Genomic DNA, 139,613 nt, shown 5'->3' with positions numbered 1-139,613 from the left:
ACACAGCACCCAAAATTCATGCCGGGAATACCTCTTCACCTCAAACAGACACCCACAGTTTAATAGAGTAACTGCTCAGACAATGAAAAGCTACAAATTATACTGGGGGTTATGTTCTTGTACGACAGTTTGTCTCTGCCTGCCACCACATGAGGGATACATTGGCCTCAGATTAATTTTATTACTATTTTTTTGAATTTATGTATTCATTTTTTAAAAAAAAATTGTGTCAATTACTAATATTAATAGTAGTATGTTCACGTTTATTTCCATGTCTTATTACTTACTTACTTATGACATTTGCTCTATTCTTCATCTTCCGCTTATAATTTGTGTTCATTGGTGACTCACATACACACACATTCATTTAAGTTTGTTATTTATAATGAATGCTTGAAGTTACAAAAGTAATGAAATGACTATGTTGAATTTATATTTGTTTCTGAATGTTGTGTTAACCTCACAGAATTGCTGCCTTAAGCCTTTTTATTCACTATATTACAGCAAGACCATTATTAATCAGAAATATCATGAAATACTTTCACATTATGAAAAGAATGTGTTTACAACTGTAATGTGAAATACTTGGCCACAGTGACTTGAAGTGTGATTTTTGTGTCTCAAAACTCAGAATTAGACTCTCCCAAAAATTCCTTTGTTTCAGAAGACGCAGGCTGCAGACACCAGCCACAACTAAAGTCCCAGAGGACAAAGAAATTGAATATTCATCAGTAATTCATAGTCAAACTCTGCCTGTTTTTATCCTAGCCTCAAACAGCCTCAAAGAGATTCCTTTTTGAGCTGGCCTCCAAGAACTCGAGAAAATTCTTAAGATATCTCTTTTATTTGTTTTTCAACCAAGTATATGCGTATTTCCATGTACAGTATATAATTTTTGAAGTAAACACGTACAGTCTTTTATTTTGAAGTAAACACCGCTAAAGATTTGAGTGTAGTCAGATTAAACTTTATTTGGCACTCAACTCAAGTTTATACAAGCTAACCAAAGCCTGAATCCTCAATTTAAACTCCTGAAGAAGAAAACAACGCTTGAAACTGGACCTCTAACTGCTTTCTGAAAGCAACACTGCAAACTAGAAGTTAAACCGGCCTAAAGACTCAACATCTCTGCACCCATGAGGACGTGCCCACAGTCCGAAGCCTGATCTGGGCTCTTTCACTGCCAAACACCGCTGTTGATGCTACACAAGACAACGCTGGACCTGCCGAGATCACACCTCTACAATGATGAAACACCTCAATAATAAGGCATAACATGGCTTTGTGATCAAAAGTTGATGTCAAACAATGTTAAAATTAAAAGGATAATTTCTTTAGAGAAGTTGAATTAGCTTTCCCTTAACATTCCCCGTTGCAATAAGTTAAGCCTGGAGTCCCACTCTTGCTGAATGATTTTTTAAATTATTTTTATTACCATTGCTAGGCCTTATCTTTTAATTTATTTGTTTTACTTTCATTTTGTTTTTTATATATTATCTTATGCTTTATCATGTATCCTCAAGACGTTTAGCTATTAATAAATGTATTCATTTATCCTAAATGTGTTTGGTTGTTTCTTTGAGCTGCAGTAAACAGGCCAACCCTACTATACAATACTATGTCTGAGACATAGACACCCCATTTATTGTTAATTTATTGTATATATTTTTTTATTTAATCTTACTATGTATCTATAGATACAGTAGTATACATAATTATTATTTACATAAAGCTTTGGGGAAAAAAGCTCACCTTTTATTCCAATTCACACACTTTTGCCTGACAGCCTACAACTACACGTTTGTCTGCCACCTTCTGTTAATGCATTCGATCTGCAACTACATTCCTCTTCCCTGCCAAAATCTCCTGAAGTACAACTTCCAGATGCATGAGCTGCCTGACAATATAGCAACACTAAGAATTGAAGGTGAGCTGATAAGAATAATAATTGATAAGAATGTCAGGGTTCATGCAGGGCCAAGATGCAAGGGCAAGTGCATCACAACTTTTAAACTCTTATACAAGGTGAAAGTGGGTCATAATGTGGCAACAAAATAAACAGAGAGAGAATCCTAAAAGTGATGTTAAGTGTGGCTTTGATTTGTGTGTGCATGTGTGTGTGCCTCAGAGGAATGAATGGAAAAAGTTATTTCCAATTAGTATGATGCAATTTGTTTAGATAATGCCAACATTGTGTATACAGAAACCCAGAGCTGATGTAAGAATACTGTAATGAGTCATTAGTGTCCTTTACTATGACTTCCCTCGTGTGCCACCTCCAGTGTGATGAACAACAGGCCAGGCCTTAGGGGATGGGCCTGACTACTGCCAGACTGGAAACAGTTAATTATGACCCAATGGTCACAGTGAGCAGCCTCATGGGATGTTCTGCTTAGCAAATACCATCTACCTTTGTAATCAGAAAGAAATGATCCACCATGTTGTATTATGTCAAACTCTCCTGATGACTGTGACTCTTGGTACCAGAAAAGTTTTACTTTAATTGCCTGTGTAATAAGTAGCTAGATTAGGTGATTAGAAGTAATTATCACAATTATTATGTTAGAAGTGGTCTACAGGTCATTATCTCTGTTGTCCTTTGAGAGCAATTAAACACATTATACAACTCCAGCCTGGCATGAACCCCAACAAACATGACCTTTAGCCAGTGCACTTGAACAATAACAGTAATAATAGTAGTAAAAATAATAATAATATGAATGAATACACAATAATAAAACATGCCTTGAAACAGTTGACTGTGAGCTCCCCAGTGTTTTTCTCATAATGATCATCTTCAGTGTTCTATTACAAAGTTACACACAGCAGCTTGTGTTTATCTTGACCACATGGCTGATTAAAACACTGTAAGAAGTACAGACACCAATCAGCAAAGCTACACCAATAAACTAAATGTCAATGCCTTTATTTTGAAGGGGGAAAAAAACAACCAAAGAATCAGGCTTTTTGTGGTCACTGCTATAGTTAGTAGTCATACAACTCAGAGATATAATATAAACACTGTTGTGTGTGCTAAATCTTTTGCATGATTTGATTGTGATGATCCAGATGAAGAGAGTGAGTATGTGTATACAGACTTTTAACTATCTGGTCTTAAAGTCGTGACATATCACCCCATCAAAATACTGTTTCCAGGTCCAAGACTCATCTTTTCAACATGCTGTGTCCCTTGTTATTTAAACAGATCTGAGTTAAAAATAACGAACCAATTGTCAAACTACCACTTTCCTTGCAATGAGAAAGAGAAGAGGAAATGGATGGACTTGATAAGGTAAGTTAAAATTCTTTAACAAATGAAGAAAAACAAAGTTTTGGTGCCAGTGCTAAGGTTAGCTAGCTAAGGTTAGCACCCACTGACAAAAGCCAAACCAACCCTTTGCAGATATCATTGATAAAGGCTATGAGTTTTGTGCGTAGCTGATGCTACTTCCTACATCCTGTTCATGTTACCTGGTTACATCCTGTTCTTACCTGTCCTTACCAGTTCTCATTATGCATATACTGGTTGTGAAACTGTTAATGTTTATGTTCTCCGTGGTTAAAGAGGTCTCATTCATCTCCTCCATCTCTTAGAGTGCACAACCCTATTACTGCACACATACTACCACAGTATTATATTCTTACCATTGTATTATATTCTATTTAGGGCCTGAGCACAAAAGTGTGAGGAACCTATTATTTTTGTAAAGATTATTATTATTATTATTAGGGCCCGAGCACGAAGGTTCCAGGGGCCCAATGGTCCCTGGCAATGAAAGTGTGAGGAACCTATTGTTTTTGTAATTATTATTATTATTATTATTAGGGCCTGAGCATGAAATTGCCAAGGGCACTGAAAGGGTTCCTGGCACTGAAAGTATGAGTAACCTATTGTTTTTGTAAAGATTATTATGGCCCGAGCACAAAAATGCCAGGGGCCCAATAGTCCCTGGCACTGAAAGTGCGAGGAACCTATTGTTTTTGAAAGGATTATTATTATTATTATTATTATATATACAAGGGCCTGAGCATGAAAGTGCCAGGGGCCCAATGTACGAACCTATTGTTTTTGTAAAGATCATTAGGGCCTGAGCACGAAAGTGCGAGGAACCTATTGTTTTGATTGTTATTCCTCATCCGCACTATGGAGCCTACTGGCTTGGGTATGGCCAGCAGGCTCCATAGTGCCCCCAAACGCAGGGCATTTTGGATTTTGTGTGTCAATTTTCATTTTATGAACACGTTTGAGGCTTTTAGGATGTGCCAAAAATTAATGAAAGTTTGCACCTATGTACAAACTAGTAAGTATTGCGATTAGTATCACAATTGGGCTTGGGCGTGGCTTTTAGTATTTTTGAGGTGCTAGGGGTGCTCTATAATGAAGTTCCACTACTCTCAAAACCTGATTTGATACCATAGCCAAACCAGCGATCCTATTCAGGACACACTCCTTTATTTAAACATATTTTTTTTATAAACATTAACAATTGAACAGAAACTTTGTGTGTTTCATTATTTAAGCATACAGCCTGCATTACAGTAAGAGTCATACATTGAATATTGGCCTGTAGCAAGTAGAAAGCAAAGCAGTCCAAAAACAGACATTTCAAATCAGAGAAACTGTATGACATGTGACAAATGGCAACAAATACAGCTGTGTGATTATGTGCTCTCATTTTGGTTTGCAATCTTGTAGGTATGACTGAAACTTTAAGTGTTTCAGCTCTTTAACAAACACACTACCAATGATACACTGGTATTAGTATCATTTTCTGAATGCTGGTATTGATTTGGTATCTATGTGTCTATGGTATCCATGTATTGGTTCTTGTGACATCCCTAATTATATCCACTTTGTAATGTGGTTATCAAGTTGTTTAGGAGAATGATTCCCAAACTGGGATCCAAAGACCACCAGGAGTCCTTGAGAGGGCTGCAGAGGTTTCCAACAAAAGCACAAATAGATTAATTTCACTTATTTTACACTAATTTCCAGGGAATGTATCTTCTTAGAGGGGATTTTTTTCAGACAAAATCCTCTAAAACATGGGTCTGTGGTATATTGTGCATCCATTTTGGAGGTCTTTAACATGAAAAAGTTTGAGATTGCCTGGTTTCTCAAAATCCCAACAGTGCTGTATTTTTCTAGCTTCCATTTATGTCCGTTGCTCACTTTTTGCTCCTCTGATACAGGCAAAATTTATGTTATGTCATATTATGTCATGTCATGTCTTTCTATTTGGAATGCTCAGAATTTGTAAATCTGAACCCATGATTTTAAAGTATTTGTTTTTTAATAAATTAAATTCTGAATGAGTATTTAACAAATTTCTGCTTTGATTCTTTCATAAATTTAATAAATAAGTAAATAGTTATAATAGTATGCATATTTATAATATTTTTGTCAACAAGGGTCATTTTGGTAGAGACATTAAATATATGACAATAGAAAAGAAATAATTTTGTTTTACTTTTGTACAGCACTTTGCAGGCAGGACGTTTTACTGGTGTCATTAAGGTCTTTGATAATACGTTAGTTGCCTTCAGTCCAACATGGTGGAGGCGGAGCTCTGCTGCTGATGTTGCAATGAAATGACCAATTAGCTTTCACTTCTTATCAATGTAAGTTCTTTGATCTCCTGGAGCCATAAGTCCAACAGGAAATCAGCCATTTTGAATGTACTTCACATTTTTCTTGCAAAGTGAAGCCATTGACAGGCATTCTAATTTAACGAACTCCTCCTAGAGGTTTATCCCAAGCGACTTCAAATTTGATAAGTTATATCTAAAGACCTTTGCAATTATTACAAAGCTTTTCATATTTCATGGAACACCCTTGGCGTGGCGTGCTGGTGAATTTTGCCCAAAACATGTTTGGGGCATTAAACAGGAAGTTGTTGTAACTCCTCTTTACATTGTCTAATCTGCCCCCAAATGTCTTATGTTTGATAAGAGTCTAGGCCTGAACACATCTACATATCAATATTTAGTCATAGACATAGTGTCACCTACTGGCAACAGGAAATCAGCGTTATATGACAAACATCATCCAATTTACATGAAATTTACATGGTGTGGTCTACACATGATATACGTTCTCTTTTGCCACATAGTGGACACTGGAAGTTATAGTTATCTCCCACATGCAATGTCCAATATTCATTAAAATGTATATTCCTGTCATTTTCCTTCTAGTAAATGTATTGCTGCATTAACATTTCACTGATGTAGTATTGTCTACGGGCAATAGGAGGTGAAGCCTAAATGTATACACAATTTCCAATATGTCATCTCCAGTGCCATGTACTGCTCACAGTCAATCAATCAATCAATCAATCTTTATTTATATAGCGCCATATCACAACAGAAGTCATCTCAAGGCACTTTTCACATAGAGCAGGTCAAGACCGTACTCTTTAATTTACAGAGACCCAACAATTCCCCCATGAGCAAGCACTTGGCGACAGCGGTAAGGAAAAACTCCCCTTTAACGGGTAGAAACCTCAAGCAGACCCCGGCTCTTGGTGGGCGGCCATCTGCTTTGACCGGTTGGGTTGAGAGAGAGAAAGAGAGAGGGGAAGGGGGAGGGGGGACAGCAGAAAAACAATGACAACAACAAACAACAACAAGCACAAGCATCAACAGACAGGGAAGGATGCCATCAGGACTGTGAAGAACCGCGAAGGTTCGGCCCGGGAGTCAGGTTTTCCTGTGAGATGAGAAAGCACAAAAAACTCCGGGGAAGAAGCAAAGTTAGTGACATGCATTGCTGTTACATGAATGCATACAGATGGAGAGGAGGAGGAGGAGAGAGGAGCTCAGTGCATCATGGGAAGTCCCCCAGTAGTCTAGGCCTATAGCAGCATAACTAAGGGCTGATCCAAGGCGAGCCTGGTCGGCCCTAACTATAAGCTTTATCAAAAAGGAAAGTTTTAAGCCTACTCTTAAACATAGAGAGGGTGTCTGCACCCCGGACTGAATCCGGTAGATGGTTCCAAAGAAGAGGAGCCTGATAGCTGAAGGCTCTGCCTCCCATTCTACTTTTAAAGACTGTAGGGACCACCAGTAAGCCTGCATACTGGGAGCGCAGTGTTCTAGTGGGGTAATACGGTATTATGAGCTCTTCAAGATATGATGGTGCCTGACCATTAAGGGCTTTGTAAGTTAGGAGAAGGATTTTAAATTCTATTCTAGATTTTACAGGAAGCCAATGTAGTGAAGCTAAAATGGGAGAAATATGATCTCTTTTTCTAGTTTTAGTCAATACACGTGCAGCTGCGTTCTGGACCAGCTGGAGAGTCTTTAGAGACTTGTTAGGGCAGCCTGATAATAAGGAATTGCAATAATCCAGCCTAGAAGTAACAAATGCGTGAACTAGTTTTTCTGCATCTTTTAGGGACAGGATGTGCCTGATTTTTGAGATATTACGTAAGTGAAAAAAGGCAGTCCTTGAAATTTGATTTATGTGGGAGTTAAAGGACATATCCTGATCGAAGATAACTCCCAGATTCCTTACGGTGGTGCTGGAGGCCAGGGTAATGCCATCCAGAGCAGCTTTGTCATTAGATAATGTGTTCCTAAGGTGTTTAGGGCCAAGCACAATAACTTCAGTTTTATCTGAATTTAGTAGTAGAAAATTGCAGGTCATCCAGGTCTTTATGTCGTTAAGGCATGTTTGGAGTTTAGTTAACTGATTGGGTTCATCTGGCTTCATTGATAAATATAATTGGGTATCGTCTGCGTAACAATGAAAATTTATGGAGTGTTTCCTAATAATGTTACCTAAGGGAAGCATATATAAGGTGAATAGAATTGGTCCAAGTACAGAACCTTGTGGAACTCCGTGTCTAACTTTTGCCTTCACGGAGGATTCATCATTAACATGTACAAACTGAAATCGGTCTGATAAATAAGACTTAAACCAGCTTAATGCAGTTCCTTTAATGCCAATTAAATGTTCCAGTCTCTGCAAAAGGATTTGATGGTCAATTGTGTCAAATGCAGCACTAAGATCTAACAGGACAAGTATAGAGACAAATCCTTTGTCTGATGCAGTTAGGAGGTCATTTGTGACTTTCACCAGTGCTGTTTCTGTGCTATGATGCGCTCTAAATCCTGACTGAAAATCCTCAAATAAACTATTGTTATGTAGAAAGTCACATAACTGATTGGAGACTGCTTTCTCAAGGATCTTGGATAGAAATGGAAGGTTAGATATAGGTCTATAATTGGCTAAAACACCTGAATCCAGAGTAGGCTTTTTAAGAAGAGGTTTAATTACAGCTACTTTAAAGGACTGTGGTACATAGCCTGTTACTAAAGACAGATTGATCATATCTAGTAGAGAAGTGCTCACTAAGGGTAAGGCTTCCTTAAGCAGCCTAGTTGGGATGGGATCTAAGAGACAGGTTGATGGTTTAGCTGAACAAATCATTGAAGTTAGTTCAGACAAGTCTACTGGAGAAAAACAGTCCAAATATATGTCTGGATTTACTGCCGTTACCAAGGTTCCTGTGTTTGGGGAGAGAACGGTGCCTGTTGAGGGCAGGAGATGGTTAATTTTGTCTCTAATAGTTATAATTTTATCATTAAAGAAGCTCATAAAGTCGTTACTACTGAGAGCTATAGGAATACATGGATCAGTAGAGTTATGACTCTTTGTCAGCCTGGCCAAAGTGCTGAAAAGGAACCTAGGGCAGTTTTTATTCTCTTCTATTAATGCTGAGTAATAGGCGGCTCTGGCATTACAGAGGGCCTTCCTATATGTTTTAAGACTATCTTGCCAGACTAAGCGAGAATCTTCTACTTTGGTGGAACGCCAAATCCTTTCCAATTTTCGCGATGTTTGCTTTAATTTGCGGGTTTGGGAGTTATACCATGGAGCTAACCTCTTACGTTTTATTATCTTCTTTTTTAAGGGGGCGATGGAGTCGAGTGTTTGTCTTAGTGAGCCTGCAGCACTATCAATAAGATTATCAATTTGGGAGGGACTAAAGTTAACATAAGAGTCCTCTGTAGTATTCAGACATGGCAGTGAATTCAGTATTGACGGAATTGCTTCCTTAAATTTATCTACAACACTATCAGATAGACATCTAGTGAGGACATTTTTATCTAATGGTGTGTAATCCAGTAATAGGAATTCAAAAGTTATTAAAAAATGATCTGATAAAATAGGATTTTGTGGAAAAATTATTAAATGTTCAATTTCAATCCCATAAGTTAGAACAAGGTCTAGGGTGTGGTTAAAACGGTGAGTGGGATTATTTACACACTGAGAGAAGCCAATTGAGTCTAATAATGAGAGAAATGCAGTGCTGAGACTGTCACTATCAACGTCCACATGAATATTAAAATCACCTACTATAATTACTTTATCTGTACTAAGGACTAAATACGACAAAAACTCTGAGAATTCAGATAGGAATTCAGAGTACGGGCCAGGAGGACGGTACACTATAACAAATAGAACTGGCTGTTAAGTTTTCCAGGTTGGCTGAGAGAGACTAAGAACAAGGCTTTCGAATGAGTTATAATTAAATTTAGGTCTAGGGTTGATGATTAGGCTTGAGTTGAAAATGGCTGCAACTCCTCCTCCTCGGCCAGTGTCTCGAGGAATATGAGTATTAATATGACTGGGGGGAGTGGATTCATTAAGGCTGACATATTCTTCATGACACAGCCAGGTTTCAGTGAGACAAAATAAATCAATACGATGATCTGAAATTAAATCGTTTACTAAAACTGCTTTAGATGAAAGAGATCTAATGTTCAAGAGTCCACATTTAATTATCTTATTTTGTTGTACTATTGCAGTAGTGGTTTTAATTTTTACTAGATTTTCATGAATGGCTCTTCTTTTATATACTTTGGATTTAATTGATTTATGTGGTCGGGGGACAGACACAGTCTCTATGTGGTTTTGGGTGGGTAACTGCTCTAATGGAAGCGCAGAGAAGCGTGTAGGACTGCAGCTCTGCCTCCTGGTCTCAACTCTGGGTTGTCATGGTTTTGGTTTACTAATAAACTTGGCCATATTTCTGGATATCAGAGCAGCTCCATCCAAAGTGGGATGTATGCCGTCTCTCCTAATCAGACCAGGTCTTCCCCAGAAAGTCTGCCAATTATCTATGAAGCCCACATCGTTTGCTGGACACCACCTCGACAACCAGCGGTTGAATTGTGACATGCGGCTATACATGTCATCACTGGTCAGATTAGGCAGCGGTCCAGAGAAAATTACGGAATCCGACATTGTTTTAGCAAATGTACACACCGACTCAACATTAATTTTGGTGACTTCTGATTGGCGTAATCGGGAGTCGTTGCCGCCGACATGGATGACGATCGTACCATATTTACGCTTATTCTTAGCCAGCAGTTTTAAATTTGACTCAATGTCGCCCGCTCTGGCCCCAGGAATACATTTAACTATAGCTGCTGGTGTCGCTAACTTCACGTTTCTGACTATGGAGCTGCCAATAATCAGAGTTTGTTTCTCAGCGGGTGTGTCGCTGAGTGGGGAGAACCTGTTAGAAACATGAACTGGTTGGTGGTGAACCGTGGGCTTCTGCTTAGGGCTATGCTTCCTTCGGACAGTCACCCAGCCGCCCTGGCTTCCCGGCTGCTCGGGAGCTACCGGGGGAGTGGGAGCTACGCTAGGTCGGCCCGCACCGGATACTAGGGGCTGGCTAACTATATTAGCAGCTGATTGTTTTTCCATGGTGCGGAGCCGCGCTTCCAATTCACTAAGCCTTGCCTCCAGTGCTGCAAATAGACTACACTTATTACACTTATCACTATCACTAAAGGAGGCAGAGGAGTAACTGAACATTTGGCACACCGAGCAAGAGAGAGCAGGAGAACGAGAGGGAGAGAGAGAAGCCATCGCTAACTGCTTAGTTTGAGTTAGCTGCTAGTGCTAGCTGCAGAGCTAAAGTGACTAACAACTTGTGCGATTAGCGAGAAAAGTCGTTAAGAGAAAAGCGCTGAGAGTGCTTGTGTAAAACTAGCGAAAGTTTAAATATACAGCAGATATTAATCAACAGTAATGTGATATATCTAGGAAAATCAACTGAGATGAGAGCAGCAACAACGCTATCAGTATACACAGTCGGCAACCGGAAATGATACAATACGCTTACCGTAGCACGTCAGCCTTACCGTAGCACGTCCTGAGATATTGGGAAAAAAAGGAATTATTTTACCAATTTATGCAGTGTCCAATAATCCTCAGTATTCAGAGTGGTGTCAACCAACCTCCAGCAGTAATACCACGGCTGTTGTTCCCTCTGATGTATGAGGCGCAAGGGCCTGTTCGTCGCTGCTTGCAGCTTTAATTTATTACTATATTTTAACTTCTACACTATTTTATGTCTTAGATTCTTATTCTTACTTTTAATTGCGTGTTTCTCTTTTCTATACATATTGTTTGAGCGTTATTAGAGGAAGCCTGAGATTTAAGATTTTCATTGCCAATGAAACATCGAATCAACAAACAAAACCAAATCCAGCATTATCCTGAGAAATATGTGCGGACATACACAAAAAAGGGAAATACATAAAAATAAAAAAACACTGCGACCAGCATGTTGGAATGTGAATTGCAGCCAATGATATAACAGTCCAGTAGGGATAGCAGTGCATGAAACAGCAAACATAAGTTAAATATAAACATCAACAAATACTGTACATGAGCCCTGGAAAGATTATATCTTTGACACTATAATCAAGGTAGTTTTAAACAGTACAGTAACAACAATGCAGAACTGACCCAGTATTGAATAAGAATCTGCGTCTAGCGCCTAGCCTATAGCCTCACACAGTCAGGAAACATGCTGGCTAGGCAGATTAGGCTATCCAGCCAGCATAGCTGCTAACTAATGAGGCTAGTAGGCCCAGCTAGTTAGCTGCTAACTAGTGGTTAATAGCGAATATCCACAGGGTATTAGCATGCACCACATCATCTTGCTGTGCTTGATCAAGTTTGTTTGCTATCTACAGAACCAGGAGTAATCAACAACCTAGCCAAGCGGCCATTCTCTTGATGTTTAAAAAAGAACTCCTCCTCTCTTCGTGCATGCTTTTAGAGCCCATATACTACATTCATGGACTGCAACAGTGGTCCATCTTTTGCCTTTTTGGCCATATGGGATCAGATTACCAAGTGGTTCTGGTGTTCCTTAACATGAGAAGGGTTCAGCAGTGGCTCATATGACTGGGCTTAGATTTGAAGCATTGCAAATACCACTGCCTTTTAATCCTTCCACCAGTCAGTCAACAGCTGATCCACTGGAAAACTTGTTTTCTCATTGGGGTTACTGCTTAGTATCTCTCACCTCTTATGTCATGGTTTCATCAATGCATCTCTGATGTGATTCATGGACAGTAGGTTCTGTCCTACTATTTCAGTCATCAACATTTTGTGGTGTTCCTGAGAACCTTTCGTTTCAGACGTGTTTTTTAATCTGACGGTACCAATACAGGTGTCTACACATCCCGTGTATGAGCTTGCACTTCACACGTGCAACCCGAAGCGTATTTTTACGCTTCAAGTCTATTTTCTTTCTTTTTAAGCATATAACTATAGTGATTGTGTTGAGCTCTGAGCACTGCTAAAATGTGGATGACCTATACTCAATTCTGCGCCTGTAGACACAGATAAAGGACTGAAAGTGCTGCTGCTTTGCTAATGTGCTGCTTCCACTTTCGCAGTTCTCGTCGTCTGTACCTGAATGGCATACACTGCTGAACATGGGTTTCTCCTCCCCATACCCAAAGTGCCACCATCTCAGTTTACTTGATTGATTGATAAAATCACCATATCTTTAGTGTAGTTTGAGGAAAGATTGCATTGCACTTTGATGAAGCTTGTGCACATACAGGACTTTTGAATATTGTTCTTTGGTACTGCTTCAAGTGTTCCTTGTTACTATTTCTGGAGTCATACATCTGGCCCAACAAACAAACTTTTCTTCTATCTCAAGTAAAAAAGCACTAGGGGAAAAGAGTGGAGCAGAAAATATCAGCCCATTTCCATGGTGATGAACATTAATGTAATATGGTGTAACTGTATAATGGGGTACATGCCTGAGTAAAATAGGTCAAACAATGCCTGTGAGTTCAGGCCTGAGGTGATGAAGTTCTTTACATATTAGTAGTTCGTTTGATGGAAAGCTTAATGAGATCCTTGGAGGGTGAAGCAATCTAATAAACACCCTCCATAGACTTAAACGGTTCACTTTCTATATTTTGGAGATGAACATAAACAAGGTCGGGAACCTATGAATGAATAATACACTCCAGTACAGGTTTGATGTTAGTATTATTATTCAAATTCTTTTTAAATATGTATTCATACTAGTTATGTAATTACCCGTTTTATAACTGAACATTTAGTTTTTGACAACATTAATGGATTATGAATTAAATGTAACATATATAACTTTTGGTGGGCATGTGGACGTGCACAAATACAGATATCTTTATTTTCTGATCATGTTTACAGTATACATTCTTATAATATGCTGTAATTCCACAATTATATGCCTTATCTGGATTCACAAAAACCTTCATGAGCCTATGTACATTTTCATTGCAGCCTTGCTACTGAACTCTGTTGTTGTAAGCACTGCTATGTACCCAAAGATGTTAATTGACTTTTTATCTGAAAAACAGATTATATCTTATTCAGCCTGTCTCTTTCAATTTTTTCTATTTTACTCTTTAAGTGGTTCAGAATTCTTATTGTTGTCAGCCATGGCTTATGACAGGTATGTGTCTATATGTAAACCTTTGCATTATCCAACTATCATGAGAAAAAACACTGTCAGCATTTTCCTGATTTTAGCTTGGCTTGTGCCTGCTTCTCAGATTGCAGTGCCAGTAATACTGAGTGCTGATATGAAACTCTGTAGCCTAACTGTAAAAGGAATTTTTTGTAACAACGCCATTTACAATCTCCACTGTGTGAGTTCAAGAGCACGATCTATATTTGGTGTTGTTGCTCTGATGAACATTGCACTTTTCCCTGTGCTCTTCATACTTTTTACATACACAAAGATATTTATAATATCCTACAGAAGTTGTGGACAAGTCAGGAAAAAAGCTGCACAGACTTGTTTACCCCATCTTCTGGTTTTAATCAGCTTTGCCTGTTTGTGTGCATATGATGTCAGTATAGTTAGACTAGAATCTGATTTTACAAAAACTGCACGTTTAATAATGACATTACAATTTGTTCTTTATCATCCTCTCTTTAATCCAATTATCTATGGACTAAAAATGAAAGAAATTACTAAACACCTCAAGAGATTGTTCTGTCAATCAAAAGAGATCTAATCCATTAAAAGTGATATTACAGTAATTGTGATGTAAATGATGCTAATGTATAGTCATTTCTTTTGTGATAATGCAGAGATGTGTATATTCTGATACTTAGAGGGTATTTAATATAAGGATTTATTTCTATGCTATAAAGACCCTCTTTACAATATGTCATGAATATCTCCAGCTTTAACAGTGTAATGATCAATACTCTGCAGTTATTCAAACATATGTTTTTGTAAATGTCAACTGCAGCTTTGTTAGTCAGTCATGGGCACACTAGCTGTATGTAGAGAGAGGATGTCTCTTGAATTTCCTCTCCCATGGTTTCTCCCATTTTCCTTATGTGTAAAAGTTTGGTTGTTTTTTTTCCCTTGCCTTGTTAGAAAGGTTGGGCTGGGTTTCAAGACAGTTGCTAATGCGGCCAAATAAAGCCCAGTCATTTCTGTGATACTCAGCTATGCAGATGTGATACTGGGCTACATTGTCTATGTATTTCAGCCACTGGAATCGAGGGGAGAGAAGGGGACATGCAACAAATGTCCCCAGGATCCAAATCAGACCGGGGATTTTACAATTATACGGTATAGGTTCTCCATTAGTCACCACAACCGGACACCCGAGATATGCTTCCATTATAATCAAATCAGCTGTCTACACTGTCTGTGTAACAGCTTTACTCCCATTTTGACCCAAAGCATTTGTATTTGCCCTGAGTAAATAGGTTTTTTTCTGTTTTTTCCATTTTTCTTGTTTGGTAGGTGATTTGGACTGAGAGCAAGCAGTATTGCAATCCAGCAGTAATACTGTAGCCATGTTTCAACAGAAGGTACCACTTCCCATGATCACTGTTTGGGCTGCATAACAACTGCAATGTACCAACAACGTAATAATGACAGTAGTCTGAAATGAAAAATGGAATGAAATGAAGAATGAACAAAAAACATTAAAGGACGGGTTGACAATTTTTCAAGTCTGTCTTAAAGCAATAGTCAGGTGCACAAATGAACATTGAAACAGGTTTTTCTTGCCATACTCATTCCTCCTGTTCATACTGATAATGCATTACAATGCATTTACAATGTAAGTGATGGGGGCCAAAATCCACAAGCCTCCTTCTGTGCAAAAATATATTTAAAGGTTTATCTGGAGCTAATATGAGCTTTAGCTATCCAAATGGGTCAAATCAAGTAGATATCTTTAAATATTACAGTCTTTTGAGTTCCAAAGTCCCTCTTTTTGTTACTATACTTCAACCGCAGCTCAACAGGAAACCCTGTCCAAAGAAACACAGAGGAAATTTGAAGACTGTAAATGTGTCAGATATCCACTTGATATGACTAACTCAGACTGCTGAAATGTCATATAAGCCTCAGATCAACTTTTAATTGCAATGCATTTTTTGCACAAAATGACTGTGTGGACACACTGTGGATTTTGGCCTCCATCACTCACATTGAAAGCACATTTGAAGGGGATCTTTTAATATCCAGTATGAGCAGGAGGAATGATTACAGCGAGGAAAACTTCTTTCAGTGTTCATATGGGCACCTGATGTTGTTGTTTTAAGGCAGACTTGAAAAATTGTGAACCTATCCTTTACATTCATATTCTGGGGGTTAAAAAGCATATATATAGCTAAAGCTCAAAGGTTGAAAGTGCTACATCTTTCAAAAGATGGACATCTTCAGAAGGGGAGGAAGGAAGGGAGAGGGACAGGCTGTCTTACGCCTTATTCAGACCAAATCAGGCATTGCAGTGCACCTCCGCACAACCCTGTGGAGGGACGCACTTGCGGAGATGCCCTCTGCAACGCTAGATTTGGGTAGGGGGTGTGGGCATGTTTATTTGTAACCACTGTGAAACAATCAGAAAATAGCGTTTTATTCCTCTTATTCACTGGCTTTCACACTACCAATTCATTCTCTCTCTCACTGCTGCTCTCTCGCTAATGTCACAAATGTCTGAATCAGTCGGACCGGACTTTACCCTGCCAACTTCCTAGTACAAAGTCTGAGTAATGTCTGATTGAACCCATGTGAGAATAAAGCAGTTAATTCTCCAGTGAATTCAAATCGAGTGATTTGGCATGTTGATGACGTTTCTATCATGCGACTGGCTCTGGATAAACACAGCAGGCCAGCAAAGCTTCATTGTTTTGACTGGGCCTGAATGCTTCATTGTGAAGTTAGTACCAATGGGATAGATGACTTCCTCTGATTTCTTGTAAAATCTGTTTTATTTCTGGTGAAAAGCTTAAATGCTGAATTACAACCACAGTGTACTTTTTGCTGCCTCCTGCACGCACTACTGAGGCACCACCCCTTGCCTAAAGCAAACAGAGTATTTCCAGCAGGTGAGAATGCATCTGACAATCTCCTGTTGTGTGCTATATTTTCATCATACCGAGGCGCATGTTTTGGCAATGTGTGTGCTTGTCAGAAGCTCTGTCATAAATTGACATTTTTATCCAGTTTATAAGTCATGTCTTATGCTACACTTTTAGATCCTGGTTGTTTTTATTTATGTTTTAACAAGGTGAAAGATTTTAGTCATCAAGCATTTGTATTTTAAGTTGTATGTTTCCTGGTCCGGACAGCCTGCCAAAGCTAGCACAACCCCGTCACCTCTGCTAAAACCATATCATGGCTTTGGGCTCCAGGTTAGAGGCCCGGCATCTAAGTGCTTGTGACCTCCTTGACCACATCCACAATCAATTGCTCCACTCATCTCCCCATCCGTCAGCTGTGCCCACCTGGCTGATAAGATAGCAGAGCTGGAAGGAGGAATATGCCAGATCCAGGAGGCTGAGAAGGTCATGGACACCATCACTTTTGGCCCAACATTCATTAACTCTTAACATAAGGGAATTTAACTCTTGTCACTAGAGGGCAGTATTGTTACATGTAGTACAAAGGTAATCAAATCAAAGTCCAATATCTCTTTAGTAGATAGTCACACAACTGTGAAAGGTATACCATTCTTCTTGTATTTACATGACAAATAACATATAACTTGCAAAATGATTAGACATTGAATTTACATGAATTTCAGGTTTGGCTCAGATATGCAGAGAGGCTTCACAAAAGTCCTCAGGAATGTGGGTTAGAATTTATGGCTTTGGTGAGATAAGAAAGTCTATGTTCCATCCAAGGTGAAAGTTGTTTTTCTCTGGTCCAAGTGGCCTTAAGGTCAGTTTATGCTTTTAATTCAGGCCATAATTCAAATTGTTGATAAAGATGGTTCCTTAGGAGGTCTTTCTGAGTCTGTTGAGCATCACTGATCAACCCCCACTTTGAGTAGAGGGTTACAAAGGTTAGCTCTGCAGGCCGAGGGTCCACTCTTATCAACTTTGGAATCCAGGCAAGTCTTTCTCTTCTTCGTAGGAATCAAAGATTAGTTAACACAATTAAAGAACAAGCAGTTGTCCTTCTACAAACATGATGAATTCACTTGGCATGACAAAAATCTTCTTTTTTTGCTCTGTTTTGTTTACCACTCTTTCCATGTGCTTGAGTTCAAGATGGGTTGGGTAATGTGAACTACACTTCCTTACCTAGACACAGGGGGTGGCTCATTTTACCCACTGGCTACTGATATCCTACTGTGTCTGTTTCTTGTTTTGAGACTGCACTGCAGAGACTGTGGTGCATGAATGATTCTGATTCACTAACATAAGCACAGTGGTAAGAACAAAATTGTGCACATATCATGAATCTGATCTCTCTCTGATCTCATCTGATCTATAATTTTCTATGTACATATAGTGAATGAGGCCCAATGTGTACAGGAGTGATCTCAGGAGCAGGAATGAAGCGGACATGCCTGTGCTTTATGAGCCTCTCAACGGCTGAGATGCTCTAAACCCCCCTTCTACAATCTACCCCAGGGTTTGAATTATTTTTAAGGAATTTTCTTACTAATATTGAAGCTTATTCAGCGAAGTTTCAGGAGCAGGACCACACCTCAATTACGTCACTTCCAGCATTCCTATAAATACCACCTAACCCTCTCCTCCTCTTCCGCTCTCGTATTCTGCACTTCACATGCATGCAGTCTCAGTCTAGCTTCTCAGAAACAAGCTCAAGCTACCACCAGATATTAGCTGTTTTGTCTTAGATTTCTTGACAAACTGTACTCCACACCTAATTGCATGATTGCATTATCAAAACCTTGGACAAACACCGGGATTTGATTTTAAAAAGTCAACTCACCATGGAAGTAGTACCTTATTATCCCACTAGAACACTGCGCTCCCAGAATACAGGCTTACTTGTGGTTCCAACAGTCTCCAAAAGTAGAATGGGAGGCAGAGCCTTCTCCCATGATGCACTGAGCTCCTCTCTCCTCCTCCTCCTCTCCATCTGTATGCATTCATTTACTATTAATACTTGTTACTAACCTCACTTTTTCCCTGGAGTTTTTTGTGCTTTCTCATCTTGCAGGACACCCCAAGACCCAGGCTGAGCCTTCGTGGTCCTGTTGATGTCCTTCTCCGGCCATTGCTGCTATTGTTGCCAGTCACTTTTCTTATTTCTTATTATTGTTGTTATTTTGCTTCTCTGTGTCCCCCCCCCCCCTTTCTTTCTCTCTCAACCCAACCAGTCAAAGCAGATGGCCACCCACCAACAGCTGGGTTCTGCTTGAGGTTTCTTCCTGTTAAAGGGGAATTTTCCTTTCCGCTCTCTCCAAGTGCTTGCTCATGGGGGAATTGTTGGGTAAATTAAAGGGTACGGTCTAGACCTGCTCTATGTGAAAAGTGCCCTGTGATGACTTTTGTTGTGATTTGGCGCTATGCAAATAAAATTGAATTGAACTGAATGGATCATGAACTGCAGATCAACACATCCCATTCGGATGAAGATTTGTTTGAAACTGGTTCTTCTCCAGCCACCATATAACAGTTAGACCAAAGTTTAGTGTCACAGTGGAGCCACTGCACTCAGTGGTGCACAGACCGGCCTCATGGGCACCTCCACTCATGCTCCCCTATGCTGGTTGAAGAATGGGATACCATCCCACAGCAGTGTGTGACCAGGATGAGGAGGAGGTGCCAGGCTGTTGTGGCTGTGTATGGTTCTTCCACACGCTACTGAGGCTCCTGTTTGTTAAATGAATAAACTGTTAAATTGCCAGTATGTCTTGTTTCTTCAAACTTCAATCAGCCAATCCAGCAAACACCAAACAAGAGTCAATGGCAGAATAAGCTGTTTGGCATTGGCAGAGAAGAATTGGCATATTTTTCATGGGCGCAACTGACAGACTCAGCTCTGCTGCTCATCCCACAAATGCATGTTCCTTACAAATGTGGCACCATTTAAAAGGGAAATAAACAGGCTTTCCAGCAGTATAAGATTTATTGCCAAGAAGCATTGTTACAACAAAGGAATAATCTACCATACACAAATTTCCTTACTTTTTGTACTATGTTTACTATAACGTCACTTTAGTAACATCCATCCACCTCTAACATCACTTAGTAACATTTAGATACTGACACCAGGTTGCCAGTTACTAATAAAACTAATCTAACATCTCTTTAATAATATCCATAGCTACTGGCACCAGGTAGCCAGTTATTAATTAATGTCACCTCAGTAAGGTCTATTGTTACGTGCATTGGGTTGCTAGTTACTATACAAATTATATAATACAATGCGCTCAACCCACAATCGAAAAAGCCGGGTGCTGAATCCTTAAGATGTTAAAATTGAATAAAGAGTGGAATTAGGCCAGCACACCTAGTCAACTGATTTTAATTTTAATTGCCACGCGGACGTTTCGGGCCAGGTGCCCTTCCTCAGTGTGTATACTGGCAATCAACACAATCCACAACAGGTGGACTAAATTATAGACATCCACACCTGACACAACAAATTCATCCCGGCAGAGGGAGCTACACATTTGAATCATCATAATCAAAAAATAATAAATTGAAAGAAATTGAAAAAATATTAAATTGAAAAAAATGACTTATGTCCAGTTCAAGACAAACAAAAAACAAAAGAACAAATCTCAATCATGTGCCACATTACAGAGAACTATGTACGAATCACATGAAGAAAATATCCTGAGTCCATTAAAGGAATCTCCCATTCAATCCATTAAGAGCAAAGAGCAACTCAGAGAGCACGTTCGACATGTCTCCCTCTACAAAAGAGCCATGTATTAGCAGACACCTCTCCCCAATAATAATAATAATAATAATAATAATAATAATAATAATAAAGCTAATCAAAAAAATATTAATAAATATGATCCAAAAAAAAAAGTAATTCATATTGTGATTATATGTGTGATTCATATGTGTAGTTCCCTCTGCCGGGATGAACTTGTTGTGTCAGTTGTGGATGTTTATAATTAAGTCCACCTGTTGTGGATTGTCTTGATTGCCAGTATACATGCTGAGGAAGGGCACCTGGCCCAAAACATCCACGTGGCAATTAAAATTAAAATCAGTTGACTAGGTGTGCTGTTCTAATTCCACTCTTAATTCAATAGTTATTATACAACTAATCTAAAGTCACTTCAGTAACGTCCGCTATTAGACGTGCAAGGTTGCCAAATACTATTACAACTAATCTAACATCACATCAGTAACGTTTATCATTATGTGCACTGGGTTACAGGTTAATAATACAACTAATCAAATGTCACTTCAGTAACCACACCATCTGCTCCAGATATTGCATTCCTCATGTTGCTTGTAATTTAGAAGTCATGTTCTCACTTGCATTCTTCAATTTTCTCATATGCTCTGAATTCACCATCTCAACTCTTCACTGCAACCCAAGCTGCTTTTCAGGTTTATCTTATTTCTCAGATGACACCATCTGTCTCTCTCTCTCTCTCAACCCAACCACTCAAGGCAGATGGCTGCCCACCTAGAGCCTGGTGCTGTTCGAGGTTTCTTCCCGTTTAAGGGGAGTTTTTCCTTGCTGTTGTCGCCAAATGCTTGCTCATGGGGGAATGTTGGGTCTCTGTCAATTAGGAGTATGGTCTTGACCTGCTCTACATGTAACGCGTCATGAGATAACTTAGTAGTGATTTGGTGCAATTTAAATAAAATTGACTTGACCACCTCAAACAAACTAAAACCAATCAATCCAGTCAGCCATACCCAATTTTACTTCAAAGTTCCATTTCTGCTGAGTTCTTCTGATACCAACACAAAATACTTGCAATTTCCGAATCCCAGAGTTTATCATTGACAGATCCTCTCTTCATCTTGAATCTGGACAAGTGGCTACTCATTTCTGGCTCCACCAGCATTTCCACATTTCGCTGTCACTCCTTCAGGATCAGAGCCGCCACTTCAGCCTCCCATAATGGCATTCCAAAGCACTTCATACAACTCATGGGCTCTTGTATCATTGCTACACTCATTCAGATCTCAAAGATCTCAGATCTGCTCAATTTTATCTTAGGTAACTGGAGGTTTTGGGGGGTCCGTTGTTGCCTGGATGCTACGGTGGATTCTCCATAAGCTCCCCCACAATGCAGTCAGCAAGCAGAAGAACCATGTACATCAATTGTTTTTCTTAATATCTTAAATCTTATCTTCTTAATAAATCTTCTTAATAATCCCGTTAAGACAGCGAGCATGCCAAAACCCAAGCGTAAAAGCATTACAGAGCGTTACTGAGATTAGTAATGTAATTACAGAATTTCAAAATGTAATCTTACACTACATGTTACTGAAAAAAGTAATTACATTACTGTTATGTGTTACAGTGGAGCATTTTTGTCTTTTTTTTGGATAGATGATAGTAGAGAGAACACACAGGAAACAAGGGGGGAGAGAGGGATATGACATGCAACAAAGGTCTCCGGGTGGAATCACATCAGGTACATTGCGGTTATGTGGTATGCGCATCAGGGCTCAGGAAGCCCTGCGAGTTTAATGAGATCCATGGAGAGTGAAGCAATCTGATAAAAAAAAACATTTCACAGACTCAAACGGTTCACTTTCTAAATTCTGGAGATGAGCACACTCTAAGTGTGTTTCAAAGTCAAGTATCTGTGGAGACTCTCCAGTGCAGGTGAAATATTTCACTGACAGTTCTATTCTCAGTTAATACCTTATCTAAAAATCTGTCTCTTTTATTTGTATAGTTTTTGACAACCTTAATGGATGATGAATTAAATGTAACATATATAACTCTTGGTGGGCATGTAGAAGTGGACAAATACAGATATGTTTATTTTTTGATTATTTTTACTGTATATATTCTAATAATCTGTAGTAATTCCACCATTGTGTATCTTATCTGGACACAGCAAAACCTTCATGAGCCTATGTACATTTTTATTGCAGCTTTGTTAGTCAACTCTGTTCTTTTGAGCACTGCTATCTACCCAAAGCTTTTGATTGACTTTTTGTCTGAAAAACAGATAATATCTTATTCAGCCTGTCTCTTCCAATTTCATATGTTTTACTCTTTAGGCGGTTCAGAATTTTTACTGTTGTCAGCTATGGCCTATGACAGGTATGTGTCTATATGCAAACCTCTGCAATATCCAATTATCATGAGAAAATCTACTGTCAGTATTTTCTTGGTTTTAGCTTGGCTTCTGCCTGCCTCTCAGGTTGCAGTGCCAGTTGGATTGAGTGCCAATAAAAAACTGTGTAGCTTTACTTTGAAAGCAATTTTTTGTAATAATACAGTTTACAAACTTCGATGTGTGGTCTCAAGAGCACAAATTATACACGATATGGTAATTTTGCTTAATGTTGCACTTCTCCCTGTGCTCTTCATACTTTTTACATACACAAGGATATTTATTATATCCTATCGAAGTGGTAGAGAAGTCAGGAAAAAAGCTGCACAGACCTGTTTACCCCATCTGATTGTTTTAATTAACTTCTCCTGTTTATGTGCATATGATGTCATTACAATTCAGCTGGAATCAGATTTTCCAAAAACTGTACGTTTAATAATGACATTACAAATAGTAATGTATCATCCTCTCTTTAATCCAATAATGTATGGACTAAAAATGAAAGAAATTTCTAAAGAACTCAAGAAGTTGTTCTGTCAAGCCAAAGATCTGATATATGAACACTGAAAACAAATGTACAAACAAATGACATTTCTTCTGTAATAATAATAATAATGTAGGATAGTTCAAATTTGATTATTTTTTCTAAGACAAATGCGCTCAATAGACTATAATGAACTTCAACAGTTTAATGACTGATCAATGTTCTGACATCATTAAAAAATCCAACACATTTTTGTTCTACCATGTGATCAAGTTTCCTTTTAATTTTGTGTTTAAAGGCACAACCCATAATCCTTATGTAGACAACTAAATCTAAATTATGAGTATTTTCTGACATTGTTGCTTATGGAATTGGAATTAATTGGAATTGGAAGGTGTGTCCAAACTTTTAACGGCTATATACATGCAAATATACCTAAAATAGATATGATCCAAAACACAGCTCTTAAATTAATAACAGAAAAAAGACCCTTGTAAAGATATGGTTTTATGTTATTCTTATTAACATCATATATGGATGTCATATGTGAATGTCTGGTTTATTGATTACATTTATAATAGCCATAAACTGAAGGTGAACATTTTAAATGTTGAAAATAGACTACATCTCTGGGCTAATCTTTTAGATTTTAACAGCCTTGAACAAAAGAGCACATGCCTGTGTTGCACAGATTATTCTTTATTCCATTATTGTGTTTTAGGCGCTCATTTAGAAATAGTGTACATGGGATTCAAACTAGTAATGTTTTTTTACTTACAATAAACTGGTGCCCTAAGTTTGTGCCATCTGAATCAAAATTTAGTTTTAATTAATAGCAAAAAATAAAAATAATAAAATAAACCACAGCCACTGCTGTTAAATAATTATTTCATTATCATGTATGTAACTGTCAGCAGTTTATGTGCAGTGTGCAGCTGCAGTACACACACAGAGGGAACCACAGACCCTTAGCATGTAGCTCACTGGCCTGAAAGCATGCAAACAGAGGCCAAGTAAAGCATTAGCCAATAATTCATGGATTTGAGTGAATTTCCAAACTGATTTTACACTTTTAACAAATCTTTATGAGCCTAATGTGGATGCACAGTATTTATATGTTTTGGTAGGTATTGGCTATAGAGCCAGTTATTTGATGCTGAATGACAGCTGTCAAAAACTTGTGCCCACCTGTGCTCTGTTGAAAAAGTGACTGCATGGCCTCTTAAAGGAGTATAAAGTATGGAGCTACAAAATAAATAAGCTGCAACAGATTCAGTTAATGATATGATTGAGTCAGTTGCATCTTTTTGGTAATATTTTGCAGGTGAACCACACTTCTAAAGTGCAGCTACCGATTGAGAGAATTGAGGTTTTTCTCTAAATCCCTTCCAAATGTTCATGCAAAAGCAGATTTGAAATAGAATCTTCTGTAGGTATTATACAAAATACTATAGTGTACTCTACAAAATATTACAGGAAATCAAAGGAAAGATGTAAATTATATTTTCAACACAGAGCTATTCAGCTAATAACTAAATTGTGTTTATATATTTTTAAATACAGGCCTGTTGTGGGCCAAGTGTGCACTGCAAGTTGTATAATATACAGTAAATATATGACATTAAAAAACATCCATAAATGAAAGTCAGATAGGCTACTGAGAGTCCCTCCACCTCAGTACAGAGATGACAGGGATTGTCTGGGATGTTGAGGAGTCAAAGACTCTCCTGCCCAGACCATCAGAATCCTGATAATGTTAGAATCATACAGGGACATAAATATTCCATATTATATCCAGAATATCATAACCAATCGAATTAAACTAAAATAGCATTCAAACTTTTAACTATGAAAAGATCACCACAATGAGCAGGGATGGCCCTGGAGTGCCCTCATGTCCTTGACCATGTTGTGGTCAATTTATTTAAAATGAAAGGACAAATCTGCAAATGTAGATAGTAGAGAGAGGTCATTTCTTCCATCTTTTCATATCTTTTATATTTGGGGTTTTGGGGTGACGTGGGTATGGTTGAGAGAGAGTATTATTCATGCTTAAGATCTGTCACCAACCTTTCAGTTAAATTGATTTATAGGCAGAATATCAAACTGAAATTGATTTTCAGCAGCAGATTTTCTTACTGGAATATGGATTTCCTTTCCAGGATACTCTGACTTGTTTTGAGGTTCTGATGTTGCCATGCGGCACATTTGGCTTTGGGTAATTTCTTCCCTGCATAGCGGGAGTGAGGAGCCTCTGCTATGGTGGGCCATGGGATTTTCTTCTCTCGTGTTTGCACACATGTTGAATCAGCTCACTGCAGCCACTGGACGTGTGTGTGCACTCGTAGGTGCCTCATGCTGCACATACATTCCTGCTAATGATGACGAGGGAGGAACCATTCAGCAGGCAATTGCTAATTTGACCTCATTGCGTGATGCTGTTGATCATGATTAAATACTACAATCATAATGAAATCAACTAACAGTAGCTATCTCTAAGTTAGTAATTAATTACTAATGATTAATAATGCCTTCATCAATAATTACGACATTTTCGATTATACCAACATAATTGTATTAAATGGTTAAAATACATTACATTTGTAGGTCACAACATTTCCATCAGAATCATCAGTCAATATCACTTCTCACGATTTTCAATATTAACGTCATAAAGAATCCTTCTTTTGTAACATTACATCACAGATCCAGAAGTAGAATTTGCTCTTGGTATCTTGCTCCCCGGTGCATGACTATAGCCACAGTCTTCTTGATCAGTGCCTTGATAATGGGAATGATGCAACAAGCAATTACAAGGATCAGAATCAGAAATGGAGTGATTGGAGCTAACAATTTGAAAAAGACAGCATACCATGGACCGGTTACGAACCAGGACCTGCCAAATTTTGAATCATGATCAACAGCATCACGCAATGAGGTCAGATAAGCAATTGCCTGCTGAATGGTTCCTCCCTTGTCATCATTAGCAGGAATGTATGTGCAGCATGCGGCACCTACGAGTGCACACACACCTCCAGTGGCTGCAGTGAGCTGATCTAACACAATGCGGTTCTGAAGGGCAACTGTCCTAAGGCCTCGCAACTCCTCTCGTTCAGCCCGCCACATAGCCAGCATGGTGTTTACGAACCCAGAGAACCTGTAGTTCATAGTCTCCATCCTCAGCATCACTTTACCTACTCCAAGAGACGGAAAAAGTGACAGCATGACTTTTTCAGCCATGGACCATAATTTATGGTCTTCTGGAACATTAAAGCCCCAGACAGGATCATGCAGCTGACTTACATCTCTCCTCATACGCTGCTCACCCGGAAGTTCACCAGAGTGGGGAATAGCTGAAACAATGAAGGAGTGATCAGTTGGCTCTACAGCCGCACAGCGACCCACTCAGCCAGGAGGAAGTCGAGTGTACATGTTGTATCCACAGAGAAACATTACATCAGTCTGCAGATATGTCCCAAGGACATCTGGCACTGTGAAGTAAGGTGCGCACGCACTGCCCATCACTGCCTGTGAATAATTTATATTAATAATAATAATTAATAATTAATTAATAATAATTTAGATACTGTTTTACCTATATATTTTGATCAAGGTGAAAGTTTTTAGTCATCACACACTTGGATTTTTAGTTTTACGCTTTGTAGTCCAGACAGCCTGCTAAGGCTAACACAACCGGCTTGTTTTTGGCTTTGGGGGCTAACTATCACAAATGGGACCGCAGATACCAGGTCAAGACGAGCTACAGTCTGCAAACTGAAGCCTAATCTCTGCAGCTGCAGAGTCCACTTGTTGGACCTGTGTAGGTAAGTTTTCCTGCTTGCTGCTCTGGGTCAGAGCCCCTGCGTGTAAGTGCCCGTGACCTCCCTGTCAGCGGTTGTTACCATCCACAACTAGTTGCTAAACCTCTATGCACTTTTAGCCCTGTACTGGCCCCCTTTCTTATTTCTGTTCCCCAGCCACCTCATCCCCCCTCCATGGATCCACTCACCTCCCCATCTGGCTGTATCAGCTGCACAAGCCTCGCCGATAAGACTGCAGAGCTGGAAGGAAGAATATCAATGCTGTGCCAGATCCAGGACGCTGAGATGCTTATGGACACCATCATCTTCAGTCGTGCACAACTGTGCCCGAGTGCCTGAGGTTGCTGCTCCCTGCCCTGCCGTTGAGGCCGCTGAAATTGCCTCTCCTCCCGAGTTTGATGTCACCATTCGCTGTACTGTTGCTGATGATCCTTCTCTGGTCACTGTCCCTGATGATTCCTGGGCACAGCTCAGGGCTAAGCCTAAAGCCCTGGTCAGCTCCACTGCATCCCATCACGAGCCCTGGTCCCTGATCAGTGCTTGCAACAGGCGAGGGAGGCGTCCCTCTCGTGCTCCTCCTCATCATAACATCCAGCTGGAGAACAGATATGACATCCTCGACCTGCATAATTTCCCTCCTCTGGCTGCCAAATCCTAGCCTCCTCCTCTTTCTCCCCTGCCTTTCCGTGGGTCCCACTGCTCTCTATCACCTCCGAACCCACCACCAGCCATACCAGAGCGCTCTTATCTCACCAGGGCCCGCTGCTCCATACTCTTTACACCAGTGCTACTCACAGTCTCACTGGTGTTGACTCGTCCATCCACGCTCATTATTGGTGACTCGATCGTTAGAAATGTGAGAATCAACAGAGCTCATACTCTCTTTTTCCCTAGTGCAACCGTGCAGGACATGATAAAGTCCCAGACATGATAAAATTCTACTCTGAAGTCAATAAAATTGTATACATGTGGGTATGAATGACATTAAAAAACAGCAGTCCGAACTGTTAAAACAGGACTTCACCCATCTTTTCAACGTCCTTAAACAGTCCTGTAGCAGTATCTACATATCAGGACCAACCCCCTCTTTCGGCTGCGGAGTGGGGCATTTCAGTAGACTGCTCAGCCTCAACACCTGACTCTCGTCTGCATGCGACTCCAACAGCGTTCACTTCACTGACAATTTCAATCTCTTCTGGGAACATGGACATCTTTTCAGAGCAGATGGTCTCCATCAGAACAATGCTGGCATGCGTACACTTTCTGCCAACCTGGCTAACAACATCAACCATCCTCATGCTCCCATGTCCACCCACCGGTCAAGTGCTGACCATGTCAGTCATTGATATTCCCCTGGTCCTTGTCCCTACCATAATTGTTCTACCGCTTACAGCGGTACACTTTCTACTGGACTCGGACCATCAAATGACACTTTTAAAATCCCTGTCAGGATTGGCAACTGGCAGTCGGAGGAAGACATTATGATTAATTGTTTCTCTTCGCCCCCATTATCTTCTCCTTTACCTCCTTCACCACCAGTCTGTGCCACTGGCTCCCCCTCCTGCCCAACTTATTTTTATAACAGCCCAGAGAGCAGTTTACCTTTTCAAACCCCAACAAGAGTTGCCCTACTGAATGTGAGGTCCCTATCAAATAAAACATTTATATGTCAAGACATTAACTCCTCTAATAAGCTGGATATGTTTTTCGTCACGGAAACGTGGCTAAATACAGATATCATTGCACTAGTAGAAGCCATGTCCCCAGGTTATGAATATCTCCATCACCCAAGACTTTCTGGTTGCGGTGGTGGTGTTGCCGTAATCTTTAGGAATATTTTAACTTGCTCTCCTGCTTCCTTCGGTGCTTTCCCTAGTTTTGAATCTCTGGGTTTTGTACTAATGGTAAATTACCTGTATTGTGTGTTATAGTCTGTAGACCACCAAATCAGAACAGAGCCTTTCTTAGTGAATTTTCTGAGCTCCTTTCTGTTGTCATGTCATCAAGATATGACAGGCTTTTAATTTTAGGTGATTTTAATATTCATGTCTGCTGTCCTACCAATACATTGGCTACAGATTTTTTGTATGTTATTGACTCTTCTAACCTAGTGCAATCTGTGACCTGCCCAACACATGTTAAAAATCATACTCTGGACTTAGTCCTTTTCTTTGGGCTTTCACTTAGCGATTGTGTTCTACATGACACCTGTGTGTCTGACCATAAGGTTATTTTATCTGACACTCAGCAACTCGCTCCCATATAATCCACTCTATCACATCCATTCTGTTTCTAGTGCTGATTCCACAGTTCCAGTTATTGAATCCTCCTCTACCTGTTTAAACATAAATGAACTAATAGATCTTTTCCATAAGTCTTGTCTGTCTATCCTAGACTCTATTGCCCCTTGACCCCTGGCTGAACGAATCCACGCGCTCCACTACATGTCTCCTATGAAATCTATAAAGACCTTCTCATTAAATACCAATCCTCTGTTAAAGATGCCAAAGCAAAAAACCTTTCAGATATCATCACCAAGAGCAGTCATAACTCCAGCATCCTGTTTAGCACCATGAACTCTTTCGTTAACCCCTCTGCTTGCTGCACCCAATTCCTCCCAAATCAGCTGTGAGCAGTTTAAGGACTTCTTTATAAACAAAATTGACAGCATAGGTCAAATATTTCACACCCTATCAAAAATTTCTCACTGGCTATTGAGGACCCTTCTGTTTTTAATAATTTCCACCCTGTCTCTTTACCCCTGCTTGGTCGCATAATTGCAGGCATGAAGCCCACTAGCTGTCAGCTTGATATAATTCCAACAAAGCTCCTAAAACAGTCATTTGGAGCAGTTGGTCCTTGCAGAGTGATGATTTTTAACAGTTCTCTAGCCACAGACACAGTCCCGTCTTGTTTTAAACATGCCATAGTTCAGCCATTCCTTAAGAAGCCTGGTCTTGACCCGGCTATTACAAACCGTTTTAGGCCAATTTCTAAGCTTCCTTTTTTTATCTAAGGTTTTAGAAAAGATTGTTTTTAATCAGATTCTGTCCTTTTTAAACCAAAACAATATTTTTGAGAAATTCCAGTCTGGGTTCCGCAAACACCACAGCACAGAGACAGCTCTACTAAGAGTGACTAATGACATCGTCTGTGCTGTGGATGCCGGTAAATGCTCCATCTTAATTCTTCTAGATCTCAGTGCAGCCTTTGACACTGTTGACCACACAATTCTCCTGGATCACTTGCAACGCTTGGTCAGCCTCTTTGGATCTGCCTTTGATTGGTTCCACTCTTACATTTCAAACAGACAATTCACTGTTTCCATCAGCAGCTCATCCTCCACACCTGCAAATATTTCATGTGGGGTTTCGCAGGGTTCAGTTTTAGGTCTTCTTTTCTGTCTTTACATTCTCCCATTAGGAAGAATCATCCAAACTCATAACATCTCTTTTCACTGTTACGCAGATGATACTCAAATCTACCTCCTCCTCAATTCCCGAAATCAGGCTAATGTAACAAAATTACAAAACTGTCTCCAAGACATTAAAGACTGGTTGGCTCATAACTTCCTTCAATTAAATGAGGACAAGACAGAGATCATACTCTTTGGCCCCCCACATCATACCACTGCTATTACCCAGAACCTCAATCAGCTCACCACCTACATCAGACCACATGCTAAGAACCTGGGTGTTATACTTGATAGTGACCAAAATTTCAGCAAACAGGTAAATTCCATTGTCAGGTCCAGCTTATTCTAACCCAGAACCATTTCCAAAATTAGGCATTTCCTCTCACAATCTGACCTAGAAAGAATTATTCATGCACTAATATCATCCAGGCTGGACTACTGTAATTCCTAGACTGTGTTTCCTAGCCTAGGCATCTCTCAGGCTACCATTTCTCATTTACAACTTATCCAAAATGCTGCTGCCCACTTATTAACAAGGTCCAAGAAATGAGACCACATCACCCCTATCCTTGCATCCTTACAGTGGCTCCCCGTTTATTACAGGATAAACTTCAAAATTCCGCCGGGGACAGGGCTTCTTCTGTAGTGGCTCCTTGGCTCTGGAATAGCCTGCCAGAGACCATTAGACAGGCTGATGCTTTTAAGATGCACCTTAAGACTCACATTATTCCCTAACTTTTAACTGTTTTTAATCTGTTTTATTTCTATAAAACTTTATAGAAAGTTTTATAGATTTTTTTTACAGATTTTTGGGTTTTAATTTGTGCGTAAACGTGTTTCGATTTTACTCTTGCTCTATTTTTCACAACTATCTGTTATGCACATATATGTCTTTATGCTTATATGTGTATACATACGCCCGTCTTTGTGAAGCACTTTGGTGCAAAACCTGTTTGCATTTAAAGTGTTATATAAACAAAATATATATATATATATCAGACCGATTTCAGTTTGTACATGTGAATGATGAATCCTCCGTGAAGGCAAAAGTTAGACACGGAGTTCCACAAGGTTCTGTACTTGGACCAATTCTATTCACCTTATATATGCTTCCTTTAGGTAATATTATTAGGAAACACTCCATAAATTTTCATTGTTACGCAGACGATACCCAATTATATTTATCAATGAAGCCAGATGAACCCAATCAGTTAAACAAACTCCAAACATGCCTTAACGACATAAAGACCTGGATGACCTGCAATTTTCTACTACTAAATTCAGATAAAACTGAAGTTATTGTGCTTGGCCCTAAACACCTTAGAAACACATTATCTAATGATAAAGCTGCTCTGGATGGCATTACCCTGGCCTCCAGCACCACCGTAAGGAATCTGGGAGTTATCTTTGATCAGGATATGTCCTTTAACTCCCACATAAATCAAATTTCAAGGACTGCCTTTTTTCACTTACGTAATATCACAAAAATCAGGCACATCCTGTCCCTAAACGATGCAGAAAAACTAGTTCACGCATTTGTTACTTCTAGGCTGGATTATTGCAATTCCTTATTATCAGGCTGCCCTAACAAGTCTCTAAAGACTCTCCAGCTGGTCCAGAATGCAGCTGCACGTGTATTGACTAAAACTAGAAAAAGAGACCACATTTCTCCCATTTTAGCTTCACTACATTGGCTTCCTGTAAAATCTAGAATAGAATTTAAAATCCTTCTCCTAACTTACAAAGCCCTTAATGGTCAGGCACCATCATATCTTGAAGAGCTCATAATACCGTATTATCCCACTAGAACACTGCGCTCCCAGTATGCAGGTTAACTGGTGGTCCCTACAGTCTTTAAAAGTAGAATGGGAGGCAGGGCCTTCAGCTATCAGGCTCCTCTTCTATGGAACCATCTACCGGATTCAGTCCGGGGTGCAGACACCCTCTCTATGTTTAAGAGTAGGCTTAAAACTTTCCTTTTTGATAAAGCTTATAGTTAGGGCCGACCAGGCTCGCCTTGGATCAGCCCTTAGTTATGCTGCTATAGGCCTAGACTACTGGGGGACTTCCCATGATGCACTGAGCTCCTCTCTCCTCCTCCTCCTCTCCATCTGTATGCATTCATGTAACATCAATGCATGTCACTAACTTTGCTTCTTCCCCGGAGTTTTTTGTGCTTTCTCATCTCACAGAAAAACCTGACTCCCGGGCTGAACCTTCGCGGTCCTTCACAGTCCTGATGGCATCCTTCCCTGGCTGTTGCTGCTTGTGCTTGTTGTTGTTTGTTGTTGTGATTGTTGCTCTCCTGTCCCCCCTCCCCCTTTCCCTCTCTCTTTCTCTCTCTCAACCCAACCGGTCAAAGCAGATGGCCGCCCACCAAGAGCCGGGGTCTGCTTGAGGTTTCTACCCGTTAAAGGGGAGTTTTTCCTTACCGCTGTCGCCAAGTGCTTGCTCATGGGGGAATTGTTGGGTCTCTGTAAATTAAAGAGTACGGTCTTGACCTGCTCTATGTGAAAAGTGCCTTGAGATGACTTCTGTTGTGATATGGCGCTATATAAATAAAGATTGATTGATTGATTGATTGATTGAAATAAACTTGAAACTTAAACTTGAAACTATTTATCACTACTTAAAGGTTTTATGAGTAGGAATCAGAAATTCCCTCCTATTAGTGACACCTGTGGCTGTTAAATAAGCTGTATTGCAGGTGATGTCTGTTTTTTGTTCTGAAATGTGTATTGGTTGATGGAGGCAGCTAGCTGTTTCATTAGCTGGAGAGCTAATATCTGTAGGGTGTTTCTAGCACCGTTTTTGTTGTGTTGTTGTGTTGTTATGCTGGTCGTTTGTTGACGTTAGCGAGTGAGAGGCAAGGCACTCAGAAGTGTGCAAAAACGTGACTTCCATTGAATTTTTGTGGAAAATCCAGCTCGGGCCTTCACATAGAAATCAGTCCACAGGCTGTTACAAGCAACCAAGAAAGTTGGGGGAGGTCTTATTTTTTACGTTACATTACTACAAATTCAGTCATTGGCAATAAAAAACTATTAAAACATGGAATTGCTTCACAATTCTACATATAGAACCTTTGAAATCATTCAATATAAGTAATGTCTTTTCTTCTATTTTAATTAATTATACCATGTTGATTTTGAGATTATTGTATTAAATACATTCTGTTAAATTCAAAATGGCTGACTTCTTCGTGTACTTAGAGTATAGTTCTAAGAGAATTTTTTGTGCATCTGGACAAGACACATGTGCCTACCAAATTTCATTCATCTATGTCAAATTTAAGGGTGGGTATGTTCTTTTAGTTTCAAATTTTGTATGGGCGCCCTTGAGCCATTTTGCCACACTCATGCCCAAGACCCATAAAATATTAAATTTTTCACGACTTCTGACATATGTACAATTATGTTGGGAGAAAAGAGAAGAAGAGGAAGAGGACTTAAAGCTGCAAGCAGCAATGATTGGGCCCTTGCACCTTTGTGCACATCGGGACGCAATGCAGTCAAAGTGCTGTTATTGAGGAGCAACATGATGCAGCATTCACTAGAGGGCAGCAGATATGGATATACATTTTCCTGAATATTAGACAACTTCCTATTGCCAGTAGGTGATGCTGTGAGTATGACTCAATATTGACACATAGATGTGTTCAGGTGAGAACCCTCATCAAGCATGATAAATTTGGTGCAGATTGGATGATATACTTTCGAGTTACAACAACTTCCTGTTTCATGGCAAAACATTGAAATTTGACACATTGCCACGTCAAGGGCATTCACTGAAAACTTAAGATTTTGATAACTTTTCACCACAAAGGCCTTTAGATGACACTATTGGGCCTCATATTCCATGTGCATGAGACAAAGGCAGGCCTGCATGCAGTCTTGAAGTCTGATAACAAGGCATGGCGCCAGTGAAACAAAGGGAGTCCAAAATGGACTAGCAGTGTCTACAGTACATGTCATTGACCTGAGCTTCTTGATATACCTGACATCCTCTAGCCCATGTTGCAGCTGGTGATGCCTGTGAATCTGTACTGGGCCTGACTTTGTTTCCTCTAGTGTCTCACTGAACCATCTCTACACACACACACACACACACACACACACACAAGAACATCCACCTTGAGGCCCTCAACAAGCTTAGCAGACTCTGGATCAGGCCCTTTACACTGTCCTTGTTTTGTTTTTCTTTGTGGAGACTGTCACAACCCCTTTTGTCTCTGTTTCATCATTTGTGTCTATTTCACTTCTCAGAGGCACCTGAGTGTTCTAGGTGGCCTGACTGTTCAAATCTAGGTGGCTTGACTGATGCTTGATGGTTCTCAAGACTAGCAGCAGTGTTGGGCAAGCTACTTGGAAAGTGTTTTGAGCTAAGTGTTGGAGTATTGATACTTCATTATTGAATTACCTTGTTATTGTGGGTACCACCTCCTTTTTGGTTACGATTTGTTAGTGCCAGGATGGAGCACTAACCCTTGTTCAATTTAATCAATGAATCCATCTCATAATTGCAAATTCTTGTCCCAAACAGTGACCTCTGTTTACTGCAGCTCAAAGAAACAACCAAACACTTTTAGGACAAACGAAGACATTTATTAATAGCTAATAGCTAAACGTTTTGAGGATACATGATAAAGCACAAGACAATAAAGAAAATAATGAATAAAAAGAAAGTAAAATAAATAAATAAATAAATAAATAAATAAGGTCTTGAAATGGTAATAAAAATAATAAAGAAATTACTCAGCAAGAATGGCTTGAGGTGTGTGACTCGAGGCTTAATGTATTGCAATGGGGAATGTTGAGGGAAAGCTAATTCAACTTCTCTAAATAAATTATCTTTTACATTATCTTTGACATTATTTGACATCAACCCTTGATCACAAAGCCATGTTATGCTCTACTGTTGGCAGGTAGGTGTTTATTGTGGTAGAGGCATCATCTTGACAAGTCCATCATTGTTTGGTGTAGCGTCACCAACGATGTTGCAGGGACAGAGCCTGGACTGTGGGCACGTCTTCGTAGGTGTGTTGTTGAAGGAGTCAAGCCATTTCAGGCAGCTCTGAGAGAGTCTTTAGGCGGACTTATCTTTAACTTTGCAGTATTGCTCTCAGAAAGCAGGTAGAGGTCCAGTTTCAAGAGTTCTTCTTCTTCCAGAGTTTAAGTTGAGGATTCAAGCTTTGGTTGGTGCACATGTGCGTGTCACCAGGGGAGAAATCCACCTAACCAGTCTCAGACTTTATTACAGCCACCCCCACAGTTGTGTAGCAAATGTGCTTCCTGCAGAGCCGGCAGAGATATATGGTTAGGCTGGGGTGCTGTCATCAGGGAGTTCAGGGAGTATAATAAGTTGTGTGACAGGGCGTGTGTAAATTTTATCCCCAACCTTCACCTCTGCTGCTCTGATCTACTCTGGGCTGGGAATCACCTTGACGACACGGCCGATAGACCAGAGAGCCCACGGCAGTTGAGGATCGGCTAGCATGACGACAGTGTTCACAGTGACGTTATCTGTTGCCGCCTGCCATTTCTGCCATGGTTGTAGACTTGGTAGGTAATACTTGATGAACGTAGACCAGAAGTGGTTGGTCAGGGTCTGTCTCTGCCTCCAGCGCCTTCTGCTCAAGTATTCTGACTGTGGGTAGACCACGGGAGTAGTAGAAAGCTACCAGGCTGCCCAATGAGAAAGTGATTTAGTGTAATAGGATCCAGGTCAGCAATGAGGAGACGTAGCCGAAAGGCTTCAAATTCAAGATGCCTACAACCTCTATTAGGAGTGTCTGACGGACCTTCTCCATGACTATCTGAGATCCAATGATGGCCCAGAGGGTGGACTTTACAGAGTGAATCTCTCGTTCCCATGCTCCCCCGAAGTGTGGTGCAGCCAGTGGATTAAAGTGGAACTCAATCCGGTGGTGCTTAGCGAGGAGCATCTCTGGGGTGCATTTCTGCGAAGGCTGTGGCCAACTCCCTTTCAGCCCCATGAAAGTTGGTGCCCTGATCTGAATAAAGTTTGGCAGGGGTACCACAGCGAGCAGTGAACCTCCGGAGAGCCATGAGGAAGGCATCAGAGTAAAGAGCAGTCAGAAGGTCCAGATACACAGCTCGGCTCATAAGACATTTGAAAAGGAGGCCCCACCGCTTCTCTGTCCGGCATCCTATTTTCATCTGAAAGGGACCGAAACAGTCCATGCCAGTGGAGTGGAATGGTGGTTTGAATAGGCAGAGACGTGTGGATGGCAAATCAGCCATGAATGGTGCTGAAGGCTTAGCTCTCCATTTTCGGCACGAAGTCAAAGTCTCTGATCAGCTGCATTGTAACTTGGTGGTGAGGGTCCAATATAACCGGATGAACTGCTGAGGGGTCGAGCTCCTCTGCCCGGTGCAGCCTGCCACCCACTCTGATGAGTCCTGAAGCTGTATCAAACTCAGGGGATAAGGTGATAAGATGACTGGAAGCAGGCACTGGCTTACCTGCTCGCAGGAGGGCGTAATTGTCTGGGAAGCTGTCGATCTGGGCTCTTTGTAGGATGAGATACGTGGCCTTCTGGTACATGGCTGCTGATGGTGGTCCATCCTGGCTGGCTGCCCTGTGAAGCCGCTACCCAGTAGCCTTAACCAAGTCCTGCCAGGTGCCCAAGATTGAATTTCCTCGGACATAGATACTTTGTAATCTACTCGATCACAAAACGGACATGCCCTCGGCACATCAAACAAACAAAACACTCGTAGAGGAGGAAAATGGCATTTTCCCAGTATACTACTGATCCTGATCTTATTATCCGGCGATGTACAATTAAACCCTGGCCCATCAACAAACCACTCACTGGAGCATGTACCAGCGGGTGGACTGACCGGAGGGCAGCTAGACACGGGCCTCACTGGAGCAGCATCCTTTGCGGGGCGGCGGGCTTGGTTGGAGCGGCGCAACCTGGGGCTGTGCGTGGATTGCCTGGGGGGGACGGACTCACTGCTGGGCCTGCCCGAGGTGCTTGTGCCAGACGTGCTTCATGTTGCGACTGGCCAGCAAGACCTCAGTGCACCTGTCGACACGGGTTTCCAATCAGAGGGACATGAACTGTCTGGTGAGCGTGAACAACCATACTTATACAGGCGATCCAAGGCACCAGAGCGCGTGATGCGTGCAAAAAACAGGATTCATAAACTACACTATGAAAGAGGTATTTGATCAGCATGAAAACAAAATGAATTTAGATTTTTCCAGACTGTAAATCATGCAAAGGTGATATGGGACTCTATGTCAAAACCTAAAGGTATTCTGGGTGGACACCTGAACATTCGGAGTATCATATCAAAAGGAGATCAAATTCATCATCTTCTGACAGACTCTAATCTAGACTTCCTAGCTCTGAGTGAAACCTGGCTTAACGGTAATATTGCAACCAGCATGATTGATGTTCCCAGCTATGGTTGTTACAGAAAGGATAGATCATCTGGCAGGGGAGGGGGAGTATTGTTCTATGTCAGAGACACTTTTAAATACAATGAAATCAAACTGGACACACCTTTAGGATTTTTAGCCTTAAATGTAGTATTGTCGTCCAATATGAATTTTAACATTGTAATCCTGTACAATTCACCATCACATGACATCTCTTTTTATCATGATTTAGATTAATTGCTTAAACTGCCAAATTGTCGCTCTCAATCTCTCTTTTTGGAGATTTTAATATAAATTGGTTAGATAAATTGTTGCAAACAAAAGTTGAAAATGTTTTCCCAAAATCACAAAATTCATATGAGTCCAACGCTGCTCGCAGCTTTAATTTAGTTAGTAGTCCTCTGCCTTTTGGGCTCGGTCCCTAATGATAATAATAATTCAGTGTTGGATCTTGAAACTTGAATATAAGTTCACCACCAGTGGCAGATTTTTCTGAGTGACTTGTAATGTGGGTGACAGGTCAGAAACATGTCTTTTAAATCACTGTTGGAACAATGACATGGAAAAATGCTAACACTATCATACCGTATTGGCCTTTTGGGAACCAATGTGAACAGAAAAACATAAAACCATTAGGAGAGAAAGACCCAATAAAAGCTCATGAAATGGGCTGTTGTAACATCAATTACAGGTCTGGACTGGTATTGTCTTTGCTCCCAGTTTTCAGCCAATATTAGTTTACATTTTGGCTAATTTACACTATTAAATGTATGCTGAGTTCTCTATTAGCAGTTCCTGTTTGCATTGCATCCGTGTTGTGTGTATGTTTACATGTAGCTGCTTCCTATGAGGAAGGGTGGAGAGGTGAAGGGGTTCTGCTTGTTGTTCGGCCTCCGCTGGACAACAAGCAGTTTCCTCCACCTTTCTGTCGCTCTTCTTGCGTCTCCAGCTCCAAAAACCTGTTGTCTTCTCTTTGTTTTCTTTCTGTGCCATCTTCTCCTCTTTTTCTTTTTTCTTCTTTTCCATCTTCTCCTCTTGTTCTTTTTTCTTCTTTTCCATTTTCTCCTCTTTTTCTTTCTTCTTCTCTTCTCTTGCTCTTTGTTTCTTTTCCTCCTTCTCCCGTTTTTGTCTTGCTTTCTTATGTTTCTTGTCCTCATTTTCTTGTGGGTTCTCTTCTTTCATCCACGCGTTTCCATGTTCTTTTTGTTCCATCTTCTGGCTGTGCAGAAGTGCCTCCTCTCTCAGCTGGGCAGAAGCTAACAGTATGGCTTTTTCTGCATGACATCTGGCTGTGACCTTGATACACTCCTCCTTCCAGAAGCGTTCGATGGTGTCGGCCTGCATGTTCTTGCTTTGGACACTTTCTCTGAGGGAGGAGATGAGTGAATCTCTCTCAGAGATGTCCTCTCTACTCTTCTGGAGTGCTGAATTGTGTGCTTATTCGGGAATCACCCAAATGTGTGTTCTTAAATTAGTGTTAGATGAAGTTGAGAGCAGTTTCTTATTTGGATTGGACAGTAAGCACCTAAACACATCATTTTTCTTTGCTGTTTCGGTTAAACTCTCGTATTTGTCAAGGTACGGCCATGGGGACTTCTTCGGGATCAATTCCTCTCTTTTCTCATTGTTGCAGGTTCTCTCTGCCATGTTGCCATCAGGTAAATTCCAGCTGGTGTGTATGTATTCTTGCAGCAGAGACATCGTAGGCAACAGCCCAAGGATTGGTACATGATGTCAACGTCATACGGAAGGGCTTCCTTTGGCTACACATACACAGTTCGTCTGCGTTTGGCGGTGGCGTCACATATTGATCCTCAGCAGTTTTATTTCAGACTGCAGCAGAAAGCTCCACTGCGCTTGAGCTTCAGAAATGCTTGATTGGAAAATGTAGCTCATGTGGACATTACCACACCTCTTGATCAATAAAAGAGCTTTGCTAATGATAACACAATTTTACTCAGAAAACAGCGACACTACCACCACGCTACTGAGAAATGTAGTTAAACTAGTAGTTAAACTGCCACTAACACTAACACTGACTGGTAGCCTCACTCATCTTTTCTATCAGAACTTCATCGCTCACTCTGGGATTTCAACTGAGTGTCACAGTCTCAGTCTTCAAGCGCAGGAATTACCATGTAAGCATATAAGTCTGGGCTGAATTGTTCCCCTTTGTCCTCATCTCTAGACTTCCAGAGCAGTTTCTCTCTGAGCTCTATTGCCATGAACAAAAAGCAGACTCTTTGGAGTCTTGGAATATGTTCATGTGTCTGTGGAGCAGGTCAGATGATGAGTCCATTTTATATAATATGTTTTTTGTGATCTTGGTATTGTTGAGGATGAATTTCATTTTGTATTTCATTGCCCTTTGTACAATGACTTGAGGAATAGTCTGTTTGAAAAGATAGAATTAAAAAACCCTGATTTGTTTTGGTTGTCCAATGCTGATGTGTTGAGTTGGCTTTTTAATATGGAAATGTTTATTTTGGCGAGATTTATAGGAGATGCTCGGTAGCTAAGACAGAGAACATTGTATCCATCATCATGGGACATTTCTTCCATGTAAACGGTGTTGTGAAATGCTTTATTTTTGAATTTGTTGAACTGTACATTATGATATGTCATGTGGCTATCTTGGTTATTTTTGTCTAGTGACTTGTAAGCCCATGTGGGCTGGGCACCAGAAAGGTGCAGGACACTTGAATAAATAATTCAATTCAATTCAATTCAACTCAGTTCAATTCAATTCAATTATATGTTTATGTTTATATGTTAATTTTTAACTTTTTGCAAATAAGTTGACCATATCATATCAACTTAAAAGGTGATGATGTATCAGTGCAGAGTTTTCAAAGCTTGCTCCCATATGGCCAAAAATCTTAAAATGTGCCATATCACAGTTTGGTTTGATTTTCAGGATTTTGATTTTAGACTGGTGATTTGACCACCTTTCTTATTCTGTATAATGCAATATTTGTCTTCTCTTTGTGGCTATGTTTTGCTGTCTTTGAATTGAATTGCTTCTAGTGACAGCTTTCCTGTTCAAACAGCTGATCCTTTTGCTCTTTTTTTCATGTTTTTAACCTGGCTGTCCAAATTATGCAGGCATCTGCTCTCATTTAGCTAGAACCCTTGTTCAAATAATACAGTTAATTTATTTAATCTTGCCTTTACAAAAGCAGTGTGGGACAGAAGCCAACCTTTAATCATCACATCAGATTAGGTATTCAAGTGCAGTCCCACAGAATCCCTAGCTCAATGCTTGGCTCCACTGATTTCAACAATAGGCCTGAAATAGGCTTTTTGTCCTCTTAATTAAAAGCGATTGAAGACACTTTAAAGCAGCGGCTCTTTCTAAACAAGTTGATACTTTAGATCCTCATTTGCCTTGAGGCCTTATGTTTCTTTTAAGCATTTCGAATGTTTAATACATGAGGTCATGTTTGCACAACACAAATTTGTAAGACTCCACAGTTGCCAGGAAGAAAATGCTTTCAGCTCTGTGATTGGTGGTCCAGCTATCATTTTATAGAGGGCTGAGTAATTTGAAATGACATTAAAATTGACCAATCAATACTTTCCTGCTGAATGGGTGGGCTTTGTTGTCGCTACTTTATGACTAGTTCAGCCCCCTGTGCACTGTGAATGGGTCCACACCATTACCACGCTGGTGTACACCTGTGGCTCACTGAGTAGGCAGTCTGTACACCATTGGACAGTTATCGTAGCCAGCAGATTATGCAACTTTTTTCCCATCTTTATCCAAGGGTGTTGTAAATCAGTTTGAGAGCATGGCCCTCACGGACTTAATTGACATCACCTGGTAAGTGCTTGAGTGTGAGAGGCTACAAGCGCTCGAAATGGTTTAAATAGGAGTGGGACAGCAGTTTGTGACATATCACGCTACCTTGATGACACCAAAACATGTTGCATATGATTGTGGGTTTGGGACTTTTTATTCAATATTTTATTGCCATATCAACATGACTGATTGGAATTTGTCTAATGAGATCACTTAAACAAAAACAGAAAAAGACAAAAATAGTAAAACCACTCACTCAAAAAGCAGATTAAACAAAGCGTAAAACAGATAGTAATATCCAACCCATAAAATAATGATATGCCTGACAGTCAAGTAAGGGACCGACTGCCTGATTTGAACGTCTTCAAGGCTCTTGCCTTACAGAGTGGACAAGAGGTAATTGTCAAATAATCAATTTACTAATTTTTGTCAAAACAGTGTCATTAACCCTTTCATGAATAGTGGTCACTACAGTGGACAGCTATTCAAAAGCCATTTTCTTAGATATGCATGGGTTTTGATGGTCCACCTGAGTGGACATGTGAAAAACTCCTAAAAAAATGCAGGTTTAAAAAAAATTAAGTTCTTTTTTTTTTCATGCCTAAAGGGGAATAAAAACACCAAGGAAAAAAATCCTGACTGAGGTTATCATAACTTATGCATGAAAGGGTTAAGCAAAAATTAAATTGAAATGGTTGATGAACAAACTAGATGTGTAATAAAACCTATGCTTACATTCCTCAGATTTCATGTGTTTTTATGTATCTTAAATCCTTGTTAATGTAGTGTTTCTTGTAAATGTAGGCATATCAGTGCACCCACTATGCCAGGCTGAATACCCATATGCCAGTTTGCTTACTGTATAATATGTAACTATTCTGCAATAAAATGTCCAAAAACAACCAGACCAATGTTATGTATTTTGTTGAGTTGTGTACTTACATTATCCCAAATGTTTCCAACAATTCTCAATTTTCATCAATTTTTTAATCAAGGTCCATTGCATTTGGTCTTCTGTCAATGGTGTCAAACCCCTCTATCAAAGAGTATCCATGCACAAGATACATGCTTCAGCGTTGTGGTTGTCTGCCATAGTGGCATCTACCAAAGAGTATACACCTACAACATAATACATCGGCGTTGTGGTTGTCCTCCAGAAACTGACTTTTATTCAGTTTTAAACCGCATTTTTACAATAAACTTGGTGGTTTTTAACTATATCTTTTAACCAGATGAAGGATTTTGGTCATCGGATGTCTGGATCTTAAGTTATCAGAGAAATAAGCTGAGCAGAAACTCTGATTTTTTACGTGAAACTGCTTTATTCAGGGTTTTTACTGGTTTTAATCCCTGTGTACGTTTGTTTTGGAGAGGAGACCTCTGTGGATAATTCTGCTCCTGGTAAAACCCTGCTGAATGTCTGTATCTTAACTTGTCAAAGAAACAAGCTGAGGAAACATTAGCAGCAGCTCAGCTCACAGCCCCATCATACGTCCTGTGCCTGCCGTACAGCGTCATAGACACACATTTTTTATGTTAAACTGCTTTATTCAGTGTTTTTACCTGTTTTAATCACCAGATCTGTTTGTTCTGGAGAGGAGAGGACCTCTGTGGATAATTTGTCTCCCAGTAAAAACATCCTGAACGATAAACACTGAAGTAATCCTAACCTGGAGAAGCTGGTTGTTTAACAATAAATGTCATGGGGATGTCTTTAGGACCCTTGGGAAGGCTATATAGGGGACACAGGAAGTGAGCGCTCTCTCTCTTACTTGTGTGCGGAATGAGGAATTGCAGTAACGTAGACACTGTACGAGGGACGCCAAACATTTGCTTGCTGTATGCTATATATGTAAAATACTATCCATATCATATAATATGAGAGAGCATGTAAAATGTTGCTAAAGTAAGAAATGAATATATTCCTGTAGAACTCTGAAAATAGCCCATGAGGGGAGAGTGGATAAAGAGTGGATAAAGCCGTAGATGCACGCTGAAATTAACAATAGGCCAGCTCTCCTGCGATGTTACACAAATTGAATCTCCTCAGTGGGTTGTAAAATATGCAGATAATTGATATGAGTTTTATTTTATTATAGCTTCCAATCATCTGCTAATAGACACCAGGAGTAAACCTGAAGTGGGATTATGATCCTAAATTGTGTACATGTATATTTATCAGACTGCGAATATGTGTATCAACCTATGTGACATTTAGTATTTTATTTTCCTTTTTTAGTATTAGTCATCACGACAATAAGCATCTTACGTAAAAGTTCACTTGTTATCCTGTTCATACTGGCCACTGACTGGCATAATTATTTGGTATATACAAATCTAAAATGTTCTTTTTATTCAACATTCATTTGCTGTGACCTCGTTATGTGTTATTATGTGTTATCATTACCTTACGTGCGTTTTGAGTTAAACATTTCAGTAAAACGTGCTTGTCCATGCCTTTATTTACACCTAAGTGATTTCTCGTTGTGTTTTTTGTTAGATTATTACAACAGTGAAGAGAATGCACTGTTTTTGTGATTTGGTTTAACTTTCACGATGCACAACTACGTTGACACTTGCCAGTAATTTGGTGCCCCTCCGCTATAAGCCTCCAGCCCCCCCTGGATATTTGTTCTAGCGCCCACACTGATTACATGCAAGTCATACTGATGCTCTACTGTATCAGAACTGTAATAATATACCTTTATAACTTTTAGAATAACTTTTTCACATATGTGCTAAGGTCAGTGGTGATCAAGGTGCGGAGAACGTCGACATTACTCGTTTCATGTTTACTGTGTGAGGAACAAGTTTTATTTCTGGAAAAAGAGTCCACAATCAGAGGTAAATATAATCAAATGTTTAGCAAGGTAACATTAACCTTGAGTCAGCATTGACAGTCATTAATTTTTCTGTGTATGTGTGCAGTTGTATGTCAATCAAGACCTCATTTATGATTAATTGAAATTAATTAAAAACTGCCTGTCCATTTGTGTTAAAAGTAAAAGGGGTGCTTCTCACTGACACACAATCAAGAATCTCTGCTACATACACTGTGTATAGCTGTCTTCATTCTGCTACACTATCCCCTGTGGCCTAAGGACCTCAGTCTTCCCATGACTAACCTGCAGTCAGTATGGTAAATCTGAGCTTCGATTTAAGGCACAAAAGTGTCAAGCTTCTGGTCTGAAATTGTACTGTAATCATTCAAATTAAGCCCTGTGAGTCTTTTTAATTTTTAGTCCTATGAATCAACATTTTGGCATATTTTGTCCTCTAATAGTGGATGTGCAACCTGGTGTTTTCTTAGGCCTGTGACTATTATGGTACGTTTAAGTGCCCCTTTACCCTTTACACTGTCTGTAACTCAAAAAGTGACATACTGCTTGTTTTCCATTTTTCCATGACAGAATTGAATGGATTTGGCATGATGTGTGGACTGCAGCAACTAGCTTAAGATGTCCTATCTTGAAGAAGAGGGACTATTGGACATCTCAAACACACTGCACATCTTCCTGGTGTGTTCCTCCTCCGTCTCCACAGCGACCTTCACACCTTTAGTGAGGGATGGAACCATTACCCACTCCGCTCAGTAGGAAACATGACCCCTCAACAGTTGTGGCAGTTGGGCCTGCTGCAAAACAGCACAGATGAGGCTTAGGCCTAAATGCACTGGAAGTGTCTGACGCGCGTGTTTTGAAGTACGCATATTGTTTTTAATGGCCGAACACGCACTAACAGCGTTATGAGGCCCGTCAAACTGTCTTGACGCCCCAACTCTGACCTTGTTTTGATTTTGGAGCGTCAAATGAGGACCCAGTTTTCTCGAGCGCAAGCCAGCTGAGCACCAGCGAGCAAGTGAGAGAGAGAAAGACACAGCGCGGCAGTGGTTGAGTAAGGGGACTGAGGGGTAGTGAGAACCAAACCTCTGAATGAGAGAAGTAAAAGGTTATATTCTGATTTTTTTCACGGAAGTTACGTTTTAAAGCACAAATAAATAACCATCAAACAGTCAACAGATTATTTACTGTGGACACAGATGCTCTTAGTTTCAGTTTCATTTTCCTCCTCTGCATTTCCCCGTTTCATTCATTCATTACATCCAACATGTACAGCGGTTAATACAAAGAGCAAAATGAAAAACCTGTGTTGGTTCTGTGGTATTGGAATTTCAAATCTGATGCAAATCTATCACTTCCAGTGTGTTTAGGCATTTAGAATGTTGAGGTGCATCCTTTTCTGCAATTATCTCTGTTGAACGTACATTAATTCAGGCAGTACATTCTTTGAATATTACACTGTAAATTTATGCTTGATTTAAACTGCTATTTGAATCCTGGGATCTGCAAGAACTTGACCTAGACGGGGAGAGTGCCCTTTACTGTGATGAGTTCCTACCAGGATCTGGGGTTGTTGTTCCAGAATTTCCCATGCCCGAGTGAGCAAGATATGACAGACCTTGAAGCTACTGTGGACCCTACAGACCTATCCAACTCCCAAGGTTGTGGCATTAACTGTCGTTCTCTTCAAATCTTTCAGTGAGCAACTGTCATGTTGGTAAGTCTGAACACCAATTGCTGTGCCACATACATGTAGACATATGAAAAAGCCAAGTCAAAGTTTGTAGAATTTAAAAACCATCCTTTTGCTTAGAACAGCTGTGTTCTTTCCTGACAGACTGTTTTAAAATGTGTGTTTTTCATCTGTGGCAGCGTTCTTAAAATTTTAACAACTATTGGAGATACACTGAATGACAATATTGAACATTACAGTTCATTAAACTTGAACCACTGAAATTAAAATAGATTCACCAATAAACAAGTTTGTACACAAAATTTCATTAAAACCATCCATTTTAACATCCAACAAATTAATTTACTTTCACTACCAAACCTGCCACAACCGTTGCATAAACACCTTATTCATCTACACCCTTAACAATTCTTGTCCCAGATGGAATGCCTCCACCAGAACTACTTTGAAATTTTCATATGATCTCATGTGTTGAACAGGGTATGTGATGGTGCTACTGCAAGCTGCAACAGGTGGATAGCATATCCTATGTTCTCCAGATTGTGACTTGAGGTGATGATTGAACTTTACATTTACTTTAAAACGTCTCTTCTCTTTCTGCAAGACAGGAACACAGTCGTCTATGGTCTGGGAGACCGGGTGTTGGGACCTCCTTTGCAAGGTAGTTTATTCATGAACACTTATTGTAACATTTTAATTTTCTAAAATTAAAAGTGTAATAAAAACAAAAACAAAAACAAAAACAGGACTTTTAAGCCTTTTTCCACTTTTATTCAAATACAAATAAAAATTATTTTGCTGCTTCAACAAATACAGATACAAATACAGATACTGGGCCCTCTGCACATCCCTTGTGTCTGCACAGTTAAGCACATTTAGCAGAGCAACAGCAACAATGAGTGCTCCATCTGTGCGCCTGTGTGTCTACACACTTAGCAGAGCAGCAGCAACAGTGAGAGCTCCATCTGTGTGTCTGTGTGTTAGTTGGCTAGGCAGGCTAGGGGGGTTATATTTAGCATTATAAAAAATATGCAGACACCTATATCAGGTCACATGGGAAAACATTTTTAGAAGGGCTTGGGAAAATAGCATGTTGACAATAAAACATCCATACTTCAACCAAAATTTGAGTCAGGATGCAAAAAGTGGGTGAAGGCTTGAAAGCTACGGTGAACAAGACGCCAGGACACAGGACAGTCTGGCGGAGGGCAAGTAGCAATGGACCAGTATAAGTGCAGGGGAGCTGATAAGGGAATGGGGAACAGGTGAGCTGATGGATGTGGCAGAATCAGACGATTGGAAAGGTGGGAAGGGCTGGGATTACTGCTGGGCAGGAGGGAGTGGCAGGGTCTGAAATGACCAAACAGTGAATGAAAATGGCAGATGCAGGCACAGAAAGAATGTCTTATTCTATTCTTTTAGCTTCTTTTTTATTTCCAAATGTAAAACTTTTTAATTGTATGTAAATGTCTCTTTACATTGCCTTGTGTTGTGTTGCTTTTATATTCTCTCTTGATACCTTTTATGCTCTATGTAAAGGACTTTGAATTGCCTTGTTGTTGAAATGTGCTATACAAATAAACTTGCTTTGCCTTGCCCCCCCTCCCACCCCCCACTTCCTCAAGGGATGGCTCTCAATGTCCTTCCAGGCTGGTCAGGATGGTTTCTCCACCAAGACAGGATCCAGGACAGCCTGAGCTGGCACCCAGGAGTGCCCCTCTGGCCCATACCCCTCCTAATCAACCAGGTACTAGAGACCCCTCCTTTTCTTTCTGAGGTGATCTGAGGAGAGGTCTGACAGTATAAGCACGCTCCCCATCAATGAGCCGGGTGGGCAGATGGGGCCTGGAGGCAGGCACCAGAGGACTTTCCTTAACTGGCGTGACATGGGAGACCGGGAAGGTGGGGTTGTTCGGTTGAACCGAGGGAGTTTGAGGCGGACCGCTACAGGGTTGATGACCTTGGAGATGGGGAATGGGCCAACAAAATTAAGAGTCAGCTGCCAGGGATCCACCCTCAGTGGAAGGTCCAGGGTAGACAACCACAACTTCTGTCCAGGAATGTAGTGCAGAGCTGGGTTGCAGCTGCAGTTGGCATTTCTTAGGTAGCAAACACAAGCAAAGAAGAGCAGATAGGGCCTTGATCCAGGTTCAGTGACAGCAGCAAACAAAGGCTTGAACATAAGAAAAATGGAAGATCTCTCTCCTGAGTGGGGAAGAGAGGAGGCTGGTACTCATAGGCGCACTTAAAGGACAGGCTGATGGAGGTGCATGGGGAGAGGCTGACAGAGGCTCACAGGAGGCTTCCAAAAATGAGATGTGAATTGGGGACCCTGATCAGACAATGTTTCTCAGGAGGCCATGCAGGCAGTGTGGACATGGTAAGACATTAATTCAGTAGCCTCTTTAGTAGTAGGTAGTTTGGGCAGTAGAACAAAGTGGGCTAATTTGGAAAAACAATCAATAACAGAGAGGATGACTGTGTTACCGTGCGATGAGGGAAAACCTGTGACGAAGTCCAGGGAGATCTGACACCAGGGGCAGTGAGGAATGGGCAGCAGGCTGCAGGAGTCCAGCTGGCGCTTGATGGGAAACCAGCAACTCCCTATCATCAGCCATGGTGGAACACCATAACCTCTGACAGATGAGGGACAGGGTACATGCAGTTCTGGGATGGCAAGCCAGATGGGAGGAATAGCCCCACTGGAGAACCTGGGAATGGAGATGAGCTGGTATAAAGAGGTGGTTTGGAGCATGGTAATTAGTGTGAGAAGCCTTTACCTGCTGCTCAACTACTCAGACAGCTGCTCCCACAATGCAGGGAGGAGGAACAATCACCTCTGGTTCTCCATTGGCCTCCTCAGGTTGGAACTGTTGGGACAGGCATCAAGCAAGAGAGGGTAAAAGAACCAGCTGAAGAACAGGGCCCATCTGGCTTGGCGGGAGTTGAGGTGCTTGGCAGTTTGGATGTACTCCAAGTTTTTGTGGTCGGTCCAGACCACAAACAGGTGCTCCGCCTCCTACAGCCAGTGCCCTCACTTCTCTATGGCCAACTTGACTGCCAGCAGCTCCCTGTTCCCTATGTTGTAATTTCTCTGAAGAGAGCTTACAGGAGAAGAATGCACAGGGATGAGCCCTCTGGTCGTGGGCTGACCATTGAGAGTCCCCATCCTCACATTAGAAGCTTCTACCTCGACTACAAACTCATAGCAGGTAACAGGGATGGTGTGAATGGGGGCAGACGTAAACCAGTGCTTAAGGTCCGGAAAGCCTTGTCAGCCTGTTTGGACCATTCAAAACAGACCTTGGAGGAGGTTAGGGAATTCAGGGGGGCAGTGATGGTGCTATAACCCCGGATGAATAGTCTGTAGAAGTTGGTGAAGCCAAGGAAATGTTGGACCTGCTTAGGGGACTCAAGAGTGGGCCAGTCGATGATAGGCTTGACTTCTAAGGGATCAATTTGGATGTTGCCAGGGGAGACCATGAACCCCAGAAAGGACACTGACGCTCCAATGTACTTATCCCTGGCTTTAGTTTCAGGTGCAGACAGAGTGTACAGATGGCCCTTGGGAGGAAAGGTACCAGGGAGGTCAACTGCGCAATTGTAGGGACAATGTGGTGGTAAGAAAGTGGCCCGGGCTTTGTTTAAAACTTCCTTAAGGTCAAGGTAGTCAGATGAAACTTTAGACAGGTTACTCAGTTTCAGGAACACTGGGAGAGGGTGGCAGAAGAGTTTAGGCAGAAAGCATGGCAATGTTGACTCCACCCTAGAATGGCCCCGTTGGCCCAGTCCACATGGGGGTTAGGTTCACAGAGCCACTGGTAACCCAGGATAAGTGGGAGTAGAGGTGACCTTGCGGCTCAGCTGTCCTGCTGAAAGAGCTGCGTGGTCACTCCTGCGTGCAGCTCTGGCCGCTCAGTCTGTAATCCTTTTTAGATTGGTCGTTTTCTTATTGTTTGCATGTATTTTATTTTTCTGATATAATTACTCCCCTTACTTAGTTAGTTATTGTCTTCTTTGATTTGTGTTAAGAATGAAAACAATCTGGGTTATTTGGGTGTTTCTGGGTGGCACCATGCGCACCTACATAGGCAGGTGACTGATCACACCTCTTCCTCTCTATCCTCCCTTGGATGATCCTGGTGTGTGGTGGCTGCAGCCTGGCGTGGCAGAGCAGTGTGGGCATTTTGGTGTGATTGCTTGCCGCCAAAGTGCTTCACTGTCATTCAAAGGTAATGCGCTCTGCCAGTGTATCCTCTCCCATTCAAGTGCGCAGTCGGTGCTGTGTGCACACTGGTAATGCTGGTGTTTCTGTGTGTGTGTGCAGCTGGCTGTTGGTGAGGAGGGACTGCTTGACCCACTCAGAGCCTGACATGGTCGCTTCTTGTTTCCCTTGCAAAGCAACGCTGCAGACCAACTTCTCCCTCCTATCGTCAGGAAGGCTGGGCTGGTGCCCGCTGAGGCTGTAGACGTGTGTGGCTGGGCACTGGCCACCACCCCCTAAATATGGCTGCTGCTTCAATATTGTCTCAGTTGTGGCCATTTCAGCTATTGGTTCACCACTTCTGCTTCATAGCTGATGCCTTGCGGCTCAGCTGTCCCTCTGACTGAGCTGCGTGGTAAGTCCTGCATGCAGCTCTGGCCGCTCAGTCTGTAATCCTTTTTAGATTGGTCGTTTTCTTATTGTTTGCGTGTATTTTATTTTTCTGACATAGTTACTCCCCTTACTTAGTTAGTTATTGTCTTCTTTGATTTGTGTTAAGAATGAAAACAATCTGGGTTATTTGGGTGTTTCATTATTCTGTAAATATTAATTTGGGGCCTATGTAATTGTGTCAGATTGTACTGTCACCACCAGGGCTTTTGTATTGTTGTTGTTTGCTGTATATTAATTTTCTTTTCTTTTACTTGACAGGTGCTGGGGACCCAGGCAGCAGTCCACTCCATCGGTAGTGGGTTTCCTTCGCACCCCCGATTTTGTTTGCTGGTTTGCTGTGTCAGGGGTGGTTTTTCTTTTGTTATGAATTCCCCTGCCTTGGTTTGATCCCTGCTGCCTTGGTAAGCTCCAGCCCTGTTTCCAACCCCTTTTTTGGTTCACCTTCCTGTGCCATTAATTCTTGGGTTACGCCCTGATGGCTGACATTTTTAGCGAATTACCTTTTGTTTGTTTCTTTTGCTCATATTTTGTTTGATAAATTATTTTTAATTGAACACGTCCCCTGCCCAAGTGGAATTTATTATTGAACCTGTGTCTTGCTTATTTGCTTGTAGCTAACTCTCAATTTAATAATTTCCGGGGGTGAAATTCCCTCGGTGGCGTTGTTGAGGCAACTTATGGCACCACTCTGCCACACTAAGACAATAATTCTTTTCATTGAGTCATTATGTTCTTATTTGCTAAATTTTGGCCCTGTAATCAGTGTGCTAGTAGTCATTTTGGAAATTATTGCACTTTTAATAGGATTTGAAGATGTATAGTAGGTGTGATGTCTGCTGTGTTGGCATTGATTGACAGCTGTGATTGACAGTTGGCTCACCTGCTGCTCCCCCTGGCTCCGAGACTCACACTGAGTCGGTCTATTGTTGGAATATTTTGGTAAAATTAATGTTATTTGATAAGGATACCTACTGTGTTTGCATAATTTAGCTAGACTATCTAATGATAGCCCAAGCGTGTGTTGCTCTGTGTTTCCAACATAGCAGGGTGTGTTTCCAGACCATGAAAGGCAACACCCCACACTACTTATTTGGGAGGTCCTGGCTCCAAACAGAAAAGATTGCGCCGACCATAAGCTGGAACTCTGGCCTTCAAACCAGCTCCAATGCAAAACAATAGATGACGCCACACCCTGCTATGTCCGTCTTTATATGAAGTCTGTGGTTAGGATAGAAAGGATTGGGTAGGATTGGACAGATCATATGAACGACAGAATAAGAAATTTCATGCAACAGACATTCATGTAGACATTAGAAATACGACACTTCTCACTCAGGAATACACTTATGTCTGAAGTGTCTGATTATTGTGTTTTACAATGAATAATTAGATGGATTTGTGTAAGAGTGTCCTCACCTTAGTATATATTTGGCTGTGGATGGCCAACGGTAACCTTTATTGGAGTATTGGGATTTCACAATAATTTGTCAGCCTCAAACTCAACAAAGTCTGATGGGGAAAGAAACATTTTACTTTTTTTTTTTAAACATTTTTTGTCATTTGGTAAATGCATTTATGAAAAGCGACTTACAAGTCGGCCAAGAATTATGAGCAGCCAGGTGAACAGGCACAGTCTGTGTATATGTATTACAGTGCTGCTTGAAAGTTTGTGAACCCTTTAGAATTTGCTCTATTTCTGGATAAATATGACCTAAAATGTGATCAGATTTCCATTCAAGTCCTTAAACTAGATAAAGAGACATCAGTTAAACAAATGAGACATAAATCTTATTTATTGAGGAAAATGATCCAAGTTACGTATTTGTGCGTGGCAAAAGTATGTGAACCTCTAGGATTATCAAGTCATTTGAAGGGGAAATTAGAGTCAGGTGTTGACAATTAAGTGAGAGTCTGGGAGGCCCTGCCTTATTTAAGAAGAGAAATCTGGGTCCTCACTATCAAAGTCTGAGCTTCACAACACAGGTTTGTGGAAGTGTATCATGGCTCAAACAAAGGATATTTCCGAGGACCTTAGAAGAAAAGTTGTTGATGCCCACCAAGCTGGAAAAGGTTACAAAACCATTTCTAAAGAGTTTGGACTCCACCAGTCGATTGTCAGGCAGATTGTGTATAAATGGAAGACATCCAACACCATTGTTACCCTCCACAGGAGTGGTCGGACATCAAAAATCACACCAAGAGGAGACATGTAATACTCCAGGAGGCCACAAGGGACCCCTGGGTAACATCTAGGAAACTAAAGGCCTCTCTTACAGTGGCTACAGTCAATTTTCATGAGTCCACCATCAGGAGAACATTGAACATCAATGATGTGCATGGCAGAGTTGCAAAGAGAAACCCACTACTCTCCAAAAAGAGGGTGAATGGAAAAATGTTCTGTGGATAGATGAGAGCACAATTGATGAGCAAACACTGCATTCCAGCAAAAGAACCCTATCCCATCTCTGAAACACGGTGGTGGTAGTATCATGGTTTGGGCTGCTTTGCTGCCTCTGAACCAGGACAGCTTGCAATCATTTAAGGAGCTATGAGTTCTGAGTTGTACCAGCAGATTCTACAGGAAAATGTCAAGGTATCCGTCTGTGAACTGAAGCTCAACAGAAAGTGGGTCATGCTGCAAGACAACGCAAGTCGTTCGTAGAACACACAAGTCGTTCTACCAAAGAATGATTAGAGCAGGAGAAAGATAATGTTTTGGAATAGCTGAGTCAAAGTCCTGACCTTAATCCTATAGAAATGCTGTGGAAGGACCTGAAGCAGGCAGTTCATGCAAAGAAGCCCACCAACATCCCTGAGTTGAGACTGTTCTGTAAGGAGGAATGGGCTAAAGCTCCAAGCTGATGTGCAGGGCTGATAAACAGTTACCGGAAAGTTATTGCTGCAAAAGGGGGTCACACCTGTTACTGAAAGCGCTGATACTTTTGCCTCACACAAATAAGTATGATTGGATAATTTTCCTCAATAAATAAATGAAAAAGATTTTTTTTCTCATTTGTTTAATTGGATTTACTTTATCTAGTTTTAGGACTTGTGTAAATATCTGATCACGTTTTAGGTCATATTTATGCAGAAATACAGAAAATTCTAAAGGGTTCACAGACTTTCAAGCAGCACTGTATATGTGATTGTTTATACGTTTAGGTGTGAAAGTGTGTGTCTACATGTATAATGGATCTTCTCTCTCATACTCTGCATTTGTCACAATACAGGCATCATCTGAGTTCAGCACAGCTCCTTGAGAAGCCATAACACCCACATGTGATCCAGTGGGAGTGTACCAGCAGCCTTCTTGTAGAATGGAACATGAAGAAAGTGCTGTCAAAACAACAGGTGCTCACATCCACATCACTAACTCCTCAACTCTGTTTCCAACCAGCATGCAGTCTACTCTAGATAATACAGGCCAGTAACATATCAGGTTATATGAGGGCTGTGAAGATCATTGCACATGTAGATATAGTGAGCAGGGTAGCAAGACACTGAACCCCAACTGCTCCTGATGGTTAGGCCAGCTCCTTGCATCAATGTGTGAGTAAATGAGAGGCACATTGTAAAGCACTCTATAGTGCAGTCCATCAATAACTGCGTGAGCTTTTAGCTTTTGGAAGGTTATATTTTCTCTGCCTATAAGTAGTAGTTTAGATCAATGATTATACATCATATGACAGTCACTGGGTAACTTGAAAACATTTGTAGTCACTTTAAGAATATTTATTTGAGTGCATGTCTGTGGTACAGAGCCCTGGTTCCTGTGTCTACATGTGTTACCATCCGGCTGTGTTGACACACCAACAGCCAATCGGAGATTAACATTCCACTCCAAGGTCAGAGTTCACAGTGCTAATTGCCCGCAGTGTTTCAGACAGACTTTGCTTTTTTTTAAAGAGGGATTTGATCCCTTTGAGCCTTAGCTTCAAAGAGGAGGAAACACCCAGTGAAGCCTTTAACAAATACAGGACAAAAACAGAAGAGGACTGGTTGATTTCAGCTTTGCAGTGTGTCAGTCAGCCAGAGCCACGGGTCAATCTCAAGTCCCGAGTCAAGTTAAACAAGTCAGGTTCGAGTCATCAACAAGAATTAAGCTCTCTCTCCATATCTAATGCTATTAATTTAATTTGATGGAGTAATATCCATAATAGTATATTTATAATAATTACAAGAATCAGATTTGGCTTGATGATGGTCAAAGGCCAACAAAACAAACAAAACAGATCTAACAAGGATCAGCACTGTTGCCATCTTGCCTCCTTATACACCTCAGCCAGTGACCTGCAGGTATCATTGCGGTCTGGTACACACCTATTTGCATACACTCTCACTCAGGCACACATCTATCACACATCATGTCTTTACATTTTCACTGTTGGAGAGAACACATGAACAACAAAATACAACCACGGTTGTAACAGGGACACCTCTCTGACAGCTCCAACCATATGGTCATGTGGTGCATTATAGAGCCCTTTATAAGCTGTGCAACTGATTCAAAGTGTTAGGCTGTATTCAGACCAAATCAGGCAGTGCAGTGAAAACGCCACTCCTCCCATTCATTTGAATGGGGGCAGTGCGTTTTGGCTGCAGGCGTTTTGGCCACAGCAGCCCTGCACTGGACTACTGGACACTGAAGCTATTTTTCACTACATTATACTGCATATTGCTGGATAGTTCAATGTATAAAATTTCTTTATATTCTATATGTTGATGATATATTTTGTATGTGATACCTAAATCTGCATTGTAACTGTAAAAACTTCAATGTAGTTACCACGTCATGTCTTGTGCTTCAAGACTCTGCTGACTGTGTATTAAACCAAAACAATGGGACCCATGGAAAAACATTTTCATGTTCTTATCCTTAAACTTTTTTCTGTGACGTTCCTGTGAGTGTTCCAAGTCAGATTCAACAAATTCTCGTAACAGGCGGAACTTGACATAAATCGCTGATTTCAGCCTGATGAATGTCATCCTATCATGAGGAGGTGCGCGTTTGTCTGATCATTAGCATAATCAATGCCCAACACAAAAATGTTACCAAAGAATAAAACAAGAATTTCACTCTGCAAATCTTCTGTCAGAAATCAGCAGACAAAACATAATAAGTTCAGGAGTGTGAGTAATAGAGGACCTGAGACAAATGACAGAAATAAAGAGGCTTTGACATGAAGTTAGATGCAAAAAAAAGTCTTTCTAAAGCAAAGCAAAGTGCTCCATGACTCATAGGAGAGGCAATCATGTGACAGTCACAGAAATGTTAGAGAAGAAGATATTATAGCCTACACTGTGTGATGTTACACTGTTAGCTGCAACACAACATGATACTGGACTGAGAGCTGCAGAGAAACAACAAGGCAGCTGTTTACAATAGGGGGCATTGACAAAGAGACAAAGGCATTTTGTAAATTATTAGAGAAAGTGTATATAGTTAGAACAGTAAAATTATGTTAAATGTTTTATACCAAAACATCATAATGAATAAATCCATGAATAGAGCTATTAGGGGCCCTTCTTGATTGGGGGCACCAGGCACTTGGCTACTTTGCCTAATGTTAAAGTCAGCCCCTGTAATCAGAGTCAGAGTGCACCAGACACTGTAGGTGGTGGTTTCCAATGTAGCCTACTGAAGTTACATTACACCTGTAATCTCCCTTCCATGGTAAAGCAGAATGTTCTCACCTATAACTGCATTTCTGTGAGAAACTGAGTGGTCAGCAAAATTAAGAGAGACGCATTTTCCTGCATTCTCGGGAGGCCCTGGGTAGCTCTGAAAATGCTGCACCCTTAACAGTATTTGGATCCAATGGGTCAACCTGCTGGCTGTGTCGATCTATTGCGCATTCGGGATCCTCAGACCTCTTTGCACATGTACATTTAAGTGTCCAAAACATATTCAACCTCCACTGCTTCATCAGCCTTCATCAGAGCAATAACAGATGTAAAAAATAGTGCAGTGAAGTTGGATTGTAATGTTCTGTGACGGTGCTGACAACTAATTAAAGACTAACAGGTTTCACCTGATCTGAACTGTTGCTGCTGACAGAGACTCTGTGAGCTGATTGTTCTCAGCTGGCCTTGATTGCGGAGGTGGCAAACTGGTAAAGGAGAGCCGAGAGAGTAGGAGGGTGTTCTGGGGAGCAGAGCTTGATAGATGTTGCGAGTAGTTTGCCCAGCCAAGCCACTGGTATTGCACTCACGTTAGGGGGTGGGTGCCATTCGTAGTTGTCTAGGGCTGCCGGCAGCGAAGACAGCTAGAACAGGGGGAGATGTTCCTGTGGTAGGGCTGAGGATAGTTAGGGACCGAGGAACACTAGGAGTGCCCTGCTGCTTCCCAGCTCTGCATGGGAGCGTTTAACACACTGGGCCATGTTGGACCAGTGCCACAAGCCTAGACCCCGGGGGAGGGTCTCGTTTCACCAGACAGTTATGTGGTCAATAAGTGTTTTTGTGTTTAGTCTTGTCTATTATTATCTTTGTCTATTCCTGTGGTTATTTGTGTGACTTTTTATAGATCTTAAAGGCAGCAGCAGTAATATATTGGTGGGAATCAGTGCAAACTGGGGGAAAGACAGCTGATAGGTATGGGGGCATACATGACTGTCTCGGATAGTTTAATGCGCACATCCCATAGTAGTGTGAAATCAAGTGTGCCTATTTAGGGTGGAATCGTGTGGTTTTTACAGCGCTAAGCTTAGTGTGTTTTCTTAAATGCTTTTTACAACCGGACCGCTGTGTGTAGTCTGTCTATCTTTTGTGTGGATTACATTAATAAATTACTCTTCTTGGCTTTTATTGCACTCACAGTAACATAACGAGTTTAGTCGTCATCAACTCTCCACCACTGTCTGTCTCTTCTGCTGCACTGCACACGTGGAGGGTCAGCCCCACCAGCGCTGAGAAAGAGCAGAGAAGCAGCGAGACGGCGACCACAAATGACAGCAGAGCGCAGTAGAGACTGTCTTTATTTATGTTATTTACCAAATGTATTTGCACTTGTTTAATTTCAGCTCAGTGTGAGAGTCGTTGCTGCTTTTTGCTGTCATTTATGGTCAAGTTACTCTCCTCTGCTCTCTATGGTTCACCACCGGCGGGGCTGAGCCCTCGGTGTGCGTGCAGCACACACAGGAGAGACAGTGAAGCAGGTGAAGTACTTGAGTTGACGACAACTACACTTATTATGTTACTGTAAGTGCAATTAAAGCTTCGGGAGTAAAAAGCCAAGAAGAGTAATTTAATTTAATCCGCACAAAGGATGGACAGACCATGGGGGGAGGAAGGGGTTCACAGACCAACTATTTACTTATTGAATTAAAATGTGCTGTATCCGGATAGGTATCATGATCAGGATATGAAATTACCTATATTGGGATATGAGATTTTGGTCATATCGCCCAGACCTACATTTGGTAGTACTAAAACACCCTTGATGGAGTCGGATATTCAGTTTTTACAGGTAAGTACATTTTGTTTTAATGCTTTTTTTTTAAGCATATTTTTTGTTGAAGCATAAGCATTATCACAGTTAACCATAGACTGTAAATGCACCGTGCTAACCAAGCTAGCAGCTAGCGTTAGGGTCAACGCCGCCCTCCCATGCAAATATGGCCACTTCCAACTCCAAAAAAACCAAGATGGCAACAGTCAAAATGCAAACTCGAGGCTTCAAAACCAGAGTCCACAAGCCAATGCTTAATGTCATGGTGACAACGTCCATTATTTTTTACAGTCTATGGTCTGAAATTACTCATTAACTAAATTGAGATTTTGGACATTCACTCAACTTTCCTGAAGGGGTTAGGTGAGCTCATACTTTGGCTACTAAAAGTCATTGTAAGCAGTCATTTGCAATACTTACAATCTCATACACTAAAATGAGATTTGCAACACTAACATGAAGTAGTCTGGTTTATTGTATAAGTATTACATAATGTTATCCAATTTATGATACTTGTAATATACAATGTCTCAGATTTTTGTGCTATGCCACTGTTTGTATGCATTATAATGTATTAGATATGTATAATACATTACATGAGAAGCATAATCCAAGTTGCCAACAGGCAAAACTCGTTATTGTCACATCAGTTTAGAGGTAATGATTACAGATATTGTTAACTACCATAACCACAACAATGTAGAGCAATAAAACAACCCGTGTCAGTGAAAGATGTGGCTACATCAGCTGCTGCAACAAACTCTGTGTTCATATTAAATGACATGTACAGCATGTGAGATGAGCCTCAATCTGTCCTTCAATGCACATAAAGAATTTCAATGAAAATAAGTTCCATCCTGTCTGTTTTGTTGACTTTATCTGTCCAGAGGTATGTCCACCAGAAATATGTAGCAAATGTGAATCTCTCAATGTTTTGGATACAGAAGGCTTCACTTAGCCTAAACCTGCTGTGCCTGTTGAAGAGTTGACAGGGGCTGGTGGTGCTGAGGTGTCAGCCTCCTCCTCCTGGAGCCCTCTGACGGCTGCAACACTCACAAGCTGCAGGGCACAAACACACTCACACACACACACAGAGCATCCCTACATGGATTCAACTGTGATTGTGGACCTTTCCCACTAAAACTACCCAAATTCTACATATCTGACAGTTATTTTATGGCAGTGTTACTGTGTTTGTTTAAGTAAAAAATTAAAAAAAACTTCATATACATTTTGTAAGTTACATTTTTTAAGTCTACACCTCATTAATGACCCATCCAAAACACATTTTTTTTCTGTATTAATATATCAATATCTCTTCTCCTGCAAAACAAATGCTTAGTTTATATTATCTTTTATTCATTTTTACTTCATTGTGAACCCGTAGACATACATAAAAATTCCAGCCAACATTTCTATCTCTGAATTTTGAGCAACCTCTTCATGTCACACCCATCATACAAATCTTTTACACCCCTGGACAAAAATCAAACCCCTGGTTTGGCGTAATACATTGTGTCCAGGTGGCTGAGTATATGGCTCGCTACAATTACTGAACTTAAATTCTGGTCTGGATCATATTTGTAACATTATCAGCCTCTAACTTGGACTATTGACAGCTGACAGACATCTCAACTTCAATCAGCACTTTAAAAGTCTGTTCGGCCTTGCAGTTTACACAGAAGAAATATTTGCAGAGTCAAACCAATGCTCCCCAACATGGTTGAGCAAATCATCCATGCCTTCATTTTCTGTCAGCATTACTACTGCAATTTATTATTTACTTGCCTCAGTGGTGCAACGATTATCCTCCTCCAGTCCTGGCTGAATTACATCACTTCCTCTTTTACTTGTACAGTTTTTGAGTGTAATATTTATGTGCTTTTTCTTCTCCATTTTTGTGTCCTGACAGGAGTTGGATTGGGCAATTAGCTTAAACAAACTCTTAACAAACTACCATGCCCAAAACTCTTTGTGGTGAAGTAACAGTGCAACAGTATTGCTTGCTGACATGTTTTTAATAGTTTTGGGGCAACTACGGAGGTCTACAGCACAAACTATATTATTAACTATATTACTTCACCTGGAAATCCAGAGTCACCCCCTCAGATAGTCCGAAGGCTTATGTGGAAGCTCATGTGTCCTGATAATGGTTGTAATGTCTAAACTGAAGACATCCTGAAAATGCACTCAGGTCAGCCTTTAAGTGAAGCTCTGGCTTGAATCTGACTGTATGACTGCAGTGTTGATGTCCACCGCCAAGTGAATGGGCCTCTGTAGAAGTCCAGTCATCCTAACTATGCCCATTGTCTCCTTTGATTGACAGGAAGGCTGCTGATAAAGGACTGAGGGCCAGAGTAACCTACGCTGCTGCCCTCCCACTGCAGCTATATTACTTTACCACAGATTTAGTTTGTTCAACAAGCCACCTGCATGGGAGACATTATAAAGACTTACCACACATCCTCACAAATAAAATGTACACATACCTTTCAATTTCATTGATCTGTGATTTTTATGTGTTACCCACTTTCTTTGAATCTGCTCTGTATTCTATACTTAAGTGGTTTCTCACATTACCCAGAATGAAGGTACTGGTTCAATCCCAGGCTCCTTCTGTCCGCATGTCAAAGTGTTCTTGAGCATGATACTAAACTCAAGATTGCTCCTGATGACGAGGCCAGGGTCTTGCACGTCAGCATCATCACCATCAGGGTGTGTGAATGGGTATGAGAGTCAAATTGGAAAGCATTGTGTAAGTAAAATCCATTTACCATCAACCCATAAGTGTGCAGCAGTGTCCTACTTCCCATCGTCATCTCCCCAGAAAAGCAACGGCTTTATCACATTCATTCCCCAGATGAGATGATTCACTCCCATACTGACTACTTCAATTGTTGTTACGCAGTGTGTGGGTGTGAAATCACATACTAACATACTGCCTACTACATACTCAATGAGTGGATACTGCATACTGCGTACTAAATGAACAATTAAATATGCCATTACTAGCAGACTGTTCACACTAAAGTATACAGCCAGATATCCCAGAATGCATTTAGCACTAATCGGCAACAATAGCAGAGATTTAAAGCAGGCTGAAAGCTGTTGTAATTTTCGCTGTAGCAATGTTAATATCACTTTATTAAGTTTTAATATTTTTCAGGCAAGAAAGTAAGCATGTAGATTAACAATGTATGGTCAGTTTATCCAAATAACGTTGTTTGTAGTAAAGCAGTGATAAATTCGCCTGACAAATCCTGAGCTCCGAACTGTCTAAAAATATTATTTCAGAAGCTAAAAGTTTAATTCTCTTTCCCCTGGCGAGTTTCCTCTGTCTTGTCAAGTTGATATCTACTATTCTTTGTTTTGCTGCTTAAACAATTTAAAAAGCAGTATAGCCTACAGGGACCGGTAGAGATGGAGTGTAATCCACAGTAAGTGACTGCGTTGTGTTCCAGTCAGGCTCCACTATCTTTAAGCGCAGGGTCTATTTTTGCCGGATCGGTACAGACATGACAGAAAAAAATGAATTAATGCAGCAACGCAAATGGGTCTATAGGTTGCCAGCCACCTGGAGGTGGGGGTGCTGCACCTTGCTGTGGGGGTGCTGCAGCACCTCCAGCCCCCTGACTTCCCACAGCTATGGTCATGTTGGTGTGCTGAGGACTTGGCAAGTTCAACTCAGGAGTACAAACTTCCAAATACCGGAGGATGCTTAATAAAATGAAACAAAATTTAATATAGACTGATGTGTTCATTTTATTATATTTATATTTATTGAAATGTTGTGATATCTGTGAATACAGAGCACTGTTGTTCTGTCCAGTAGAAACATGAAGTTTCACTTTACATTCAGACAAACTAATGTAGCAGCTACAATTGTAGGATTTCATCTGTGAGACCAACATTTATCTTCCAAAAGGAATTAGAGCCCAGAGCCTGTTGTCTCTGTTGCCTTTAGTCCTGTGGTTTATGTCTGTATGTTGCAGGTCCTTGGATGGGTGGAGCAGACTGTCACTTGAGTACTAACTGGGAACACCTGGCCAGTGCCCCAGAATGTATTTAAGCTCGCCTGCCCTGATTCCAGTCCCTCTCTGATCCTTCCTCCACTTACCAGGCTGTGGTTGTTTTTCACTGACAACACGCACCTCATATTAGACAACACATTCATACACTTTCAAACACCACTGATACTGACTTCCACATCCCATTGCAATTATTGTTATTTACTTTAATAAATTTCAGTGTGTTATCGCTGAGTTTGGGTGTGCATCTCCCTCCTTTGTTGTGGCCTGTGAGCCGGTCATAACATGTATTATATTATATTATATTATATTATATTATATTATATTATATTATATTATATTATATTATATTATATTATATTATATTATATTATATTATTTATCAAAATGCTGGTGAGACATTAGAGCCAGCAGTAAATCACCAAAGAGCTGCACAGATCAGTTCATTGGATCATGTTCTACCTGGGATGTCGACGGACGTTGACCATCCGATCATCTCAGGAGTCAGGCTGCTAGCAGCTGAGATGACCGGCTGGTCCCAGCCAGTGGCTCCTCACATCTCCAAAAACGCTGCAGCAGATTTACAACCAGGCATTATTTGGATAAATTGACCACATATTGGGAATCTAATACTTTCTCGCCTGAAAAAATATTAAAACTTAATAAAGTGAGTGTAACAGTCCTACAGCAAAAATTACAACATTTTTAATGAGATTTTCTTACTTATGGAACAGAACCTATAAAGTTTTGACATCACTGGTTTATGTGAATATAGCTAGCTAGTCATCTACTAGTCGCTCCAGAATTTTTTTATTATTATCATTGTGGCCAAAAATGCTTGATTTTGCAGTGGCTTTTCTCAAAATTTACAATACAATTTGTAATGTTTTATGTGCTCTTTTTGTGGCAAAGTTGCAGAAATTAGAAAAAATCTCAAGCAAAGGAAAATATTATTTTATGCCATTATTTTATTTTTTACTACTGATGGAGAGTCATATTTAATCACTTTCTTGGATAAAAATGTACTGCATATCACATAAACAACTATATTTCAGTGCTAATTTTTAATGTATTTTCTAAACATGAGAACTATGGGCTCAAAGTTATATAAAAAAGAAAATACTGTACTTGAGTTACATTTAAAAGCCTTTATTAAATAAACTTTCAGCTCAACATTAGCACCAAATAAAATCAGTCAATAATGCCATTAAAATAAATGCATTAACATAAAAATATAGTTTCATTTCATTTTTGAAGTAGATTATGTCCATCTTTGCTGTCTGAGCAACACATCAACTTGTATGGGAGGGCAGGGACAAAAGTATTGGGGACATGCTGTGAAGTCTACATGAGATACACCACACCATTTAGTCCGCAGCCAAAAATCAGCCCAATCCAATCAGTTGTGCCAGAGTTACAGTGGAAAAACTGATTTTTCATTTTGCTTTGCTTCGACTTTCCTTGCTGTTAATGAAAAAGAGAGGAACAGGCATGATTTGGAAATGGAGTAATGATTTGTGACAGTTTAAACATCTCAAATTCCAACCCAATGTTATTCATAAGAGAAAATGGTGATTATGCAGTTATGAGTTTGTTGCATTGGACCGGTTTCATACAATTGCAACATTTAACATGATAAACTGACTTAAGAGTAACATGGTCATTTGCTTGGAGGACTAACTGAAGCATTAGTAAGCATTATATAGTCAGGGATGATTGTGCATTGACTAACCTGGTTTTAGGGGTAATGGTAGAGTACTATGTAGTTGTTATAGCAGGGCATCTTGACTTAGTCGATGACCCAGTAGCTTATTTGTGCGTGTGTGTGTGTGTGTGTGTGTGTGTGCGTGTGTATGCATAATTTACACAAAGAATCCCACTAATCAAGCACATATTTCTGTTGTTTTAAGTTTTTTTTTAAATTTCAGATTTATGTTTTTTAGGATTTCTGATTTATACTGAGTAAAATAAAAACATTTTTTAAAGGTCAACTAATTTAAATGTTAGGCCACCTAAAGAAGGTTTAGCTTAAAAGGCCTAAAGCCTGAAACTATCAAATAAATAAAAAATATTTGAATTTCATCAATCATTCTCACATTCAAATGTGATAAATTATGGTTTATTCTTTATTCACCTTTATTTGTATCTAAATCCAAAATGTAGTTAGCAGTTAGCAAACACACAGTAAGCCCTGTGCTTTGTCCCAGCTTTACATATCTGTGTGCAAAGTCCGTTGTTTACTGTCTTTTCTGTAAAACTGCTCCATATGGACGAGTAAAATGTTCAGTTTGAACAACTCCTGTTCTACTCATTATTTGAAGCTTTCTCTGCACAACAAATTATCATCCAAAACAACAAATAGTCTGAATATTTTGCTCCATACTGGTTGTGCCGTTATGTTATCAGTTTGTGTACATCTAAATAACTGTAACTATTGAATGTTATCTAGTTAGGCTATCTATTACACCAACACTGGCTTTAGCTCATTAAGTCAGTTTCACATACATAAAGCAAACTTTTCCATTTATGCTATATTAATATTAAGCTCTTTTGGTAAACTTCTCATATATCAATAGATATGTATAGGCGAGAGTCTTTAAAGGTTGTAAATATAATCAAAAACAGTGTGATCAACTAGTCTATCGATTGTCAGCTTTTCAAGTTCAATTCACCTGATGACAGTTAAATTGTCTGTCTGTCTTCAAAAAGAAATGATGACTCACACGTTGTGAATAAAAGGAGAATAGTGCATGTGTTTGTGTCTGTGAGAGGGGAAGAGAGGCTGTTTGTTGAATCAATGAGCTATAGGCTATATTTGTTTATGAATCATTCAATAAGTATTGCTATATTGACAGTTATCACCATGTGATACATTGACAGAGTAAATCAATACATTCAAGATTTAAATAATACTGCTACATTGATAGCCTTTAATTATTGAATCAGTATGTATCATTATATTGGCAGAGTCAATCACTTTACATGATATGTTGACAGATATATATCGCTACATTTAAAGAATTCATAGGATACCATAACATTACTGCATTGGCAGAATTATTTAATATATAGCCTGTCATTGACAAAAATCACATTAAACTGCAACATGTATGTGCAGTGACAGCCAATTGTTCTGTGGTCTTTTCTCCTGACAGTGGAGGTATGGTCTTGTGCATTTTGTTTTATTTTTGCAGCATTTCCTGTCCTGACAGTGAATTCACTGTCAGCCTGCACTGGAAGCGTCCCTACAGAGGAGGCCTGCATGCAGACTGTCTTGGCACTATAAGAACATGAGTTGATTTTATATCTTTTCACAGAAATATGATAGAATCCCTTTTTTTCAGAGCTCACGGTAGTAGCAGAAGATGCCCAAGAGGAATTTTGGCCCAAACCACTAGGGGATGTCTTGCCCCAGATATGAATATTTTTTTAAGGTTTTAAAACCATAAAAATCACAGTTTGATATGTTGTTCCAAACTAACAAATAGTTCTCTACATAACTTTCCTGAACAGATCACCAAAAGCTTTTTTTATGTCTGTCCCTGTCAAAACACACACATTAAGTTATCTCCAAAACTGTTTGTGTGCATAATTCCAAATCAAAGGCCTGTGACATGCACGTACACGTAAGGCAGCCCTCAGGACGATGAACTTTACTGACGTTTGATGGTACAGGCTTACAGAGTTACAAGCATCTTCCCTATACATGTAGCTACAGTACCATGTTCTGTGCTTGCTCTCCTTCCTGTGTGCTCTGGCCTTTGAGTGTATGACACTCGAAATTCAAATCCAGTTCAATGAATGAAATATCTGTGCTTAAGCATTTGAATGGTCTGGCTTTTTTTCCTCTTCTCTTCTGTTTTTTTGTTTGTTTTTTGTTTGTTTGTTTGTTTGTTTGTTTGTTTGTTTGTTTGTTTGTTTGTTTGTTTGTCTTTCTTGGCCTCCTTATTGAATTGTTGGGCTACTTTTAAAGATAATTTTAGTTACTTGTTAATTTAGTGTAATTATTGTTAATGGCTTTCAAGACTATGTGATATAAATAGGTTCCAAATGTGTTTAAGTCTACTAAATGTTGCTGGTAATTGTTTAATAAAGGATAAGCAGATAATACAGGATGTATTTTAAAAATAGAGCAATTTATTTAAAATATCAAATGGCTTTTTATTAGGGAGAGATATACTACAAAATATTAGGCTATAATAAGTTTGTGATAAAGATTATTATTCTTGTTATTATTATTATTATTATTATGTTGTTGTTGTTGTTACCCTTCTAAGTATACAGACTTAAATCAGTGTCTTCTGATATGTAATTAATTGTGTCTGCACATTTCCCTCCTCCTCGTCTTCAGACCAGGAGGTGCGGCCGCCGGAGCCACCGCCCACCGGGCTGTCCCGGCCAATGAGAAGCGGCCTGTGCGGCGACCTCTGATAGGAGCGGAGCTTCACTTCATCACCGTCTTCTGCCGTCAATGGAGAAAGCCTTTCCTCCGTTCCAACAAGAGACGCCGTGTCTGAGTGTGACCAATCTGCCAATGGGACTATAATCTTGACAAGCAACACACGGGGGGAGTGGACGGCTGTTTCTTCACCGCCTCTGGATCCTGACAGAGTTTGACAGCTGGAACCTCTCTGTCCAAGTAAGTACTTTGATTCTAACTGCATCTACAACACGGTCCGGGATCAATACTAGGTTACAGTTTAAGAGGGAACCTGACTGTGGAGAAAACTCAAATACCAACCACTTCTAAAATCATCCGAGTGGAAAACAATTTGTGCGCAAGTACCCAGAGTGATGTTAACAGCTTGTCTAGAGGTGCGTTTGTTTCCTGATATTCCTCGAAAATGCTGCTGTGTGACCCACTTTGACCTTCTCACCAGCTCCATCAAACAGATCGAGCTCATAACAATAAGGAAATTATTCACTGGTGAGGGAAAAAATATGACAGCCAGTCCCTTTCTTCCTTTTTGGGTTCCTCAAGGAATAAAATTAAATAAAATAAAAACATTTAAAGGTTGTAGATTTGCTTGTAGGCTATTAAAAAAAGAACATATAATTTCGTTTTGACAAGGACTCATGGACAAAGAAGGTTCTGCTGTAATAAATAGCCCCACAGCTCATGAATTACTCATTTTTTTTCTCTCAATTTAGTCTTTTCGTTCATTATTTTTTAATCTTAGGAGGAACGATAGTGTTTATGTACATTCAGACTTGTCAGCTGGCCCTCTTAGCTCTTAACTCCATGTTTCAGTATGTCAGGCATGCAGCTTCAATTTTTACAGCCCCACTCTCCACAGTACAAACACCACACAGTGTGTGAGAGTGAGTAGCAGGTGGATGGTTGCCTCACCCGGCACAACATGTCATGCAGCCGCAGACAAATGACTTGGGGATTGGTGCAGCTAGAAAAAAACAGGGGCAACACCCCCACGTCATGGAGGCTTTGTTCTACAGTCTCTCTGCTGCTGCAAGGGTTTGTGTTAGAGTGTGTGTGTCTGACAGAGGTTAGGGCATGGAGACACATGTGTCTTGCTATCCTGCATGGAGATCCATGTGCACCTGCCACTTGCATCGCAGGCCTGCACTGAAGGAGCCTGTGGATTAGTATCAGTGATATCCACAGAATGTGTCTGTTGTACAGAGAGTCAAAAATTGAACTTTGGCATCAGATGTCTGGTCAGATTCATAATGTTGTTGACTTTGATCAGATAGATCCTCTACATTGGAGTATTTTTCTTGTAGAGCTGCTGAGGACAACATTCAAGATTAAAACGTTTGTTTCTTTTATTAAATGAAAAAAGGGGTTTGTACAATTTACATGTTTTTATTTGTTATAAGGGATCAAAAAATGGCAACCTGATTCTGATGGTCTAAGCTCTGGTCACCACGGGCTCTGTTTAGGCTGGAAGTCCTAAAAATAAAATGTATATTATGTATAATCAGGAAACAATTAATTTGTTAGTTGACTGACAGAAAAGTAACAGTTGAGATCAAAATCTAAGTATTCTTTCAAACAGAAGTGCAAAACTGGTCCCACTGGTTGCAGCACATTCAAGAAATCTTGCAAGAGCTTGCAATTTTTCAAAATTACCGCAACTATTCTGCATGAAATGGCCAAATTAACAGACCATTTGTGATTTGGATCAATTGTGGCATTTGGTGTCATGGTAACTTGGTAACCTGCACTGTACCTTTGGTTTGCATTCAGTTGTTCAGAAGAATACAAGTTGATGGCCTTCAGACAGCAAAGATGGACATAATCTGCCTTAGTAAAAGTATGGGGCCTATAACTTCCTGTTGCCAGTAGGTGGTGCTATTACTGTTTTCTGAACAAATTTGAATTGGATGTGTTCAACCTGCTGGGCAGAGGTCATAAAAGTACATCACATGTAACAGCCGGTTGACAGTATGCAAATATTATTTCCTGTGTGGAGTATGTGGTGCCGGAAGTGACGTGTTAGAAATTGTGTATGCATTTGATGAACTAAGTATCATTTAGGCCTCACTTCCTATTTCCTGTGGAAAATACTACATAAGTGAAATAGTAATGCAGCAATATATTAACCAGAAAGCAACTGACATGGATATAAATTTTCATGAATATTGGACATTGCCTGTAAGAGATAACTTATCACTTCTGTCTGTTGCTGTCTATTATGTGAATACCACACCATGTCAATTTCATGTAAATAGGATGATTGATTTCCTGTTGTCAGTAGGTGGTGCCATCACTATGACTCAATATTGACATGTAGAAGTGTTCACGCCTGGACTCTTATCAAACAGTAGAAATTTGGGGCAGCACTTCACATGTGATAAGTCACATGTGCTTTTTTTATAGCACACAAAACATTGCAAATTGTATCACAATTCTAGAGAAAAGCTGCTGCAAACTCAAACATTTGACAATTTGCAGATTAGCTGAGTTTCTTTTTTTATGTAATTGTGAACTGAGTACCTTGGTGAAGTACGAAGGTGAATTGAAGACATTTGAGTCACCTTGGATGCTGGAAATAATGGATAATATTTTTCACTGTTTCATGACAGTAATAGAATAAATTGAATAAAAACATGTTGAGCAATATGATGATATATACCATGAGATGATATTAATGTCAATGAAATACCTTCATTTGTCAGGTTTCACTTGCTAGATTATTAAATTTTCAGGGAAATGTACTCTCAGGGAAATGTACTCTATAGCAATGTGCTGTATATAATGGACTAACAGAAAATAAATATTAAATTATCGCACTGTTGCATTGTTTGTGTGTGTGTGTTTGTGTGTCTGTGTGTATGCCATGCCAGAAGCAGACCTCGCTTCTGAACCCTCTGTCTGATTTGAAGAGGAGAATCACAGCAGCTTTAATTTGCTGTGAAGTCCTTCTGTTGTGTGGCTGCTGCTCATCATCACATGATGTGTTGGCCTTTGTGCTTCTGTCCCATCAGCATGACAATAGCTGCCGAAAATGACTAAATAGAGACTACAAAGAAAGAAAAGAGTTTCTGCAGGAAGTTGTGTAGGTTCTGTGGGTCGCTCTGCTGTTGCTGGATGGGAGAATCAATGGGTTTACTTTGAGGAGTTCTTTATATAAACATGTGTGTTCCCTGTGTAGAGGAATCTATTAGTTCTGACTTGTACTGTTCTGCAGTCCCATTGGACCATGTGTTCTGAGCACTGAAACTCAGTGCTGAAACTGGCAGCGAATGCTTGAGCACTTCCCCTTTTAATTAGGTGTGTCTGATTTTAAATGCTGTATTTTATATAAACAAAAGTTCTTTTTTCTTCTTCTTCTCCTTGATAGACAGTGTTACTAAAACATCACAAGTGAAACATATTTTGCAGGTAATTCCCACTAAAACACCTGGCACATGTGGTTTTTGGACATTTCACTTGTGATAAATTCAAATGATAAAGGCACGTGTAATTCACAGAACATTTATATTAATTTTACTGGACATGATTTTGGTAACTTCCCAGTGCTGAAATAATTGGTAAATTGATTATTAACCTGCAAAAAATTAATTATTGACAATTTCAATAATCAAGAAATCTTTTATGTCATTTATCCCATAAAATGATCAAACATTTACTGGTTCCAGCCTTTTCAATAGGAGGATGTACTGCTTGACTGTCATGGTAAACTGAATTACTGAGTTTGTAGACTGTGGGTGAAACTAAATATGAAGTTTGAGGTCATCACTTTGGGCTCTGAGAACTGATGATGGGGCTTCAAAAATGAGAAAAAAAAAGTTAGGTGCAGTCTGGTTTTCCACTGTCATAGACAACAATACTTTTTCACTGTTTTATGAAGCTGGTGTTTGGTATTTTTGGTAAAAAAAAGCTTTTCTTTTTTTTTTTTGAATTCGATTTATTTATATAGCACCAAATCAAAACAAAAGTTATCTCAGGGCATTGGAGATTTCTTTAAATGTATACTTTTAATGCTGTGAGCAGCACAAATTAAATTCCATTCACCTCCATTGTATTGTGGTGGAGACAGAAAACTCCAAGGCATATAAAAATAAACCAATAAGCTTTGAGGAGACATTGACCTTTATTTTGAATTGTTTGGTTAAATGTATATTTATTTCACTATTATACTACATCCAGTGCCCTCTAGATTGTGCTTCTATATGTTGATTGTATTAGTGTGGCACTGATGGATAGGGCCTGGGTGCCACTGACCCTGCTGTGTGATGGATGATGTCTGGAGCTTTGACAGTGGCAGGGCTGAAAAATGATCCGTGGCCTGTGAAGCTTGTGAAGCTGTATTCGACCTCTGTAGCTGTAAACACTTCCCATTATTGAGCTGTGTGATGGAGAGGGGATACACATCTGTGACTGAAGGCTGTGGGAGTGGACACTCCCAGGTGTGTGCGTTCAGGCCATTCTCCTCACCAAGTGCAAGGTCAATGTAAAGGGGCCCAAGCAGCCAGTAGTAAATAAATACAATCAACAACACACAGCAACTTACACTCAAACAAATTACACAAAAAAGACAAATATTTACATAATATATTTCAAAAAGCCAATGGTAGCAAGGACAAATGAGTTTTTAAGTCTGGTGGTTCTGCATCTAGGCAGAATATATCTGCGACCAGATGGAAGCAACTTGTACTCACTGAACAGGGGGTGACTACGATCAGCCAGGACTGACTGGGCCTTCTTTGTGGCTCTGATTCTGTACAATAGGGAGAGTTCCTCAAGATTTGTGCCAGCGATTTTACTGCACATTCTTACAATGCCTTCCAACCTATTCCTGTTTTTCAGGGTGAGTGACCCAAACCAGCAGATAAAAGAAAAGCTTAAAACAGACTCAATAATACAAGAATAAAACATTTTCATAAAAGAGGTGTCAACATTAAAACTTCTGAGCTTTCGATAAAAGTACATACACTGGTGGGCCTTTCCACAGACCGCATCAATGTTAATTCGTTGTCAGTTGTTGTACCCAGATACTTGTACTGTCGGGCAAATTCAACAGCCTGGCCGTGAAAAGCAGGAGGTATAGGAGAATGACACTGACACTCATAACTATATAAAACAAATTAAAGTGGTGAGAGGACACATCCCTGAGGGAGGCCAGTAGAAGATAAAAGGACATTAGATAAGATGCCATTGACTCTCACGTTCTGAGATCTATCAGTTAAAAAGTTATATTAAGTCAATGGTCAATGTTGTGGATGCTGGTATGTTGCAAAAATGTGAGGCTGGATACAGTTAAAAGCTGAATAGAAGTCGATAAAAAGCTGCCTTACAAAATTCTTTGCAGCACGTGGGTGAAAGGATCCTGGCATGATGCTAGCGTCATTCAGGCTGACTTTCCCTCCTCATTAGCTGCTCTGTCTCAGCGTTGGGGGAGAATTGGATTTTTTCTTTGTAACAATCACTGTAGAGCCTGATGTACCCACCCACTAATGTCCTTCTGTGTTTTTCTGCACAGTTAGCTTAATTTAGGGATTGTATTTAGGTATGTTTACGAAGAGCAGTTATTAACATTGAAGAATAGGTTATTTATGGAAGCTGGAGGGATAAAACTGTTGTTATATTTTATTTGGGCTTTAACAGCAGCAAGTGATGAGCTGAGACATGCCCTCACTGTCAGATCTTTTCCACCTATCACTGCTTTTATTCCAGGCTAAAGGCCCACCTCTATATAATTGCCTTAGAGTCCCCTTAATTTTAAATCAATAATAATACTGTTTGACACACACAGTGGTCTGTTTTAGTCATGGTTGACTGGAAGTACTGTTGTTGTCGTTGCTGCTGCCTTAGGAAAAAAACTATTTTGTGTTCATGAAAAATAAACCTGTTATGGTTGAATAGGCTAAAGTTGTGGAATTAAAACGCAATTGAAATTCACACATTAAAATTTAATTTCTGGAAGGTTTATTAGATATAATTTCAGCACCATGCACTGTGCAACCATGGTTTTAATGTGTCTCCTCCTGTGGTGACAATATAATAGAAGTAATATATGATTGGGATTTACAAGACCTTTGTGTTTATTATGTTACCTGCAGTAGATTTGTGAAGAATTATGTAAAGGTTTTCATGCACATTATTAAAGTCAAAACTTCAGCTTGTGTTGAGGGTTAGGGTTATATTTTCTGGAGGGCCAGATTTGGCCCACGGGCGGCTATTTGCCTGCCACTGGTATATACTGTATAGCACTTTAAATGTGTGCTGTACTGTGGTTCATGTGCACGTTTGTCTTACCCTGTGACAGCTCTGGATGTTTTCACTCCAGAACCAACAATTGACAGGAGCAATAGGAAGGATTGTGTCTACAGTATGTTCTCATCACTCAACGGAGCCAGTAATGGAACAATCTCTCAAAAATATTATGGATGCAGAAATGTTTGTGATGCCACCCTTGAAGTGCCCTCAGAGTTAGACACTGCCACCCTGTGTGGTGCACCAATCTGTTCTGTGTTATATAGTATATAACACAGATATAACACTATAACACTATACACAATATAGTGTTAAATCTCACTCTGTAGATTTAACACTATATTGTTTAACATTTATCTTGTTTGAGTTTTTGTTTTTCAAATGAACCAATTTAGGGGTGTGAATCTTTGGGAATGTCATGATTTGATTGTCATACTTGGTTGTTCAATTTGATTCAGAATCGATTCTTGGTTGAAAACCAATTCTTGATCCAATGTGTAGAAAAGGGGCAGTATTTTCAGTCTCTTGCTCCAGTATACTGTTTGCCAAACTATTTACTGGTGTCCTTAGTCCACTGAAATGCAATATGAAACATAACTGGCACTTAAGATAAATGGTCCGCAGCCTTTTCATTTTAAAAAGTTACCTGTATTAATTAATGAATTAATTAATTTGAAAGCGTCTTACGGTCTCCTCCCTGTACAAGAATAACAAAATTCTTATGAGTGGGAGGGGGAGTGCTCCTCTGTGTTATTAACGTCATTTCTCCAAGCCATTGTTGTCCAAGACATAGAGCAGGTGTAGAGTTTTTGAGGATTTATTTTCTTTGCACCAAAGTTGGTTTAAGCAGTGTGTGTTGGTCAGACGGTCTCATTTGTTACTGCTGGACTTTGCTCCTCCGCTTCATTTAGCAGAGTACATCTGTTGAGCAATAGAGGGGTAATACACGCTTCCCAATAGCTCTGACAAATTAACATTTTAAATATACAAAAACACATCTATACCCAACCCCAAAGTACTTTTGAAACACAATTAACATAAAGAACTAAATATACGCAATTCAGAGAGAAGAATTCAATATGGAGAAGTCTAGAAACAAGAAAAGTGAACAAAGCGAACAACGCCAAGAGATGCCTGACGAGATGAATGAGGAAGAGGATCCGCCCAACAGCAGTGCCATCACAGCACTGCAGAGCGAGATGGCCCAAATCAAGAGTGACATATATGCTGTCATCGACAGCCGTATCAAGTGTGTATATACGGATTTAAGAGAAGAAATAGCTGCGGCTAAAAAAGATATGCAAACGTCCATTTAAACGCTTGAGACAACATCAACATCATATAGCAACACTATCAAGGAGATAGAGGAAGATCTGCCACTTTTCACTTGGATAGTGTCAGCACACTACAATGCCAGATGACTCGTCTCAATTCAGAAATGGAAAGTCTTGAAGGCTGTTCAAGACGGCACAACATAAGGATGAACAACACATCACTGACATCCACACTGACATCCATAAACACTGCCAACAAAGATTCTCTGCCATCTGCAAACTCAAAGCACTTTCTGTTTCCTTCTGCTGCTGCTCTATAAAAGTATAATTCAACCTATATTTATGTATCTATCTATCTATACCTCCCTCCCCATAATACTCAACATTACTTTATAATGATTCAGAAATTAATACTAAATTTTAGCCACCCCATCACAAAAAATCCCACATTCATCCCATCCAACTAAGATAAAACCTTTTGCACTAGGAGTGACTTTTTTGTACTTTAGGGCACAGCTAATGGGGATCCTAACAAATAAACAAACAAATCAGTGCAATTCTTCGTGTTCTGTCATCAATTATTTTGCTAATATTTGTCAAACACTGAAGATGAGTCTCTGCTCTCTGCTTAGTAGGACACATGAAAAAGTGATAATGCAGTTGGCTATGCAGGGTTTGGGAGCATAGACTATATTAACTGGTACTGAATTAATTAACTAGATCGTTTTAACTACAGGGTCATGGATATACAAATATCTTTTATCTAAATAGAATTTTGTGTGCCTGGGTATGTATTACACCTCTTGTACAAGATTAGCCATGCAAAAAAAGAGATGAGCCATGCGATGCCCACACAGGTAGGTGCAGCTTCCGTGGTCAGTGTAGCAGTTTCAGTTTATGATAATGGACGTGCTCTGCTGTGATGTTGCAACAGATGTGTTGCACTGCATCCATGCCTGGTGTATATTGGCCGTTAGGCTAAATCATAATTCATTCTCATAGGTTAGTTAGTTAAACTAATAAAACAGAACAGAAAATCAATTAATGTATAAGATGATGTGTTTGTTCATAAATAGTAAATATTAGCCTAATCTTTTCTTCATACAGTGATGCAGGCCTGCACTGCAATGGTATTTAAAGTTTGAGTTAGCTACACAGGTAAAAACAGTCTCACACAGTTAGACAAGTAATAACAGAACAGAAATGATTTGAGTTAAGTTAATGTATATATTCATGAATATGACCATGTATTTGTTCACAATTAGTGTCTGTGAATATTAACATTTTCTTCATTCACTGATGCAGGTATATACTCTGATAAGCCTGCCTTGAGTCCAAATTTATAACATAATGCAATGTGTTTCATCAGTGACCTATGCAGTGGTACATATCAGACAATTGGCAAGATGTAGGCTAATTTAAAAGTTAATACTGCGTATAAATGAATTGTTTTATGTAAGTAATCTTTTCATTGTAACCTCAGAGTACACCAGATTGACACATACTGTAAAAAAGTCAGCATTTTCTAACAGAGTTCTTGTTCTATGGGAGAGAGTGGCTGCACTGGAGATGGGCTCCTGAATACATCTCAAACTTGGGCCTAAAAAGTTGGACATTTTGCAAAATAACCTTCAAATAATCTTCAGAAAAGATTAAAGAAGAGGTAACAGCATTAATCAGCAAGAGCAGAAGAGGAAATATCATCTTTGGATATATTTTTTTAAATCAAAACAACTAGCTAGCTGTCAACTGCTACTTGCCACTGTTACCAACATTCCAAAGGAGAAACTGAACTGAGAAAGCTAACAAAAGAGTTATTTTGTGAAGACGAGAAGAGAAATTAAGGGGTCCTTGTTGGTGGTATTCTCTCTCTCCATGAACTGGTGTAATGGCTGCGTGACCGCCATGTCTTTGTCCATGTCTACGTCTGTGTCTGTGCCATCGTGTGGAGTGCAAGGGAAATATGTCTAGGATCATCAGTTTGTTTTGGATATTTGTAACAAAGACTTTTGCTACAAGAAATACTGGCTGAGAGTGCGCTTGGTCTGCTACGCCCAGTGGACCCAGAGGAGACCACGGCCTTGCCTGGAGCTGCACCAGAGAGGAAACATCGAAAGCAGTTTGACAGGACATTCATGTTGCCTAATGTTCTCTGGACAGCAAAATGGATTAAATAACTCCTATCAGTGCTGGTCACTTGTTGACATGCAAGAGCGGTCAGCTGTGGCTCAGGAGGTAGAGTGGGTGGTCCATTAATGGGAAGATCGGCGGTTTGATTCCCGGCTCCTCCAGTCCACATGTCAATGTGTCCTTGGGCAAGACACTTAACCCTGAATTGCTCAGTGTGTGAATGTGTATGAATGATTAGATTTCCTCTGATGGGCAGGTTGGGACCTTGCATGTAGCCCCTGTACCCATTCAGCGTATGAATGTGTGTGAATGGGTGAATGTGATTCGTAGTGTAAAAAGCGCTATAAGTGGTTGGAAGACTAGAAAGGCGCTATACAAGTACAGTCCATTTACCATTTACATCAAACTGAGACATGTACTTTTCTCTCTAAATGCACTTTGATGCACTGTGCTGCTAACTGCTCGTTCATTGTTTTGTTTTTTTCTCTTGGGATTTATATGGGGTTTTTTTAAATCATTTTTTTAAAGGGAATTTTTAGATATACAGTAAGTCTTCATCCTTTCTATTGTTGTTGCACTGCTATGGGCTGGGAGGAGCAGCGTTTTGTTATTTTGTGTATGCAAATACACAAAAAAATGACAAACTAAATCTTGAATCTTGTTTTTTGAAAAAAGGAGCCAGGCCTTCTGGGCTAGCAAATAGTATATTGTAAACCAATCTGTCATGTCTACCAAATTCATGTAGTTAAACATAATTCAGCACAATGTTTCAATTCAATTGTCCAATATGTGGAACCTCGCTTACTTTAAGTCAGTATGGTCCTCTGGAAAAAAATGTTGCCGACCCTTGCTGTAGTGCCACTATCAGGAAAATTGTTCCCACAATTCTTGTTCTGCATCATCGGCTAAATTTGGTGCATGTTCTATAACAGGATAATGCATTTTTGTTCACAAATAAAAAAAAATCAGAAGAGAAGATGTAATGAATTTTCCTTAACTAAACTAAAACAATCAACCTTACCGCACCATTAGGAAGTTACTAGTTATTGTGGCTTTTCTGGTTAAGTAGGCAGGAGTGAAATAATATAAGAATGGTCCATGCAGACATGTGTAGTCACATTAGCAGCAGGCTAGCAGTTGATTGGTGTTTTGGTGTTGAGGTGCGTGTAAATATGAATTGACTGCTTCACAATAATATCTTTAGATTATCACATTCATTACATTTGTCTCTCCCCTCCACGCTTTGTTATACAGTTGTGATGATACATCTTTGTGTTAGTAATGCTGCTACTTTAATATATTTATGAGATTAATTGTAGATTTGTATATTTTATCAGGTGTAAACACAACTTCATGATAGTAATTTTGTGTGCATACAGTTTTATACAAAAGCTATCAGAAGCAGACATGGACTGAGCTGACTCCTGTATCTATGGCTTGGTTAGTTTTAACCCCACATGTCACATCATTCACATCTCAGCGGAACCAGGGCAGTGCCTCTTTGGCTTGTTTAATTAAGAGATGATGAAGTCAAGGCTATATTTCTGTCTGTGGTGATGTGACAAAAGGATGAGGGGCCCCCACTGCCTGACAGCCAGCTATTGCTGGCTGTGAATTATTCAGCAAAGTTTGTACAAGCTCACACGGATGAATGACTGCAGCACGAGCTTTATGTTCGGGCAATGCTCCACTCACTCTAGAAACATGTCATACACACTTCAACACTGGGAGGCATAGTTGTGTGTGTGTGTGTGTGTGTGTGTGTGCGCATCTGAACATAACCACAGTGATGTTAATTTGGGGGCTGTAAGGAGAAGATTTTCTGTTGTGACCTCAGTACATTTTGCAATTATATAGTCCTTTTTGTCTGTTTTAAAGGATTGTTTCTGTTTTTTAAAACTTATTTTAGTTGTGACCATTGATTCTATCATAAATAATAACATTGTACTCACCAAGGATCTGAGGACACTGTGACATCACTACAACAAAATCTTTCTTGTGTATATATATACTGTTTATTTATTTAATTTAAAAAAATCTGAAAAACAATGAAGTGATGTCTAATAAAATGATACGTTGTGAAGCTGAATGAGCAAAGAGTAGAAGAGACCAAATTATACCTGAGTTTGAGTCTTATCTAATCCTAGTTCTAATTTATATCTTTTGAAGGATGAAAGAAACTTAAACATTTGAAAATATCTCTTCTCAGCAGATTTGGGTTGTTGTTAACAGTCATTTGTCATAAATAATTCAATATTTTGTTATTCTTTTTGTTTAAGATAAAGCATATATATTCTCTGTCTTTCTATGCACAAGTTGAAAGTTAGGAAAGAATATCTGATGTTGTGAACATGTAATTGTCTAGCTGTTAGCGGAATGTGTATGCAAATTAACTGATAGACCAACATGCATAACCGTCCAAAATAATTCTCGGTGGTTAACCGAGTAACCGTTTACTGTTGACATCCCTATCCCAAATAATATAGTTTCATAACTAACACATGAACAAAGAAGCACTTGTGAAGTTAGGTTCACCTAAAATGTTAACCTAGAGCTGTTGATGATGATGCACACTGTCATTGTTTGTTTCATTCACTGGAAGGTTTGGCTGCAATTTATTTGTTAGTGCAGCTGTGTGGTTCACTTGCTCACAGAGCTGTGTATCAGTAAACAGAGCTGGACGGTGGTTGGAATCAGTATCACAATATTAGTAATAATATACAGTGCTGCTTGAAAGTTCAGAATTTCAGAATTTGCTGCAAAAATATGACCTAAAACATGATCAGATTTCCATTCAAGTCCTAAAACTAGATAAAGAGACATCAGTTAAACAACTACACAACAAAAACCTTACACTTGTTCATTTATTTATTGAGGAAAATGATCCAATGTTTCCAGCGCCGTAGATTTTTTTTTAAGGGGGGGAGGGGGGGTTTGAGGCACAACACAGCACAGCGAGTAAGGTGCTGACCCTGCGTCTGTAAAGATACAGGACCTGTCCATGGTCCTGCGCATTTGACTCCTCCTCATTACACATTGTCGCAGAATGCAGGATTTAATAATCAAATACTACTTACAGAACCGTACTGTGAGGAAACAACAAGCTTTTCCCTTTTATAAGCAATTTATTTTTTCTAACAAAACATTTCAATACAGAGCAATAAAAATTGCGTCAACTGTGTATACATATTATATGTGTATACATAAATGTCGGAGGTGCTACACGTCCATCCACTATCCCGACCTCCACAAACTTACTTCCTTAAATCCAAGGTCTAAGGAAAGAGGATGTTGTATTGCTGTAAAGATTTTAAAGTCACTTGTCCTGCTGAAGCTGCGGGATGCATGGGGCTCTCCCCCCTGACTGGCTGGTGAAGCTGCGGGCCTGCGCTCTCCCTGTCCTGGTGCTGAAGCTGAATTTTTAACATTCCGTTAACATTTTTATTATAGCTTGTGTTTTTATTTATGAAATAGCCTATCCTGTATTTATGACACTTGTGTGGCAGTAGCCAATTCCCTGTAGGTTAGGCTATATGAAAGCCTTATAACATTATATTATTCTGAAAAAAAACTCAGCATAACATACAGGCTAACTAACTTCACACAGTAAGGCTGTTTAATAACTGTTCATCTCTCCAAAATGTTTGATAACTGTATAGTAGCTAAACACTGTCAACTATGCAGGAACCCACCTGTTAACATACTGCATCCTTCTTCACATCTGACAGGATTTACGATTCCAAATATAGTAGTGATTTTGGGCTGCGGGGGTATACTTTACGGCCCAGAATGTTTCATATTTGTGCGTGGCAAAAGTATGTGAACCCCTAGGATTATCAATTCATTTGAAGGGGAAATTACAGTCCGTTGTTTCAATCAATGGGATGACAATCATGTGTGAGTCTGGGAGGCCCTACCTTATTTAAAGAAGAGAAATCGGTTGAACAACAAAAATCACACCAAGTGCAGGCGTGTAATAGTCCAGGAGGCCACAACGGACCCCAGGGTAACGTCTAGGAAACTAAAGGTCTCTCTTGTAGTGGCTACAGTTGATGTTAATAAGTCCACCATCAGGAGAACATTGAACATCAATGGTGTGCATGGAGTTGCAAGGAGAAACCCACTTCTCTCCAAAAAAGAACATTTCTGCCGTTTATGGTTCGCTCAAGACCACATGGATAAGCCAGAAGGTGATTAGAACAACGGTCTGTGAATGGATGAGACCAAAATTGAACTTTTTGTCTTGAATGAGAAGCATTATGTTTGGCAATGAGCAAACACTGCATTCCAGCAAAAGAACCTTAACCCATCTGTGAAAGATGCTGGTGGTAGTATCATGGTTTGGGCTGCTTTGCTGCCTCTAAACCAGGACAGCTTGCAATCATTGATGGAGCTATGAGTTCTGAATCGTACCAGCAAATTCTACAGGAAAATGTTATGGTATCTGTCTGTGAACTGAAGTTCAACAGAAAGTGTGTCATGCAGTAAGACAACAACACTAAACGCACAAGTTGTTCTACCAAAGAATGGTTAAAGCAGAATATGTAGGAATGGCCGAGTCAAAATCCTGACCTTAATCCTAAATAAATGCTGTTGACGGACCTGAAGCATGTAGTTCATGTTGAAACCAACATCCCTGAGTTGAGACTCTTCTGTAAGGAGGAAAGGGCTAAAATTCCTCCAAGCTGATGTGCAGAGCTGATAAACAGTTTCTGGACACGTTTGGTTGAAATTATTGCTGTAAAAGGGAGTCACACCAGTTACTGAAAGCAAAGGTTGACATACTTTTTCCTCCAACAAATGTGTAAGACTGGATAATTTTCCTCAATAAATAAATGAAAAAAATGACTTTTTTGTCTCATTTGTTTAATTGGGTTCCCTTTATCTAGTTTTAGGACTTGTGTAAATATCTGATCATGTTTTAGGTCACATTTATGCAGAAATACAGAAAATTCTAAAGGGTTCACAAACTTTCAAGCAGCACTGTATTTCTGGGATGGATATACATCCTGATAAAGCAAATGTATGCAAAATCATATACAACATAATAAAATACATGTTCAGAGTGATGAACTGTCTTCTGTTATGTAACTTCAAACATCAAACATAACTCTGAAAGAAAATCTTCACATGGGACAGACACAAAATGACCCATTAACCTTAATTATGATATGCTTTGAATCATACATTTGGCCAATAGAACTTGTTAAACAAGAACACAAGGCCATCATATAATCTAAATATGAACTCATCCAACTTCCAGAGAAAAGGCTCTTTGATTGAGATTGAGCATACAGTTTTTCCTGGTCAGTGGATTTCAGTATTTTCTGTTTCTGCATTTTATTTTCAGTAACATACAGATGGTTGACAAACTAAAGGAAAAACTGGTACAGGTCTGAATGCTTGACCCCTACAGTGAGGGGATCTGGTGGTTCTGTTATGCTTTGAGTGGCATTTTGCTGGCATGGTTTGGGTTCACTTGTCCCCTTAGAGGGAAGGATCACTTCAAATCAACACAAAGTTGTTCTGAGTCACCTTTATCCTATGATGAAACATTTCTATCCTGATGGGAGTGGTCTCTTCCAGGATGACAATGCCCCATCGGCAGGGCTCAAGGGGCCCCGAATGGTTTGATGAGTATGAAAATGATCTGAATCATATGCTATGGCCTTCACAGTCACCAGATATCAACCCAGTTGAACACCTAGGGGAGATTTCACCCATCAAAAAACACAAAATGAGGGAATATCTTTAGGGAAAATGGTGTTCCATTTCCCTCCAGAACAGTGGTATAGGCAGAAATTGCATTTTGGGACGGCCGATACTAAAAGTGGGTGGGCCATCTTTTCCCAGAAAAACCGATTAGTGAAAAGTTAGAAGAGGAAAAAAGGGCAAATATAGCCAACTTAAAAATGAGCGACCAGTTTACTTTGCAATGTTCCGCATCACAAAGGCAATAACAGCAAAACACTGCCGAGCCAACATGCTTGACCAACAGAGCATTGGTCTATAAAGGCTGTACACAACAATACAGACAAAAGGCAGTCTTTCATAGCCTGTCCAGTCTAAAATACAGTATATTTGCACCGGCAAGACCATCTGCTCATCGACTCTACAGCACCCAGCACTGTTAATTAACTATTTAATTGCACCAAGTGGCAACTAAACATAAACCCAGACAGCAGAGGTGTTAACTTAGACAGAAATCACACATGTAACATCCCTAGTGCATCGTTCATTATAGCCTACAGCCATAGGTGCTTCAGTGCCAATCAGCTCACGAAAAACCAAATCTACACATTTTACACAAAACTGCGGCCTTACACTCCATTTGAACAAATTAAAAAAAAAAAAACTATCCATACCACTGTGATGATTGATTTTCCATTCTTGACTGTGCAGGGAAATATATACAAATTTGGCTGTGAATGTGGTTCAGAAACGGCACAGAAATCAGTGGGTGAACCTACCGGTGGTGCCATTAAACACCCCTTCCCCAATAATCATTGCAACAACACAAATGGGCCTATAGGTTGCCAGCCACCTGGAGGGTGCAGCACCCCTACTTCACACCGCTATGGGTGAACCCGCATCAGGCTGACCAGGAGAAAGCACTATACCGCCAGGGAGCAAGTGGCTGGACTGATCTTGTTGTGGGCTGATGAGTCTGGTGGACTCAGTCAGAGACAGAAGAGTTTCCTCTTCCTCAACTTTTTTCAAATAATACATTAGAAACTTTGTGTAGCCACTGATGTAGCATTAACGTTACAGTGCGTTGGCTGAATCACAGTGATCACTTGAGATCACAGCCTGTCTGACAGCCTGTGACAGGCTGCTATGATTGTGCTGGGTGTGCTAACTTGAGATTTAGATGGCACAGGCACACCTGGGCATGGCGGGCACATATACACTAGGAGTGTGCCTGAATATAAATACAGTATTTGACAAAGTACAAATAGTGGGTTTTTTAAATTTGTCTGTTGTTGTTTGTCGAATATTTGTTTCATACAAATATTTTTAAAATTATTAGTTTTCGGGAAGAACCATGTCAAATACCAGTACGCAGGTCAGTTACATCAATATCTCAGTCTCTCTCTTCTGCTCCTCTGTTATGTCTATCAGCAGGTCTCAGTGAAGGGAGTCACATCCACCTGCTACATGACGCACATTTCCTAATGGACATCACTCCTGGAGTTGGGGGTGTTCCCCAGAGATAAAGCTGAGCTTACTTTTGATGATCACAGCAGGAGACACCGGAGCTTGGTGTTCAGCACTGAAACTATTCATTATAGTCCAATGATTCAGTCAGTTTTCTTTCAAAGGAGAGCAGGGCCAATGAGTTCAGTCTGTATGTAATCATTGATGCACTGATGCCAGTTTTTATCAGTTTTTATCTGTTTTATCAGTTTCTATTAACAATCTTTTAACAATACAGGTTGTTGCTCCTGAATTAGCAGCCACATACATGGTGTTACTACTTGGCACCTGTTGAGGAGAAACTGGCGCAGGGGTAGATGTCTGGGTTGAGAATAATGGCTGAACTTGAGCTGAATTCTCCTCCTTCAGCTCCTCACAATGTCTGTTTATGACTGCTTTGTTTCACCGTGTTTTTTATCTTAACCTACATTAAAAGCAGCTAGCTAGCGGACAGTAGGCTTCTGTTCCTCTGTGCAATGTGCAGGCTGTACACTGAGTGAAAGAGGAGGGGCTGCACACAATCTGGCATTTGTGAAATGCACTGCCACTCAAAAATTCTGACCTATCAACGTCATCATATTGTTAACAAGAAGTAGGAAAAACTAATTGTTTTATTTTTATTAGTCATATAGTCAGTCAGCATTGCTGGTGCGTTATATGGTCTCATTTATCCCTTTAAGTGCCATACAGTAAAGTAGCTGTTAATTTGGGAAAAGGAGATGAAAAGGTATGGCCCCTCACTTGTCAAAATTCAACTTATGTCCCCCTACTTTTCCAGTTTCATAATGTCCTCACTAAAATCTCTAAACAATCTCCTCTTACTGTACAGCTGCCAAAATCAATATGAAGAAGGAGATAGGAGTTGATCAACACACATTAATACACTTTTCTGAATCCACTTCAGTTATTGACCTGCACTCACAGAAACAAGCTTTTCAAGCAGCAGCTAGTTATGGGACCTTTTTCCCTTTTTTGTTGCCACCTTCTCTGTGTTTGTTAGGTTGAATTTTATTGGTTTTTTTTGGTTGTGTTGTTTTGTTTTGATGAGAAAGAGCAGAGAAGCAGCGAGACGGCGACCATAAATGACAGCAAAACGCAGTAGAGACTGTTTATTTATGTAACTTACCAAATGTATGTGTACTCATTTAATTTCAGCTCAGTGTGAGAGTCTTTGCTGCTTTTTGCTGTCATTTATAGTCACGCTGCTCTCCTCTGCTCTCTATGGTTCACCGTGGGTGGGGCTGAGCCCTTGGTGTGTGTGCAGCACACACAGGAGAGACAGTGAAGCAGGTGAAGTACTCGAGCTGACAGCAACTACACTTGTTATGTTACTGTAAGTGCTATAAAAGCTTCTGGAGTAAAAAGCCAAGAAGAGCAATTTAATTTAATCTGCACAAAGGATGGACAGACAGCGTGGAGAGGGAAGGGTGCACAGAGCAACTATTTATTCATTGAATTAAAATGAGCTATATCAGGTATCATTGTCAGGATATGAGATTTTGGTCATATCACCCAGCCCTACACACACACTCCTGAAACCAAACCTACACGCTTGATCATATACCAATTACTTACTTGCTGAAATGATCTGGTCTCAGTATGTGTATCTAGAAGCTAAGCATATGTAGATGTATGTGATGTGTTCATGCTGCAGGACACATGCTCCTCCATGTGATATAGTCTGGATCCTGCTGTCAGCCATCTTTTGCTTTCCTGTCCTCACATGTCAGGGTTAAACGTGTCATTTACACATCCGTGTCATTTAGTCTGTTCCTTCATTTAGTGACATTCTCTAAATATTGAACTAATGTAAACATTCCCATTTATTGTGACTTGTTCCCATGCTGAATTGTCCTTTCTGTGGAATCTACTGAAAGTAGAATTCTGCTCATCATGCAAATGTTTGAGATTGTGTTGACCTGCAAACACAATCTCAAACATTCTCAAAATCTTTGTGAGACTCTGAGAACACTTTGAAATCATAGAGAGTTTAAATTTTCATGTTTAGATGAGATCTGATAATGTAATTAATGCATTCATAAATGTTCTTTGTATGATGAAAAGTAGCAGAGTAACCAATTTTTTTCTCCCTTTACTATTTTCACAAGCTTTCTGTCTGTTGGTGAATTACTAAGTATCTGCATAAATCCTCACATGTTTTTACATGCCTACAGTGACCTATGTTAGCATTCAGCCAAGGTCTTCAACCTGTCAGAGGGCAGAGAAGCTGATTTCTCTACAGCCTCTGGAGAGTTCTGCTTTGATGATCTCATTTGAAGTTCAGCACTTCTACAACATGAATAATTCATGCATTAGTCATAGTGGTAGTTGTGGGAGTAGAACATACTGAAGCAACATTCATATTTTTCTGTGAATAAAGGTAAAATAATTAAATAACAATCATTTCTTTCCCTTTTTGTGCAATAATAATACAGTTGTGTAGATTTGGATCGGTTTCCGGTTTTGCTGGTCCGGTACAGAACAAAAGCTTTGGGCTTTATGCAGCGTGTCTGATTATGCCTTTTTATATTGGACCTGTGTAGTTGGTAGAAAGGCAAAGAAATGAAGGGAAATGAATTCAGGGGAGGGGGCAGTGCTTGGGTAGAGCATGCAGGAGGCAGGATATGAGGCACAAAGTATACTGTGTAATTCAGCGTTTTTAAGCTTTTCACCAGAAATAAAACAGCTATTATTTTATGAGAAATCTCAGGAAGTCGTCTCTTCCATTAGCACTAGCTTCACAGTGGAACGTTCAGGCCCAGTGAAAACAATGCAGCTTAGCTGATGTGCTGCATTTATCCAGCACCAGCCACATGATAGAAACATCATCAACAGGCCCGCTCACTCGCTGTGAATTTTCTGGAAAATGACCCTCTGTCAGAGTCCACGTAATGTCCGGTCCAACTTGTTCGGACATTTGCATTTACACATAGTTCCTCTAGGTAACATCTGGATAGCTTCATGGTTGTAGTTCATGTGTGAAAGGGGCTGAAGTGAGCCATTATGAAAAGATTTATGTCGTCAGTGGGTTAAGGAAGAAAGTATTGAGAGACAAAAGATGAAATGATGTCAGAGTGATTTTTGAGAATTTAGAAATCTATAACAGAAGCCTGTGTTACTAACTGGGTCGTCAGTTTGAAAGATGTGGTTGATTAGTGAGGAATGTAGGATCCAGTGTTTCTGGATCTTGAAACTTAGGGAGTAAAGGCTCTGCTTAATCTATTTCTTGTGAATCACCAAACTTTATAGAAGTGACATAGTAAATCACTGGAGAGCCCTTTAAGTCTCAAAGGATGCGTTCACAAAATTTCGTATCTGTATTAAAATTAAAATAAAAAAATCAATCCCCACAGACAGTTTAATTGAACAAATTGAAGCCTCACTGTTTTCTGATGCGTTCTTGTATTTGCAAGTTATTGTTAATACAAACTGGACATTTCCTGCTGCTGCGTATTAAAGGCTTTCTTATCTGTGAACCACAGGAAGGATTTTTTTTGGCCATAGTTTGTTTACTGCTGTTTGTGTGAAGCAAAAATATGTCATCAACAACCCTTTTTGCTGTGTGTTCATGTTGCATGGATATAGGTTTTTACTTACAGCTTTGCTTGGTATGGTATCCCAACCATATGGAAACATGGCAGTGCTTACTTACTTACTTTCAAACTTCCTATCTTCCAGTCTAAATTGAGGATTAAAATGATGGAGTACTTCAAAAGGAAGTGCCTGGATTAACCAGCTGAGCATGTAGGTTTCCAGCCAGCCGGCCTCTTGATGCAGATCAGAACTGAATGTGTAGTGTTGTGAAACAGCAGCACAGTTAACCACATTTGAAACAACAGGAGGTGATGGATTGTTGTACAGCCACACATTGTCCCGTATTGTTCCGCCACTTTTGTCTCATTGACCATGCTGGGCTTTTTTGCTGCGTTTGTAGCAAACTACTGATTGGATTTGTTAGAGGACAAAGATCCACGTTCTGTGTGAATATGTGGAGCTTTGCAATACAGCCCGAATGTTGGCCAAATAATCTTAAATGAGCTGAGTATTACAGTGGGTGTGATTATTTAAACTCTCACCCACTGTACACTGTCTGTCTACACTACACTGCATTATTCACAACTGGAAATGCCTCAATATGATTTGTCAGCCCTCCTCTCTCCCTCTTTCCATCACTGTGAATCTGGCCAGACTACTTTATGCCCCACAGATTGGAGGAATTTTTACAGTCCACCACCACCACCCCATGCTGTCCCTGATTGGCACAATTTACCACAAACGTAAAACAGTTTCTTCTCAGATTCATAACTCTGTCATATCTAAACACACATCATCTTGCTGCACCTTGCTGCAACCAGTGACACCACTCTTTGCAGTGGTGTCAGGATCTCTGATGTCCATCAAGGACAGACATCTATAAATCCATGTAGAAATCATATAAATAGGTGTGCTATAAACTTCATCAGATCTCTTTTCTCAAAATCATCAGATTCAGACTTCGTCTTCAGGTCAAAGTATTCAAGGTGATTGTTGACTGTACAGCAAAGCAGAATGACTTTTCATGATGCAGATGTGCCAGAATGTAAATGAATAGCCTAAACAAGGAGGTGTAGAAAGTTTTAAGTTCAATACTCAGACACTTTTCCTTCAGTTTCACCACTAGTTGTGGTAGTTGTGCAGTGCAGGATTAAGCTGACTGAATACATGACATAGTATTCCAGGAGGAAGCAAGTCATTTTCACATGAAAACAAAGTTTTAGAAATAAGACTGTGTAGTGTATATGTAATCTTAGTCACAACATTGGATGTCCGGGTGTTGGAACTGGCCTAGGGCAATGACAACTGAGCTATGTCCAGTGTAGTCAGCCTATTTAGCTGACAGAATGATGTTATTTGTGGAAATAAATATATTTAAAGATAAGCAACAGCACAATTTGTAGTCCTATTTGTGTGTTGATTTTCCTCCTGACACTAAAACCATGATCTTTTCAGGTATGTCCTGGGTACAAGCAGGCAAAACTCCACTCAACCCCAAGTTAACAAATGAAGCAAAGCCAGTTCAGGCAGCCCAGCTCGAGTAACTGCTACACTCACATGGCATACTCCTCTCACTGCAACATGCACCCTTTTAACCTGGCAGCATATTTAAGCCATCAGTGCTGTGTTCACATGCTATGCTGTCGCTCACTGCTACAGCTGCTGTTAATACAGAATTCCAAAAGCAACTGGGATTGCCTCCAGCCCCCCTACAACCCTCTAGAGCAGTGATTCTAGGCCTATTTTGGGTTTGGAGCGTGGTAAACTCACAGATTCAGACCAAAGCAACAGCATCAGAACAGCTCTGAATAGGGAAGAATCCAGCTGGACTTTGTGGACATCAGAAACAGGAGCCTAGAACATACGGCGCCCCCAAGGGGTCACCTGAGGGAAAAAAAAGATCCATGTGTAAATCTGTACTCTCTGTTTAGAGATCTGTGCGCACGGTTTATAAACTGTGCTCTTTGATTCATAATCTGTGCCTACAGATTTTACTATGGTAGTAGTTGTTATCACTCTGACCCCATTTACACCTGGCATTAACATGCGTCTAGGGTGGTCCGATCACAAGTGGACCGCTCTAAGTACAGGTGTGAACACACCCAAGACACATTGAAGACACACTGAGATCCGATCACTCAGACCACATTCGGAGGTGGTCCATTTACACTGCATTTAGCAGTGTAAATGCAATGCATGCTGGACCACACTGAAGGACCGCCTACTCAGCTGACGTTCTCTATTTTCCGGCAGACTAGGAACAGGAAGGGCATTGCTGCCTCCCAGTCTGTGAACCCTCCATCCAAAGCTGTGTTCGATTTCTTTGATAACAGGATAAAGAAATGCATTATTTTGTTTTTCCATTTTTCATGTGAATTAAAAAACGTAATCCCATTTTTTCCTCTTTTCTCTCTCGTTCCCCTAACCCGTTTTCCCCCGCCAGCCAGTCAGATGTAAGATGAGTCGGGTGCTTAGACCTCGCCCTCTCTTTTCCATTTTCCATTTTAATATCCAACTTTCCACAAATAGAAAGTTAGAATAATTATACATTGATCTGACGAACAAAAAATACAATTTTAGAAAATTGAATTCGATTTTCTATTTTTCATTTTTTATGTGGAAAATTCCCCTGACAAGTGTTACACAGACCTGCAGGTTCAGTAAAGCCAGATTTCTTCATTTCTGCCTGTCTCTGACTCAGTGCAGTTAACGTTCATTCAGCTGCTGAAGAAATATGAGGCAGCATGTTGAGCAGATTGACATGGTTGTTAATGTATTAATGTATTTTATATCTGAGATTATATTTTTTTTCTTGGTAAAAGCAGAGTGACAGACAGCAGGATGAAGTAGTTGCAGATGGAGCTGCAGAAACAGCATCCAGGATGAGGATAGTACACTGGGTGAGGACATAGTTTCAGTTCAGCATCATGCTTTTTCCACAGCTGATCTGTACTGATGAGCACTCACTGGGTTGTGCATATTTTCTTTACAGTCACCAGACACCCAGCCCGATCTGAACCGAAAGGTTCTCTGTGATCACAGTGAATGGTGTTTCCTTGGACTGGTCTCATCTTTCCAGTCCTTCAGTGCATCAGTGCAACATGGTGAGGAATGTAACTTTTAGTTCCAATCCCAATACACCCTTTTCCCCTACCACTTGCCCCTTTTCCTCCGTTTTACACATTCATATGTAGGGGAAGGGATGTCCTGGTTCTTGTTGAGATAGAGGGGAAGGGTGAAGTGCCAGGGCTATATGGCCCTGCAAACGGAGGTTTTTCAGAGGCACACTCCAAACTGAGCGTCACGAGAAATCTCATGAATAAATCATAAATGAAGATTTAAAAATTATGATAACCATCGGATCATTTTGGTCTAATGTCATTTCAATGTATTATAGACCTTTTCTTCATTACAAACATAACAAAAAGTCACTAGTCGTGTGTGTGTTGTTAGTATGCTCATGTCTCTAGCTAAATAGCTAACGTTATAACATTGTTTTAAGGTTGACTTGTGCATGACAGTGCCGCATTTTGACATGTCACATTTTCCCCTTTTGATGGAATGTGATGCCTGAAATTTACCTTAAGTCCAGCAGTAAAGTTGCTGCGTGTTACCACTCCTCTAATATCAGTGCACACTGGCAGGGTAGGAGCACGGGTTGCTGATAATGATGACTTTCAAGGTCTTGAAGTGTTGTCCCATTTCATAGGGGAATATTTCAACCACTACCCCTTGTAACTCTGTTCCAAGGGGTGAGGGGCACTCAAAAAAGAGGGGTAAAATGAAAATAAAGAAATGGGATTGGCCCTTATTGCTGTCGGTATATAAACAGACACTTTATGGTCATTATTACACAATCAGCCATACTGATTTCTGTCCCTCCAGCATCTGTCCACTTTGACTTTTCTGGTCATCCTCCTTGACCTCAGACCTCCATACATCCCTTCCCTGGTCAGACTGCAGCCTCAGCCCCCAGCTCTGGCAGGACTACAGTCACTCAGACTTTTCAGGAGAACATTAAACATCAATGGTGTGCATGGAGTTGCAAGGAGAAACCCACTTCTCTCCAAAAAAGAACATTTCTGCCGTTTATGGTTCACTTAAGACCACATGGGTAAGCCAGAAGGTGATTAGAACAACAGTCTGTGAATGGATGAGACCAAAACTGAACTTTTTGTCTTGAATGAGAAGCGTTATGATTACAATGAGCAAACACTGCATTCCAGCAAAAGAACCTTAACCCATCTGTGAAAGATGGTGGTGGTAGTATCATGGTTTGGGCTGCTTTGCTGCCTCTGAACCAGGACAGCTTGCAATCATTGATGGAGCTATGAGTTCTGAATCGTACCAGCGAATTCTACAGGAAAATGTTATGGTATCTGTCTGTGAACTGAAGTTCAACAAAGCAGAAGAAAGATAATGTTTTGGAATGGCCGAGTCAAAGTCCTGACCTTAATCCTAAAGAAATGCTGTGGAAGGACCTGAAGCATGTAGTTCATGTTGAAAAGCCCACCAACATCCCTGAGTTGAGACTCTTCTGTAAGGAGGAAAGGGCTAAAATTCTTCCAAGCCGATGTGCAGAGCTGATAAACAGTTACTGGAAACGTTTGGTTGAAGTTATTGCTGTAAAAGGGGGTCACACCAATTACTGAAAGCAAGGGTTCACATACTTTTGCCTCCCACAAATATGTCAGACTGGATAATTTTCCTCAATAAATAAATGAAAAAAATGAAAAAAACATTTTTTTTTTTGTCTCATTTGTTTAATTGGGTTCCCTTTATCTAGTTTTAGGACTTGTGTAAATATCTGATCACGTTTTAGGTCATATCTATGCAGAAATACAGAAAATTCCAAAGGGTTCACAAACTTTCAAACAGCACTGTATATATATACATGCATCCCTGTTTAGTCACTACTCAACAACAGACTTTAACATGCATGTGGTCGCCAACACAACACAAACACAGCACCATCCAGGAGGCTTGTATGCACAGGGACAGCAATTTCTACCTTGAGCCTGAACCAGATCCAGCAACAGCTTCTTCCCAGCAGCAATCAGAGTAGTTGTTAAGGACATTCATACTGTTGCAAAATTGGCTACCTCATCGATATGTGATAAATTACCCAATGAGAAATAGATTACCTAATGATTAACCTGGGTGATAACAAATTACTATATTTATGTAATATCATTTCACATCTGTTGCTAGGCTAAAAAAATCTTTATCATAACGCTTCCCCACCGACTGATCACTTCTGATTATAAACACATACAGACATCAAAGCCTATGCAAATTGTATGAATCTGTAGCATAGTACATGAAGACTGTAATATCATGAATGAACTGGATTTCACAACAGTATGAATGTCCTTAGCAACTAATCTGATTGTTACTGGGAAGAAGCTGTTGCTGGATCTCGTTTGGGTTCAGGGTAGAAGTTGCTGTCTCTGTCCATACAAGCAACCTGGATGGTACTGTGTTTGTGTTGTGAAACCCACTTTCTGTCAGACACTGTCACAGGAGGTGAACCTCAGGAGGACTTCAGGTGGTGTTCAGAACAGTGGCAACATGCATGTTGAAGGCTTTTTTTGTTGAGCAGTGACTGAACAGGGATGCATGACCAAGTACAAAGACGTGGCTGAAAATACAGGTATCCTTCAATAAGGTTTCCACACTTCTCCACTGGTAGTTTGGCCCACTCTTCTTGAGCAAACTGCTCCAGTTCTTTCAGGTTTGATGGGTGCCATCTCACAACAGCAAGTTTCAGCTCTTTCCACAAATGTTCATTGGGATTCAGATCAGGACTCATAGCAGGCCACTTCAGAACAGTCCAACGTTTTCTTCTCATCCAATCTTGGGTGCTTTTGGATGTATGTTTGGGGTCATTATCCTGCTGGAAGACACATGACTTGTGACTAAGACACAGCTTTCTGACATGTACAGGCTGTATGTTTCGCTCCAAGATGCCTTGATAGTCTTCTGATTTCATTGTGCCCTGTACAGATTCAAGGCACCCAGTGCTTTTTTTCTGTAAGTTACTGAGATGAACCGGCAGATTCAGGAGAACTACCGTTAGCTGGCTAACGTTTCCACTCCGTTTCAGATTACGAGTTTGTGATTGGTGCTAATCATCAATTAGACTTATGTTATTTACATACACACAATATAGCTAGTCCACATTTCTTAGAATAAAACCTGAGTATCACTACAAACAATCAAACCACGGACATAACGTGACAACCTTACATACAAACAGGAAGGCAGTCTTCCGGGGGAGACTGATATGCATTGTTTTAGCAGTGGCTAAAAGGAGAAGCTAAATGGCTCAGCAAATCCAATAGCTAATAGGAAAAGGACAAGCAGCAGGGAAATGGAAATGCAAATGGGAGAGGGAATTGCACATTTAAATTACTGATTAAAAGCTGTATTCTTAATTCAGTTTTTAAATTCAGTTATTTATTTCACTTTTTAAAACTGCTTTTTCAAATTGATTTTGAAATTCCATTATTTATTTAGGAATCCATTAATGTACTTTTAAATTATGTACTTATTGACTATTTTAAATTTGTTTTTGTAAATCCCTTCTTAATTTTAACAATTTATTGATGGATAATTATTTCATTTGTAAATTATTTTAATTTTCCTCTTTTTATTGCTCATTAAAATATTAAATAACGAATTACTTTGTAATTTAATCTATTTCTATATGAATTAATTAATTGATTTTAAAGTAATTTATTAATTCCTATTTTCATTGTACAATTAGTTATTAATTAAAGAAATGCTGTATTACTATTTTTGTGAACCTTGTGGTCCTCATACATGAATGGCTGTTGGCAATGGAAAAAAAAAAAGAAGTAATCCAAATACATGTAACTGTGCTGGACTTGTAATGTAGTATAGATGGACAAGACCCATAGATTTTATGTCAATCACATAATTCATACACTGTAATCAATTAAAGGACCATACCAGTGTTTTTGCAAGTTTTAAGCCTAACTATAAATCATGTATACTTTATACTGTTTTCCAGTGCATGATATTTAATACAATTTTAATACATGTTAATGTATTACATGTTAATACATGTAACATATTATTGTTGCATGGTTATGGATTCATTTTACACGTGTGCACTGGATCACCACACAGCAATAACGTAGTTTTCACAGAAAATGTGAAAGAATTAAATACGTCAAGCAAGTCTCAACAGGCACCTACTTGATATTTATATTGCATGACAATGAATGAAAACCAGTGTATGCTGGCAATGATATGAGATAAAGCACTGCAACATTTTTAAGGGGTTGGCCAGCTGTAGTAAATGGGCTAAAACTAGCCAAAGAACTGGTATGATCCTTTAATAATAAATGACTTAAGTCGCTGTAGAAGACAAATCTATTATGTTAAGTTCTTTTCATACATTTAAAGATGTTTTACAATACATTCAATTTAATACATGTCGTATATTTGCCCATCCCTGGTAAAAAAAATCAGGTTTTTAAGCTCCAAGCAGTATTTGCATAAGAAAACCTACTATAGATAGTATCCATCTGGGTCCGTAGTCCAATGTGAGGACACCTGTACCGCTGAAACCAGACCCATGTCCATGTCAATGAGATGTCGGTGTCTTTTACCTCTCTCCTCATATAGAAACTGTTCTCCTCTGGGTTGAAAGGATGTGGCAGAGGTTAAACAGCTGCCAGAGCTGATTCTCCTCTTGTTCTCTGAAAACTGTCTTCAGCCTTCTCATTGGGATACTTATACTGTAACACTGATCTCGTTGTATTTTACCACAGCTGAACCACGAGTTGCCCCACATGATGCTGCAGAGGAGAATGGCCAGCTCTGCAAGAGGATGTTAATACTAATGCTTTGTCTTGGTGATAAGGTCATAGGTATTCTAAACATCTGGTAGACTACAGAAAACCCACCTTCACAAGAAAAACAGTGTCTCTTTGGATGCAGGGGTGAACAGTCTGGACTAGAATCGACAAACACTTTACAGCCCGTATAAATACAACAGACTACCAATTATTAAATGTAATAATAATAATAACCAATAATTAAATGTACAACCACCTTCCTCATGAGAGCCTTACTAGAATTAAGCAGGGATGAGCACAAAACCGAGACAGTTAAACAAAGATGAATCTGTAACAAAATAGTTTCAATGATCACTTACTAGCTTGCTCTAGAGCTTTCAACTTATTTCTGGCTTTTTGTGTACACAGTTTTAGTCATGAATCTACATAGTTTTATGCCCTAGGTGGGGCATTAAATCAACATGTAATTAAGTTTGATGCAACCTTTGCTGCCTCTACTGACATATAGTTATGTTAACCCTAACTGTAACCCAAAATGTAGTCATCCTTCATTTGTATGCATTGCTGCACATTTTACTTAGTATGATTTAGTATTTATTAAAAAGTTTTTAGACTGGTTAAGAGAGTGAAAATATGGGATTAAAGTTCATTTGAAATATTTCTGGGCATGACAATAGTTCTGTTGGCTAATTATGACATTGTAATTCAGCATAGTTCCCAACAGAGATAAATGTGAATACATTGTCAACCTCAGCTGTGATAAGAATCTCAAGGAGGAAACTTGATGGATTCCAGCATGGCCACAGAGTGCCTGGTCAAAAAGTAGCCCATTACAAGAGGCTGTGACTCTGCAGCCTGTGGGTTTGTTGCTGTTTTTGTGAATGACTGCTTTTCAACACAACTGGATTTTCAACATGACTGGATTTCCAACTTTTTGTGATAGCTCTTCCCCACAGTGTGTCTCATTAAGAAGAGGCAGAAATTGCCTTAATAGAGTAAAAGCAAAAGAAAAGATAATCAAGCACAGGTTAGAAGGTCACAAGGCTCTTCTACTTGTTTAAAAACCTTTCTTTCCTGCATTGTGGTTTAAAATAATTATACACAGAGCTCATCAGGGCTTTCTTGCTTCCCAGGAAAGTCACTGCAAAATATGTCATTAGTTAACAGTTACATTAACTTTCTTAGAGCAACTCTGTGTAACTTTTGAAAGGAGAATGAACACATCGTCACTCTTGAAAATAGTTTAACCTGAATTCACAAGTAATAAATGAAACCTTGCTCAGTTCAATACTCCATTTTAGTTCTAACCCAAATCTTTGCTTGTTTTTAATTTTTCAGCTCATGGTATGTGTACTTTCCATACATGCATTTTTTGCAAGTTAGGCTATTCAGAAATGCTATCATGCATCTGGGAAGTACATTGGAAAACACTTACAGTGATCATGGTGGTGATCAATTGCTTGTATGGATCAAAAAGCTTGCACAATTGTTCCTATACAAATGCTGTTTCATTAATTCGCTTATAGTAATCAAGTAGTCCATACAGTTTTCATTTTTGGTATTTTCATACATGAAAAGATATGGAAAAAAATGTAAAACTACAGTAATTAATCATTTTTTTTAAACTTACTCCCATGATACACGTATGATATGCAATTATCGGCTGCTGCACCATTATCAGGTGTTGGGGTGCACCAGTGCAGGTTTCTGCGGAGGTGTGAGCATGTTTATTTGTAACCACCATGAAACAACCAAAAAATAACGTTTTAATTCTCTCATTCACCAGCTTTCTTGCTAACAGTGCTCGCTCTCCTCATCCACTCTCTAGCTCGCACAACCACTGCTTCTCCCTCTCTCTCTCGCTCGTCTTTTATAAAATGAGTCAGGAAGCCAACAACAAAGCCTAACTTAACTTTTAATGTTATCAAACGAAGAGAAATGTCAATGTCACCCCCTCCTAGTAATGTTTTTGTACTCCCTCATGGCGGGGTTGTACAGCTCTAATCAACCTGATTACCAGCTGTGGTTGGCCACTGCAGGATTAGGGGTTGCGTTTCTCCAAAGGTTGATTCTGGTTCAACTTTCTCGCTGTGGGCCACCGTGGCCCCCAGCCCTCAGTCCCCCAGCCTAAATGCACAACCCATCTGCTTCCAGCAGGTTACCTGAGGCTGGTGCTGTGTGCACATTGAAATGACAGGAAAAAGAAAGTCTCTAAATGAAAAACGTAGTCTCCTTGAAGCTTATGACAAACTGCAAAAAATGAGTGTGATGCAGCAGCGAAACACCCAGTATTTGAAACATCTGGACTGTATTTTGAAACAGTCTATAAAATTAGGTAAATAGCAAAGCTGCCTGTTTCATTACGTTATATTCATGTAATAAATATACAAATGTCAATTAGATGGTAATCTGCATGAGAATTAAAGAAAAAGAAAAAAAAACTGTTATAGTAATCATCTGCTTATAGTGATCAATTTGACCCGGACAGACGTGATCACTATAAGCAGTTTCCACAGTATTATTGACGTTTTAGGATACTTTTTATGGAGAAAAACAAAAAAATGGAAATTGAAATGTAAGTTTTTGTTTTGATGACCAGAGTTTTTCAATACAGCACAAACGTCCATATATGAATGGCTAAAGAAGGCTGTCACAGTTCCTGGGATATAAGAACCATGTTGATGGGACATTCTGAGTCTTGGTGACGTCATAAAATGTATTGACAGTGCCAAACAAAGAAAATACAAAAACACCATTTTATTTAATTATTTTATCACTCTTACCGTTTGACATATATTTTGTATCTGATTGATAACAAGTTTCAAAGTCACGTTCTTACGAGAGAAAATTTTGTTTCTTTTTCATTATAGCAACATATTGTGTTTGCTTCTCAACACTTCCAGTGTACATGCAGACATAGAGGTTGCTGTAACAACATTGACTGGGGTACTTTTACCGTAGAAAAAGTCAGAAATGTGATGGTTCTGATCCAAGATCTCAAGTTACAAAGAGCATCTTTTTTTCCACGATTTCAAAGTGGATTTACTGATGCTGATCCTTAACAGGTCATAGAGAAACATTCATCTTTGTAAAGGGTAGGCTGATTTTTACAGTGTGTGTATGATGTCAGTGTGTTCTGGTTGGACAGAGATGTGATTTTATTAAGGAACAAATTTTCAGCAAATGGCATCCCTCAGCTGTCAGGCTGCAGTCAATGCTATTGCCTCTCTTGGTATGGTATGGCTAATGATTCTTTTACTGCAGTCACACTACATTTTAAAATGAACAAACATCCTGTAATTACCACTTCTGGTCACTGTAGCAGCTATTTTCTGATTCCAAGCCACACATGAATTGCCACATAGTGAACCTTGGGGCCAACTTTGCCCACTTGGTAATTCAGCTTTGCCTAGACACTGAAGTAGTAAGGATGGATTACTGGGAACAGGGGCCCAAGCATCCAGTTGGACTCTAACCAAGAACCTCTGTTTAAAGTGATTGTTATTAACCTTTTTTTTTCGGTTTGGAGACAAAGGGCTCAGTCAACAGTAGGGATGCGGTGTCTCTTCATTCATGCAATGTTGTGTACTTAGCTGTGTTGTTTCTAAACCGTGGTCTCTGCTGTTGTTCTGGTCTAGTCCCCTCTGCTACTTATTAGCTGCAAATCCTCAGTTTATCCAGCTCTAGAGAAGCTTTCCTCCCAACTTGGAATGAAGCCTTTGCTTCTCTTTCAGTTGGGTCTTGTATTGTCAAAGTATTTGTTCTGTCTTATGGGTCATTGAGTATGGGGCAGTAGAGGCCAATAGAGTGGGATCTTATTAGATGCTCCCATCAAGCACAAGTGTGTTTTAGTTGTCAACCATGTGTGAACTTGTTTTTTCAGCGCTGCATTAACTTCCTCTTCTGATTATTTTGGACAAATTAAATGCTTTAGAATCTACATTAAATCAAGGAGGCAAATGTTCATAAATTAGAATATCTACTCTATAATGGCACAGATTTGATGGAAGCCTTCCAGTCACCAAATTTAAACATCATTTTTTATGTGGGATGCGAGCCATCTATAGGTGGGTTGTGACATGATATCTGGATTTTTTTTTCTCTCCTATAGTGTCTCTTTTACAACATATTGCTTATGTTTTGTGTTTGCCTTTTGTTGGCATTTCTGTTTTCTGTTTTCTCTCAACCCAACTGGTCAAGGCAGATGGCCGCCCACCAAGAGCCAGGTTCTGCTTGAGGTTTCTACTCATTAAAGGGAAGTTTATTGCTGTCGCCTAGTGCTTACTCATGGGGGAATTGTTGGGTCTCTGTAAATTGAAGAGTATGGTCTAGACCTGCTCTTTTGTTGTGACTTGGCGCTATGTAAACAAAAATTGATTGATTGATTGATTGATTGATTGATTTTCTCCAGAGGTATTTTAATGCCTGTTTTTAATGGCTAGTATTTTAATGCCTAGTTTTCTCATGACTTGTCATATACTTATATCATATACTATATGCGCATGGCTGTTATGAATCCATCCATGGATTAGTACATGTGTGTCTCTGCAGAATAGTTTAACTTCAGCCCCTAATGATGTATTTACACTGCCAGGTTTGTCAAGCTTTCTGGATGCCTTAGGTTCTATGTCTGTGATTTTAAAATATCTAGCATTATGAAGCATACCCCTGTACACTGTGATATACTTGATTTGCAGGGTTCTTTCTGACTCTCACTCCTCATGTGGAGTCAGCTGGCACTGTTCCAATTCCAATTACCCAGGGAGCTTTAGAGATAAATATTTATGTCTGACTGAGACACGTGGGACTCAGCTTATTTGCACAGTGTATGAACCTGTATGGAGTATTTAGATAGCTCTTTGTGAGTTACTCATTGAGTTAGCTCATTGACAATGAGCCTGTCCAGATTTCAGCAGGCCCTTCAATGCATCTGGCTGTGCAGGAGAAAACCACACAAAGGGCCAAAGTCAAGTGCATGTGACAAATGTTGCAGATGGCTCCATTTTTTCTTCCATGTCAGAGCAGTGTGTTGTCTACGGGACAAGCTCTCCTGTGTATCCTGGCTGTTGAATGAGCCAACGTTCGAAGTGGGCCAGTATGGCCTTACTTTACCTGCAGGGTGATAGATGAAATTGGTCTCAGTCACTGCTCTGTTCCTGTTTTTATTCTGGACTTTGCCTGTGTGAGACCATCCCTCTTTTCTCTGGAGTAAACAAGGATGAAGTAATCTCCCACCATGGGAATGTCTTAATTCTTTAATTAATTGTCAAATTATTATTTCAACAAATCCCAGCCGGCATTTCAATGTTAATTCATGGGTGAATCAATGTCGTGGGTCATGGTTGAATGAGCATTGAATTTTGTTTCAATTTTGAAAGGTGAATCAACGTTGATATCACGACATTGTTTCAACGTCTTACTTTTCAACATGGGTTAATTAAGGTCTTGTGTCAACACTGAGTCACTGTTGGAATTTTGTTTCGATTTTGAAAGGGGAATCATCGTTGAAATTGCAACTTTGTTTTGTCCTATTTTTCAACACAGAATAAACTATAGATTGTAGGGATGCACAATATTGGATTTTTTGCCAGTTGCCAATGCCGCTGCCGATATATGCACATATTTTTTCTCCAGCTGGCTGAGGAGACTATTATGCATGCAAGTACTAAGTATGATCAAGAAACACAATAGAAGAACTGAGGAAGACTGGAGTTCAGAAGCTCAGCATTAAAACTTAAATGAACCTGCCAAGTGGGTCGAGCAGTAACAAGTTTTCTTTGAGTTTATTAGTGTAGGATTTAATCTCAGGTCCACATCCCGGAGCAGAAGGTGGCGGTAATGCACCTAATATGCTAGTTGCCAACCACCATTATAAACCAAAAACAAGATTTTTTTTTTTTCAAACAGAGTGATACATCTTGGGCTCTTCTCATTTCTCTATTTTGTGCCTCCTAGTCTCCCCTCTGTCCTCCATCCTCCTGTTTTTAAGTGCTTCACATAATAAAATATATAAAGGATATATATATTTGTGTGTGCGCGCATTCGTTAAATAAAATATAACAATGTATGACATCCATACATTCTTATCATATCATTCTTGAACACTCTTATGCTCATCTGTCAGAGATCATAAAATACAGCGGTAGGCTATAGCAAAACAATGGACAGATGATGCAGCTGTACCGCATGTTATATTTATGACATGACAACTCCAGACGTCTCATTTTGTTAAATGCTTGTTGCCTCGACTTCTCTTTCCTCGTGTCTCTTCCTTGCTCGCATCTCAGGTGGGAGGGACCAAGATGTGAGGAGAGGAGGCGAGGAAAGGAATGGAGGATGTGCAAACTGAGAAATGAGAAGAGGGGCCTGTCAGCCGAGGTGTTTCCTATCTTTGCAGCCAAACATAGCAGCTCCTTCGCTGACTGTTTCACACTGACGGTTCCGGTGCTTCTTCTGCAGGCTTCACTCAAACTGCCCGTCAGACCAGCTTCTTCTTCCCACTTTAACCTGAATAACAAACCGGGGCTAGGAGCTCTGGTTGGATCCACACGGAGAGCCAGGGGTTAACGTTAGCTGGGAGGCAAGTGGAGGCTAGCTGGCTGTGCTTCCCTCTGGCCATGCTGCGGCTAACGCTCCGCTAGCCTCTCAGCTAACAGTAGCCCTGGCTCTCCATCTGGATCCAGTTTTCTATTCATGTTAAAGAGGGAAGAAGCAGAAGGTCTAACGGGCAGCTGAGTGAAGTGGAGTCTGCGGAGTAAGCACCGGGACCGTCAAGATGAAACAGTCCGTGGAGGGAAGCACAGTAAGGCGGTGGAGGAGAAAGCAACAAATTGGCCTCTCATACTCGGCAGAAATGTTCATTTCTGGCTGATGCCGATATTTCATTTATTGGCCGATACCAATGATGTGCCGATATTATCATGCATTCCTAATAGATTGTGTTTCATTTTCATTCTACTCTGTACACAATTGTGCATTCAATTATATTATAATCAGAGAAATCCGGTTTTAAAAATGTTAAACTCAGTGCTCAATCCACATGTTTGCTGTCCTCATACACAACCTGTCTTGTTGACAAGCAGGCGCATTGGTTGATTTGCACAGATTAGACTCCTGGTCCTCTACTAGTCAAGAGAACTACTCTATCCTGACTCACTCATTAGTAACCCTGATGCTGACCTTCCTTTGATATAAGTTTATGGATATGCATTTAGTGAAGGTAAACTGAAGTAAATGAAATTGTTTTCCATAGTTTGGGGGCAGCAATTAAATCACTCAATGAAGACATGAAGAGTTTTATTAATGCAACTTTCTTTGTGACTTCACCAGAGGTATGTCATCAGAAAGACAACATAATACATTATAACACATTAAAACCTCTGATCTTCAAAAAATGTTTAACTTCACAGGTGCAACAAATTGGGCTTGTGTGGCTGCGATCAATGCAATAACAGTGGTCACAAGTTAATCTACCAGAGGTATTTCAAACCCCAAAGATAATATGTAGTTGTTTTTGCTCCAAATTGGCTATGTGTTTGAGTGTATGAGTTGTTCTCAAAGCTGCATGGCTCAGTGGTGTAGCACAGTGCACTGTATGTTTTCCTTTAGATTTAACATCTGGTGTTGAACCCCAGGTGGAGAGCTTTTAGTTTGAAGAAAATACATCAAAATATGATTAAGAATGTTTCTGATCCCACAGTTTCACTAAAGTCATTTAACTCAAGGAAGGAAGAAATCCATTAATTTCACATTGTGTTTTGATCTTGAACGTATTTTTATGGATGTTTTGGCGAAAAAGTGGGAACTTCTACATAGCCTAAACTGAAGTATAAAAAAAGAAAACTGACAGTAATACTTTTTTACATTTTAGCAGTTTTCACTCACCCGCATTAAAAAGAAGTCTACCATACAGTAAACTACTGAGGATCAGACACATGTCATTGTAATTTGGATGATTCTTTTGTGTCAAATGCTAAAGTGTGATAATTTTAAGTGTAGGGGGTATGGAGAGACATTACTTAAGCAATATTACACGAGAGGGTGTGCTTTACCCTTATTGTTGGCACGACAGTGATGCGGTAAACATCACTGAAGTGCCAACAATAAGGTAACGCCTGGGACACACTGGATGCGTGAGCAGCGCGTGTGCATCACGGAACCTCTTGCTTTTCATTTCGGCGCCCATGCTAACAGGTTAGAGCAGACACACAGCCTGTGTGAGACATGCGTCTCACACAAGGCTGCTGCGTCGATTCATCTAGAGATTCGAGGTCTCGCCTATTTTTTCCGCGTGATGCACGCGGTTCTCAGCAGAAATAGATAGGAAAGTGATAGAAAGGTAGGTCTGCCAGTGGCAGAAGTGCCACAGCAGACACGCTTCCAGTGTGGATGCTTCAAGCGTAAGAGATGCAGCAGTTCAGCGAAGCACACGCACTGCTGAGGTTCACGAGGTTCGTAGCTCCCTCTGCTGGGATGGACCTATTGTGCCAGTTGTGGATGTCTATAATTAATCCCACCTATGGTGATTGTGTAAATTGCCAGAACACATGCTGAAGAAGGGTGTCTTGCCCGAAACCTCCTTCTAGCAATTAAAAATAAGTAAACTAGATTTGCTGTCCTAGCCTTTTTTATTCATTTTCACTACTTTAAGGATTCAGCATCCTGCTTTCTTATTGTGAGTTGAACGTGTTGTATCATATTTTCCATAAACCATCAATAACCTAATTAAATCAGATGGATAGCCTAGTCTATGAAATTATGAGTGATATAAAATCATAATCAGGCATTTGCAAGGTCAGCTATGTTTCCTCTCTGTGGTTGGAACATCTACTGTCGCCATGAGAAACGCCTGATGTTTACACAAAGGTAACCAGTTAACGGGAAAACCAGTTGATTTGTAACACCTGTCTGAGGAGCCTCAACTAACCGAATCAGTCACTAAATGGTAGTGTAGCTAACAGTAGCTTTGCTGACATTAGCTACATTAAATTCCTAACAAAGGTATCGTTTTGGTGAAATCTGCTCAACATTACAAAGGGATGCATAGCATTAACCAGCATTATATCTAGCTAACTTAGTTGCCGTGAAAGGTGGAGGCGTCTTGCTAACAAGTTAGCATTAGCCGCATGTTACTTAATGTAAGCTAATGATAGCTTCTAAGTTAATGCTGGCTATCATTTACTGTCCTCCAAACACATCACATATTCAACTTTGAAAGTGCGATGTGGTTTTGGAAGACTAACATCAACGTTACCTAACAGCGCACATTGTTTGTCTCCTGACCACATTATATAAATTAGCTAATTTAGCTGGCAAAATGTGGCGTTTTATTTATAAATATATATATATATATATATATGAAATAATGCCATGCCTTTCAAATATTGACTTAATTTACCTTTAAAAGTTGTGGCATACAGTGTCATTTTATCTCTCTGCCATGCTCTCTCGCAGTCTTGCTGTATCTGTATCCAGATGTGAAAATGGCATGATGGTGCGCAGAGATGTTACACTACAGTCTCGTGTAACCTTGTGAGATTAACTCACCACTTGGGTCTGTGTGGTCTGGATGGAACAGAAAAATAAAAATAGGCTTGATAATGTTATATATTTTAATGTGAGATATCTATATTATATCTAAAATATAGAACACAACTTTATATATAATAACAGTCATTTATAATATATAATAATTATATATACACAGACACACATTATTTTATATAATAACTTTATATAGCACTTTTTAAAACACACAGTTACAAAGTGCTTCACATATAGGATAAAATACACACATACAAATGCAAGTATACATACATACATATATACATACACATACATATGCCTGATACATAGACAAGAAATAAGCACACAGCTATGATAATCAAAACTAAAGGCAAACAGAGTATTGATAAAAAGGCTAACCTATTGAAATCAGTTTTCAGCATCTGCTTTAAAAAACACAGATTCAGCAGATCTGACGGAATGGGGAAAGCTGTTCCACAGTTTAGGAGCAACAACAGTTAAAGCACGGACACCTCTGGATTTAAAATAGGAACGAGGAACAGATAAAAGGCCTTGATCAGATGATCGTAGAGGCTGACAGCTAGAATAGGGGCTCAACAACTCTGATATATATATTCAGGGGCCAGGCCATGCAAGGCCTTCTACGTAATTAGTAAAATTTTAAAGTCAATTCTATGTTTTACTGGAAACCAGTGAAGGGAGGCAAGAATTGGGGTGATATGGGACTGACGATGATGTTTCTTGTTAAAGGTTCTATATGTAGAATTGTGAAGCAATTTACATGTATTAATCGTTTTTTTCATTGCCAATGAGTGAACAGGTAGTAATAGTCATATGTCATAGATGACTTGCTTTTGTTGTGATGCTCCCAAACTATCCCACAATCAATCCTGCCACCTATGTCATCGGCACATCAAAATCCAAGATGGCAGTATTTGCAAAATGGGCTATTGCCATTAAGTTTGTACCCTCTCTGAGAACTTTATTAGAAACACCTGTGCAATCTAATGCAATCCGATACAACACCTCTGCCATACTTTTACAAACCTTACACAGTAAGTAAGTGCTAAGCATGAGCAACAATAGTCAAAATGTCTGAACAGAGACAGAAAGGAGTCATAGTGCCTGCTATGCTGTTTGACAACAATGACCAGGTACACCAAAGATGGATATCAAGATTGTAAATATGCACAAGGTCTCACTTCAGAAAACTCCAATGAATTACTCTATTCAATATTTCTATACAAAGACTATATAGCATACATTCAGCCTACATTCATGCATGATTCAGCCATAACCTAAAGATTTCTGGTTTTCATGTTTCACATCACAGGTATCTGGTTGACATTCATCGATCAGAAAGCTGCATGTGTGAAACCATAGTAACCAGCAATGGAGCACTGGCCTACAGTGGCCTGGGTCCTGGTGCTGACCGTCATCCTGGATCTTCTGAAAGCCGTCCACACCAGAGACTTTACTGAACAAGATATCATCTACCTCCACCCCTCAAGTAAGTGTCCACTTTCCAACACCACATAACATGTTATTAATATGTTGTGTATATAAATTTGTCTGGAGGAGTTTTCTTGTGTGGCATCTGTTTCTCTTTGCTCTACCTCACTACAGTGTTAGTTGTCAGCAGACACACAGCCTAATGATGTTTCTCCAAAATCTCACATTACATTCAGTGACATGTGAATGACATTACTGATAATATTATTGATAACACATTGAATCACATTAATAGTTGTATTTTGACAACATACATGGAAGGTGATTTGTAAATTGGTCCCCCATGGTATGGGCAAATTTTTTTCCCTTATCTTGGCTTAGCCTAACCCTGCCCCATGTTATGTAAGAAGGGGCATCAAATATGAATGGCTTGTTGAATCACAGGAGTACAGAGCAAGCCAGCCCACTCCAAACCATGGATGTATAAAGAGAACTGGATACAGGAAGAGCACCAAGCTTTGAAGCAAATTTGACATAGCGGCCAAACCGTGTAATTACCACGTCACATGAGGCACACTGGCCCAAAAAGACTTTTTCCCATAGACTTACATTGTGAAAGAGAGGTCTGTTAATCAGCAGATAAATTTTTTTGAGCGTCACAACCCCCGCGAAATGATTTGTCTCATTATCAGAATTAAATCCATTCAGTCCGATCACATTTCAGAAGCCTAGAAGAGCCATATGATTGAATTGTTTTATCCCCATTCAAGTTAGCCGGAGGGCTAAACCGACTCGACCAGCGAAAGTCACTAGTGCACATGCTCTATGGGCCGCACAATGCGGAAGATCCGGGGACTTTCATACCCGGAAGTCGATTTTTTTTTTTTTGCTTCATGCACCACTGAGCAACTTTCATAGGAATGAACGGGGCCCCGCCTCCGACGCTGTATCCAGTTCTCTTTATAGATCCATGCTCCAAACTGACTGGGTGGGAGGGATGCCACGATGAGGAAATCTTCCCACCGACTAATAAACTCATGACAACACCGGTGTTACCGGTTACACTGGACATTTTACAAAGTAAGATATTCGTTAATGACGCTTGTCCGTAGAGAGCTTTGATTTTTAACATGAGATTTTTAGTTTAGCTCAAAGCTAATTTGCATCCGTTGTCCCCTACAATCAAAACATACAACAACACAACAACAAACAGTACAAAGCAAAAAAACAAAAAACAAAAAAACAAAACAACAAAAAACCCCACATAGAGCACACCATACAAAACAAAAAAATACAAAGCTTCACACAACAGCACATCACATACACCCAGTGTCAATCAGAAACTAACAATGCAAACTAGACTCAAATATACACACACACACACACACACACACACACACACACACACACACATATATATATATGTGTATATATATATATATATATATATATATATATATATATACACATAGATACACATACTTTTTAAAAAATTATTACTATAATTTACTGATTATTATTACTATTAGTATTATTATTGATAAGAATGTGGTTGGAAGAGGAATGTATGTTCACTAACTGCCAGAAAACACACAACAACAACAACAACATTTACACTTTCAATTTACACTTTTATTTGTGGTGACACACTTAACAATCCATTTATTCAACTATGTCTCCTGTGTTTTTTGTTTGTTTTATTTATATTAATATCTTTATCTTATTTATTTATTTATTTTATTTACTAACTGGTTTGCACGCTCATATATCCATCTTTTCCTAAGTTTTATTTCCCCATCTTACTGGGCCCAGGTGGCTATGGTGGCTTGGGGGTCCTGGCTGGTTCGGACAGCCTGGTGTCTAGGGCCTGTTCCCCATCAAACCCACCTTCAAAAAGAAAGTTACTCCTCAGACCCAACCCCTCCTATAGGGGTGGGGGCTGTTCTAGAGGGTATCTGACCTGCAACAGACCAGCAACCTCCTACAGGTCTGGGGGCGGCCTAAAGCAGGAGAGAGCAATAAGAGCAAAGAAGAGAGGGAAGGAGAGAACAGGAGACAGACAGACATCCAAACAAATTATAAAATGAGGTTGGTGGACAGGTGTGTAGAGGGCGAGAAGAAAAATTAAAAAAAAAAAATAATAATAATAATAATTATAAAACTCTGTCCTAACTCATCTTGGTTCCACCCTGAAGCCCAACCAGAGACCCCCCACAACAACATTGCAGCTTTTTGTTTTTTCTTCTCCTTCCTTCCTCTCTTTCCTCCCATCTCCTCCCTTCCCTCTATATCTTACACACTAACACACACACAGACACTCACGCGTGCACACACACACACACACACATACATATATCTATTTTTAAGCCTAAATTTTATTTATCTATTTAAATTTATACATATATATATATATATATATATATATATTTTTTTTTTTTTTTTTTTTTTTTTTTTTTTTTTTCCCCTCATGTTATTGTTTTCATGGGTTACTGTCTGGTCCTTTCTGCCTCCCATTTGTGCTGTCACTGTCATATGTGTCTTCATGTTAATCACTTATCCTACACTTAATTTGTACACATAGTGACAACATCTTTGGAAGACTATTTATGTTATCTTGTAAACTGTCTTGTATCCTTTTTGTTTTGTCCAGTATGTATCCCTCTTGGTATTGTCTTTTTTTTTTGGTATCGTTTTGTACATCCTCTCAATTTGTTTCGTCATTGTTAAATTGAAAGCCTTAAATAAAGTACAAAAAGAAAAAAAAAGGATTGTAGAAGTCCGAAGAAAAAAAAAAAAGAGGGAGAGCATTTGCCGGGCAGCACTTCACCAAAAAAGCATGGCGTGAGAGGCTTTTGCTTCAAGGCTGACAGCCAAAATGAAGCTGCCAGCAGACTCTTCAGCAGAGAAACATTAAAGCTATAGTATGTAACTATTCTGCATTAAACTGTCTAAAAACAGCTGTTATATATTTTGTTGAGTTGTGTACTTGCATTATCCAAAATGTTTCCAACAATTTTCAAACCCAGAGAAATCAGTAATTTTAATCAAGGTAACAGTCTGTTTCATTTGGTCACCTGTCAACGGCATCATACTCCCTCTACCAAAGAGTATATGTGCACAAGATGCATGTGTCAGCATTGTGGTTGTCTGCGACAATGGCCTCTACCAAAGAGTATATGCATACAGAATAATACATTGACGTTGCGGTTGCCTGATTGAAACTGTCAACTGGATGAAGGATTTTAGTCATTGGATGACTGGATCTTAAGTTATCAGAGAAACAAGCTGAGCGAATGTTAGCAGCAGCTCGGCTCGCAGCCCCTCCAGACGTCCTGTGTCCACCAAACAGCGTTGGAGAAACACTGATTTTTTTTTTTTTTTTACATGAAACTGCTTTATTCAGTGTTTTTACCTGTTTTAATCACGGGTTCTGTTTGTTTTGGAGAGGAGGGGACCACTGCGGATAATTCAGCTCCCAGTAAAAACATCCTGAACAATGAACACCGAAGTAATCCTAACCTGGAGAAGCTGGTTGTTTAACAATGAAGACAACAACTCCCATGATCCCACGCTACCTCACACCATCATCACACTCTTTTGTGATTGTTTTGATTGAGAGACCCCTAGTGGCAGAAATTACATATTGTACATTTAACACTGAATTCCTTTGGGAAAACAACGATTGATGATGGATTGCTGATTAACTAGTCATTTAATTTACATTTTTACTGAAATAAGCCCACATTTACCTACAAAATGGGTGCCAAATCAAACAGTGGCTCCCAACATTACTTTATTTTTAAAATATCTATGTTGCTTGTCCCACACCTAAAAAAAAAAAAAGGCCTATTTTAAATTGTGTATTTTCATATGGGAGTTCGGAATGAGCATTGTTAAGTTTAGAAGTTCAGAGGCTGTTCAGTTGGAGCGTGCTTTCAGTGCCTTCAGCAGACACACCCCTGCATTTCAGAGCATCCCAATTGGCTATTCAGGAGGAAACGTCAAATGTAGTACTTGTAGGTGTGATTTGTACTTGTAGATTTGATTTGTAGCTGTAAACTTGGATTCACACATACAGTTGAGTTCTGTGTGAACTTTTTTTCACCCACAAACAGATAGATGTGCAACTGCAAACCTTTTTTGTAACTGCAAACCTTTGTGTAAATCTGCTTTATGCACTCACACATTAGAAATTATTTGTGCAATCTTTTTCATTTGTTCACAAATGTCATGCACAGCTACAGATCTCCTTGCAGATTCAAAAATTAAATCTATTTGTTCAGATATTTTTTACACATTAAAATATTTGAATTAATTTGATCAAAAGTTTTCACGTTTTTTTTTGTTGTTTGTTTTATATTCACACATTTGAATGTGTTCATACAAAATGTTTTCACACATTCACATATGGTGATACGCAGATACAATACATATGACCCTAATTTATATTTCATACAATCACTATAGTCCCATTTGCAAAACAAAAGAAAATAGACTTGAAGTGTAAATATATGCTTTGGGTAGAAGTTTCACACATAAAGCACGAGTGAATAGCAAGGCAATATGCAGCTTTGTAGCTGCTGTGTTGATTACAATAGGAGCGTATCTCTTCCGTCAGACAGATGGCTGAAAAACACAGCTGAAAAACTTTTTGTGTAGACAAGCTGTCAAGTTTTCTGTGCTGCTCCTCATCTTGAAACATTTCTATATGCAAATTAATTGCAAATTTAGAATATAGGCAAAAACAAAATAGTTAGCTTAATTTTACCCCCCAAAATATATATTTTGTTCTTTTCAGTGGATCCTGCATGCTAATTGAAGGTTCCTGTATTTTGCACACTGCTTATGCCCCTTGACACTCTCCTCTGTGGAAATAGACTTATTCTGAAATTAACAAAATCACATGGTTAGCTAATACATATAATTATCAATAAAGAGTGAAAACCAAGCAAAACAGCCAAGGGATCAAAGTGGTGAATCATTGTGTGAATCTTTCACTGCTACATGCATGATCTTACTGGTGTATGTGCATGATGTGACAAGTGTTATTGCGTGGTTTCACAAGTGTGAATGCAAGAGGTTTTTCAGTTGTCTGTGAAAAGTTTCACTCATTTTTATGTTTGTTATGTTATTAGTGTGTGTGTGTACATATGAATTTGTTGGCACTGTCTGTATGTGTGTGTGATTTTACCATGTGTTGTGACATAACTTGCCCCTTGTAGCCAGAATCTACAACACAATAGTTTTAGTGGGGACTGGCGTGCTGCCTGTGTTAGCACTGTCTGATCCCTGGGGGGCCATGAACCAACATTTGACCAACTCCTTCACTTTCAACCTCTGATATTAGCTGCCATTAGAGAAGCACTGTTATGATAAGACTCCTGTAATGGGCCCCATGGAGAGCTCACTCTGTCTCTGTCTCCAGTCTCTATGTCATACTCACACACTGTTTGTGATTCATAAGTTTAAGAAATTAGACATAGTCTTTGTTCAGTGGTGACTGGCAGCTAGGAGCTCTCAGGGTGTCTGTGTTAGGACTGCAGGGAATGCAGAAAGCTGCACTAGCTGCAGTTTATTCTGCCTCATACACAAACACACACACACACACAGTCTCAGTCAGAGCCTGGGTCTATTACTTTGAAGTATGGTATGTGGAATCCTTGCATTGCATTACAGTTAATCTGACCCGTGTTTTTCTGTCTGTGGACCTGTGCCCCCTTTAGTCTTGTTCACACATCAGCACAGCCTGATGGCTCTGCAGAGAACACAGAATACAAGAGTTTGACATCTCTGGACATTGGACAGCAAAATGTCATATAGGATGTTAGAGGTCCTGATGTATCCCATTAAGAAGAGATAAGTGTACTCCCTCTTGCTGAAGAACATGTTTTGTTTTTTGTTTTGTTTTTACCACAGATATTTGCTTAACTATTTTATGAAACAGTTTTTCACCCTTGTTATTATTCATAGTCCAGTATTTCATTCATAGTCAGCCAGACCAGACATTTATCTTGAGTTTATTAGTTCATGTTCATGTTTATTTATTGGTTAACTGGAATGCTGGACATACATCTGTGTAAAAAAGCTGATTAATGACTGTCTTTTGGCTGTCTCTGTGATTCAGACAAAATGTTTCTTTATTTTTTTCTTTCACCCTTTTGATGTCTTTAGTCAACTCCATTCCATAGTCACCATCTAAATTACTATGAAGTCATACAGTATTACTGCTGCTAAATCATAACTGCTACTTTTACACAAAGCAAACCCCTGTATTTTTTTCGTACAAAAGAAAAGCTGAATTTATAAGTTTTGTTCATCTCCTCCACTTTAATGATGTTATTAAAGTGACAGCCTTCAGACCTGCAGCTAATTACATAAATGTAATGGAAATTTAACATGTTGGTCATGACAGCAATGTTACCAGGTCTGACCTGTATTTCTGTAATACTTTTAACATGGCAGTCTGAACTTAATGCCCTCACACTAACATAAGGCCCTATCTTCCTGCTGGCACAAAGCCAGCACTTGGGCAAATGCAGTCTTGATGCAATTTTCCGCAGTCACAGGGGGAGAGGCGCAGCTGAGGCTGTGTTTTACCTGAAAATGGCTGTAGGCTCTGTTTGTTAAGCTACTTTTAGCATCATAAACTTAGTTTTCTCTGTTCCTCTTCAGTTGCAGACAAGCACACCTTAAAAAGGAGGCACTGCTGTTTTTAGAGAAAAAAACCCACTAATAACAATTTTTGTTTTCCATGTTTGCCAAAAAGCTTTTGGAGATATGAGACCTTTTTGAAATCCAAACAAAACACCTTATTTACCTTTAAAAAAAATAAATAATTTTCTGGGTATGTAAACATGATTTTTTTCTAGAACATTGTAACCCTTAGATTCCTGGTTTCCGTATGTCAGCTGTCAGAGGATTAATAAACCCCAAGACTCAGTGAGTTGCTACAACCCAGCTTTCTACAGATCGTGAACTAGTTAGAGGAGTCATTAGTCTGGTCTTCAGAAATGAGTTTCCATAAACCCAGAAAGAACGCCACCTCAGATATAAGGTGTACAGGATTGTTGTCCTCTGCATGTGGCCATACCACATCGTGGTGCACACAAAAGCCATCATACTGACCAGTTATTGGATGAAATAGAATATAAATCTGGGATGAGAAAAATGTAAAAGGCCCTTCCCTGCTGTGCCAAAAAAAAAAAAATCCCACTGCTCCACAGTCAACAAAAAGAAAAAATACATACATAACCTTCCTCCATGTCCATCCATGTATGGATACTGCAGATGTGTGTCATGTGTTGTGCATTCTACATACCTGCAAGTGAAATAGTTATGTGTGTTGTGTTGTCACCCTGGTAGCCATACGGGCTGATATCCATGAGTTTACAGCTGTTAGTCTTTAGTACAGGGTGGAAGGGGTCATAGTCTGGTCACAGAGAGATCACACTGATTGACAGGCTTTGCTGAGATAAGTTTTGTCTGACCTGCAGACCTTCAGCTGTCACATGGGAGGAGGTTTTGTCTGGAGGAGGGGGCCCAATCAGATTGATGCTATAGTGCCAAATTGGAAAGCAAACAGTGATGCCTTTTGATCCCAGCACATGGTCTGCATGAACATTCTCCTTCTTCTGCTCAGACTCTGCACTGAAGCAATCAGGATGTAACTGCTGCAGGTTAGCAGGCTACGGCACAATTAGCAGAAGGTTGTAGACTCTATACTGTGCAAGACTTGGATCATGGAGATGACTATCATGACCTCCTGATTGTCGCCTCCAGTGACAATCCACAATGTAATTCATACAAATACAGTGGAAACCGTTGATACTGATCACGGTTACAGTGATCAACTTCTTCTATAGATTAAAAAGCTCGGGACAGAATCATTTCTATACAAATGCTGTTTCAATAATTCTCTTAAAACTACGGTAATTCTATTTTACTCCCATGATACACAATAGAGGCTGCGGCACCATTATCAGACTTTGTGGCATTCCCACAACCACACCCCACACTTCCACACAAACCTGCGGAGGTGCGGGGTGTGGTTGTGGGCATGTTTATTTGTAACTGCCATGAAACAATCAGAAAATAATGTTTTATTCCTCTCATTCACCAACTTTCTTGCTACCACTGCTCCCTCTCCTCATCCACTCTCTAGCTTGCTCGACCACTGCTTTCTCTCTCTCTTTCTCTCAAATGAAGAGAAATGTCTTCCCCTCTTCCTAGTAATATTTTTGTCCTCCCTCATGGCAGGGTTAAAGCTCTATTCAGTCTGATGGCGTGCTGTGATTGGCCACCACAGCATTATGGGTTGCGTTTCTCCAAAAGTTGATTCCAGTTCAACTTTCTCACTGCGGGCCACTGCGGCCCCCATCCCCGCAGCCTAAACACACCTGTCTGCTTCCAGCTGGCTACCTGAGGCTGGTGCTGCGTGCACATTGAAATCATGATGGGAAAAAGAAAGTCTCTCGATGAAAAATGTATTCTCCTTGAAGCTTATAACAAACTGACAAAAACAAGCCAATGAGATGCAGCAGCGAAACAACAAGCGTTTGAAACAGCTGTTCTGTATTTTAAAACAGTTAATAAAATTCAGGTAGTACCAAAGCTGCCCATTTCATTACTTTATATTCATGTAATAAACATAAAAATGTCAATTAGATGATAATCTGTATAAGAAATAAAGAAAAAGAAAAAAAATTAGTTATAATATCCATCTGCTTATCAATTTAACCTGGACAGATGTTATCACTATAAGCGGTTTCCACTGTACCTGGATGTTATGTTAAGATGCCACCCTATCATGGACTCCTCATATGGAATTTATTTGTAAGAAGATACAGCAGGCATTTACTTTCTTTGTAGACTCAGATCTATGGAGCCAGTAGCCAGATTATTTTTGTTTTATAAGTCATAAGTTATTCAGAGTCTCATGCTATACTGCAGTACGGCCCGTGAAACTTAAAACTAAACTATATCATCAAATCCGAATTGCGCAAAGATTATTGGCCAACCTTTCAAATAGCTCACGACAAGAGCATGCTTAGACTTGCTAATCGTATCTCTTCTGACTCCTTGCATGTTTTAATCCGAAAAATACCAACTTTTGCCCTCTAATAGGTGATTTAGAGTCCCTCAATTTAAACACAACAGACTGAAGAATTATTTTATGCATCAGTCTATCCTGTTGTTAAACCAAGATCAGTGTGCTGCCGAGATCTGAATCCAGAAGACATGATGTGATATGTATGATTATCATGACTGTTTGATGTGTTTTGTATGTCTATGAAAAGTGTCATATGTGTAACTGTATGTTTAATCTGTGTGTAAACCTCTTAAAGAGGTTAATTTCACTGCAAACTGACAATATAGTTGTATTGTATTGTGTCATATCATATTGTCTCTTTCTTTCTTCTTACATATATAGATGGTGATATGATATGCTTAAATATGACTATAGAATTCTGATCGGTGGAAATTCACAAATCACCCTACAAATGAAATGAAATGCTGTATGACTGACTTGGAACTCACATAAAAATCAGATCAATTGCAATTGACAGATTGATCTGTTTTGTTATGTCTTAGGGACTGTTTGTTATTTATTAGAAGGAGGGGATGGCTGGGGTATGACTTTGTTTTTTCTTTTTATCTTGACCCTCTCTGGAGCTACAAATATTTTCCCTTGAGGCTCCCTGAGTGTCTGGGGGAAGATGCATGACCCTCCCTCCACCATAAATAACCATATTTTATTATATTCACACCAAAGTTAGGTAGGATTGGAAAAAGTAAAAAGGAAGCTGACCTTTTCCAACCATTACTTAAACCTTGGCCCTCTGACCTCCCTTCCCTTGTCGGGGAAAAAAAACTACCAGTCCAGCTTACTGTTGCCTCTCCTACAGTAACATTTCTGCAAAGTTACCTATGACAATTCCAGCTCTGAAACAAAAATAGTCCAGCCAGTGCAACGAGCAAACAGCAGGGAGTAAGAGTTATCACCAAAACAAACAACTAATTTCTTAAGCAAAATGCAAATCCTCCTTATAAACAATCACATCATCACACAAGCTGTGTGTGCACTTCAGCAGAATATGAGTGTATGACAGCCAGTCGTCCTACCACACATACCAGCAAAATTCAATAAGCCTACGACTCTGCCAGTGGCCAGAATAATATCAGCTGGTACCACAGCCATTATTAGATTTTAAAAACCCCTTACCCTTTTACCTTTGATGATTGCATTAACGAAAGTTACTTGAAATGAAAACCTGGAGTTGAAGAAAGCCTTGGTTTTCTGCGCCAAATTAGCTCTGGTGTAGGAGTTCCTTTGCCAATTAACTCCATTAAAAGTTAATCCTGAAAAAGGCATGGATAATCCTCACTAACCATTACCCCCAGCTTGATTATCATTTTTTTCCCTGCTAGCTTGTGACCTGGTCCACTCCATTTCAGTGTGCCGGTGCAACAAACAATAATGTCGGACTACAGGGCAAAAGCTATATTAGCTTTCTGAGCTGACAAATAATTGCCAGTATGGACTGTAATGTTCACAATATGATTTTATGTAAGCCAGAATAACATTCATCAGTTCTCTGTTTTATCAATCTCCCTTGACTTGTTTGTTTTTGTGTAAGCCATGTAGTCGTGGTGATGTTAATGCTGCTGTCACTGCTGAAATTTGGTGGCGGATCTGGCATATCTACTGGCTACGGGGGCGGCTGTGGCTCTGGAGGTAGAGCGGGTTGTCCACTAATCGGAAGATCGGCAGTCCGATTCCCAGCTCCTCCAGTCCACATGTTGATGTGTCCTTGGGCAAGATACTTAATCCCAAATTGCTTCTGATGGCTGTGCCATCAGTGTGTGAATGTGTGTGAATGATTAGATTTCCTCTGATGGGCAAGGTGGGACCCTGCATGGTAGCCGCTGTACCCATTCAGCCTATGAATGTGTGTGAATAGGTGAATGTGACTGTCCATTTACCACTTACCATTTACGATAACTATCAGATGGTGTGAAGACTCTGCCAACTCGGTGCACCACAGCATGTAATTGTGTGGACCCATTCACAGCACACAGCCGACTGAACTTGTCATAATGTAGCAACAACAAAGCCCGCCCATTTTAAAGACAGATAGAATTATAGCTGGATCACCAATCACAGAGCTGAAAGCAGCAACTGTAGAGGCACAAAATTCTGATAAGCTGACAAAAGGGGTTTCTTCCATTTAACCCCTCACATTCACACAAACCAAAGAGGCAGGTTTGAATGGTTTATATCCTCAGAAACTTTTTGTGAGTTCCGTCACCATACAGTGGTAAAACACATATTCTGAAAAGAAAACATATATTTAAAATAAATACAAAATGCAACCATTTAAAATTATATGTCCCTCCCTTAAGCCAAAATAAAAAACACAAGTCCCCCCTCAGTGCCTAAAATATTATTTGGCCTGCCTCCCCTGTTTTGCACCACCCCTCTCCCTCTCATAAATAATGAACAGTCCCTTAGTCTCTTGTTTTTCTGTAAAATATAAATTCTCACCTGGGGATCAATAAAGTGTGAAGACCATGGATTATACAAAGATGGACGTAGTGAGGTGTGACGTCACTGGTTGGTTTGCATTGGAGCCGATTTGAAGCCCAGAGTTGCGGCTTATGGTAGGCGCCATCTTTTCCGTTTGGAACCAGGATGTTCCATATAAGGAGTGCGGGTTGTTGCCTTTCCCGCTCTGGAAACATGCCCGCTACTTCGGACTTAAGCTAGTGCTAACTTACTGAGAACACTGATCGCTGCACACTTGGGCTAACATTAGCTAACTAACAGGGCAAGTATAGTTATCAAGTAACGTTAAACTTTGTGACATATTGCGACAATAGTCTCAGTGTGAGTCCCGGAGCCAGGGAGAGCAGCAGGTGAGCCAATTGTCAATCACAGCTGCCAATCGACATCCACATGGCAGACATCAAAGCCAAGTTTATCAAAGACAAGCTTATATTCCTGTTGTGATATGAGGCAATAAAAACTTTTGCTGACAAAGCTTAAAACCAATTTTGAGTTTCAAGTATGATAGTGCTGTCTGTTTAGAAGGTTTTGTTTACTTTTTTTTTTCAGCCACTCCATTTCCTGGTGGATTCAAGTGTTTTACCTGTGAAGATTCACAAGATAACTTTGAGTGTAATCGCTGGGCACCGGACGTGTACTGCCCATTTGGTAAGATTCTTCTGTCGACATTTAAGGAGTAAAATATGCACTACACACATTTTTTTAAAATATCTTAAATAAGACTATGTAATTTTTGAGATAAGTGGTATTACATTCTTGAATTATAAAATATTATATTATATGGCCATTATCTTATGGTTGCTAATGTTTGCATAACCCAGGAGCTGGAGAGTGAGGATATTAAAGGAAGGGTCGTGTTCAAACAAAAAGGATTGTCAACAAATTTTTTGAACCTCACTTAAAGGATAGGTTCACAGTTTTTCAAGTGTGTAATAAAACAACAGTCAGGTGTCCATCTGAACAGTGAAAGTGGTTTTCCTTGCTGTAATCATTCCTCCAGTTCATACTGGCTATTAAAAGATCCCCCTCAAATGTGCTTTCAATGTAAGAGATAGGGGCTAAAATCCAGTGTGTCCACACAGTCATTTTGTGCAAAAATGCATTTAAAAGTTTATCTGAAGCTTATATAGAGACAGAGCACAATGAAGTCCCGCTCAGCCTGGAGGGGAAAACAATTCATTGCTCTCCATTGACTTTGTATTGAGTGAAGGTGCCTCCTTGTCACTTCCCTTTGCAACAACAACAACAGAAAAATGTCTAAAAGCTGCTATGTGGTGGAATAAACTACCAACAGGGTAAAGAACCCAGAACTAAGTTTTTTTTAAGCTGCAGAATTGAAAAACTGAGCCTTTAAGAAGACAAAAGTGCATACAGGGCTGTGAGCCATGTGGTGGAAGAGACAGACCCAACCTGAGCTGCACAGACAACCTGCATCTCAAAAACCTTTGCATTGCTAGTTACAGAGAACACACATGAAAGTAAAAACAGAACAGCTGTTTAATTGAAAGGTATGCAGTTTTTGTAATAGACGTTTAAATCACAGAATACATTCCGCTGAAATGCTATCTGTAAAAAGAGCCTGAATGGAAAATGATTGCATGTCTGTGCGTGTAACTTCCTTGACTCTGTTTGAAGTTTTAATTTATTTATTTGATAGGGACAATGCAATTTAACATAATTCCAATATAGAGCATGAAACTGATGTGCTGCACAGAGAGTTTATAGCTATTGCTATTTTTGAACTTTTGTACCTAGCTGGGCTTTACATGTACAGTGTAATTAAAACATACAGCTTTCATTATCATAAAACCACAATACACTACAGATGTGGATGAAATACACATACTAAAAACTATTGTCTGTGATGTACAGTTTGAAAAAAAAAAAAAATTAAATGCACAATATGTAAAGTCTGCCACTAGGACTCTCAGTCAAAATAATAACAAAAGACAGAGTTTGATGATGTTGTGAAGTAGCAAGGGATGATGGGAGTTGTTTCCTTAATTTTTAAACAACCAGCTTCTCCAGGTTAGGATTACTTCGGTGTTCATTGTTCAGGATGTTTTTACTGGGAGCTGAATTATCCGCAGTGGTCCCCTCCTCTCCAAAACAAACAGAACCCGTGATTAAAACAGGTAAAAACACTGAATAAAGCAGTTTCATGTAAAAAAAAAAAAAAAAAAATCAGTGTTTCTCCAACGCTGTTTGGTGGACACAGGACGTCTGGAGGGGCTGCGAGCCGAGCTGCTGCTAACGTTTGCTCAGCTTGTTTCTCTGACAACTTAAGATCCAGATGTTTAGCAGGTTTTTACTGGGAGCCAAATTATCCACAGAGGTCTCCTCCTCTCCATAACAAGCGTGCACAGGGATTAAAACGGGTAAAAACACTGAATAAAGCAGTTTCATGTAAAAAAAATCAGTGTTTCTCCGACGCCGTTTGGCAGACAGAGGACGTCTGAGAGGGGCTGTCAGCCGAGCTGCTGCTAACATTCACTCAGCTTGTTTCTTTGATAACTTAAGATCCAGACGTCCAATGACTAAAATCCTTCATCCAGTTAAAAGATATATTCAAAAATGACCAAGACCTAAAAAGTTTATCGTAAAAATACGGCTTAATAATACGGCTGAATAAAAGTCAATTTAAGTTTCTTGCAGACAACCACAATGCCGATGTATTGTCTTGTCTGCATATACACTTTGTGGCAGACAACCACAGTGTCGACACATGTATCTTTTGTGCATATACTCTTCGGTAGATTGTTGGAAATATTTGGGATAATGTAAGTACACAACTCAACAAAATATATAACATAGGTCCAGTTGTTTTCAGACATTTTAATGCGGAATAGTTATATATTATAGCTTTAACAATACAATACAATTAGCTAAAAATGGGTACAGCTCTGGTTTGCTTTTAGCCAGCACTTAACCTTTGTAGTAAAAGATTATATATCTGGAATTAATTTGATTTCAGTTGGTAATGTGCTCCAAAGTTGACAGCCCTTTATGGAGCAGGCTGATTGTCCAAATTTAGATCTACAATGTTGTATTTTTACAGTTGCCATTCCCCATTCCCCATGCTCCTAGTATGGAGATAGATTTGTTTCATAGTGATTTGTGTAAACAGATCGACAATCTGTGTGTAAATCATAGACTGTATAAAAATATGGACGTAGTTACCATGACGTCACCCGTTGGTTTTTGAAGAGTGGTTTTGAAGCTCAAAGTGAGCCGCTCCGGCCGTCTCCATCTTGGCAGTGCATGACACTGCCTAACTCCCAGCCAATCAAAAATGGGCAAAGAGGCAGGCCGAATGGCTGAAACAAGCCACCTAGTGGCTGGCGGACGTGTCACTCAAAGCAGCCATGTCCTTCATTATGCATTACTTTACGGCTTAATGAAATTTAAACGGGTGAGTTATAAAAAAAATTCACCCCCCGTACAGTCGTCATGAAAGGGGAAATTAGCTATAGAGACCAAAACTGTTTTTTGTACCAGGCTGTAAACATGTTTATTTCTGCTGTAAAATTGGGCATTTTAACATGGGGGTCTATGGGGATTGACTCGCTTTTTGAGCCTCAAGTGGCCATTCAAGGAACTGCAGTTTTTGGCACTTCCGCATTGGCTTCATTTTACAGCCCCAGAGGTTGCCGCTTAGTGTAAATGTGTAATCTGTAAATATAAAACACTTTCCACAAATACAAAAAAAGATTTGTAAACTCACAAAAATATTTTGCAAATATAAAACAGATCTGCAAATACATCAACAAATTTCAGAAATAAAAAATATCTGTGAATACATTAAATTAATTTGCAAATAAATTAAAAGCATTTGTGAATATCTTCCTAATATTTAAAACTTTCCAACAGGCATTTGTGAACTCAGTTTTTATTTGTGAATTGAAAAAACATGTGGATCTCAGTTCTACGCTTGTGGATTTGCTTTCTACACACACAGAGTTTTGAAACAAATTTTCCACAGGTCCAAACGAAAATTCACTCGGCCATTTTTGGATAGTATGTGATCGCCTGCGGATGACATCATTTCCGCATTTCAAAGTAAGAGCATGCAGTTGTGCATGTATGTGTTTATTTGTTGTATATTATATATGTATATTTATATTATGTATACAATTGCCAACTGAAGAAGCAGCTAAGCCACCGCTTTAGAGAACTGAACGTCACCCACAAGCATCCTTGTGCCTTTCATACTCAAACAGAAATGTATACAAAAGTGTGAGCTAGATAATATACATAGAATAAATAAACACACACTAATAATCACTGCATGACATTAACATAAAACAATGAATGCACGTTACTTATCACTGTTTATTGAAAAAACAAAAATAAAAAACAGCTCATAGAAAGACTGCGCGCTCTTACTTTGAAATGTGGAAATGACGCTGTCAGCAGGTAATCACGTGCGATCCGAAAATATTTTTGTGAGTTTACAAATCTTTTTTGTATGTGTGGAAGGTGTTGCGGATCTGTTCAGACAAATCATTATGAAATAAATCTATCCCCATATCCTAGTTACTCTGTTACTGTCTTGTCTTTATATATATCTGGACAGGCTTTTTGTCCATTATTTTCAGTACCTGACTGTATAAGAATAAACTGTACTCGCCCTATCAGCTGTGAAAAGTGCTCTCTGTCTGTCTCTATGAGGCTTCAGCAGTCTGAGTTAGTAATATCAAGCAGATATCTGTCATATTTAAAGCCTTTTTAACATCAAATTCCTTCTTTGTTTCCTCAGACAGTGTTTCCCTGTTGAGCTGCAGTGGAAGTATAGTAACAAAAAGATGGAGTTTGGCACTAAGAAGACTGTAACATTGAAAGATATCTGCTTTATTTGACTCATTTGGACAGCTGACATGTCGTATTAGCTTCAGACAAACCTTTAAATACATTTTTGCACATTTCTGTCCCCCATCACTCACATCGTAAGTGCATTATGAAGGGATCTTCTAATGGTCAGTATGAACAGGAGGAATGATTACAGCAAGAAAAACATGTTTCAATGTCCATATGGGTAACTGGCTGTTGTTTTAAGACACACTTGAAAAATTGTGAACCCATCCCTTAAAATTTATTATATCACATATGAAATCAACACTATATGATTTTAATATATTTTTAAGACAGATTATTTATTGTCAGGAATGATTTATTTGCATGTATTTATGTATTGTTTTCAATTGCTATGTATGCCTATTTATTGGTCTAGATGTAATCTGGGTTACATTTGCAAACTTTAGATACTGTTATAACTGACGTTACTGTCAACTACTGTACAGTCAATTCATCATTTCATTGACTTCATCTTCTCTACTTGTACTACGGTTGCACAATGTTTCAGCATCTACCACTTTACCACACTTGTCTTTTGTGGCCAGAGTGGATACTGTTCAGCAAAATGTACAGTCTGGCTTTGGTACACTGGAGTTTTCTTGTAAAAGAAGTTTCACTGTTGGCATTCTTATGTGTTCCTGCTTTTTGCTGGCTAGTTATTTAAGGTGTTGTGTCAGTGGAATAGTGTAAAACTGTCAACAGGAATGTGTACCACATCACCCTGTGCAAGTGCATGTATATGTTTGCCGTTATACACTAATAGAGCACCACATAGCAGTGGTACCCCATGGTGTTTGTGTCAGTACATTGCACAGTGCACACATTGTACACATTTTTATTTGGATTTGACATTCTTGCTACCCAGAAGATTCTATATCATTACGTTTATGAATGCTGCTGGCTGCTTGATGTTTCTCTGAGCTATGAAGACTTAAGCATACAGCCCCTCAATTTACAGTAGCCTCCAATGATTACAGTTGAGTTTACCTCAGATTAATGCTCTACAGGAACTAATCAAAGCTAGTCTGTGTGTCCTAGTCATTAAGAAAAAGCTATAAATCTGTCCAGCAGTGACCAAGTACCTGCTGGCTTCACTCATAAAAGAACATTCTTTGCTTGAAAAAATATCAATCTTAGTTTGAGATAGAGAGCTCAACCAGTATAATGTTGTATATGCTAACTAACTATTTCCATGTTTTTTGTGGTTTTCCACATCACCACAGTGACACTGAGGACATGGAGCTTTTTAGATTGTATTTGACTAATTCAACACAGTCCAGCTCAAATTCCACAGGGGAGTATTAGAGAAGGGGGGGGTTAAGAGAAGCAATCTCAGAACTACTACTCTTATACTCCTGTAGGTATAACTCCAAGTGTTGTGGTTATCTCTGCAAATGTTTGAAGCTGAATTTCCATTTTTTTCAGAGGCCAAATACTGCTACACACGCCACACAATAGATGTGGAGGGAGACAGTGTATCTGTGACTAAACGCTGTGTGGCCCTGGAGGACTGTCTTTCGGCAGGATGCACTGAAATGGATCATGAAGGAAACAAGGTGGGGTGCCGGGAAAATCTGTACAAGCCAAGAATATTAGATTCTTCCACTTTGGTGGAACGCCATATCCTTTCAAATTTTCACGATATTTGCTTTAGTTTGCAGGTTTGGGAGTTATACCATGGAACTAACCTCTTATGTTTTATTATCATCCTTCTTAAAGGGGCGATGGAGTCGAGTGTTATTCTTAATGAGCCTGCAGCACTATCAACAAGATTATCAGTTTGGGAGGGACTAAAGTTAACATAAGAGTCCTCTGTAGTATTGAGACATGGCATTGAATTCAGTACTGATGGAATTGCTCCTGTAAATTTAGCTACAGCACTATCAGATAGACATCTAATGAAGACATTTTTGTCTGATGGCGTGTAATCCAGTGATAGGAATTCAAAAGTTATTAAGTAATGGTCTGATAAAATAGGATTTTGTGGAAAAATTATTAAAGGTTCAATTTCAATTCCATAAGTCAGAACAAGGTCTAGGGTGTGATTAAGACAGTGAGTGGGATTATTTACACACTGAGAGAAGCCAATTGAGTCTAATAATGAGATCAACGTAGTGCCAAGACAATCATTATCAACATCCACATGAATATTAACATCACCCACTATAATTACTTTATCTGTACTAAGGACTAAGTTTGATAAAAACTCTGAGAATTCAGATAGGAATTCAGAATAGGGACCAGGAGGACGGTACACTATAACACATTGAACTGGCTGTAAAGTTTTCCAGGTTGGCTGAGAGAGACTAAGAACAAGGCTTTTGAATGAGTTATGATTGAATTTAGATGATTAGTTAGTTAGTTGATGATTAGGCTTGAGTTGAAAAGGGTTGCAACTCCACCTCCTCGGCCAGTGTCTCGAGAAATATGAGTATTAATATGACTGGGGGGAGTAGATTCATTTAGGCTGAAATATTCATCTTCATGACACAGCCAGGTTTCAGTAAGACAAAATAAATCAATATGATGATCTGAGATTAAATCGTTCACTAATTGAGATCTCACATTGTTTTTAATGTGTGTCTCTCTGTCAAGGTTTGCATAGCCTGCTGTGAGGGAAATATCTGTAACCTACCAGTGCCATGGAATGAAACAGATGCCATCTTAACCACCACCTCACCACTCAGCAACACTGTTGGACTTTTACAAAGCTACGCACTGACTTTTTCTCTCATCATTGGTTCCTTCATTGTCTCAAGTGGCGTTTGAAAAGTGAAGGCACAGTCAACTTCATCAAGGTATACTGGAAAGTTATAGGCGTGTCAGTGAACCACTTGGATTGTACTCCGACATAAGACAGTTTGGACAGTTTCTTTTCCTGTCAGGTCCAAACACATTTCAAATCTGTTATCAAAAGAATAGGCACTTACCATTGCACAGTGTAGTGACTTTAATAGATGAGATTATCACTGTTGACCATGGGGAATAAAACATCTTAACATGTTGTTTAGTTTGTTACCTATTTACCTTGTAAATGAAATGTTAAAATCATTCACATTCAAAGTATTAAACCATGCTCTTGCTCAGTCAAATACAGGAGTTATATATAGTATATATACTATATAGAAGTTTAACTGCTACAGCTTTACGTGGCCTGGTATGGCCAGCTTTTGATACTTAATATTAATATGTAATTGACATTACTGAGTCAGCTCACTGACAATGACTCTTCTACACTTGTTCTACGGTTGACATACATTTCAGCAGGTATGCAGGTAAACATTTAAATGGTTTTATCACCAAAGTAAAATTTTTTCTGCATACTGTATTAGGACACCTAATAATTATGTCATTAAAGCAATTGACTCAAGAGAATCTTGGGAAATAAAATGAGCCACTGTTTAAAGGTTACATAGTCTTGCTTTAAAATGACCCTACTGACCTTAAGCAGTAAAGCCTGTCTAAACAGAGTGTAAATGTGACATGCAGCTGCATATATAACTCATAACTCAACACTTGTTATATCAGAATTGGATCAAAAGGCTCGTTGTGACGAATCCACAGAGAATTATTAACCAACTTTACAATGCAATAATATGTCAGTGCTGTGTGTCTGTCAGCTTCTTTTGGATTTCTTCTGCCCCATACTGGCAAAAAATCACTAATGCAGCTTTAAAGACTGGTAATGGAAGAACTGAAGAACATTGTCCATGCAAGTATATAGTCTTTTTTAAGTATTTAGGATTTGATGTTGCATGTGTGAGTCTATAATCCATGATGTATGTCACTGAATGCATATATACATATACATAGTATTTATTTTTATATCAACTGTTCATGTGAAAAAAGTGGAAGTATGAAATGTTAGCTGTAGGTTACAGATGTTGATGTGAAACATCAAGGGCCATGATGCAGAGCTGTTGTTGTAGAAAGTTCATATACTCATGAGAACAATACTAACCATTAATTTGACAAATTGTGTAACAAGACTTAACATTTAAACAACAAAATGTGGTGCAAGTCCATGCACTTCAGAATGACACGCATTCTCTGATCTGAAGCCCCTATCAGCAGGTTTTAGGTTGTGCCATCCAAAACTATTACAAATCACTGTTGAAAAGTATATCTGTCTGTGCCTATCATATTTACTATGGCTGCTAGAGGGCGCTGCCACTTGAAAGTAAATGACTGATCCTGTTGTTTTTCTTGGGAGGACAGTCTCACTTATTCAAACATTCGTATTATGATTAAGAAATACAATACATTCTATTCCAATGTGCAGCATATTTAGAATTAAACTAGACCCTCTTTTTCCGTGTCTACATAAAATTTTTTTTTTTGCAATTTCCATTGCCTTGGTCACTCACCTCCCTATGGGGCAAACATGCAACTTCTGCTATCATGTACTAGCATGGAACAACAACATAAAAAAAACCCTGCTAAAACACTATAGAGCTATTGTGTAATCAATGCACAGATGCTGAAAGAATTTAAGCATTAAACACATAACAGAAATCATATTTTTACAAGCTACCATTTAAGTTTTCATGATTGTGATCACGCTGACAATTTCTGCTTTAAAATAGTACCAGGTGTATATACATCTCAAAAACCAGCATCATTTATTGTAACATTACCTCTTTATGTCGAGTAACACAATATACATAGTCAAATTTTAGTGGCCACTTTTCAGTGTACACTTGCTGTTGTGGCAGCGCTAGCATGGGCATGCTCAGATATTACTGCACTGCCACTCAAAGTCAAAGCAATTTCAAATTCAACCTTGTTTGTCAGTGACCTTTCAATGGGCAACCAATGATATGACAGCTGTCCATGACATTACTTGATAGCAACCCATGATGGACAAACCCTTCTTGATTATCAAGTTGTCACCAATCTTTCTTAACTTAAATATGTAATTAAATCATTTTCATTTTCATAATGCTGACAGAATTCCCACAATTCAAATCATAATTTAGTCTGTTGTGTTTACTTTTAAAACTCATCAGGACCTTAATTCCTATGGATATAATTGCATAAATGTATTTGTTCAAAGCCAGAAAGCACACATTCCTGTGACCTTTGTCATAGGACCACCATCAGATCAAAATTTCCCCTTTATCAATTCTTTGGTTCATTGAAAAAGAATGACTGAATTTCCATTAAATTGATAGATATCCACAATCACCGGAGGATTAGTCCTGACCTTTTCTTCCAGCACCACCATCATTTTCATCTCACAACTCATTTGTGCCCTAATTTTAGAATTCCAGGGGCCACTACTGTAGGCTGTTACTGTGGCTCTGCCTGTCTCTATGAAAGTGTAGCTGTGATTGTCATATGCCTCATGATAAACAGAGAACAACTGAAAGAGCTATGTCAGCATCTCTGTAAAAATGTTAACCAACTGTGTTAACTTCATATTACTTTGGCATTGTCTACCTTAAAACTAGACTATGTACATTATGAGAAAAGAAATAACAGTCTTCTTGGAAAGTTGAATTCATAAGCAAGCAACAGCCTTAGTCTGGTATAACCAGTTGCTCATGATGGCTAATGCTAGCAAACTTTAGATAGGCTACTGCTGTGTGACATTGAGCCAGAGAGAGGATTTTATGGATTTTCTTTATTAATACCTGTAAACCTGTAATTACCACTTGTGGCTGTCCAGCAAAAGTTACATAGGCTTGGTTTAGAATAAGCTACATTCTAGCCACTAAATAGCTGTTTTCTTAGGAGACGCTTCCATTCCTAAATGTTGTAAGTACTTTTCCGTTAAAGTATTACATATTATAATTATACTGCACCTGCACTCACATATCTCAAACACCAACCCATGCTATGGACCAGAGGATATGGAATGAGTGTTTTACACCTTTAATTCATAAAATTATAGCCCTTAATGTTTTCCACTGCAGTCCCAGAGTTCTGTGTTTGGAATACATATGACAAATCTCTCATCCATCACTCAGCGGCATGCCAGTGAGAAAATGCTGTATCTGCATTTACAGTGTTATTGTGCTGGAGGCTTTGAAATTTGTTTAGGCTGGTGGCCCGAGACACAGAGGAGGCTGCTCACTTCCCTTCTCACTGTTTCACTGTCACTGTCTCGCACACTCTCTTTTTCTCATCTCACTTTGTTCAAACCAGGATTCCAGAGGAAAACAGTTTATCATTATGATTGATAGACACATTGTTTTTAAAAATTGTCCAGTTTGTTCTGTCAACAGTTGTAAATTATTCTGCCAGAGTAGTTCAAGGGCTAATACCTGATACATCTTATTGTATCAGGCAATATTTAACAGGTTCAGGCTTTTGTATTAACTCTAAGCTAAAAGATGTTTCACAAGTTGCCTTTACTGGCTTCTGGCAAACTTTTGTACAAAGGATGTGAAAGTAGCACTAGTGCATAAATGTATTAGTGTTACTTTGAAAATCAATCTGTGTTGCATGCTATTTTGTGCCAGCTGCTTGTTATTAATATGTGCCACTTGTATGTAAATATATATATATATATATATATATATATATATATATATATATATATATATATACATATATATGCTGTATATGAGTATGTATTATTTATGTATGTGAAACCTTCACTTTTCATGTTCCAAATGAGTTTTTTAAATGTGAGCATCAATTAATATTATTCATGTCATGTTGTATGTTATACTTGTGTTTGCTATAGTCAGTAATTTTCCATTGACTTTCCATGCGATAGACTGAGCATGGAGTCAATAAATCTGCTAGTTTATTCTACCTGCTGATCTCTGAGTGATTCATATGAACAGTGTTTGTCTGCTTAATGGGCAGAGGCAGCTGTATTTTCAGATAAGAGTTTCCTGGAGGAGGATGTTATCGACCTCTATCTTATTCTTATGGGGGAAAAGAAAACAGATAATGGTAGGCTACTTATGACGACAGTTAAGGTCCACACCTTGTTTTGTATCTGGGCTTTATTGTATTTGGGACCAAGCTGCAGAGTTTACACTAGCAAATCTGTCTCATTAACCTCACTATATTACAGTATCACTGGAAAACAGGGACATAATTTCACCGCGTGAGGGATATTAGCCAGAGTGCCAAGAAATGTGACAGGAGGCAGACGCAGAGACTTGTCAGTGACTTAAAAAAAGTGATTTATTCCAGCGTAATGGAAAGTAAGTAAGTAAACTTATAAAGCAGTAAAATTATAAAGCATCTTTCAAAACCAGAGTTACAAGGTGCTGTACAATACAAACAATTGAGAGAAAAATTCAATTCAATTTAATTCAAAGAAAATAAAATAAAAAGTCAAAATAAAAACAATAAAACCATAAAACACAGGGCTGACACAGAAGTCAGATACAACAATAAAAGCAACACAGAGAGCAATCACACTTTACAGGACAAAGTGCTTACGAAACAGCTGAGTTTTTAACAGCTTCTTAAAACTATCAACAGACTCTGCGTTTCTTATAATAAGGGGAAGACGGTTCCGGGGGGTGGGCGCCACAACTGCAAAAACATGGTCACCTTTGGTCTTAAGCCTAGATTTCGGGACAGCCAGAATGCATTGGTCAGTAGACCTCAGTGACCTCACCATTTATGACACTAATGCGGCTACATACTTTATCAACCCAAGTTTCAGAGGATATTGGATTAAATGACCCTTTCCTTGGACAAATGCAGAGAGACTTTATATCATAGTGACACCTCATCAATTTGTTTGATGGGTTTGGACAACACTACCTACATTTTATGTTCTCTTTTCACCTTTTAATCTCATACATACACACACACCCACATTCCAAAGCACACCCTCCCCTGTTGCTTTCACCCTGGTGTGACTCCAGATAAAGATAGGCCAGACCTGTCGTAAATTCAGTTAAGCCTAGTTGAATTTCTGTGTTCCTTAAAGCCAGAAGTTTGATTCAATGTTTCCTACGTATATAACCATCTTGCAATCTATATATTATTGCTCACAAAGTAATTCCTGTCAAACCAGTCCAACTCTGATCTTTCTGCGATAAAGTATAGCTGAGGTAGAAATACCTAGTTTTAATTGTTACATAGTAAATAGTAAAGAATTAACACTAGAAGTTATAAAGTATGTTAGCTAGTAGGAAAAGTAAATTTGTTAACTATACCATTAATTAAGCTGCACTGATGATTGATAACTTTGTGTGAGGCCCTGTTGATGGATATATAGCCAATAAAGACTACATTTTTACGTTGAACCTAATCAAAGGATTCAATTCAGGTATTGTGATGGTGATTACATTATAAGTGTTTGTCTCTGAACATTTTAGTAAATGGTGAAATATTCATGTTGAAATTTAATCAACTCAAGAGAAGATCACATGTTTCGTCTTAGACAAAGGATTTTCCGTTTTGCGCGGGAGTACATTTATCTCCACCCACACACGCACATTTTAGCACCAGCCTAATAAAAACATCATACTTGCTAAGCTCATTCTGCTCTTTTCCTTTAAATCTCCAAGGAGACGCACATCGCATCCTGAAGACTTCCACCATTTTAACTTTCTCCGTACTTTTGTATCACGTGATCTTCTAAGTTAACTTTCCTTTTCCTTTAAGCTACATGCAGTCTTGTTACTTCAGTAAAACAAATTTTATTTTGAAATCCTTTCACGCTTAATATCTTGAATTATAGTTTTGTTTGACCGGCGAGATTATTTTTCGAGTTATTTAGTAAGAAAGTCAGTCAGTCAGAGACTTCAACCACAAAGATCAGCCTTTATCCTTCTTTGTAACTGTGAACCCTATGGTGATTCGTTGAATCACTTGAAGAAGCCATAACAACAACACTTCCTTAAAGGCCTGCAATGCTCAAGAGCGGAAACTCACTGGGAAATTCCGCTGGAAACCCCGCTGCAGAACGGCTGATTTTCCGATCTGATGCTCTGAACAACAGCTGAGCCCTACATAGTCATCTGCCTGCTGCTACCAATATTCCAGAGGAGATACAGCACTAAAGACACTAACAGAAGAGGGTTTTTTTTTTAAAACAAGAAGAAAACTTAAAGGATCCTTGCTGGTAATGTAATCCACGCATGCTGGAGCCTCTCTATGCACCCTGGATTCAAGAAGTGATGGCATATGACTGGGGGTCACTCATTGGGATGGGGAGATGGTCAGCTGCCAACTCTGCTACCAGGCCAGTCCAGGTTTTCAAATGTAAACATCAGATTAAACATCAAGTACATCCATCTCAGCATCAAAGGAAACGGTCCTGGCCACATGGATCTTCTGGGGTTCCTAACCGCCCAGATGGCGGCCTTTTCTCCCTGCTGAGGTCAAGAGGAGGTTCCAGGTGCACCTGGCCAGTGCTGAGGGGCTTGAGAGGAGCTTCTACCCTTTGGCCACTGGGATTCTGTATAGGATTGCTACATAGGACTGTCATCCAAGGCCATTTATCGTACCGCAGAGCATGCCTGTCAAAAACTGCGTCAAGTTCAAAGCAGTGTTTCATCAGCAAAAACACTTAGGCTGTGTTTCATGAAGTGCTTTTTGGACTACTGTTGGTACTCATTGCTGTATTGCCTGTATGTGTCTGTCTGGCCAGAGCAATCAACACTGATGGAAAACAAGTGGGACACCGAGTGATTGAGCTTGGAACAAATGCTGGTTCATGGCCAGTTGACGCTCTTACAGTGAGTTTTCATCATAACTTGTCATCAGCAGCACGGACGAGCCCAGGTACTAGAGTGAATCACTGATCCAGTGGACCGGTCATCTGCCACCCCATTTCGGAGAATATCAGGTCTCCTCTTCATGCTGATCCTGCTCTCTGGAGATGTTCAGCTAAATTCTGGACCAGTGACCCCTCGAGTGCTGCAGAACTTCAATGCTGATTTATGCCCGAGTGTGTCTGGGACTCCTCTGGTGCCAGTGATGAATGAGCAGCAACTTTCTGAGCTGGGTTTCTCCCTTAACAGACTCCAAACTGTCAATCATGCAAAAGTCTTAAGGGACCAAAAGCTGAAATCGAGGGGGCTATACAATGGACATTTTAACATCAGAAGCATTACTGCAAAGAGCAATCAGCTAACTCATCTTGTGTCTGACTCAAATCTGGACTTTCTCTGTCTGACTGAAACATGATTGAAACAAACAACTCCTTCAAATGTGTTCATAGTGCCGGGATACCAATGTTGCAGAAGAGACAGATCTTATGGAAGAGGAGGAGGGGTGCTTTTTTATATTAGAGACAACATCAAATGTGAACGTGTGGTTTATAATGTGGGTAACATGTTAGAATATGTTGGGATAAAAATAATGTTATCCCATCATAATGTTCTCTCAAATGTCTTTTAACATCATAGGTATCTATAGGCCCCCTTCTGCAGATGACACTTTCTATGATCAACTCACAGAAGTCTTGAAAGAGTGCAATCTCAACAAAGAATTATTACTTATGGGTGATTTTAATGTGAACTGGGAGAATAAAACTAAGAGGAAAAAACTAAAAATGATCATAGAGAAATTCCAACTAGAACAATTAGTAAAAGGCCCAACTAGGATTGCAAAATGCTCCAGTGCACAAATTGATCTGATATTTACTAACAAACCAGAAAGAATAACTAAAAGTTCTTATTTAATCACTGGCTTATCAGATCATAACCTAACCCTATGTGCGAGAAAACTGACTAAAAGTAGATTTAAGACCACGGCAACTAAGACAATGATCCTTCAATGCATACCCAGAGCTAAGCAAGAAGAAATTACCAATGAAATTAACAGCTTGAACTGGGATGATGTACTGTCCTCTGATGATCTGGACTATGGCTGTGATACTTTTACTCACAGAATCAACTCTGTGAGGGAAAGATTTAATGTGAGGATACAGATAAAATCTAAAAATAAAAACAATTTACTGTGATTTAATGAAAATTTGTGGAAACTAATGAAATCTAGAGATGCTGCACTAAGGAAGGCAGTTAAAACTAGAAGAGACACTGACATGCTGATTTATAAAGGTTTAAGGAACAAAGTCATCCAAGAACTATGAGAAGCTAAATCTTGTTATTATCTCAATATTTTGAATGAGGCAGAAGGCAACAGTAAATTGATCTGGAAAAACATCAACAATCTCACGAGGAGGGACCCAAAATTTTTGGGAGATTTTACACTCAAAGTACAGGGAAAGTTAATTGAAGATCATTTTACTGTTGCTTTTGTCTTTAATCATTTTATTCTTGAGTCTGCACATGAGTTAGGAAAAAAAAATACGAAATAGGAAACTGGATATTGTTCCTATAGATGCTACAGGTCAGGTTTTCGACCTGGTTGAGACTAATGAGTTACAAGTAAACAAAATCATAAGCTCCTTAAAAAGCTCCAAAAGTAGAGATGCTTTCCAATTTGACACCATGTTTGTCAAATCACACAAAGATATTTTAACTCCCCCCATTGCTCATTTAAGTAACTTGTCTTTTAAACACAACTCCTTCCCTGATGACTGGAAACATGCCATTGTAACGCTTTTTTTAAAATCTGGAGACCACCTTGAAGCCAGTAACTACAGACCAATAAGTATACTGCCAGTACTCCCAAAGGTTGCTGAGAAAGTTGTCATTAAACAACTGACAACATTTCTTAATGCAAGCAATTTTAGTCTACATTGTATGCAATTTGGCTTTAGAGCAAATCATTCCATCGAAACTGCTACCTTGCACTTAATAGAGTAAATTAAATCAAGACTTGACGAAGGAGGAGTAGTTTGTGCTGTATTTTTAGGTCTGCCTAAAGCATTCGATACAGTCAATCATGATGTTTTAATATCGACACTCTCTAAATTTAACTTCTCATCTAGAGCACTGGTATTACTGTAATCATAGTGTGTCATCAATAAGTTGGTGACACACTATCCAGTAACATGAAGTGCACAATGGGTGTTCCACAAGGGTCAGTGTTAGGTCCCCTATTATTTAGCCTATATATTAATGATCTCCCTCAACAGTGTCATGATGTAGAACTACAAATGTATGCAGATGATACCATTGTGTACACACAAACAAAAAACATCTTAGTTAGCTGCTGCTAAGCTGAAGGATCACACACATGATGGCAATCATGTCTGAGTCTAAATGTAAACAAGACAAAGGGTATGTTTTTCTCTTAAACTATGGTACAACCACCTAATGCTGATATTTTCATCAAAGGTGAAAAAATTGACAGTTACTGATTTTAAATATCTTGATGTGACACTGGATCCAAATTTCAACTTTAAGAAACATATTTAAAAAACAGTTGAAACCATAAAGTGCAACTTAGCAAATTTTAGACATATTAGAAACTGTCTCTCTTTGGACGCAGCCAAGATATTTATGCATGCTATGATTCTTTCCCATATGTCTTATCGCATCACATGTTGGGGGCAGGCTGGAGAAACAGCCATAAAACCTCTTGAGTCCTTATACAAACAAACTCTAAAAACTCTGGACAAAAAGCCAATGCATTTCCATCACTGTAGGGTACTGGAGAAATACAATAATAATCATCATTAAACAAACAAAAACAAACAAAATATAACATAGGTCTAGTTGTTTTTTAATACTGTTTTAATGTGGAAAAGTTACATATTGGGCCTTAAAGGCTATTCACAGTGGTCATATACAATATGTTGATTAAGTTGTTGTTTTTGCAAGTTGACTTGCAAATAACCTGCACAGCTGCAACCATCTCATCCATGCTTGTCACCATTTTCACAGTTGTTTCTGTTTCTACTTTTCATGGATGTAGGGTATACTACATAGTAATTTAGCTATGTAGGAAGATGACATCTCACTTCTTTATTCTGCCCACAGAGTTCTAATTGGTTGTCTGTTTCAACCACCTGGGGACACAGCTGTTATTGAGCACAACACCAGATAGGTTTGGATAACTGAACATTTAACATCTGGGTGGTGATTCAGAGGTCTGGAACCAGGTTATATTTAAGTAATATGATGTGATAGAACCAACCTGCACTAAAAAAATATTTTTGGAAAAAAATGACTTGACTTCTTCCAATAAAAAGTTTCCTCATTCAGAGGAGGAGGGATGGATAGAGATTATAACCCGGCAGTGGACTTTGCCACAGGAGACCACTGTTCCTTTTCATGTTTCTAACCACAAATGTCACATTTCCAAATGCAAGTCCGGACAGTTTAATAAATAAATTGCTAGGATCATCTCAACCCTGTGGTTATTATTGTAGCCATGACGATGAAGGTGGCCTAACTTTTTTTGTTGTTTTTCACAACCAGGTTTGGAATATGGCAGAAATGTGAGATGTCACAGAATTACCTTTTGATTTCATGAGGGTCCATGTTGGACCTTGAATGCAGAGAGACAAGATTATATAATTTTACTGCACAATAGAAGTAAAGAAAATTGGGTGGGCTCATCCCCACCTATGTCTTTGGGTATCTATCTACAAGCACTTTGGAACTTTGGTAATCTAATCAGCAAGAAAAAAAAGTCATGTGGAATAGATAGAAAAAAACAAGGCAACACCCATTTTGTGAAGTCCTGTCTTGTGCTTTCGAACAGTAACTTAAAGTTGTAAAGCTCCATATACATATGTGTAACACTAATTCCTGAGTATGTAACTAAATGGCTGTAGTCTGTGATGAAAAACAGCTGATTAACAGTATACATCCAAGGAAGCAGCTAGGAACTTCTATTGGACATGAGGACACAGGGGTTAATACAAGGAAGCATTAAAAACCCATTGATAGTTATTAAACTTTCTCCTCATTGTTTTGGTTTTACAGCCTGCAATAATACTGTTTTGGCTCCATCTCATCGTTCTCATCACTGGTCTCCAGCAGCAACTGTTTTCAGTGAAAAAGCTCTGATAAGCTCACTGCACACTACCTGTCCAGCACCACACAGCAGACAGACACAGTTAGAGAGTAGTTTGTGAACATAATGAAGCATTTAGCAGCTGAAGAGCTAGATATTTACTCAGGAGTTGGTGGAGACCAAACCAAAGCTAAAAGGAGAGTGAAGATTGATCTTACATTCATTCATAAGATGAACACAAGCATGGCTCCAAATAAATGCTGATGTTTTGTGTCTGCTTCATGTGTAAATGGGCCACTAGAAGCCATAATAACTTTATAGCGGGGTCTATGCCAGTGTTGTGGTCTCGTTTTACAGGTTTAACAGTAGAATTTTATCAAAGTCATCATTATAAGCCATGAAATGTTTGAACTGCAGTAAAAAAGCACCCTTAAAGAATGATCTCTATTGTATGCATGGTAGCATATCCTGTTCCTTGTGGCAATGCTGAGAGTTTAATTATGCTGCACACGTTGAGAACTGCAGAGAAAACACAGTCTCTCTCTCTAATGAATATACAGCAGAAGAATTCCAATATAGTATTATTGTGTCGGCCATCTGAAACAGTGATACAATTAAGCCATTGCACCTGGAATAGTGGATGGACCATGAACTGCCCAGTGTGTAAGGCTGATATCATGGTAGGAGCAGAAAGGGAAAGTGAGGGGAGTTTTCCTGTTTCTGGTCTCAGCTGTGCCCCCCTCAGCTCCAACCCCTCCCTGTTATCTCACTGGAATGTCAGGAGAGAGGGATTAGAGATAGGTCAGAAGCACAGGCCAGGTGAGATTACATGGGCCTCTGATTTTGAGGACATACTGTATATATCCATGTTTGTGAGTGTGCATGTAAGGATTGGCTCAGTGGTGGGGAGCAGGAATAATCTTCACAGTGTTTATTTGTTCAGTGATTTATTTGTTCTTTTCACCAGACAGAAGAGAACAGTTCAGACTAGTTATGGTGTGGTTGTGAAAAACAATATAAAAAATTGAAGCAAATAAAAGTAAATATATAAACTCTTCAAAATAAAGAAACTCAGCAATCAACAGAAGAGAATTCCATAGCTAGTGATGTTATGTTTCATACTGAGGCTCTGAAACACATGTCCAGTGCATAAAACAGCTTCCTATCAAGGCTTTAATTTAATCGAATCATGTGATCAACTGAACTGTTTTGGTGGGAGTGGAGACGTTTCCCAACAGCCATATGTCAGAAAACATGGCTACTGGAGCTACTATCTGGGATATCAGCATCCACAAGTGAACAGTGAAGGTTTAAGCCCAGCTCTGACTCTCTCAACCAGCCACTTATTATCACAATAAACATGCACAATAATGACAAAAGACTTCTCTTTAAAGCTTTAACAGCGTCTCTGCACTGACCCAATTTATCAAACACAAGTGTCTGATGGTAGATGAGAAGGGGCAGAACAGTGCTGTGTCCAACACTATCTGACTGTCAGATGTGTAGGAAAGGTGTGTGGCTGTGTAGGTGTGTGCGTGTGGGTTAGTAACAAGAGAGGGAAAAAAGAGGAGGAAAAGCCGACTCTTGGCAGAGTCCCGTGACCTTGAGGGGAGAGCAGTGGTTGCTTTATCCACAGAGAGTGCGTGTACAGATGGTAGTCTGTACACACGCTGTCTGGTTGTTAACTGACAAAGCAACTTACTTTTCACTCACAGTGGCACGAACACAGCAGTCCCAAGTGGCACAACACAAACAGTCTAGCATGGTGAAGACAAACTAAACAGGTAGCTGACAGATCCATTGGAGTCAACGAGGCAGTGGCAGTCAAGGTGAATGAGATCGATGAAGAGAAGATATGAATGAACATACATCCTGGAGAACTTGACTGACTTTCACCAGGGTGAAACTGGAGGCCTTGTCCTTCAGTTATAGCCCCTATTAACAGAACCCATGTCCTGCATGAAGCCCACACTAGTGTTAGCTTGGTTTTCGTTAGCATGCAGAGATAGTGGTGGAGACACCAGAGGCACAGGCAGTTGGGGATTCTGGTTACTCGGTTTTAACTCTTTACTTATAAATTGATGCCTGTTGTGCCATAACAATGAATTAATTTAGCTGTAGCAAGTTTCTTTTGCCGTCATCTGCTGCTGAACGACCTCCGTACTGTGACGTACATGTGTGGCTTGAGCCAACGTAAAATGGCCTGTTGTGATTGGTCCAGATTTCACAAGTTAGTAGCAAATAAATGTTGTCTTTTACTTTTTTAGAGAGGGAAACGTTTTTTTTAGTCTTTATTGTGTATTTAAATGTCAATTTTAATAATTAAAAATAGTAGTTATGAAAATATATGTCCACCCATTCATTTAGGATGGTCCATTTGTACAAGTGGGCCCAGGCCAGGGTCCAGGCCCATTAGGCCCATCCACAAAGCTGCGCCTGATAGAGATATGGAAAAATTCCCAATAAAGAAAGAAAGAATGGAAAACCTCAGAAGGGCAATAGAATAAATCTTAAATAATAATTGTTGAAATTAGCTTATATTAGGCCTAATACACATTAGAAACTGAATAGCCATAGGAGTAGGATATTCATTAACAATATATTTATAGATAGCCTATTATTATTATTATTACTATTGCATTAATATCAGGCTATTTCTACAATTATTATTCTTATTCTAGGCATATTTTTCTTATGAAATAATACACAGCAGAAACATGAAAAATTGTAAATTTTATTGTCCTTGTCAAGTTCACTGTCAGCCTGCCGAATAGCTCTACTACAAACTTGATATGGTACTCATGAATCTCTTGGTGTGAGTACCCAATAACAGATCATCTAGTCTTCATGGCATTTTGCATTTTTCAACAGAGTGTTTAAAGGTATAATTTTGGCTCATTGCACATTGAAGTGCTGTTTTTTGCTTTTTGTTGTTGTTTTCTTTAGTTTAGTTTTCTTTAGTTTGTTTGTGGCCTGGAGCGGAGGGGAATGGTGATGTGTGGGCTGCATTGCTTATAGTATCTACAGTTTGATGAAATTAAAAATAATAATAAAAATATACTGCTAAAAAAAATGAGACAGTCTCTGAATGACCTCAAACATATCTTTGACATTTCTCGAGTCAAGAAAAACCTAGTAAGTGGACCTTAAATTAAGATGTTTTTATTTAGGAGTTTTTAGTTTTTCAAACCTTTGAAGACACAAACAAGGCAATTGCAAATTGAGCAATCTCTTCAAGCATTAGGATTAGGATTGTAAAACACAATGTATAGGCACATCCTATTCTTCTTAGTCTGTAATCCTATATCACCATTCCTAGTACCTTTGCTCACAAACAGCCC

General features: G+C 39.5%; 3 protein-coding genes and 1 long non-coding RNA gene across 9 annotated transcripts; all 4 read left to right on the top strand.

The window, feature by feature from the left end:
* Positions 1 to 13,413: 13,413 nt before the first annotated feature.
* On the top strand, positions 13,414 to 14,340 carry LOC122992259 (olfactory receptor 11A1-like). Its single transcript, XM_044366012.1, has one exon. It carries the CDS (start codon positions 13,414 to 13,416, stop codon positions 14,338 to 14,340), a length of 927 nt encoding a protein of 308 aa, XP_044221947.1.
* An 8,115-nt stretch (positions 14,341 to 22,455) lies between these two features.
* LOC122992257 (olfactory receptor 6N2-like) lies at positions 22,456 to 23,394 on the top strand. The gene has a single exon (XM_044366009.1). The coding sequence runs from the start codon at positions 22,456 to 22,458 to the stop codon at positions 23,392 to 23,394; it is 939 nt and encodes a 312-aa protein (XP_044221944.1).
* A 26,829-nt stretch (positions 23,395 to 50,223) lies between these two features.
* Positions 50,224 to 60,919, top strand: LOC122992360. 2 transcript variants are annotated; one of them, XR_006406030.1, is made up of 5 exons: positions 50,224 to 50,527; positions 50,623 to 50,914; positions 51,211 to 51,353; positions 54,183 to 54,303; positions 60,729 to 60,919. It is a non-coding gene; the product is annotated as an uncharacterized LOC122992360 (long non-coding RNA). The 2 variants fall into 2 exon arrangements; XR_006406031.1 differs by lacking the exons at positions 54,183 to 54,303; positions 60,729 to 60,919 and having other exon boundaries at positions 51,211 to 51,511.
* Positions 60,920 to 66,783: 5,864 nt separating this feature from the next.
* On the top strand, positions 66,784 to 125,485 carry lypd6 (LY6/PLAUR domain containing 6). Of its 5 annotated transcripts, none has more exons than XM_044366702.1 (5): positions 66,784 to 67,069; positions 105,934 to 106,110; positions 118,168 to 118,266; positions 123,898 to 124,028; positions 125,068 to 125,485. In XM_044366702.1, the coding sequence occupies exons 2-5, from the start codon at positions 105,993 to 105,995 to the stop codon at positions 125,239 to 125,241; spliced, it is 522 nt and encodes a 173-aa protein (XP_044222637.1). In that variant the 5' UTR covers positions 66,784 to 67,069; positions 105,934 to 105,992; the 3' UTR covers positions 125,242 to 125,485. The 5 variants fall into 5 exon arrangements, 3 of the variants coding, with proteins under 3 accessions (XP_044222637.1, XP_044222640.1, XP_044222638.1); XM_044366703.1 differs by lacking the exon at positions 66,784 to 67,069 and adding an exon at positions 103,971 to 104,075; XR_006406145.1 differs by lacking the exons at positions 105,934 to 106,110; positions 118,168 to 118,266; positions 123,898 to 124,028; positions 125,068 to 125,485 and adding exons at positions 90,072 to 90,146; positions 90,239 to 90,350; positions 91,132 to 91,247.
* Positions 125,486 to 139,613: the final 14,128 nt, after the last annotated feature.

This window comes from Thunnus albacares, chromosome 11, assembly GCF_914725855.1.
Source record: "Thunnus albacares chromosome 11, fThuAlb1.1, whole genome shotgun sequence".
Lineage (NCBI taxonomy): Eukaryota > Metazoa > Chordata > Actinopteri > Scombriformes > Scombridae > Thunnus > Thunnus albacares.
The sequence above is the reverse complement of the archived record's forward strand: the minus strand, read 5'-3'. Positions and strand labels throughout refer to the sequence as shown.

Excerpts from the sequence above, each read along its gene's own strand:
- LOC122992257 (XM_044366009.1), top strand. The coding sequence starts at position 22,456 with ATGGATGATGAATTAAATGTAACATATATAACTCTTGGTGGGCATGTA.
- lypd6 (XM_044366702.1), top strand. The coding sequence starts at position 105,993 with ATGGAGCACTGGCCTACAGTGGCCTGGGTCCTGGTGCTGACCGTCATC. Across the intron at positions 118,267-123,897 it reads GGACGTGTACTGCCCATTTG|AGGCCAAATACTGCTACACA; the intron begins GTAAGATTCTTC and ends CATTTTTTTCAG. Across the intron at positions 124,029-125,067 it reads TGGATCATGAAGGAAACAAG|GTTTGCATAGCCTGCTGTGA; the intron begins GTGGGGTGCCGG and ends CTCTCTGTCAAG.
- LOC122992259 (XM_044366012.1), top strand. The coding sequence starts at position 13,414 with ATGGATTATGAATTAAATGTAACATATATAACTTTTGGTGGGCATGTG.